The sequence below is a fragment of the Sceloporus undulatus genome, chromosome 9 (assembly GCF_019175285.1).
Source record: "Sceloporus undulatus isolate JIND9_A2432 ecotype Alabama chromosome 9, SceUnd_v1.1, whole genome shotgun sequence".
NCBI lineage: Eukaryota > Metazoa > Chordata > Lepidosauria > Squamata > Phrynosomatidae > Sceloporus > Sceloporus undulatus.
The window spans coordinates 18,746,918-18,891,096 of NC_056530.1; the positions used below are offsets into that span (position 1 = coordinate 18,746,918).

Here is a 144,179-nt window from a genome sequence, read left to right on the forward strand (position 1 = left end):
CTACATAGCAGAGGAACTAAGAAATCCTATTAGTGAATTGTGAAGTTGAGCAACAGGACACTGGCAAGAGTGTCCCGATGTGCATTAGTCTCTATCAGTGTGCACCAACATTCCCTAGAGTGTCCTGATGCACAATGGAATCAATGCACAAAGGACTGATGTGCATCAGTCCCATTGTACTTTGGTCCTGTTGTGCATGGGTCACTTTTGGCTCCCTACTTAGCAATATGGCAGTGGCCCTTTACTGGATACAGAACTGCCCAGTTCTAATTCCTGCAGATACAAGTCCACTTATGAAAATGAAAGTCCCCAATAGGATTTCAGCCATTGCTTCCAAGTTTTGCCTTTTTGTAGGCAGCGAAACTAGGAAGAACCATTCAGGGCAGGATTTACCATTATGCTGGCTATCTCAGGCAGTAATTGCCAAGGATTGTGGGAAGGAGACATCAGCAATAACTCTCTTAGCAGTTCTCCTTTAATCCTGCCACCCTCTGGCATTCTTTGCTATTCTAAGACAGAACTATGTGTATCTCTCAGAGTGGCAGAGGACACATTTGAAATACTGGCTTGGACAACTTAACTTTTTTGGATAACAGTTCCCACAATCCCCTAGACTCTATGAGCAGTGACCATGCCAGATGAAGGATTCTGGGAGTTATTGTCCCCATAAGTGAGTTGCCTATGATTTACAGTTAACTGAAAGTCTGCTGGGTTCCTGAACATGTAGGTGACAAGGACAGCATCCTTTGCCTTGGGTGGCAAAAGGTCTTGGGGAAGCCTTGAGATGATTTTGCACCTGTCACCAGTGGGAAAAGAGGTACTCCAAAGAATCTCAAGGGCTCAGCATTAAGTATAATGGTAGCACAGCATGATTTCTTCCCCTTCTCCAAGTCAGTGGTGGGTCAAGTATAGCCCCACCTGGACTCCTTGGGGAAACAGACAAATGGCTCCAAAAAGGGTATGGAGGGCATTTTCACCACATTTGGAAAGTCAACTGGATTCTATTTACAAAATAGAACCTAAGGTATCTCTACGTTGCCTGTATTTTCATTATTTTGCTGCAAATAGGAAATCAACCCAATCACCATTTTGCATAAACCACATCATTAAGTTCCAGACTGAGCCTCAAGGTATTCACTGTAAGGATTCAAGCCGGGGAAGGGAGCTGACCTGGGAAAATAGTGGAGAGTGGACAAAATCTCTTTTTCTAGGAGGCGGCCACAGAAATCCGGCAAACGTCTTCCAACAAAAAATATTTTTTGTGAGATTTCTTCTTAGCGTTGTTTTGCTTTCTCTGACTTTGGCTTATTTGGGGAAATTGGGACTTTGGGATCTCCATCTCTGGCTTCAGACTCTGAGCTTCAGAAGGTTCCAAGAAAAATTCAGGGAGGTGTTGGAATGTTGGGGGGGGGGGGGGGGGCTCTGTGTGTTTGTGTGTGAAATTGGTGATGGGAAAGTAGCACGTTGGAAGCCATTTGAAGGCTTGTTTTGGGGTCAGGAATTAGCTAGAGAGCCAGGTTTTCAGTCCGCCCTTCTCTGCCAGCTACCCTCTCCTGCCGGGAAGGACAAGGACAGGGGGACAAAGGGGGGGAGGTGGCCTGCGTCCAAGGTCTGTGGCTTCTGATGATAAGGAGATGGGAGGGAGGGAAGGGGGCTGCTCAGCTGCCACTGGAACCAAGACCAGAAGCAAAGCCAAGCAAATGTGTAACCCATTTGATGCCAGGCTAGTATAACAATGAAAGGAAGGGAACACAGGACACGATCCTTGCCCAAAAGCAAAAGATGAGATACAGCTGCAGATAAGACTTGTGAGCCTTAGGTCAAATCCATGCTCTAGTGTAATTTTTAGGCTCCAAGAGACTCCGATGCTTCTGGGGTTTTTAGAACAACAGCTAATAGTCAAGATCCTGCTGGAGAGGGTATAATGCATAACTTGATGATAATGGAGCTATGTCGCTGTCATGTTATGCGAACATGCTAGTGAATTGCAACAATACACAAGGGAACACCACACAAGGTGTCTTTTTGGGCAATGTGGAATCCCACTGTGCAGGGTGTCCCAATGCTCAGTGAGTCTTGACGCACATCGGGACACATTGTGCATTAGGACTGTTACACAGCAAGTATGCTGAGGCTCCATTTGCTCAGTGCTCCTAATAGCTAAGAGGTTGTTATTCAGACAGTGAAAATAATCCTTGTAGAATCTGGGATGAATCTTTGTTGTTCACATGAATTTTGAATGCATCCAATCAAATATATTGGGGGGGGGGGTTGGCAGAAAAAAACCACTTTACCCAAGATAATCGAAGTGGGGGGGGGGTGTTCCAAGTTTTTCTAAAAGATTCACATTCTCAGCTATGTGAGTAACTGATGTGAATAGACCCGGGATAAACTGGGTTAAAACTCTGCATTCCTTGAGCATGCTTTGAACACATTCGCATCATTGTCTCCATCATTATTCAAATGCTAACATGTGTGAGCAATAGAAACCTGCAGAGATGCACATAGATGCACCTCCATAGTGCGAACAACAAACCCAGAATGTGTGAGATTATTCGCATAGTCACACAAAAAAAATTGTGAATGACCCCTTAATCTCTGCTCCCCTTCCTGAGAATAGAGTATTGTACGACACCTCAATTCACCTTTATGCGATTGTAAGTCAGTTTACGATGATGTAAATACCTAGCAAGATGCCAGTCGATTTTTCAAAGCTCCGAAATTGCATTTTTCCATGTACATACACACACACACACACACACACTATCCAATTTGTTTAGGGAACAAGGTTTGGCACATTAAAGTCCAGAATAAAACTCAAGTGGATTATTTATACCCCTGGCATGGAAGCTGCCAGCTTCACTTCTTCTCTTTTGGTGCCCAGAAGAATAGCAAGTGGAAGCTGGAGTGAGGGGTCTCTTTCCATCATGAGGGAACTGTACCTGGCAGCTCTTCTTCCGTCTCCGTGACCAGAGCAGTGGCATTTGCAAACTGGAGGGAGATACTCTTACCTCCTACTGTTCTCAGGTACAAAGGAGGTGTGCTTGCCTATCTTGTGAAAAGCATCCAGGTATACACTAGTAACCAATGAAGGTGACAAAATAAGGGAGCTGTCTGCTCCTTGAACCTAGCTGTGATCTAGGGTACAACTGCAGGCTTCTGAACCACCTGAAATATCCAGACATTTTTTCAAAGGCACACACACACAATATTTAATTTATTTGGGAAATGAAGCTTCGGTGCTTTAAAGTCTAGAGTAAAGCTCAAGTGGATTAATTATACCACCGACATGTAGATCACGGCCATTGGTAGGTGATGGACATTGGTCCAAACATGACCATGTTACATAGAGGCATGTTTTCTGTTACTCCAGAGATCAAAACATGATCACTGGATTTAGATTACAAGAAAAATTATTACCGTATATTCTTGACTATATAAATCAACCTTGTGTATTAGTCGAGGGCAGGTTTGGGGCCAAAATTATGGATTTTGATATGACCCATGGATATATTGAGGGTAAAACTTAGGGATATGAAACAAAGGATCTAACTCAAAGGAAAACAATGTCAAAAAACAAAATCCCAGCAGCAATAACTGTTTGCGCTCACACTAAAGACTGAATGGATGAGAGAGTATAGGGAGATCAGTGCTTCCAGAATAGATTACACTCTTTCTTTTCACCAGAGGATGGTTCCTTTTGTTCATAAGTACAGTATTTCCATTGACCTGTGGATGTCGACTTAGGTTTTTGGGGTCAATTTTTTTGACATACATGAGTATATACAGTATCCCTAAATCTTAGGACAAACTTCTTGACTGTAAGACTTTTTTTGAAAGCAGAATAAGTAAAAGGTGGCAGATTCTCCTTCTCCGGAGGTCTTTAAAAAGACATTGGATGGACATCTTTCAGAAGTGTGTTATTTTTGAATTCCTGCATGGCAGGGGGTTGCATTAGATGGCCCTTGCAGTCCCTTCCATCATAGAATAATAGATTGTCTGATTCTGTGATATGCTATATACCTGTGACTTATCTCTCTGTCTAATAAAGCTACAAAGAGACAATAAAGATAACCTTTATAGGTTACGTTTTTGGGCACTCAGTTCCTAAAGAAGGGTAAGCTCATCGCTGAAACATGCTGAGCCATTCACTGTATCAATAAAAACATTTCCCCCCTCCCAGCACTGCCTTTTTATCTTCCTTTTCATACTTCTTACAGGTGCTGATTTTCTTGTGATCACCTTCAAGGCTTAATACATTTATTATGGCATAAGCCACAGCAGACTACGGTCCTCTAATAATCCTGGAATTCTTGATCATACGGAAAGCGAAGGCGATTTTCGCTAAACGTACCGTGGTTTTTCAGAAAAGCTGATTTTAATAAGCTCAGAGAAATACAAGGGAGGATCCCATCGGCTCAGCTAAATTAATAAGGAAAAGAGCCCAAGAGGGGTAGGAGTTTCTAAAGGAGGAGTTGCTAAAGGTACAGTCGCAAACAATTACAAAGAGAGAGAATAAAACGGGAGGCTTTGGGGAACTGAATGTGTTTGCACAAAAGGCTTACTGATGAGCTAAAAATATAAAAAGGACATGCCTAAGAACTGGAAGCAAGGACAAGCCACCAAGGACAACTGCGGATGAGTTGCCCAAGCTTGTCAGGAAACCCAAAGCTCAGAACCAGCTGAGACGAGCAATTTCTTTATTTGCATTCATTTATTTCAGTTATGCCCCACCTTTCTCCCAACATGGGCTCCGACGGTGGTGAAAATAGATATTGAAACAAAATAGAGCGAAAGAACAATTATAATAAGGGAGGAGGCTTTCTAAACTACCCTGTTAAAAATAGCACTTGGTGTTTTTGGTTTTTTGGGGGGAAAGAAGCATTGAAAAGATAACAATATGGATAAAGGTATTTCAGAGGATGGCCGTGGCAAAGCCCCTCTAAAGAAACATCTCAAGAAAACCCTGTGATAGTTTCGCCTTAGGGTTGTCATAAGTCAGAAATAGCTTGAAAGCACACAACACACACACAATTCCACAGCAGACTGTTAACAGTTAACCTAGGAAAGTCTTTGCTTGTGGGCAAAAGGAAGCAGAGAGAAAGAGAGAACATCTGTCTTTCCATGAGATGGAATTCCACAATCTGGGAGCAACCTCCAAGTAGGCTGTTTTATCAAGGGATGCTTGATGATGATGATGATGATGATGATGATGATGATGTGTGCCTACAGATCATTTCCAACTTATGGCAACCTTAAAGATCAACCTATCATAGGCCTTTATCACATGGAGGCTTACCGTTGGTAAAACGTTCCTGAGTGTTCCTGAAGCGCAAAGGTGTGATAGCCGGTCATGCTTCTAAATCGTCATTGAGGCATCTCACTTCTCTCCCATCCTCACAGCGTTCATGGAGCAGCCATTTCTTCAATAATAGAAGTTCTCCTTGTTGAAGAAATGGCTGCTCTGTGAATGCTTTGAGGACGGGAGAGAAGCATGACCGGCTACCACACCTTTACACTCCAGGAATGCTTCAGGAACATTTTACTGACATGTTAGCTATGGTAAGCACCTCCGTGTGATACGGGCCATAGAGTTTTCTTAACCAGGGTTGTCCAGAGGAGGTTCGCTTTTGCCTTCCTCTGAGGCTGAGAATGTGACATGCCCATTATCACCCAGTGGGTTTCTGTAGCTAAGTAGGAATTCAAACCTTGGGCTCAAGATTCGTAGTCCAACACTCAAGCCATCACACCATGCTGGCTCTCAAATGGGATGCTTGGAGCAACCAAAAAAGAGGGAAGAGTTTCCCTAGGTATGTTTGGAACTATGATAGCAAGGTGGCAAGGCTTACAGGGTCAAAGTGCTGAGAGGTTTTGAGTGGGAAGGATAGTGATATGATCTGCCACCCCATTTGGGTTTCCTTACATCCTGTGAGGCAGCCTCTGTAGCATTAGAAAACAGATCTTTGATGGTTTTTTATGGGGTTTTCGGGCTATGCGGCCATGTTCTAGAAGAGTTTAGTCCTGACGTTTCACCAGCATCTGTGGTTGGCATCTTCAGAGAATGCTGGCCTAGAAGAGAGCTGGATATATATATATACTGGGTAGGGAGGAAATTTCATGCGAATTTGTGTATTGTTCAGTTCTTTCATGTCCTGAAAAGACAGCAACCTATTAATTGTTAATATAATTACAAATGTTTAATTTGTGCTTATAATCACCCAATATCCTACATCAACTGCTTAGTTATGGAGACTAATATCGCCTGGCCTGCCATGGCATCTTCTGGCACCTTTGAGACTTAACTGTGTGAAAGAAGTTGTAGTTCTGTGAGACATTTAGCCTCCTCTGGCAGAGAGCTGTGATGCCGCACAAACTACAAATCCCAGGATTTCCTGCCACTAAGCCAGGGCAGTTAAAGCAATCTCAGACTGGATTGTTTCTGGAGTGTGTTTTGGACCTACATATTCTTACCAAATACAGACCAGTTATGGATGTGCAACTCTCGATTATGAATCCATAACTGCAATACTGAATACCAGTCAACATTTTTACTGCTAGAGAAGGGAAGGGTAGTGTTAAAATAAGCTGGGTGACTTTCACTACAAAACACCTTAACTTGGTTGGGTGGGAAATGTTACTTTCTTTCTTGCCTTGGATGGCAAAATGACTCAGATCCACCCTAAGTGTGGCATTCCCCAGAGACAAAATCCAGCTATTATTGACAAAAGAGATTTAATAAGCCAGAACATTTAGGAGATGCATCTCTGTGGGAGCTGAGCTGTCCCAAGAAGACTACCTGATAACTGAAAGAGATAACCTAGATGCATTCTGTGTCTCTGTCTGAAAAGAACAATGAATGGCAGCTTGAGATGGAACAGATGAAAGAGAGATAGAGAGATGGGGTTTGGGGCTTTGTAAGCACTTTTGTGGCACATGCAGTCTTCCTCCAAACCTGACTTGGGAACAATGAGCATTGGGGCTTTCTTTGGAGCAGAGAAGATAATGTGCCTCCACATATGCTCATCCAGTTTATTTGTGAATAAATGCAAACACTACAGGATGCCAGCAAGTTGGTTTCTTTTCAAAGGAAACCAAAATACTACTTCTCCTAGAAAATGTCACCACTCACAGAAGTAGTAAAGCTCTTTTAATATAAGATAGACCGTCTCCCTCCCTATCATGGCCTTTAGATTTGTTTGTATTTTTAAACTGTGAATAGCAGTTTTTCAATATTTGATTCATGAAGTCATTAGATTGTGGGTGAGAACCATGCAGCCCTCCAAATGCTGTTGGATTGAAAGTCCCCGCTCTTGTATCCAGTATAGCCAATGGAGATGAGTGCTGGGACTTGCAGCCAATCACATCTGAAGGGACATCTATTTCTTAACCCCTGAGTAAATAAGAACATTTTGAATCTTCTAAAGACCACACAAAAGTTTCTTCCAAAATGCACCCTGGGATGTTATTTTATTTTACTTTTTCAATAGCCTCCTCTTCTCTTATGATTTCCATTTTGGTGGCCAAAGTTATAAATCTATGCTCTTTTCAACACGCCAGGGTTTCTAGTGAAGCAAACTAATCTTCTTTCCCCTTTTCTTTCCCTTTTCCTCTTCATGCTTGCTCAGTAAGTGATTCTGGAGGCAGCTGTTTAGCTTGCTTGTTGTACATAACCATCCACAGCTACAGTAGGATCACTTAAGAGCTTATTGCCCAGCTTTTAAAAAGCGACTTACAGCTCTCGAATTTGATTCTAATTCGGGCTCCATCTTGGTCTTATTGCATGGCTTTTGTCTCCAAATCTGAGTATAGCCCAGCTGCAGCCTGCATCCCTTAATGTGCTTCAGTGGCCATTTTTCAAAGTCAGGAGCGCATTAAGGGACGCGGGCTGCAGTGGGCTGGTATCAGATGGCGGATTTGGAGACAAAAGTCATGCAATAGGACCAGGATGCAGCCGAATTAGAATTCAATTTGGGAGCAGTAAGTCACTTTTTAAATCTGTGCAATAAGCTCCTTAGAGTACAACCCTATTCTTTCACAGGTCAAGCTTAATTGTATTGTTTACTGCAGACACATGGCTACAATCCAACACTGAAAGTCTTTCTGCAGCCCTCCTTCACCATCCTCCCGATGTCAGTTCTGGAAAACAAACAAACAAACAAACAAAGTTCCAGCTTGACGGAAAACAAGAAAAGGACTGGGCTTTTGTAAAAAGCCTTACAAAAAAGAAGCTTCTTTGTCAGATGCTTTGTTAACTGAGGTATGCCTGTGTTTATAAAAAGTACAGATGGTAAGCACCATCTAAAAAGTGGCATTCTGCTTTTATCTCATAAAGGAGATAAGACCATGCAAATTTGGCTATTGATTTAATTAAATCAACGGATACAATGAATCAGCCCGGATTTCTTTAATCTGTCGGCAGCCCTAAGTAAATATCGAGAGAAAATGCTGATAACAAGAAAGCCATTCCTTCTAGCCAATGTTCAAAAACACATTGCAGTGAGCACCAGTTGCAGAAAAGGTGATTAAGCTTGTGCTACATAAATGCCAATCCTTCTATTTTTCTGACCTTTAACCATATATATATATATATATATATATATATATATAATATCACACCCAACCTTTAACCTGGAATAACTACTGCCTTTTTCTTCAGTCCTAATGACCCCCAACCCTGACTTGACTTGCCATATTCACACACTGAAAAGTGTGTGTATGTGTGTTTGGGGGGCGGGGGGACATCCCTATGTTACCCATCACGATTCTGAGCCTGACAATCTGCTTAAAGGCTGCTAAGGGGTAACCAATCTGCATTATGTGATCTTCTTGTATATGTCCCCTTAGAAAACTCCCTGCTGTAGCGCTCCACTGGTTAACCCTGATGGAAATTAATTCCCCACTAGTTTGTCAGTGGCTTCACTCACACTTCATTTTGTTGGGGCTAAATTGGATGATCCATCACAGCTCCAAAGAGACATGTTCCTTTCCCCGCCGTTAAGCAAAGCACAGAATAGAAGCATCATTAAACTATAACTTATTCCGGGCTCTAGAAGATTGCAGAAAGCATAAAGGAGGTGCTTTGATCCATGGGAAGCCAGTGTGCTCTGATGGGCGCAAAGGGGGAAGGGAATGCATCCATTCTTATGGGGACCATCAAAAACTCTGTTAAGGGTAGTTCTCAAGCTCTTGCAAAGAATGTTGGGGAGTGGGTTATACAGGTTTATAGGGTACCCCCAAAATTCCCTTTTTGGATTACAGTTCCCACATCCCCTGCCAGAGTGGCTGTGCTAACCAGAGGATTCTGGGACTTGCAGTCTCAGCTTTTGCAAGCATTGATTTCACCAGCAGGATGGAGAAGTAGGACTATCGTTAGACGGAAACCATCTATTTCCAAAGCAGAAGGTCGGCAGTTCAATCCCTCTTATCTCTAATTTTAAAAGGGATGTGAACTACGTGCCCCCCGCCATGTTGCTGAACTCCCAGCATAGCCACTTGAAACAAATGCGGTGAGGTTCAGTTTGAAAATGTCTGCACAATTCCCATCCCTGAATTACAAGTCTTGGAAAAGCTTCTGTCTAGGTCTCGGCAGGATCCTTGTCAATCCGATGAGGCCGCGATGGCCTGGTCTGTCCAAGACTGCTTCAATGAAAGGCTGATTTATAACGTATAGACATTGCCGCCAGACATCGCAAGGGCTGTTACCTTCGATGACTTTTAAAAAGCATTAAAACAAACACATGAAAGATAGGTCGCTAATGGCTGTTAGCATGAAATCTGAGAACATAACCACTGTATTCACCTGGGAGAACACTACTAGAATATTCAAAAGCCCCTCTGTCATTGCAAACTGAAATTAGATTGTATTTACTCCAGCTAAACACAAAACAGTGGCAACTGCAGCAATGGATCAGGGAAGATCGAACCCTTACAGCATACCCCCCAACATTTGCAAGATGAAGACCAGAACAGATGTGGTCAAGAAACATCAGAATGTAATAAAGACAATGAGGAAGAACTGATAAGTTTAGAGAGGCTGCAGTGATATACTTTCCCTCCTCTCCCCATTACTGAGTTGAAGACAAACTGTTTTTGCACTTTCAACTCAGTTTACAGCAATTGAATTAAACTGGGGACAAAGTGGGAAAGTGGGAGAAGACAGAAACTGGGACATTTTTGAAGGGACTGTAAAAGTGGGTTGGCAAAGGATTCATTAGGACTGTTCCTGATGTATTAGGAGCGTTGGAGGGTATATGACAAAGAGACGTTCTTAACCTGCAGCTCAGGGATGAGCACCAGGGTGTCCATGAACCAAGTGCAAAAATGTTTTCCCCCTTCAGTTTCTTCTCTGTTAGAATTAAAATTGGTCAGGTAGCATATTATCATCATTTGCGCCATGTTATAGGAAAGGGATCCGTAGCTTTCACCATTGCCTTACACTACACACACACATTCTCTGAACAGAAATTGTGCCTAACTTGACATTCTGAGTTTTTGCAGAAACTTGGCATCTAAATCTTGATTGCAACAGGAATCCTATAAATGTCACTTCGCAAAACTTGCACTAGAATCTAGCTTTGGCACTACATGAAGCACACCATCCAACTGTCCCAATTTGTCAGGGGCAATCCTGCCTAATCTTCACTTATCCTACCTTTTCAACTGCTTTTAAAATATCACGGCTTTCCTCGCCTCATCGTATTTCAGTTGCTGCAAACTGAGTTCCAAGTGAAAAAGTACTTTGTACTCAGTTACCTGAAGGAGGGCAGGAGAGAAGGCCCTTCCCTATAGACCCAGGCAAAAGGAAACTGCTGCAGCCAGTACTAGCTTGTGTCCCCTTCCGCATGAATAACTTTTGCCATCATGACCAGACTCTGATGTTGACTGACTACATGTGCCTTGGTTTTTATCTATGAAATGTTGGCAAGTATGCATGATGGTGCTCATCTTTGCAGACAGGGAGAGAATCTATACCAGCCACTTAAACACGCACATACATACTCGGCCTGCAATGAGATGCCAGATTATAAATTCTTCACTTCCATCTCTTCTCCTCCTAATCAATATCTGCTCTTTTTGCCAGAATGACTGAGCCCTTAAAGCTAAATGAAAGAATCCTCCTTAATGGAGGGCAATGTTACAGATATTGCTGCAAGGCCTTTCGATGCCTTGGCTTCTAACCAACCCAGGCTTTAAAGGACTGAAAGGAAACCCCTAGTTCAACCCTAGATTATGGGGTAGCCAGCCTCCCTGCTGGAGTTCCCAAGGGTCCTTTGATGGCTTCAAAGCAGCAGGGCGGACGGGCCAATGTTACGCTTTTTCCTGAAGGTTGGTAGGGCATAGCAATTTGCTTCAAGTGATCAGAGTAGGCAAGATGAAGGAAAGTATGGTGCAGCAAAATCCTTTTAAGATTTGGTCCCAGGGAGCCAATATTGTTTGGGATCCACTCACTGTGGATATGTAGCTTGTTGTGGCACCAGAGCTCTCTGATAAATGGTTCACAAAACTACAAATCGCACAATTCCAGAGCATTGAGTCTTGGCAATTAATGCACAATCAAAGTGCATTAATTCTGCAGTGTAGATGCAGCCATAGAAGGTGTGTCAGTCAGAAAGCTAGACAAGAATTTATTAACTCTCTTTTTTTAAAAAAGAAGAAGCTGAAGCTCCTGATTCCAGCCATAATAAAACTAAATCCTAGTGGTTAATTCATACAATATGCAACCTAGTGGTTAAACCATATAATAACACTATCCACCTACCTGGTTTGTGACTGTCTGCTCATTTTACCTCTTTTTATCAATCACATTTCACAGGTATTCTAAGCTTTATTTCACAAGACTACAGAAATGATCATTTCCCAAGACCCTCCCGCATATGCCCAAGCTAAAGATTTAAACCTGATTTACCAGTCCTTTCCTCGTTTCAGGGGAATTCTGGGGACTATTGTCCTGCACACAGAAGCGCTGTCGCTGCTAAAGATCTCAGAAACCTGCTCGACTCCTATTCCCAGCCTTCTTTAAGAGAGGCTTTTCCCCTTAGATTGCTTCCGCAAGAGCAGGGCTACAGAACATTTCATTAGAAGCTTCGTCTATACAGCTTTTTCATTAGATGACTTCTAGTTCAGCATAACCAAGGGATTACTGATGAAGTAACCCATTATCTGATGCTTAATTAGAACCTTGGCCAAGAGATGGGCATTTGCAGATGATATACTGTAGTAACCTATTAAGTGGTACAGAGAACAACTGTTTTAATTCCATTTCCATCCAATTTCAATTGTAGCAGTAAAGAAGGAGTTCTAATGTGAAAGCCATCTTAAAACAACCTAAAATGGATATGTTAGTAAGAAAAATCCCTTCCCATAGGTGGGGATCCTACATCTGCACATAGCTCTGCATGCGCAATTCCGAGTCTTCCCACAGTCTCGGCAGCTGTCAAACACCAGGGGCATCTCCTACTGTTGCATACTGATAGGGAGGAGAGTGAGGGGTGATGTGATTCAGATCTCGGAGAAGCAGCTTGTCTCAGTTCAGAGTCTGAGCAGATGGGCCAAGATAGCACAGGCTGAGCCCATGCTATCCTTTCCCCGGGGCTCTGTTGGGTCAGGGGTCAGCAGAATAACAGGCAGGTGTTCACACAACCATCCTTGCACTGACCTGGGACTGAAACAGATGCACTCTTCCCCTTTTTGATAATCTCCATAGAGTTGTAAGAGACCACAGGGGCCATCTAGTCCAATCCTATGCCATGCAGGAACACACAATCAAAGGACCCCTGACAGATGACCATCCAGCCTCTGTTTAAAAACATGCAAAGAAGGAGACTCAACCACAGTCCGAGGGAGTGTATTCCATTGTCAAACAGCTCTTACTGTCTGGAAGTTCTTTCTAATGTTGAGCTGGAATCGCTTTTCCTGTCGTTTGAATCCAAGGACTCAATGGTCCTTATGGTCTCTTCCAATTCTATGATTCTATGAGACACAGGATACAGCAATGGATGAGGCAAAACCAAATGTTATTTCATGCACACAGTCCAAACTCATGCACTGGTCTGAGCCAGGAGAAGGGCCACTTGAACACAAAAACACATCGCCGTTTTGTACCTTTTATTTTCAAGACTACTCTAGGATGAGATCATCACTTTTCAAAATTTCCCAAAGGTTACGGTAAGTTTTACATTACACTCTTAGCAAACACTCTTATGTTTATGCACATTCTGCAAAAATCAATACTAAAATGAATATACCACTCTGATTCATTAACTTCCCAGGCCTAACTCTTTTGCCTATCTCTTGCTTTCTCTTCCTATTTCAAAACTGCCAAGCCAGCTTTGTTTCGCCTGTTCATTTGCTCAACAGTTACTGTTTCTATTTTTCAAATATGTATTTCAGCAATCTTTCAGAAGCAGCGGCAACAGCAAACTCTGTATAACTAAGCAGAAGCTTAGGGCCCAGGATCTGCAGAAAAACAAACTTTAGCAAACTTTCTTGTGCATGTTTAACCCAAGCCAGCTAAAGTGACTGCAAGCATGGCACCTTTTCAGCTATCTTCTCTCTTGTTCAAGCTGAAGCACCTGCAATCATGACCTCTCACTGAGCTACCTTGTCCCCTGTTGTGCCTTAAAATGTATTTATTTCCAACAATATCCTGTAGTTTGATATGGATGGTTTGTGCCTATGTTTAGCTACATTTTCCCAGGAAGAATCATTTGCACACACAAGCCTTTCCATGTTTTGGAGGCTTGAGATGAACAGGGGCGAGGGCTGCCTGCTTCCAAGTATCTGCCACCTGAAGCAACTCCCTCACTGTGGCCAATGGGACAGTTCTAAACAATCACATTTACATTTAATTGCTATTCCAACCAGAGTAGATACACTGAATCAATGGAATTTATTATCAGGGTTGACTTTACATACCCTTTAACGTCCCTGATTTAGCAGAGACAGTGCCCATTAAACCTCCTCATCCCACTTTTGGAGAGGTTTTTCAAATGTCCAAATTTCTCTCTCCTCCTCTCACCCCTGAAAGAACAATTTGTATTCAATACAGCAAAGTGCAAGAAGAGTTTGCATTTACTTAATCCAGCAGAGAGGAGAGGAGGGGGCAGAATCCTGCCCTTCCCAGCAGGGTCAGGCAAAAGCAAACTGCCACATCCTTTCTTAGCTTGTACATTCCTCCGCATTAATAACTTTTACCATCTTGACTATGCTTTGACAAACATCTCCTGGTTTTCCTCTGAAACGTTGGAGGTTACAGTGCCAACTAAAACAGATCTGGTGAACCAATGGCCTGTATTACCAGTGCTGACTTTCCATGATGCAGTACTTGATTCAATGGGTTTACAATGGGACTAGGAATTCAAATTAGGCTCCCATATTTCACTGTTTGTGAGCCCCAACTGGGCAAAGGTTACCATACACACCTAACGCGTATTTGCAAACACATGTCTGTCTGCCGCTCTTCGCATTTTACACTTTTTCTGTAAGGAATGCTTATGAAACCACTGCAAATAATAATAATAATAATAACACAACTGCCATGTAAAGTGTGAAATGGATTTTATCTACTATGAAATTGTGCAGTTTAGTATCTACTGTATCCATCCCCCACCACAGAGCCCCGATGCGCTTGCTTCTTAACGTTTGCTAGAGACCCTCATCTACTAGGCCTGTGTCTCATCTTCCTCGGAGTGGCAGCTGCTTCTCAGCGGTGGGTGACCAATTTCTGAATAAACACTTTTAAGATGTTATGATTATTTTTCCTGTTCTGAGGCCAAATTGACCATTTAAAAAATTAACTCCACTGCTACCTTTCCCTGTGTTGAAACCCTTTTCATTACACCCTGGAAAATGGGTCTTAATTGGATTAGGCACTCATTTGTCAACTAATTAATTGGCTTTCAGAGATACCTGGAGCCATTTCACTTGAAAAGATGGCTATGAATGCAGACAAGTGCATTTTCTTATGGAGCAATTATTCTCTGTGGGGTGTGTTTATAACAGAGAGACAGAGAAGAATATAAGTATACATCCTCTCCTTGAAAACATTCATTTGCGACTTCCTAATGGACTTATATTTCAGGCATGACTACACTGTAACTTGTGAGAGATGTGTCACCCCTGAACAGCTCAGTTGTGACCCTGGGCAGTTTCAAAGAGTGGGCAGAAATGGTATGGAAAATTAATCATATAATCCAAATCGCTTCATGTGGATTATTTATTACTTCGTTTATAGTCCATCCTTTGCAAAAGTGGAAAAACCACGAATATAAATAAATATAAATTTTAAAAAATGTGAATGCTATTTTTTTTTGAACCTGAGAAAAGACTTCTCTAAGAATCTCCAAGTCCTCCAGCGCAACTGTATGCTAGAAATTCACATCTGGAGGTCCTAGGGATTCCTAGAGAGAACATACTAATCATATCCTCAAATCTGCAAAAGGTAAACCTGTGAATGTTGGATCAGGAGCCCTGGTGTCGCACTGCTTAAATGCTGGTACTACAGCCACAACATTGTAAGTTCGATCCTTCAGAGCTCCAAGTTCCACTCAGTCTTCCATCCTTTTGTAGGTCGGTAAAATGAGTACCCAGCTTGTTGGGGCAATTGGCTTACACATCGTAAACTGCTTGGGGAGTGCTAGTTCACTGATAAGCAGCATAGAAATGTACTTGCTATTGCTATCGGATGCTAAATGTATTTATAGTATTATCAGTCGCAAAAGTGATTGATAATACTAAAGTGATATTCAGTAAAAAGTATTAAATATTATTGATATTCATATTAAAATACAGTGCGCCCACGTTATACATGCCTTTAAGCATATGTTGAAAGCCACGTGGGAGCGCGCGGGGTGCATGGGTGGCACGTCCCATTCACATAAATGTGACGCGCTCCTGTGGCGTGCGCCTCACGTGCCGTCGTTGTGCCGCTGCGCGCACAAGCCCCATTCGTTTGAATGGGGACTGAGCATCCACATTTTTTCTCTTATGCAAGGGGGGTGTCCAGAACAGATCCCCCGTGTAAGAGAAGGGTGGACTGTACTGCTCAAGATCCTGCATCAGACACATAGGTACTGTGTTGTGGTTACATTCTTTCTTCCAATATGACACTCCAAACCCACCTTAAAATTCAGGCAGCCACACCAAGGAATGTTGTTCTGTGGTGCTGAAGAGTAGGACACTGGAGCATGATGTGCCCAGAGCCCTGCCTCTTCCAGCAAGCCATAATCTGAGAAGGATTTTTGTGCTCATCACACTGTAGCTCTCTTGCACACATCCTTTAGCGCACTGCTCATGCACACCACCAAAATCTGGCTCTCAGTACACTTGCCTGGATTCTAAGGTGGGTTTGGAGGCATTTGAAGTACTATAATGGTGCTACAATTATAAATGTGAATACCAAATGCTTACATGCTTATGACCTTGTAACAGCCAGACAGGATGCCAGCCACGATTGAAAGATAGGATTTAAATGTTTTTTAAAGCCAACAAAACAAATCAACAAATTAAAATCCAAGTTCCAGATAAAATAACAGAGTTTTGGCTGTTGGATGTTAAGTACAGAGGCAGCGTGACTTATGACTTCCACAGCTATGGTGCTGCTACTGAACTGTCCTGTTGTTGTACAGACTAATCCAGCATCACAGGGTGTTGGGATACGCAACAGTATCTCCATTGAAAATCTCAAATTAAGGGGGAAATGTAATCCCTGAAATCTTACAAAAATGTCTTTTTGGCAAGGGATGACAGGGTTTTGAGCCCTCTGGGTGGCATAAAAACCGCCAAAGGGCACAGCTTTGTGTCAACCCTGTCCCCAGCACTAGCCTGTGTGAGAGAAGGGTAGTAGCCATGATTCTTAGTGAACAATCACAATGGGGGCTTATGGAGTCACGGGAACACTCCTCAGGTAGCTGAGGCCTGTTACAGACTGCCAAACTAAAGCTGCTTCGGGTCTCTTTGGAGGTATGCTATTTAAATGATGCATGCATCCTAAGAATCCAGAAGCTGCACCAAAGCTGCACTCCAGTGCTTAGGAATGGAGTGTGGCTTTGGCGCAACCTCCGGACTCTTAGGACCCATGCATCATTTAAATAGCATATCTCCAAAGCAGAGACCCGAAGCAGCTTTATTTTGGCAGTCTGTAACAGGCCTATGAGAAGGGAAGGCAACAGGAGAGCATTGCTTTCTACATATGAATTCTGTTCCATTGACTATACCAGTCCCCAAATATCTACCTCTATAGTAATTTATAATTTTAGATGGGATTTAGAACTACAGTTTAGGCATCCAAAGAAAACAGACAAAGCGAGTAAGGGAATGCCAACACATCCAGTAGAAGACTTCTAGCTGTGAATGATTTTCAGTGTCTTGGTCTCTCCAATGCTAGTAATCTGGGGATGGAAGGATCATTTCATCTGGGAGGCAGAATTCTTACTGGAGGTGCAATGCCCTCATCCCTGCCCTACAAAAGTCAGATGTTTTACAGCCTAGCCAGAGAGTCACTGCCTTACTAAGAACTCATGTTTTGCTGGATTACACCCAGGAAAAGAAAGATTTCTGAAATCATGAGGGAGATGGTTGAACGAATAGGGTGATGATGGTAGTAGTGCCGATGATGATCTTAATGGCTCCTCATCAGCTGCCTTCCTGTTTCCATCATCTTTCTTTTGTTCATAAGAGCTGGAAGGATTCGTGCGACAGCTGTGGGAGACTTCCCAGCAATGTCTAAATGAGAAGAAATCTTTTGTTGTTAGTTGCATTTCCTGGAAGCTGCGTATGCATGAAGATATACACTGGCTGCCAAGTTTTAGGTACTCAGGCAGAGAACACTGCTTGGGCACAGCAGCAGTTTTGCCTACAAAGCCATGGTCTGAACCTCACCCCATGTGACTTGTTTGTATGGAGTGGACAACATTGTATGCTCTGATATATTTCTGTTGCACCCTTTCATTGGCTACTGATAAATCGATTTTTAGAGAACTAATAGGAATTGATAAATTCAATATTAGTGTTTCATTGACTGTATTTTGTATTATTGTATTATTGTATTGTTATAATCCCGCCTCGATCCTTGTGAGAGGCGGGAAATATAAATAAACTCTATTATTATTATTATTATTATTATTATTATTATTATTATTGCTCCAGGATTTGTTTATGTCCCCATTTCATTCACATCTTGCATATGTGGAGCACAAGACGATGCACATGGTAGTTTGTCCTCACAACACCCCAGTTTATCCTCACAACAACCTTGTGAAGTAGATTAGACTAATAGGTAGTGAACAGAGCAAAACCATCTAAGAAAGCACTGGGAAAATCCCTTGACTTTAGGCTTGACTGGCTTTCACTGAAAGTCCACTGATTTAAATGGTTTGCAGAATGAACAGCATTTATCCCTCTGGAATTCATGGTATGAATTGGCGGCACGTTTGGACAGGGCAGAGAGGATCTGGCTGAAACACACCACTTTCCATACCTTCCGAGTAAATCTGCCTAAAACTGTGCAGTGTTGTAACCATTTCTCCTATGGCTGTTGTGGGTAGAAGCAGCTGGGGAACACCATGTCTGTGGGACAGTGAATTTACTCCAGATTAAACCTGGATTGGAGGAATTGTCCAAGGTAATGAACCCTATCTCTGAAATAGGTTCAGCACTTTGGATAACACCTTTGAAACCATCTAAAGCCCAGATTGGATTTGCTGGCTCACTGACATGAGTTGTACCCGAGTTCTCTTGGTACCAGATCTCCGCCAGCAAAATAGCCCAGCACCAGGATGTTTTCCTGCACAAGCGACAGCAACTGTGGAGGGAGCATTCATAAATCCAAAAATGGGTTCACCACCACCATAGCAACTAATTATCCAAACAGCCATCCTATGAGCAGGAATCAATACATTTCAGATTGGAGCTGGGAGATTGTGTTGATTTGTGCTAGGCTGCCTTGCAAGATAATAGGACTAATTTTCATACTTGCTCTTTTCAAGTGATATTTACGCATACTCCTTCTCCCCTCACCTTGTCCTCTACTCTTTTAAACACCAGGCTATAGTATTTCTTGAATGAGCTAATATACTTTTCCCCATCAAGGGTTCGTTGAGAGATGGTTTATATTTTCATTTATGTTCACTGGAAATGGGGTACAAGTAATGTGTATGTGTGTGTTTTTTAAAAAAAATACCAAGCAATAGCAAAGGCATTTTTTGTCTATTGAACACATTTCCTATCAGCAAAATTCATTCTTTACTGGCAGGATTGCAATGAAAATTAAGAAATACCACCATGGCAACTATTTAATTTCTAGTAACAGAGATGCCAAGGTTTCGAGATAGCACTGGAGGGCAATCTGGGTAGCAACTGGGTTGTATTTAGGATTGCAAGAGTGAAAACTGGAGAGTGCTTCTATACCTTAACGGTTGTACAGAAGAAATAATTTTATTAGGTGTTGTTAACTGGTTGCATAGCAAACCGCACTTGCTGAAATTTCCTTTCCTGCCATTACAGATACCGGAGCCCTCTTCAGTTTTTAATCGGATGATCCTAAAATTTGATGTCTAGGCTCTGGAGACTTCTTGATTCCTCCTTTGGAGATCTCTTGGTTCTACCCTCCTCCCCACCAGTTGTAGGGGGCATAAACTACAACTATCCTGAAACCCTCACAAACTGTCCTGCAACACTGGTTGCTGTCGAGGACAATAGATGACCCTCATCCAATGACCAGGGCTAAACTGTCAGTATGGTTGGCTTTGGTATATGTAATGGAAAAATCTTTTTCCTTGGGTAGCAAAAATGTCTTAGATCAGCCATGCATCCTTCTCGGGGCTAAGCCAATTGTAATCCAAAAAGTAGCTTCTCCAATTGGATACAATAGGGCAACAGGAATGTTGTAGCAGCATGAACCAAATCAACATTATCTCCTATTTAACACTTGATTAGAAGCCCTTCTATCTTCTATCCTTGTTCTTTGGGGTTGCAAGTATTGCTTAGAAGTGCATTCACAAAAGAGCAGGGCTATTTTTTTTTTTAAAGGAAATGTCCTTTACATAGCAAAGAAACATTCACAGCTCTTCTGAAAGGGAAGAATGAAAGAGAGATTGAAAGCAGCTCGTTCTGACAACTGCTGGAGATGTCAGAAACCAGACAGAATTCCTGTCAAGTGTTACAATCAGGCTGTGAATGCTCCAAGCTTTCTAAATGGGGATACGAAGAGCAGCCATTTTTAACCTGTCCTCTCAGTGCCCAGACACCATCATAGGGATGTAGGAAGATGCATTGCACCAGGTCAGAGTATTTCTTCATCTGACCTATCCCTGTGCACCCCAGTGATGGACAACCTGGGGCTTTCCAAATGTTGTTAGTTTACAACAGAGCAGGAGTTCAGATCATAGAATCATAGAATCAAAGAGATGGAAGAAACCTCAAAGGTCATCAGGTTCACCGCCTTGCCATGCAGGAATGCACAATCAATGCACACACACCCCAGGAATCTTGAGCCCTGAGCTTGCTGTTGGTTTGTGGTCTGGACCAGAGACCCCACATTTCAGGGTCTGGATGCTCTTCTCTAATCTTCATGGCAAGGATGAGAAATCTCAGAGTGAGAGCATCGACTTGAAAAGGAAATGTAAATATATTTTTCTGATTTGTTAGAATGTTTGGTTTTGGTAGGTTTTTTTTTAAATTAATGGAATAATAATAATAATAATAATAATAATAATAATAATAATAATAATAATAATGTATACATACATATTTATATGTCTGTGCATGCTTACAGCAGGCAAGGTAAACAGAAGCTGCCACCAGAAGTCCTTACTGAGCATGCATTATATGCTAGTCTCAAGAACTACCCTTAGGCTATGTGTGTGTTTTAAAAGCATAGATCTATAGATTTTGCTTCCAAAATGGAATTCATAAGAAAAGCAGAGAGTGATGAGAGACAAAGTCTTTCCTGGATGTATTTGCAAGAAGCCTTCAAGTAGTCTCTAGAAGATACAGAAAGTATTGTTGTTGTTGCTGCTGTTGTTGTTAATACAAACATGGCATAGTAATATGAGTGTTGGACTATGACTCAGGACACCAGAATTCGATTACCTGCTCGGCCAGGAAACCCACTGCGCGACCTTGGGCAAGTCACATTCTCTCAGCCTCAGGGGAAGGTAACAACAAGACTCCTCTGATCAAATCTTGCCAAGAAAACCCCACAATAGTTTGGCCTTGAGGTCGCCATACATCAGAGACAACTTGAAGGCACACAACAATAACAGCAACTATCTGAACCTGTAGTTTCATTCCCAAATGCGTGTTGGTTCATTTTAACTAAACAAATTGCTGAAACATGTGGCAGCGCTCTTTTAGTTTTGTTTTTGGGGTGGTGGTGTAGGGACCTATCTCTATTCTCTCCATATGCTTTGTACCTCTGGTACCAACTTTTCAGTTAAAGAAGCAATGCCCAGGAATGCAGAGATATGCCTATATGGGACTGAAACCTCAGGCAGGGAGTATGGAGGTTCCTGAGTCTCCAGTGGCAAATCCCATCGCCCCTCTCCAAATTTTCCTTTTATAAAAATAAGCCTTTCCTTTTCTAAAAGTCATCCTGTCATCCTTTTACTCCCGGAGATACGAGGAGGGAAAATGTGCAAGGAAAAATCGCGCAGGCAGTGTTCCATCCCATTGCTTTCTGCGAAGTAATTAAAGGGCTTAAAAAGTATTAAGCTACCGGTATTTATGTTCTCGAATGTGCTCCTTCCTTAGATGCCCCTCTCCCCATAACATTTATGGGCCTGCCCAGGGACCTAGGGCCACCCTTGTTTTAGCTGAGTCCTTTTTGTACACAAACCAAATACTGTAATAATAATAATGAAAACATTGGAAAGCATTCCTGTTCCAAGGTCAATTTTACGGCCTGTGATATTTCTTAGGGGTCGGCTGGTTACAGAGCAGAAGGGTGAGTGAGTCTATATAACATTTTCTCCTTGTCTTGCCTGTCCTGCTCTCCTTGTCGCATTGTGTAACCCTCACAAGCCCGAGGCCTCCAACCCCACAGGCTGTCTCTTTCCACCCCCCTCCTCTCCCCAGCCCTTAAACGCTTTGCCATTCCCCCATAACCTCACTATGATTAGTGCATCATTTGCATGCCATTTGCATAATTAGCACCGTGGCGATTACAAAGCAGATTACAGGGCAATTTCCAAAGGAAAATAAAAATTTAGAACCAATGATGGGCACCACAGCCGGAGGATTTAATTGGAAGGGAGAAAGTGAGGTCTAGTGGTTAAGAGCATAAGAGCAGGCGGAGATCGGAGAATCGGGATTTTAATCTTGGCTCTAGGAGGAGAGCAAGGTCTAGGCATTAGGGAGAGGTTAGAGAATTAAGGTTGCCAAAGGGGTTCTTCAGACCAGCCATTAAAGCCGGCCTGGGGGCGGAGTCGGGGCATTGCGTCCACATGACGCACACTCCGACTCCGCCCCCCAGGGCACCGTAATGCTGTGCGCCGCTCCACACAGCACACAGCATCACAGCACTCCTATGGCACTGTGTCTGTATGATGCAGTGCTGAAGGAGTGCCAGCCATATAGGCACAGTGTTGCAGCTATCACTCCCTTTCCAGGACACTTTCTGCAGCTCCTTTTTGCACCTTGGAAAGGCTGGATCGGGGCTGTGACATGTGGTTGCCGCGGCCCCAATACGGCACAGTTGAAGGTGGCTGCAGGCCACCCCACAGTGACCGGTGGAAAGGGCTCCTGCACCTTTAATTGTTGTGCAGGTGTTGCTTGTTACCTGACTGTGTGACAAGCAATACCTGTCAAAATTCCCTCTTCTACACAATCACTGAAGAAGCAGGGGCCCCCTCCAGTTTTCAATCTGGCATCCCTAGATGGTGTTGCCAAGTGAAATAAAGGGCAGGGCTTCTGTGCCTACCCCACTGTTATCATTTTATTTTTAATACAGAAGAGGATTGGTGATGTGGCATCATTTGCAAAAACTAGAGTTGCCAGGTGATAACAAGGGGCAGGATTCCTGTACCTTTGACGGTTGTGTAGAAGAAGGAATTTCAGATGATGTTGCTTCTTATGCAAGGAGCACCTACTGAAAGTTCCTGTTCTACATAATCAATACAGACAGAGGAGTCCTATCCCTTATGTCACATGGCAACCCAAGTCAAAAGAAAAGAAATGAACCAGGCTGTGGAATGTAAAGTCCCCAAGGCAGCCCTACTGATTCAACCCTGCAAGCCCTGGTTTCACTACACTGCTGGCTATAAGGCCAGATCTGACATCTGTCTCAGGCATATTTAGTTCTCTTTTTTGCAACAGAAACTGGAGATGGGTCCTATAACTTTAATGGCTGTCTCTAGGGATGCATTCACACTCATTTTTTTATGGATCGTATGCTGATGCATATCAGGTTTCTTGTTCCCATTTTGTTTTGGGTTTGCAAATCTGTTTTGAGTCATTGTAACCCCTGTGTTATTCACACATGCCATCATTTCGGGATAAAATGGAGCTGCTTTCTTTCCTTTGAATGATACAGAACAATCCAAATCGATTTGGAGACTTATTCATACTACCAATGATGTGGATTGATTCAGATCTTCCAGGAAAAGTTCAGGGGAAAAACAGTATCAAATATCCCAGGTTAAATGGTTTTTTTGCCAGAACCTCCCCCAAAAAGTGAACTGAGAATTTGGGATGTGTATAAACAACAAGGATTCAATCTGGATTAATCCTGGATTATTTTTGTAGTGTGAATGGGGCTGGTGAGGGAATTTCAGCAGGTATCGCTTGGTACGTAGTTGCATGATAAGCAATGCCTGTTGAAATTCCCTCTTTGACTCAGCCATTAAAGGCATAAGAGCTCATTCCAGTTTTCACTCTGGCAACCCTACCACAGAGCTTGTAGTGGTATTCTGGATGTAGACATCTTGCTTCAGAGCCAGTGGTGTCATGCCTCAGCGCATATATTCTTTTCTGTGACAGATAGCTCACTGCTCTGCAACATCACTGATGGGTCATTCTCCTATTCTGGCTCCATGAACATAGATGCAAAAAGCATCTCCCATTTATGCCATATCCTGGTGAATAATTGTGTGTGAACATGGCAGGTTGCCATATTGGTTTTTTTGCCCCCAGAATGTCTTTACCTAGGCCTGTCTATCTATCTATCTATCTATCTATCTATCTATCTATCTATCTATCTAATCTATCTCTTTCTCTCTGCCTCCATCTCTTATCTCTTGCTGCCTGATAGTCTCCTAATCTAACGAACCCATTCTAATCTAATCATGTCTAATCTAACGCTCTCCCCCACCACCGCCACCACATTATCTTTTCGCACTAATTGATAGCTCTGTCATTGCCAGTGATGGAAGCAGGAGGCACACAGATTGATAATGCCTCTGAATGCTCATTGTCAAGATGGGAAGACTGGCAAGCCTCGGGTGTCTCCCTAGTCACCCGAGTGACCTGGCCCGAGACGAGAAACAGCGAGCGGGTGGGGGAAAGACGAGGATGATTAACAGGCACAGAAAGGTCCGAAATGATGGAATCAGCTTGCTGTGAAATTGGAGTCGAAGGTTGGGAAATAAAGAGAGGCTGGCTGATGGGATGGCAGTAAGTGGCGACTGATGAAGGAGACCCCCCCCCAAACATCCAGCGGGCATACACTTCTGATAGTGAGAAGTGGAGAATCTTCCATGGCACCTCTCAAGTGCCCATGGTTGTGCGGGACATCCAACCTACCTCAAGAGCACAGAGCTTTAACTTGTTCTGCCCCCACCCCCAAATAATTAGTTAAAATTATAGTTCCAAGGTTCTCTCATCCAATTAGTTAGCTGCAGTTATACTTACCATTTTTAAAATGGTTTGAACACATGCACACACATCTGGATTCCTTTCATTCAGTAGTAGGCTGCGTGGGACAGAAGTTGGACCACAGGACATTCTTTCTTCATCATTTAGTGAGGCCGCATGTCCTTTAAAAGGTAACTTTAAATGGTACTGTTACATTGCAAAAGGCATAAAGTTATCCATCATTAAGCTACAACCAGTGTGTGTGTGTGTGTGTGTGTGTGTGTGTGTGTGTGTGTTCTGTGTACAAGATGCAGTTGGTCTCAGCTTAGAAGGGAAAAGAAACGAATGTACATTTTCGACAGAACACACCCTTAAGAGCCTGGACTAACTGGTTCTTCTTCCTTGGAATTTTATGCTATTTAAATATACATGCATATGTTTGTTTGTTTGTTTGGCTTACATTCCATCTTTCTTCCATGGTTATGACTTAAACCAACACATGACGAGGTGCCATTAAAAACTCAACAACAACAAGTAGAGATAGTAGGGCATAGTTGCCATGATCCTGCATCAACTGGGTAGAGCATAATGTGTATGTCCTCTCCCACACCTGGCAGCTATCAAGTCATGGCAAGGGCCACCACTGCTAATGCTTACTGGTAGGAAGGGGTAAATAGCAAGGGGAAAGGACTCAGAGGAGGAAGAAGTGATTGGTTTTAGCTAAAAATTAAAAACAAATTAAAAATTATGCATTCTCAGATGGAGTGCACCCTCATTTTCCTTCCCCTAATACCCTAGACTAGCCATTTCTCTATCCTAGGACATGTGTCCTTCTCAACAGTAAGCAGTAGCAACAGTGAGCCCTCCCAGGGTTTGAAAACTGAGAAAGGAAACTGGGCATTTGTACACTGAGTGCAATGGTTTGTTTGAACCAAGGAATGGTTTTCATTTGGAAATGGGGTCAGGCAAGGTTGCATTTTTATCACTGTTGAACTTGTATGCTGAAGATATCATATGTAAAGCAGTATTAGATTCAGAGCAAAGAGGCATGAAAATTGGAGGCAGTTTTGATATTTGATTGTAGATATGCGGATGACACCATACTACTGGCGGAAAATTGCAAAGACATGGAATGATCACTGAAAAAAAGGAAAGGAAGAAAGTATGAAGGCAGGTTTACAAGAAAGAAAACAAAAGATAATAATCACAAATGATTTACTTAACTTCAGAGTAGATGAGGAAGACACTGAAATAGTTCAAGATTTTCCTACTTTGGCTCAGCTATTAATCAATATGGAGACCACAGTATACAAATCTATATCTATATCTATATCTATAGATATCTCAGAAGATGGCTATAACTTGGAAGGGCAGCTATGAAGGAACTAGACACATTCCTCAAGTGCAAAGTAAAGGGGCACCCAACCATTAAGTATCTCATTGCTAAAGTCTTTTACCCTAAAATGTGGTTGTTTGTCTCAGGGGCGGCGGGGGGGGGGAGGGGACAAGCCAACATGGATTTCCAGTTTACTATCGCATTAGGAGTCAGTCAAACTCATGCTGCGGCTAAGACTCCCCAGAGATTAGCTCCAGGACTTTGCAGACGGCTAATAAATTTGCCAGTGGCGGGCTTCTGATTTTGTTTGGGGGCAAATGGAGGAGAACCTCCCAAGTGAGCAATACATCAGCTTTAATGCCTTCATGAATAAATGATCAAATAAAAAAAAGAGGAGAAAGAACCAGTATTAGAACTTAGTAGCCATTGGATAAAACGGTTTTTTGTCCTCCCGGGAGACTTGCGTTGCCCCTGGAGCAGCTAGAAGGAAGACAAATTGGGGCGCATGAGAGTTGAAACAGAAGACCTCAGGAAGTTGGCTGCTTGGTTAATTTTGCACAGAATTGCAGAAGGAGGACAAAATCAGACCCAAATTCTGGGGCTGGAATCAAGGGCACTGTCACTTTACCTTTCAGGCTGTAGTTTCCAGTGGGAGCTGTTTACACTTTCTTCAGACAACCAACTGAGAGATCTGCTTGGGTGAATGAGGTCTTTTACTTCATAGGGACAGGTGGGGATTCTGTCAAGAGGAAAGATCAAGAGGAAAAGCAGCAACTTATCACAGTGAGGATGAGTTGCAGAAGAAGAGGGAGTAGGGAATGGTGGGGTGGGGAAGGCCCATATTTAGAGGGGTGCCTCCAGAATCTGGAGCCGGCACTGGTTCAGGTTCTTTGTATTGAAGTGGCCAGAAATGTGAAGTCGAAGGCTTTCATTGCCGGCATCCATTGTTTTTTGTGGGTTGTTCATGCTATGTGGCCATATTCTAGAAGAGTTTATTCCTGATGTTTCACCAGCATCTGTGGCTATGGGCATCTTCTCTGACAAACCCACATAGCCTGAAAACCCTACAAAAAATCTATGACCAGAAACGGTTTGCCAGACTGCAATCCAGCAATGTTTCCTTCAGCTTCTTGTCTCCATTGCACTCTTCCAAGGTCCTGCCATCTGCTTCTGCCTCCAGCCTCCTGTGAGGCATTCCTGAAGGCTTGCTGACTTCAAAGGAGACTAGCAGAGCACAAGAAATACCACACCCTTTAACTAGCATTGCCACAGTGCAAACCGGGGAGAGTTTCAGTACCTTTCTCAGTTGTGCAGAAGAAATACTTTCAGCGGGTGCTGCTTGTGTTGCTTGCTACCTTGAGCCTTATTACATGACAAAAGAAAGGCAAGATGCACTGCAAGAGAAGTGGCTTTCTCCTTGCCTCTCCACATGCTATCAAAGCACTTCCGTTCTCTTCTTGGAGACAGTTATAAAAGTGTGTCTTTTGGAAAAATCTGTTTAGACACACTTTTACAGCTGTCTACCTTTGGAAGTAGGACAGAAGTGCTACAACAGCATGCAGAGAGGCAAGGAGAAAGCTGTTCCTCATTTGCAGCATCTTGCCTTTCTTTTGTCGTGTGATAAAGCACTAGTTGTGTGACAGGCAACACCTATTGAAATTCCCTCTTCTACACAACCATTAAAGGTACAGCAGGACTGCACAGTTTTCAGACTGGCAACCCTACTCCCAGTCTTGATTAATTTTCTGCCACTCCATTTTGTTAGCTGCTTTTAAAATACCCCAGTTTCTGTCTCTTCTTTCCATTTCCCCCTTCATCCTTTGCCTACATTGCTTTGTGCAAACTCAGGTCAAAGAGCAAGAGAGGTTTGTCTTCAGATAACTCAAGAGGAAAGAGAGGAGGGCACAGAATCTTACCCTTCCCAGTGGGGTCTTGCAAAAGCAAACTGCTGCAACCTTTCATTATGTGTCTGTTCTTCCTCCTTAACAACTTCAACCATCTTGACCACACTCTGATGTTGCTTAGCCACACCTTCCACTTTCAACGCCATCCAGTTTTCATCTGTGAAGTGTTGGATAGTGTGTAAGGGAAACTGTGGCTACTGTTAGTACAATCTGCATACCTCGCATTATGTTTTGGGTCTCCATATTTTCACATCTGGAGCCAGGCGTGTGACTATCTCAATCAGGTTTGGTAAGTAGGATTTCCAGGATTTCCATTCACAGAAGCACCAATGCTTTGGACAGCAGCAGTCCTGTGTTCTTGGCCATCCCAGAAAGAAATATCCAGATAAAAATCAGGCCTTGAGGCCTGCTTTTTGTCTGAAAAGCAGACTTCCAGGCATTTGCTGACCCTCCTGCAGAATGTATTCCCATATTCTCTTTGCATGAAACATTGATGCATTGGCAAACATGCTTGAAGCACATGCAGGAGGAGATAGAGGAAACATCTGGTAGCAGCCACTACAGCTGCATTCAAGATGCCATCCACTTGTGCATAGCACCACCTGCTGAGATGTTCTTGCTTTGCAGAAAGAAAGGATAGGCTAAAAAGAAATAAATTTGAAGATAGCAGGGTTTTTGTTTTGTTTTTTCAGTCTGCTGGGGATCTCAAAGAACAACCATGAAAGGCTTTTATTAGGATCAGCTATAAAGCCACAGAAGAGTGATCAAATATTTAAATACAGCATTTCAGGGGAATCGTGTGCAAGTGTAATTCTGGTGCTTTCTTTTTTATTTTATTTATTTTTAAATATAAATCTTTATTTTATTATTTCATCAGAGTGTTGGACTAGGACTCTGAAGAAACTTGCCAAGAAAACTCCATGATAGGTTTTGTCTTACGTTCACCATAAGTCAGAAACAACTTGAAGGCACACAACAACAACCAGGTTAAATGAAATTGTTCACCGGAATCCTATGTGACTTCTTACATTACGTAACTTTATGTATAGCTAGTTACATAACAGAGGTGCCAAGAAACCCCTTTACTGAATTGTGAAGAGGACAACGAGAAGATTGCATGTGCACATTGGTACCCAATGTACACTGGGACTGATGCAATGTGTATTGAGACTGATGCAATTTACATCATATTGTGCATTGGTCCCATTGTGCACCTGTGACTTTGCTGATTTTGCTACCTAGTTATGTAACAGCACTCCTCTATTGGATATGGATGTTACAGAACCGCCCAATTCTGTAATTCCTCCGGATGTGACTTCACCTATGAAGATGTAACACATCAACAGGATTCTGGCCAATACTGGTTATTAGCTGTTTCCAAATAGTCAATGAATTTTGGCTGTTCTTTATTGCTATTTTGTAAACCTAGCAACACTACTGTAAGGTGGACTTATGTTTGCATATGTCATAGAGTGATGTAGTAGTTTAGGTATTGAACACTGAGCAATCAGGTTTTGAGTCCCCTCTCAGCCATGGAAACCAACTGAGTGATCTTGGGCAAGTCACTCTCTTTCAGCTTCAGGGAAATGGCAAACCCTCTCTGATGGAATCCTGCTCAGAAAATTTTGTGATCAGGTTTCCTTAGGGCAAACATAACTTGGAAATCACTTGAAGGTGCGCAACAACAACAGCAGTAATGTCACTTACCTGTTTCTTGCCACTGTCTTGGGCCTGGACAGATTAATCATTGCTTTGGCTTCTTTCTCATTTGAATTTTATAAAGCAAGTTGTGGTTGTGAGTAAATTCTTAACCAACTATGATTCTTCCTTATACCTAAACTCAAAGCAGCTTCATAAAATCCAGGTTTGCATTCCTAACATCTTGGGACAATGCCCTCCTTTATCTTTCCTTGGCCAGTTGATGTCACTGTTGCCATGTGATTTCTCATAAGGATGCATCCCTTAACCAGCGCATCTTCTAAATAAAAGCTTCTCTCCACAGCTGTCATGCTCGCACACACACAACATGTACAACAACCAGCAGGACGGATAGCAAGTGGCTGTTTATTTCACAGAGGAGGCAAAAAGGCTCCCTCTCACAGCTGGCTTTTTGGTGTTTGCTGCCTGGTTCGTGCCACACTTGTGAAGGGTGAACAAGCTGCGTGGCACAGAACCTTCCCAATGTGAGGTGACAGATGGAGTGCCAATGTATTTATGCCCACCTCCCCCTTTGTCCCTTTCTTCCAAAGAGCTTCAGGCAAAACATTTCTCATTTGTTTATTTATTTACTTAAAAACTCTTTTTCATATTTCTGACCCATCACTGGGATAACTTTTTCCTGTTACAATCAAAAACAAAACAAAAGAATATATAAATTACAAGATAAGAATACTATTTAAAAAATAGAATAAGTCATTGATACAACAAGGGCGAAGGAGATGGAGAGTGATGGAAACAAACCAGACTTATAATAATAATAATAATAATAATGAGAAATGATACCGTAGACAAAATCCCTCCTTTTGACATCTAAACACCATCAAGAAGGATGTCATCTAGATATGCCAGAATAGGAGATTACTATTAACCAAATTACCCATTATTTGAATTTGGAAATGGAGTACCTTTGACCTGCCAGATGTTTTGGACTTCAAGTCCCAGCAGCCCCAGCCACTATGGCTGATGATAAGAAATTATGGCAGTTGGAGTCTAAAGCAGGTGCAAAACTTGCCTGATTCCCCCAAACTCTGATGTATTTCATAGGAAATTTTTTACTGTGTTCTTACAATATCCTTGCATAATAATTTACACCGTGAGATAATCACAACTCAAGGCCAACAGAGGAGCTTCAAGGCTGAGCAAGAACTCTTGCTGAGATCTTTTAGCCAGAAAGTTCATAGAATCATAGAATCATGGAGTTGGAAGAGACCCCCAAGGGCCATCCAGTCCAAACCCCTGCCATGCAGGAAATCCCAATCAAAGCATACCCGACAGATGGCCATTCAGCCTCTGCTTAAAGACCTCCAAAGAAGGAGACTCCACTACACTCCGAGGGAGTGTGTCCCACTGTCAAACAGCCCTTACTGTCAGGAAGGTCCTCCTAATATTGAGGTGGAATCTCTTTTCCTGCAGCTTGCATCCATTGCTCCGGGTACTGTTCTCTGGAGCAACAGAAAACAAGCTTGCTCCCTCCTCAATATGACATCCCTTCAAATATTTGCCAAATATTGAAACTGGTGTTTCGTGCTTCCAAAACGTGCATCCCTTTTTAAATGCTACACCACTCTTGCTTGGGACAAAGATTTAGGATGCCCTTATCTCTAAATGCCATCTCACTGTTCAACCCTATGAGCACTGTACCTTAAGTCTACATTTAATGGTCCAATGAAGTAGTGACTGGCAGAAATGTAATTCTGACTTTATACGGGCCTCTTTGTCTGAATATTGAATGAAAATGTGTTTCAAACACAGAGACACATAAGTCTGGGTTTCTGAGGGTTCCATTCGAAGCCTGGGATGGACAGCAAATCAATGTCTGTGTATAGGTATGTGCTATACAGTGCCAGTCTCTTGACCAACTAGCAAAACATGGACCTGCCTGTAATTCTTACCCCTGTCTGGAAAAGCCTATACTGAACTAATATCAACTGGGGAAAAAAAAATCTCCATTTGAAAATCCTTGGCTTACTGGCTACTGAGAGAGAGAAAAAATAAGCCAGCCAATTTTGCTCCTGCTATTTTAATAGGAGTATGATACACAGAGCCCTTTCATACTACCTAGTTATAGCACCATGATTTCACATTAACTGGTACAGCTGCATCTTGCAGACTCCTGGGATTTACAGTTTGGTGAAGCACTGGAGCTCTCTGTCTGAGAGTGCAAATACCAGGCGAAATTGCTATGACAGTTAAAGTGAAATGTTATTTCCTGCACAGAAAATACTATACTTGGGGTCTTATTCTGAACAAAATGTACAAATATATATATATTTATACAGAAGATGTTTCCTATGCAGAAAAAGTTTCCTGCACAAAACAACCATGTGCAAATTTTGCACAGATATGTCCCAAGCTGTGAAGGTTCTTGTCAATCCAGTATTCCTCTTGTTAGGGTTTCTAGACACTAAAAATACACATTTTTCTGACAATTTTTCGGGTATTTTCAAATATTCGTTCCAACCCTACTCAGTATCACTGGGATGCATTTTCAGAACTTCAGAAAGGTGTATATCTCAGCTTTCCTGATGCTGAGATCTTTTAGCCAGAAAATTGCCAAGTATTGAAACTGGTGCTTTGTGCTTCCAAAACATGCACACTGCCATTGAGCTCTACCCCCTTCCTTTCCAAAATTGCTGTCGATCAAAGGAGGGTAACCAAAGCTGGTTCCCAGGAGCGGGACCATAATAATTGTTGCAGCTGTGTAATCCAGGACACATGTGGCAGTGCTACAAAAAATAAATGTCAACACAGCCCCCCAAGGAAAATACAGAAATGTAGATAAGGCAAGAAGGGAAGCTGAGGCTTCAGAAGGAAGTAATTTTTTTTCCAAAGACATACATCTGGTTAGAGCCAAACGGTAACTTTCCCCCCCAATGTCAACCAGACTGAAGAGTCCCTCTAATGTGCCATTTCTGTTTTTTTGGCAAAGTCTGTTTCTTTGCAATTATCTCTTAATTTCAGCATATTCAGTTTGAGGTTCTTCTGAAGTTGGTTCGGGCATCTGATTCGGCACAGAAAACGTTATAGAGGCATAATGCAGTTCTTCGGGATCATTGGACACAATGTCAGCAGATTCTTCCGCCTTTTCCGGTTCTTTGGGAACATAATTGCCTGCCTCTTTGTTAAGGTCTATGGTGTTGAAACCCTATTGGTGGGAGGGAAAACAATCACTCAGTATTATACTAAGCCCAGAAAGCCCAGAAGGCTTGGAAACATACCTTTTGGGACCACCTCTCCCAGAATCCTGAAAAAGGTTGCAGGATTGTTAGAGCTGTTGCTAGAAAATGTTGCTTCTCTTGGGTTGCTTTAGGAGAAAAGAAGCAGCAGGTGTTCAATGCCCACATAAATACCCAGAGACCCAGCTCTTCCTATTGCCTGCAGGTCACTCAAGTGCCAGTATGGATTGCTTAAAAGTAAGAGTGGAAAAGCAGACACTACAGACCTGGCCACTGGGAGAGATTTCGCTGTGGGGTGTCCGAAGCTTCTTGTGCGATTCCAAGTCGGTCATAGATTTTCTTTGGCACCTGCAAAGAAATTTCATTCCCTTTACAGCTAACCAAGCCCAAATTATCTCCACTATGGATGTAAAGTAACAACCTACAATGAACACTACCAATTTACAGATGCACCACTACCAATAACAATTGTGCACAACAATAATAAAAGGGACGGGAGTATTGATCGTGTTAGGACTTATTTAGCTGCTGTGGTATAAGTCATGATTTGCAGAAATGCAACCAATCCACTGTTGAATATTTGGGCATGCATGAAAGAACCAGAGGGCCCATTTACACTATAAAATTATAGTGCTGTGATTCCATTTTAACTGCCATGGTTCTGTCCTATGGAATCCTGGGATTGGGCATTTAAAGAAAGGCATTTCGAATTCTCAGACAAAAAGCTCCGGTGCATCAGCAAACTACAAATATCAGAATACCATAGACTGGAACCATTGCAGTTAAAGCAGAATAATAGCACTATAACTGTATAGTGTGAATGGGTTGCAGGCTTGTTCTGCTCCTCAAAAATCCAAACCATAAGAACCCCCTACTTCTTCCTTTATTATAAGGACCTTTCCAGACACTATCTCATCCAAGAGATTATCATATCCCTCTTTAATATTCATTCTGAATGTAAGATACAGTGCCCTACATCTCCACCTACCAAGAGAGATAAGGTCACCTAGGTTTTATAACAGATAATAGTGTAGGAGGCGTGCATTAGCAAGGCTGGGGAAAAATCACACAGGCATACATTCTTTCTTTCGAAATTAGAGGAACCTCAAGAAAAAGGTGGAATCAAGGACATGCACATTGCTTTTTGATCCTATTTAGAAGTCAATCTGATTGAATTCAAACAGACTTTTGTTCCCTTGTTCCCAAGGAATTTTTCACTGGATGTTACATGTTAAAGGCGAAGAAGGAGCGTTAGTAACACAGTTAGTAGGGACACATGCTTGGAGAAGAATAATTTGAAACTGTTTATTTGAAAACTAGTCAAAAAGTGTAAGTGACAAAGCAGAGGACAGATGGTTAGAATCAAAAGACTACAACGATAACTTAACAATAGGTTAGATAACAAATAGAATAGAATAAAATAAAAACAACCCAGAGTAAAGAGGCTTACCTGAACTGTGTGAAGGAGAATATTTAGCAGAAAACCTGGAAAAATTATTGGCTTGTTTAATAGGAAGACTTTTTATCAACAAACAGTAGTGCTCTATGCGCCTTTTTGAATAAACATGGCATATCCTCTAAACATGTGATACCTGAGGATATGATGGTTCATTTTTTGGAATTTAAAATACAAAGCTGCAAGCAAAATGAATGTAATCCAAAACTGGCAGTGAGATATAGCAATATCTGCTGTATGCTTGCTATTGCTTCAAGGAAATACAATAAGGAGAAAATGTTGTATTGCAGGGGGTTGCTGTGAGGCTAAAGTAGGGAGGATCGGAGCCATAAAGACCAGGTAGCATTAGCTTGGTGGTGTGTCTGTACATGTGTACAATGTACAAAATGTGTAAGTCAAGGAGGGTTGAGGGAAGAAGGCTGTGCTAAGTCCAAACCCTACAACTATCCCAACTTGGCAAAGACAGTCTTGATTAATCCTCTGCCGTTCCACTTTTTCAGCTGTATGTAAAATGCCCCAGTGTCCTGGTTTTCATGTGTGAAATGTTGGAGACTGTTTCAGCCTTATGCCTCGTTCCATATACAAGTTTTATGCTAACTGCATGACTTGGCTGAGCCTTGCCTAAGAAACTGCTCTCCTCTTTCTTGTTGTGCTTCTCTCTTTAGTTGCTAGTCTGATTATATGTGTACTAAAACATTCATGGGTTAAAAATGTGATGATGAATGAGGAATAAAGAGCAACTTTTCAAAAGGAATTTGAGAATGTGTTAGTCATTTGGAGAATGGATTGATCTAAGCCTCAAGCATCGAAATGTGTTGCTAAATGACAAATCGGAGAGGAAGTCATTATTTCAAGGGGAAAATAAACAAACTTGGATTTTGGGCTGATTCACAAATATGTGACTAAGGAAATAACAGCTTTGTGGAGGAAGAAAAACTGTTCCTTGGGGAAGTTAATATTAGGAGCGCATTTCAGAACTCAGAGGAGTTATTTTTCTTGGACTACTGCTCTCATAATCTCATGCTGGGTGAGGGATTTGGGGAGTTGTAGACCAAAAATGGCTTTCCTAAGGTCTGGAGCTTTCTATAGCAAATCATCCACCAAATTTCTTTTCATGTTGACTATTGCTTTGTTAGACCTTGAGTGGGGCTTTCAAAGGTCCAGATTGCCTTGACACATCAGGTCTGACTAGGGTTGCCAGAGGGAAAACTGGACAAAGCTCCTGTCATTTGGATGTATTTAAGAAGGAATTTCAGCAGGTGTTGCTTGTCACACAACCAGGTCACAAAGCAACACTTGCTGAATTTCCCTGTTCTACACAACTATAAAGGCACAGGAGATGTCTCCAGTATTTTATCTTGGAACCTTAGGTCCAAATTAATGTTTGAATGCCTCCCTACTATTAAGTAAGCATATAGAGATGTCTTCCACAAACTGATACATTGAGGATAAGTAACGGATTTATCCCGATTGTATTTGGAGGCCCAAATACAAAAAGAAGAGGAAAGAATTGGGAAAGTATACCCTGATTTGGAAGGGACCATCCCAATTTATCCCCCGTCTTCTCACTTTTCCAGATGATTTTAGAATGTCCCAGTTTGTCTCTTTTTCCTACTTTCCCCCTTGGCTTACTTCAACTACTGCAAACTGATCTTGTAGCACCTTTGTGACTAACTGAAAGAAAGAAGTTGGCTGCTTTCATAGACGAAAGTCTACTTCCAAATGCATGCGAGGAAGTAGACTGAAGTCTAGGAAAGCTTGTGCTGACAACTTCTTTCTTTCAGTTAGTCTCAAAGGTGCTACAAGATCTCTCTACATACTGATTCAACCGACTAACACGGCTATATCTTTGAATACTGCAAACTGAGTTCAAAGGGCAAACGTAGTTTGCGCTCAGTTAACTCAGCAAGGTGTGTGCGAAGAGAGGATGGCCAGAATCCTATCCTTCACAAGTATCATGTATATTGTGATTTTGAAAGGTGATTTTATTATTGTTTTGGCTGTAATCCGCCTTGATTCCTCCAGGAAAAGGCGGAATATACATAAATTATATTATTATAAAAGCAAATTGCTGCAGCTTCTCCTAGTTTGTGTGTTCTTCCAAATTAAGTTTTGCTCTCTTGACCACACTTTAATGTTGCTTGGTCTCATGTGTCGTGGAGAGATGCTGTTTGCGGAAAGATGTTGTTTCATAGCAAACCCAGAATGATGAGTGACTGAGGTTATTTGCACCATTAAACAACAGCATCTGAATGACCCCCCCTTCCCCCCGTTTTCATCTCTGAATGTTGGAGGGTATGGAGAAGGCCCTATAGCAGTGATGGTGAACCTTTTTGAGGCCAAGTGCCCAAACTGCAACTGAAAACCCACTTGTTTATTGCTAAGTGCCATGTCCCTCTGGCTTTCTAGTAACAAACTCTGGCAAACTCTGTGCTGGGACGATGGCACATGTGCCCACAGAGAGGGCTCTGAGTGCCAACTCTGGCACATGTGCCATAGGTTCGCCATCACTGGCCTATAGGCAGGTAGAAGATTCTAGGTTCAATCCATAGAAGACGGCTAAGGAATGCATAGCTGTGCAGATTCACATTAGCCTGTGCTATCAGCCATACTGATGGGAGTTGCAGTCCAAAAACATCTGGAAGTCTGCACTTTGATCTCCCCTATTCTTTGAATTAATAGATATTTAAAGTGCTAGTACTTGGAAAGAGCCCTGCCAGAGACCCTGAGGAGTATTCCCTGTCAGTCAGAATATAATACGGGGCTAAATGAGCCAATGCTGTGTCTAAGTCTAAGGCAGATCTATCTGCCTGATCTCTCCCCGACCTCTGAAATATCTCTTTTGCAGGCTGCCTACTTGGGAGCTTCGGCATAAATTGATTGTAACGCAGCATATTTAGGTTGATCAATTATAAATAAGAGCAACTTTGCTCTGGGAAATTAAATAATTTGTTATTGTCAGACAACGAGGTGGTGTACTGATGAACTAAGGGGATTTTTCAGACTTAATAATACTCCTGAGAAGGATAAACTAACTATATGGGAAACTAATAAAGCTTATATGAGGGAAGCATTCATTAAAAAAAAAATCATATTTGAATTAAAGAAGAAAGAGGCAGAGAGAGGGAAAAGGAGAGAGAGGCATATATTAGCAACACTGAAACAGTAAAAAATGGTGCATTGACAAAAAAAAAAGAACAGGTTATCTTCTGTATGAAATAGAAGAGAGGCTTTTAAAATAAATCTCAGAGATTATTCATAGTGTAGGTAATATTTTTCAAGGAGAAAAGAGAGAATGTATTCAGGCAATGCGTAGCTTAATTGAATAAACCAGCCTTCCGCAAGATGTGTCGAATTGTATCTCCCATTATTCCAAGACAGCTCTGGCTGGCTGGTTGGGGGTGATGGGAGATGTAGTAAAAGACATTAAAATTATCAAAGAGATAGCTGGTATAACATAATGCTTGGGGTGTTGGACTGGCCCTTGGGAGATCTGGGTTCTAGTTTACACTCAGCCATGAAATTCACTAGATAACCATAGAGCCAGTGAGTCTTTGCAGTGTTGTTGTGAAGTTATAGTGAGGATTGTGAGAGCCATATATACTGCCTTGAGGTCACTGGAGGAAAAAGTGTGGTATAAACAGGGTTGCCAGGTTTTCTGGAAAGCAATAGGGGACATAGGGCCTGTACAGACAGGCCAAAATAAAGCTGCTTCGGGTTACTTTGGAGCTATGCTGTTTAAAATCCACATGCATCTTAAGAGGCCAGAGCTGCACCAAAGCTGCGCTCCAGTCCTTAGCATCATTTAAATAGCATACCGCCAAAGTGACCCAAAGCAGCTTTATTTTGGCCTGTCTGTATGGGCTCATACTCTCCTAAATTGCCAGACCAGTTCAAGACTGGCCAAGGCAGATGAAGCAGGCTTATACAAAACCACCTCAAGTCTCATAAGAGAAGGACTCCCCATGAGATCCTATGGCTTCTGTGAGATTTCAAATCTTGCAGGAACCCAGGAGACAATGCCAGCCATCATGAAAAGGGTCACAGTGCTGCTTGGCTCGCTCCACAGAGAGGAGCAGCAGTGAGTCCGCTGTGATTCCCATAGATGGATCCCTGGCATTTGGTGAGGACTGTTTGCCACGTGCCAAATGCTATGAGAGCATGGTTGACACTCGCTCTCAACAGTTCAAGCAATATCAGATTGGGGTTGGATGTAAAGCCTCCAAGAATTAGATGTCCTGTATAAAACAAGACTCCTGGGAGCTGTAAATAATATACTTTTAACTAATAAATGATGGCAACCACCTCAGGATCATGTACTAGCGTGCCTAAACATTGCATCAGTATATCCCAAAGACCAATCCCATCTACTAGGCCTCATGAAGACCGAAAGAATGGGATGAGCATTTGATGCAGCTGGGCTTGACTGCATGATCGCCCCATTCAGTGTTGGAAGCAGAATTGTGATGGAGACAGCTCCCTTCAAGCAGGCTGCCTTGCTTCCATTCTGTTTGCACCTACGGCCCTCCACTGGCTGCTATCATGTTGGCTGGACAATTCTAGGAGCTGCAGTTCCAAAATGTGACTTTCCCAAGCTCTGGGAATAGCATAGCAGCAGTTGATGGGACTTGGCATATAGCTTTTCTCATTTGTTCAGTAATCACTCTCCAGCTTTCCATAGATATTATTTCTTTGTTAGTTGCAGTTATATCCCCAGAGAGCTCAAGGTAATATAAAGACTCTTCTCCCACATAGAAAATCATGTTCACAACAACTCTGTGAATTGGGATGTAATTTGTGCATTTCATTCAAGTAAGCAAGGACAAATAATTGTACTATTTCTTTTCATAATTGCAAGAAAGTCCTTGAAACCTTTTTGAAAAATACTTGCACTTCAAGGTTTATTCTGCCCCAACCCCAAAGTATGGTCCATTTGGTCAGAAAATGCCATTTTTGGCACACACAAAATTAATGTCTGAACTGCATTGCTTTCCCCATCTGTTCAGGATTCTCCTTGTTGGGGTTTGCCAAGCACTCATAAACTCCATTTTTATCTATTATTGAAATATTTTGCAATATTATTTCTACTCCAACTTGTGAGGTAAGTGAGGCTGAGAGACAGGAATTGGTTCAAAGTGACCAAGTGAACTGAGAGTGCAGTGGGGGCTTGAACCATGATCTCCCAAACTCTCATTCATCCCTCTAAGAGCTATCCATACTGGTTCTCTACCAAGACAAGAACTTTAAAAGAGGCTTCCTGGACCCAACCAAAAATATAACTTGACTGGTCCAAGATCCCATTTCTCCAAAAGGGCAAACCAGATGCATCTAGGAAGCTCACAGGATAACCCTGTCCTACATGTATTCTCCAGCAATGCAAGCTGCCTTTTCCTTGGAGGCTGTAGCAAACAAACTCCACAATTATTACTAGTGGTGGGTGAGACTGTCTAGATTTTCACCTTTGCCAAGGCCTGACAATTCTTTAGCAATGAAAATTTGCAGTCTAATGAGTGGGGAAAGCAGCAATTTACCCACAAAAGAGATGCATGCCAGGGCAACATCAACTGGATGGATGCATAACATCTGGGCAGTCACTCAGGGAGAAGATAAATGTCTGGAAAGGTCCTGAAAATTGACAAAGCTTGGAAAGGTCACTTTTGGGTGTTGATCCTTGCTGTCTATGGGATTGTTTTTGGAACTGTAGTTTCAAGAAGTGACTTTTCCAAACCCTGAGAATTGTCTAGTATCACTTTGCAAACACTCCTATAGCTCTTACAAACCTGTGGCTACAGAGGAGATAAAATGAAGGCATTGCCCTCCCCCAATAATAATACAGTCTTCCAAAATGAATTTTTCCTTTGGGCTTCCCATCATTGAAAGAGGATAAAATACTGAAAATCTTTCACACATACAACTCTTGTATTTGCTCTGTTGTCATTGACTCGGTTATTTTGCCTGCCCCTTTTCTTTGGATGACAAAACTGTACAGTCTTTCTAAATGCTCAGCTGAAGTTTTAAGTTGCTGCAATCGAGAAATCTGGGTAGTGATGACAGGACATTTCAAGGGGGAGGCAAAATTTGTATTGGGGGGCAGTGCCCTCTTCCTCAGCCTTAGCTATATCCCTGGACTTTGTTGGGAACTTGTTTTGCTCAATATTACCCAGCCATCAGAATCATCCTCATATCAGCCTGGACGTGTAAACTGGCTGCTAAACAGCAGCTTTGAAAATAAAATCCACAGCGAACTGTGTTTGTATGTGTGTCTTCGGATCACAGTTCACTCACAATGATTTTAACCCTCTTCCCAGGCACCCTCTCCATCTCAGCTCCTTTCCGTCTCAAATTCACTCCTCCAGCCATCCAGAAATGATCAGAAACATTCATTGTTACTTACTTTTTAGAAATCAAGACGATTGCAACGATTAGCACAACGATAGCAAACACGGCAAGGACAGCCACTACAGCATTAATTGTGCTTTGACTCCAATTGGACTCTGCTGGTTATGAGAGAAGGAAGGGGAGAAATCAGTGGAGTAGAACTTCTATTTTTCCTAACACCCCGCATCACAAGATGTCTTCTTTTATTCCTGCCATGGAGTTAAGACCTCTGATGTCTCTTCAGTACTTCTTCAGTACCCATCCCTGTGCCATAAACGGGGTGGGTAGTTAGACCAGTGGTAGCCAGTGAGGTGAGCCAAGCCACTCTGGGTTTTAGTCCAAATTTTAAAAGCACTATCCCCAGTGCTGGACATACTGTGAGTATTACAGCTCTCTATCTCAAACACTTACTTCTAATTCTGGACTCAAATTTGGAAGTGAATTTACTGCCCAAGTGATATTGGAAACTCTCCGTGGAGAACAAATGACTCCCCGTTTGTTTTAGGCTTCAATTCCCAAAAGCTTCACCCTGCATGACCAACAGTAAGGGATCATGAGTGGTGTCCAAACCCTCTGGAGTGTCAAAGGCCCACCAGCCTTTTCCTAAAGCTTATCTAGAAACACTGTCCTTATCATTTCCATTCATTCGAAGGTTTCAAGGCTCAAGAAAAAAGAAGGTCCTTTTCATATAAGGGTCCTTTTCTCATGATTCATGGCCTGTGGCTGACATTTTGCCAGGGAAAGTACAAGATGGCACCACACTGTAATCTGTGTCCAGGGCCAGCTGGACTGATGGTTGAATTTTATCTCAGCACTGGCAGAGAAATGGGGATTCCCATCATAACAACAACAACAATGATTAAAATAATGATGAATTGCACTTTGGGAGAAAGGCAAGATAATCTAATCAGTAAATAAATTGTTGTGATCATCATCATTGTTTTCATCATCATCATCATCACCACCACCACCATCATCATCAACTATACCTCACCTTTCCCCAGTAATGAGATGCAAGGTGGTTTATAACATATTTAAAACAATACAGGTTAAAAACCATCACAGTTGAAGGAGGTAGTCTATTTTATGCGCTGGAGGCCAAACTGTGGGTCACACATAGCTCTGTCTTCTAAGAATGACTCTGGGGTTAGGAGGAACAGTTGAGTAGCCTACCATTGCTCCCCTCCATCTGCCGCTTGAGGCAGTTGCTACACTGCCTAATGATAGGACTGGCCCTTTATGAAATTTTCAGTATGATATCTGAAATGACATTTTTTATGATTCTGAATTTCTTTTCTTGGGGCAGCAGAAAATAAATCCATTCAATTTCTTTCATAATGGCTTGTTACATATTCAAAGGCAGCAAGCATGTTTCCCCTGAAAGCAAAGACCTCTTTCAGTTATTTCAGGTCTTTGCATTGTTCTTCCTTAGACACGGTTTCCAGACCCCCAATCATCCTGGTCACACACTTCTGGATATGTTATGCCTCTGGACACTCCTGTACTATATCCTTTGCTAAATGATTAGTTCTCAGATGTCTTCTCCTTTTCAAAAGCCAAGCGCATATATGCACGATTGCAACAAATGTATTTCAACAAGGCTGCATGTCACCGCTTATTAAATTTTATGATTTGCCCATTAAATGAACAGATGTCAAAATGTGCCTGAAAAATAAGCAATGTTCAGGTCTCTTCACTCTACTCCTCCTGCTTTGGAGTGATTTAAAGGAAGAAAGAGCTTGTGCTCCATTTGAAAATGCTATTTTTTCTTATTCACCCCACTCCATAAACAGATATTTGTGGTTAGAACAGTCAGCCCTTCAAGTCAAAGGTGGCTTTTTGCACATACTATTTTTCTACTTGCAAAGAAATATTTCCTCTCCACTTTCTTTCCCGTCTCCCCTTTTTCTTGCCTGGGACAACTTTAACAGCATTTAAACAACATTTGTAGGCTGATATGTAATACAGGAAAGGATTTAGCAAAAGAGTTTTCCAGATACCTGAATAAGCCTTTGCAGTCCTTAAAATAAATCAACCTTGGAAGCTAGCTCTGCTCTGGTGCTGCAACAAACTACACTTCCCAGACTTCCATAGCATTAAGCCATGACAGTTAAAGTGGTGTCGAACCAGATTATTCCTGCAGTGCGGATGCAGCCTGAGCTGAGTTTTGAACCAGTGAGTTTTAAGACTTACATCGCATACAATTACAGTGCAATGTTCTACATGTCGGCTCTGAAGGAATTCCACTGAATTGAATAGGGCTGATTCCCAGCTCTTCTGACTCCAGTGAACTGGACACAGTATCTTTTATGAACACAGCAGCTACGCTTTCCAGTCTAGCATTAAATGAGCGGTAATTGCCAATGTTATCCCTCGTTAAAATCGCACCTTGAAAGCATAGTGATGATTTTTTAAAAATCGAATGTATTATCTCTACAATTAAAAATAAATACATGGAAGTACTAGTGCTAATCACTTTTTCTTTTTCTTTTCTTTTTTTTGGCTAAGCCATTAGAAGAAAATAATAAACTTTTAACAGTTCGGCACTAAATTATTCTAATTGCAATCATTTATCTCTGAAATTAAAGTTATTAACGTGGATACACTTAATAAAATCTCACTCAAGCTTGCCTTCGGGCCAGATGCCGAAAGGTCTTTGGAGAATTGGGAGGAAGGAATCATAAAAATCACACTTGAAAACGTATGAGAAGACAGTGCTGGTCCAGATCTTCATTTCAAGCCAGGAATCAGTCCCTATTATGAGGTATTTTCAAGGGCAAAAATGAGGAAAGACACTGGGGCATCTGAGCATGTGCTGAATGCCTTGGATAGAGATGAAATTTAAATATGCACCCAGATGGAAAATTGTCTTTAGGCTTGATACTTTACTGTGGAGGAATTAATCCCTGCCAAAAAAAACAACAACCCTGCATAGTCTCCAACTGTCATGGTTGGGCAAGAACACTTCTGATTAATCCTCCGTCATCCCATTTTTCAGCTGCTTTTAAAATGTTCTAGTTTCTACCTCCTTCTACTTTCCTTTTTATCCTCATTTTGCTTGAATTGATGCAAGCTGAGTTCAAGGCAAAAATTCAGTTTGCACTCAGTTAATGCAGCAGTGAGGAAGAGAAGGGAAGGGATGAATCTTCCCTTTCCCTGTAGGCTCAGCTAAAAGCAAACTGCTGCAGCCACTCCTAGCATGTACATTCTTGCTCTTTAATAGCTTTTGCATCTTGACCACAACAGTCTGATGTTGCTTGGCCACATGGGTCCCAGTTTTTATCTGTGAAATGTTAAATGGCATGAAATGGGAATTAACTGACATCTGCCCTACTTAGCATGGTGTAGGCTAAAGAGCTGTGAGAGTTGCCAACTGACATCTGGAAGGCCAAAGGTTTCCAATGTACCCATCCCAAGTATACAGAGTGGGCATGCATAAATTGTGGGGAAAGCGAACACACTTTCTCCTGACCTTGCAACTATCCGCTTTCCATTTACTGGCACTTTGGACCAGCTGCTAATACCACAAAGTTATTTGTTTGCCTCCTTATGATACCTGATAGGTAAATGGAGCAATATAAGTTAAAAATGTGGCCATTGGGACTTGGAATAGCTATCAGGAAAAGTTCAGAGAAGGGGCAACACAAAGGAGAGGGGGAAAGAAAGAGAATCAGGAGAGGTGGACCATTTGGAAAAGCATGGCGTGCTTGATCTGTAAAGTGATCTGTTTTTATTTCTTGTTTTAAAATGATATTTTAGGATAGTTTTAAGATAGCTTTTAAAAGTTTTAAAAGAGTATTCTAATGTGATTATATATATATCTTTATTCTGTTTTAGCCACTTTTATGTGTTGTGCATCACCTTGGGAGCCTCTGTGGGTTGAGAGGCAATATATAAATATCATAAATAAATAAAGTTAATGTTGGCGGTTTATTGTCTGGCCTGTGCTCCTTAGCCTTCAGCAGCCCTGGATCTGGAGGCATGAGCAGAAAGTATGTCTGTTCACATTGTGCAATGATAGCACTGTGATTCCACTTCAGCTACCATGGTTCAGTCCTGGTATTTGGAGTTTAGGGAGATGTATTTCGAATTCTCACTCAGGAAGCTCTGGTAATACCAAGTTATGAACCCCAGGATTCCATGGGATGTTGCCATGGCAGTTAATGTAGAATCATGATGCTACGATTATGTAGTGTGAATGGGCCAGATGATGGCTATCTCAGTGCCATGAAAAACTCTGCCTGCTGGTTTCTGAAGCTATAGCTGTCACTGACGGTATACAACCAGGCTGGGTTCTTCTTCTGTTTCTTTTCCTGGTCACCTGGCAACCCTACACATGGCCTTCTCCCTAGAATACGGTCTTAGGAAATGGTACAAGACCAGCCTGCACCAAAGACATACCTGAGCTAAACAGGAAGAACATGATGGGATACTCTCCCTTGGCATTGGTTCCACTGCAGACAAGATGGTGATCTCCATCCCAGTTCCCTGTCAAGCGCAGGGTGCTGGTACCTACATCCATCTCAATCCAAGTAGTGACCTGCTTGTACCCTTTGGTGGTATTTCCCTCCAGGGTCTCCCCATCCACCAGCCACTGAATCCTGGGCATAGGGGATGAGCAGATGGAACAGTTGCACTGGAACCCACTGTCATCTCTCCAGCAATGGGGACGCTTCTGTTTGCATGGCCTAGGGCGGTCTGGAAAAGGGGTAAGAGAAGAATCAGTCTCAGGAATCTTTATCATCCCTTTCTACTGATACGTCTCTTTCAGGAAGAGGGCAGGGTTCACTAAGAGTGTGGCCTACTGCAGATTTGAAGCAACTTGACACCATTTAGCCATGATTCGGTCCTACAGAATCCGGGATTTGTAATCTGGTGAAGCACCAGAGCTCTCTGACAGACCCGGCTGAATACTTCAACAAATTACAAATCTCAGGATTCTGGAGTATATGTCATGGCAATTAAAGTGATGCCACACTGCTTTCATTCTACAATGTGGCTACACCCCATAAACTATAAGGCCTGGGATGGAGAAGAAGGCAGGAGTTGTAGGAACCCACCCCACTCCTTGATCCGGACTAGGAAGGCTGTGGGAAACTTAGAGTGTTGTTGGGTTGCAATTCCCATCATGCTTCACCTTCAGCCAAGCTGCTTGGAGCTGATAGAAAGTGGACTCTAAGAAGATCTTGAAAACCTACAGTCTCTCTAGCTCTGCTAGAGATCACATGTTCATAAATCATATGTGATAATGAAATGTTTGCTTGCCTATTCTGTGTCAAAGTCAACAGACTTCAAACACATGGAGTCAAACTGTTTTCCTTTGCCTGCCCCAATTCAACATCGGATCCCAAACCCAAGGGGAGAGTCAAACAGAGGACCCAAAATCTGAAAGCCTACTGAAATCTAGTTTAGCCTATTAAATGATGTGATATATTTATTTGTGTGATTTATTTAATGAGGTGGTAGTTATACAAATTCTTTTGATTAAAATGTTTAAATACCTGAATGTTATTTTTCTAAATATTTTTCCAGTTAATGGAATTAAAATAGTTAAAATGCATGTGTGTGTGTGTTGTAAACTTCAAGTCATTCCCAACTTATGGTGACTCTAAGGTGACATTATCATGGGGTTTGCTTGGAAAGATTTATTCAGAGGTTCACCGTTGCCATCCCTTGAGGCTGAGAATGTGTGACTAGATGGTTAATAACAAGGCACACTGGGCTAAGCTTGACTGGTTCGGATCCAGATGTCATTTCTTTGTGGGGGGGGACTCTCTCTACCCCTAAAATATCTCCTCACCAACCCATGCAGGGAAGAAGATTGGAAGACATTAGTCTGCTACTAAATTAAGAAGAATCTTGCTGGACCAGGCCAAATACCTCTCTAGTTCAGGTTCACTTTGTGTATATGTCCTATCATATACTTCTGGGAAATCCCAAAGCTGAACAGAAGGTACATATCCCTCTCCTGTTGGTGTTCCCCAGCAACTAGTATTTTTATACCTGCCAGCTTATAGACCTAGAGGTGGCATAGATAGCCACCATGATTGGTAGACGTTGATAGTGTGATCCACCATGAATGCATCTATCTGTCTAGTGGCTGTTGATACATTTTGTTGTAGAGAATTTCACAATTTAACAACATGACTTGTGGGCAAGTGTTCCCTTTTGTCTCTCCTGCACCTCCCACCCTTCATCTTCATGAGGTGGCTGAAGATCTCTTAGATGTGCCCCAGTAACAACCTTGTGTGAAAATCTGAATGTTGCATCACTTACATGCTATGGAGAGCTGGAAGCTCATGGTGTCGGAGCCCTCGGAGTTCTGTGCATGGCATTTGTATTCACCCACATCTTGCATCTTGACACTGGAAAGCTTCAGTACCTTGTCTGTCGTGAGGTTAGCTGATTCCTTTGCCCAGGTGACATTGGCTGGCGGGTTGCCTTCTGCCATACAGCGCAAGACAACAGAGTCACCTTTCTCTACTACAATCTGGGATGGTGCTGTGTAATTTTTCACACCTGAAAGATTTCACAGAGATTGAATTGGACAAAACGCTGAACTAAGATGCATGACCTCTTTTGTGGAAACTCTCCAAGACATCTGGATGCCTAAGGCTACCCTGCTCCCATTTCCTATTAGGCTGCCAACTGAACTACAGGTTAAATATTGGCAATGGAACAACGTCCTGAATTACATCTGAGGTTGGAAAACTAGTCTAGGAGAATAAAAACAAGCTGTGAGATGCAGCCAGCACTCTGTCCCCCAAAATATGGGAACAACCAAGAAGCTTGGAAGAAACAACCAACAAACTGGTATGACTGTCCCCTTAGCATCTGCTGTTTAAGACTCTTTCCTTCATCTGTCTGATGGTTTGGGTTTGGCTTTCAACCTTTGTCATCCTCATAAAGACACTGTGCTTATTACAACAGAACACATCACCCAAAACCTAAAAGATTTATGGCTGTGCTTTTCAGTCTTACAGGATAAGACAAGATAAAAAGGGATGTGAGTGGTTGACATAAATGAACTAGACATGTGTGTATACCATTGGATATCCCAGCCACATCACCTCTTGTGGAAGAATCAATTAGTCTTGGATTTTCTTTATGTTTCTTGCTATTGCCTTAAGAATCTATACATTAAACTCCCAATTTAATTTTAATAATAATGCGGCCGTTCAGGTACTGTCAGGTACTTACTGTCATTTCCATGTGTAACTTGAATTTGCTGTATCAGGGGTGCATCTGTAGGACAAGAGCAAGCATTTGGGGTGAGTGAACCTTCCGCTGGAAGTTCAGAAGAAGAGAATCTGATCTCAGGAACTTTCCATCCCAACTCCAGTTTATTGCTAGACTAGAAAACCAAAAATTTGGTTCTGTCCATCATTTGGTTTCTTGCAGTAACCAGCATCAGAGAGCCAAGAATGATGGAGTTAAGACTGGGCATTTGTAAATGATTCTCCCAAATGATTCTCCTAACCCCTTGATAAGGATGTTGTGGCCTGTTACAGACTGCCAAAATAAAGCTGCTTCGGGTCTCTTTGGAGGTATGCTGTTGAAATGATGCATGCATCTTAAGAATCCGGAAGCTGCACCAAAGCTGCACTCCAGTGCTTAGGAATGGAGTGTGGCTTTGGTGCGACCTCCGGACTCATAGGACCCATGCATCATTTAAACAGCATACCTCCAAAGAGACCCGAAGCAGCAATGTCTCACTTAATTTTTCAACAATAATAGTGCTCTGCAAGGTACCAGCATGATATAGTAGTCCAAATGTTGGACTAGGACTCTAGGATATTAAGATTCAAACCCACACTTGACCATAGAAATCTACTGGGTTCCTTTGGGCTTGTCACAATCTCACCTTTAGATGAAGGCAAGCTAGGTAAGCCAGGTTGTAGCCAGGCAATCATAGCTCAGGGAATGTGGGTCCTATTTATTAATAATAATAAATATAATAATACAGGGTAGAAGAGATACAAAACTGAGGGTGCATCTACACTGTAGAAATAATGCAGCTTGACACCACTTTAACTGACATGGCTCCTTCCTCCAGAATCCTGGGATTCATAGTTTTGTGAGGCATCAACATTCTTTGCCACCAAAGTCCTTGAAAAACTACAATTTCCAGGATTCTGTAGGATGGAGTTATAGCACCTAAAGTAGTGTCGCTTTAAGTAATTTAAGTAAAAGGTATCTTGAGGAGGAAGGGGTGTGACAGAAGCACAATGATCTGTAACTGTGGGGCCAGCCTGGAGAGGAGATAGATCACAAGGAGGGATTATCTTGGGTACCCAAGAGCAATGCTCAGATTGGAGATATGCCAGAGCATGAATAATATGAGTCACAGTTATTTTACACAGGCCATTTTGATCCTTTTCTTGAGACATTACCCCTCGTATACCTATTTCAGGTCCAATCGGAACAGATTAGAACAGCAGTGGTGGGAAAAACTGAGACCTTACAACACTCCTGCTGAGATGTGGCATGAATAAAAAGAGTCACTCACATCTGATGTTCAGAAGGACGGTCCTCTCTTTGGAGACAGGGCTTGCTCCTCCTCCATAGGTGACAGAGCAGGTGAGTTCCTTCCCATTGTCTGTCTTTGAGGGCATGAAGTCAAGCATAGAGATGTAAACCTGGGAGCCATTTGACTGCATTTCGGAGCTCCTTGGTGTGGATTTCCTTGGTGTGAATTTCCAAAAGATGTGTGGAGGCTTCAAGGAGCAGCTTCCTGGGGCTGTACAAGTGATGTTTACAGGTTGTCCTGCCTGAAGATCTCCCCAAAATATTATTTCTGGGTTTTCCAGATCTAAGGAAGGAGGAGATGAAAGTCGTCAGTATATAGCTATGCCCACCAGATGTACTTCATCTCAGAGAGAATAGGCTGGACTTCCTACCCTGGAAAAACATAATGAGTCCATCTAGTTTTCTGTCCCTATGTCCCAGGCGATAAGGAATCAGCAAAGGAAAAGAGAGAAGGCTATGGATTGCAATCTGGAAACCATGAATAAGAAGCCATTCGGCGTGTGAATGAGGAATTTCATAAGAAGGGACCTAAAAACACTCCTGCAGACACAAAACTATTTTCTACATACATACATCAAAGAGAATCAAAGCTTTATCAAGGATAAAAAGAGAGATGGGTATAATGCTAGTTTGACAGATGTCATGTCAAGTATGACACAAGAGGCTCCACACTCCTTTGATTCCTTTGCTGACTGACATTCCCAAAGGCACTCTGGATCAGAGGCCAAGGATTCCTTCCTGTTCTGGAAGCAACAGATGCTTCCCCTCCACAAAACATGGCATGTCACTTCCATTGCTCCCTGTTGCACATTTTTACACTCCTGTATGTGCCTGTGTTTGTGGCATAGAATATATGCCACATGTCATGGAGTGGAGAGTGGCAGCAGGTTATCTTGACCAAGCCTTTACCAAGAGACTGCTTTAAGAGCCAGTGAGATGGAAATTAGGAGAGCATGCACAGCTGAGAAGTGTCAGAACTAAAATGATTTGCTTGCTATACCCATTAACTGATAATTTGGCATGTCCCACCCATTATTTCTTGTTGCATCTCATCTGTGCCTGTATTCATAGCATACAGTATACCTCACATTTCATGGAATGGTGTGTGTAGGGAGGGGATTCTGTCTTAAGCAGGGGATGTATTTTGGTATTCACTGTTGCTATATATCTAGTCCATCCCAAAAGCACATTACACTTGAGTTTACAGGAGAGAGCCGATATTCTTGTCACCACTCACTTATTACGTTCACTGATGGTTGCACGGTTTTGTAACTAAACTTTGCGCTACGTTCTTTCTCCATTCTGAAATAGTATTTCTGTCCATCACTTTTTTGGGATCGCTGATGGAGGGAGTTGCCATGTGCCACTTCATCTGAGAGAGTAAAGCGATTCTGAGCATAGTCTTCTATTGATTTAGTCCCATCGTTGGTGGCCACTGCTGGAAGCTTATCACTGCTCTCTTCTTTGTACCAGTATCCATACAATGTGGAAGTGCTGCTGGCATCATCTGGGTCATAAGTGAAATTGCAGGGGATGATGACACAAAGTCCCTCTGGGACTGTCACAGCTGTGGGGGCATTCATTTTATATTTTAATGGGTCACACTGCACACCTAGGAAGATAAGAGAAGAAACTCAGCCATATAAACAGTGAACAATCAGTTGTGCACCCACCGCACCCCTTTTCTTGAAAGGATGGGATAAACCAGAGAAGAGACTCTGTTTCCCACCAAGCTCCTCCTCTGCTCCCAGTTCTTACCCTGCAGGCAAGTTGAAAGCAGTCCAAGAACCAGGACCTTAAGGGAATAGCCCATCTTCTCTTCTCTTCTTTCTGAAATTTCAGCCTCTTTGCAACTCTGGTATTACCTGTAGGATCCTAGGAAATGGAGAGAACAAGGAAGAAGTGATAACTGAAGCAAGAAGAATGAGGCTTCCTTTGTGAAGTAAGGACAATCTCATAAGCATCATATTTAGGGGGGAAATGTTAAGAGCACATCCATCCTTTATTGCTTCTTTCTTTCTGTCTAAAATGGTAGACTAGTTTTACTCAGGATCTGGAGACTGGATGGTATCAAGCCATCATGCCTCATCTGAGCAGAGATTTGTCAGAGACATTTTGTGGACTCACCTGTATTATTTAATATATTTTTTCAAGTACAGAATGTCCTTCAACTGGGACTAGATACCTCAATCTAGTCCCATCTGAAGGACAGAGAAAGACCTTCACCAAAAATTAGCAGAGGCAGAAAAAGAGGGAAGGGAGAGCATTGGAGAGGGATGCAATAGTGGCATTTGGATGCCACCAAATGAGCATCTTTCTTCATGTCTTGCTGAAGATGACTTAATGTCTGGAACATGTTTCCTCATTCGAGACTATAAAAGTGGTGTTACTTTTTGGGGGCGAGCATGGTTAGCAACCATATCTCCCTATTAAATTCCAAGGTGGTTCTTATTAGAACTACATCATATGGGGAGAAAATTTGCAATCCTTCCCTTTCCAGCTGCATTTTGCCCCTCATCTCCCCACACACTGCCGGCCCAAGGAAAACACATGGCCCAGCTCATAAGCCACAATAATGCCTTCAATAAAAGTTTAGCCTGTTGCTCTTCCTTGATGAACAGGTCTACTTTCAAGCAAACAAAACACTGTAAGTCTCACTGATACTGAACTGATGCCCTATTGTGCTGCCCAGAAACGTTTACACATCAGCTACACAAAAAAACAGTCCTATGCAGTGAGTATTTTCGACTGTTAACCTGACAATAACAGAGCCATTGTTTCCATTCTTCCATGTCACTGTTTGATTGCTGGGTGGTGTTGAGGTTTCCATAAATAAATTGGTATTTTTCCCCACTTGTAATAAATACATCATATAGAGTCACCATTTGTACAGCCATTCATTGGGAGTACAGTCATCCCTTGGCATCTGCTGGGGTTTTCTTTAAGAACCCCCATAGATTTTTTTAATTTTAATTCTAATTTTTTTTTTGCAGGGGAGGGATATTTTCTAGTCACGGATGGCTGAATCCATGGATATATATATATATATATATATATATATATATACACACACACACACACACACACACACACACACACTTTATTTTGTTATTTTATGTAAAGGTGAATTTATATATTTGTGGTTTTATATATTGTGATTTCACTATGCCATTGTGTATAATGGGACTTGAACATCCACAGATTTTGGTATCCACATGGGATCCTGGAACCAAATCCTAGCAGATACCAAGGGTCTACTGTATATATTTGTTGTTGTTGTTGTTGTTGTTGTTGTTAGCTGCCCTCGAGTCTGTTCCAACTCATGGCGACCCTGTGGATGAGACATCTCTAAGAATACCAATCCTCCACTGCATTCTTGCCCAGATCCTGCAAGCCCTTGCCCATAACTCCCCTGATTGAGTCTATCCATCTGTTTTGTGGTCTTCCTCTCTTTCTTCTATCCTCTACCTTTCCTAGCATTATTGTTTTTTCTAGTGATCCATGCCTTCTCATGATGCGGCCAAAGTACAATAGTCTCAGCTTGACCACCTTTGCTTCCAAGGAGAGGCCTGGTCTGATCTGTTCAAGAACCCATTTGTTTTTCTTCTTGGCTGTCCATGGGATCCTAAGTACTCTTCTCCAGCACCACATTTCAAATGAGTTGATTTTCTTTCTGTCTCTGTCCTTCACTATCCAGATCTCACATCCATCCGTACATGGTAATTGGGAATACAATGCCCTGAACAATTCTGACTTCAGTGCTCATTTGTATGTCTTTGCTCTCCAGTATCTTATCTTGAGAATATTATTTAGTACCTTCATAGGTGTCTTTAGCTTGCATAGGAAGCTACTTTTGTTCATATTTTCCCTTATATACAAATATTAAAAACCCAAGACTAAACATCTAACCTCCCTTGCCCTGTAGGACCAGACAGACCCTCCCAAATTCTTTCTTCTTCGGAGCTAGTAAAGGAACAGGAACTTCGCCCTTCTTTGCATTTGGTTACCCATAGTCATTTGCCTGGTTAAACTGTGACTACAGGAAAAGGGAACCAAATCAATAAAACGCGAAGTTGGGGGAAAAGGTGTTCCTTTGTCTTTCCTGAATCTTTCCACCCCATTATAGATGATCATGGGATAATCTATAAGAGAAAGAGAGAGAGAGACCAAAGGGGGGCCATAGGAGCAGAGGGAAAGTAGAGAGAGATCGTTTTTCTTCACCTCTTCCACACAATCCATATTTAAAAGCAAAAAACCCAGAGTCACGTCAACCAATCCTACTAAAGGCCCTTTTGCTAAAGTCCCCAAATGTTGTCAAACAAAGACACCACCCTCATATATCCGGGTGCTAAAGAATGCCACAATTCTTTATTAAGAATTCTTCCATTTCTGAAGAAGTGAATCAGTAATGGTGTTTGTAATATACAGGAAAGTAAACAGGAACCAAAAATGTGTTGGTTCATATTAGGAATGTAATTATTGGCTAACTTTCTTCTAAAAGAAAGAGAGCAATGAGTAATTTTATCAATTTTCTCCCCTCTGCAAGAAAATCTTTGAAAGCCATGCCATTTGAAGGGTATTCGCAGTTCAGAACTTGGTCTGCACAAATTGCACATATCTTGATTTGCATAGATAACAATATTTTCTGTGCAAGAAAGAGCATTTTCTCTGCAGAAGATCATAGTTCCGTGCAGAAATATCATTGCCTACACAGGAAATGTTGTTTTCTATGCAATGCTACCATGCTCAAATTTTGCGCAGAATAAATTGCCAATTACAACATTTTCTGCACAGGGAGCTATTTTCTACATAGACATATTATTTTGTGCACAAAAATGTTGTTTTCTGTTTAGGAAAAGCTGCTTTTTTTCAGCCAAACCAACACATGTACATTTTATGCAGAGGAAATCCAAACTACAAAGCGTTTTGACAGTCCAGAATTCTTCCCACCTGGATTTCTCCACATGTTTCTAACCATTTTGTGATATATTGTTGAATATTCTTTCCATCTCTACTTCATATGCACCTCCCTCCTCCAAAAAATCTTTTGTCCCCTAAAATAAATTTAATTCAACTCTACAAACCTTGGTAGTTTGTTTCCAGTTCTTCCTAAAAGGTAGCTCTACATCAGTTAAGTAGTTCAGATGGGACTAGAATTTGCAGATAAGTCCCAGGCAGCATAGTAATAACTGTGGGTTCGGAAAGAACCGCTAGAAAACTAGTGTCTGGAAAAAACGGGGGTTTTGCATTTGCTTTGCTTTATCGTCACAGAAATCAATCAAAGTAGGATCGGAATCGGTTTCAAATGGGAACGGCGGTCATATAAACCGATCAGCTTTAAATCATAGTAGGGACAAGTATCTTCTTAGAAATCTTTTTCCATGTTCTGGTTACTGGATGAGTATAAAACCAATCCTAGCCATGTCTGTGATAGGCACCATTTTGGTTAGTAGGGCTGATTTCCACATGCATTTGACTTGGGCAGCATCTACACTGCAGAATTAATGCAGGTTGGCACCGTTTTAACTGCCATGGCTCAAGGCTATAGAATTCTGGGGTCTGTAGTTTTGTGAGATATTTAACCTTCTCTGCCAGAGAGCTCTGGTGCCATAACAAACTATAGATCCATAGGATAGAGCCATGACCATATTAAAGCGGAGTCAACCTGCTTTAATTTTGCAGTGTGGCAGCAGGCTCAGAACGGTCAAACACAGAAGGACTCACCTCTGAGTAAATATGCTTGGGATGGTGTTGCAAGATCAAATAGAGAACTCAAACCACATAATTTTCATCCCAGAACACAAAGTTCCTCCAAGCCGCTCAACTTCTGTGTTTGTCCCCGCAACTTCCTACACTCACACACAGATCTCTGGGGGTCTTTTTTTACTTAAAAGTATAGCTTTTAGTTATATTTAAATGTCTTTTTCTTTTAAGTGCACATTTTTCATTTTGGTGGAAACAGCTAATTAAATAAATGAAATAAAAAGTCATGGACTTGCTTTTTGAAATTTTAAAGGGAAAAAAAAAGCCAATATGTGTTTGGTTAGTTATGCTTACATTTTAGGTATTAAAGATGGGGGCCAAGTCCTGTATCAGCTACTATGTAATTTTTTTCCTGCTCTGACTCCCCCAAACCCAATGCAAATGTCATTCATCCATGCTGTGATCAAAGACTCCCTTTTCCCATGCAGCTGATGCCCAGGAAAGTAGATTTGATGGTGGAGTTCTGATCATGACCACAATGTCATTGTACAGAACAGGTACAGAACAGTTACCTAGATCTGCTCGTCTGTGATTAAGGTTGCATCCACACTGCAGAAATAATCCAGATTGATACCCCTTTAACTACCATGGTTCAATGATATGGAATTCTGGAAATTGTCGTACCAGAGCTCCCTGGCAGAGAAGGTTAAATATCTCACAAAACTATAAATCCCAGGATGCCATAGCATGGAGTAATGAGAGTGGTGCCAACCTGGATTATTTCTGCAGTGTGGATGCAGCCCTCACTGCAAATAGGGGAATAGGATGAGCCTTTCTAAAGTCCTTTTTTCCTAGGAGCAGCAGCAAACAAGACTTGCCTCCAGAGCTCAGGCAGGAAAAGGACAGCAAACATGTTAGGCAATGGGCTGCTTGAGGATCCATTGCAAATGTTGAAAAGGTTTTTCCCCCTTAATTTCAGCACAATGGACAAATGAAAGGAATAATTTAGATGTAGGATTTGTTGCCAGTCAAGTACACTTTTAAGCATTTGCTTTCTCGGAGTTCTAAAAGTACCTTGCAAGCCGACAAGGCATTGCAATGGAAGTAAGTTCATCAGAAAAATACAGTTTAGTATATAATAATATACAATATATGTAATATAGCCATAAATAAATCCTAAGGAATTAATTTATATTTATATTAATGCTTTATTTTGTAATCTCCTACATTTTGGGATCCTCCTTTTTGGTTATGATATTTGTTCACCCTGTATTAAGGGCACATAGGGGTTGTCTCGGGTAAGGATAAGGAATATGCCTCCTATAAGGGTATGTCTACACTGGTCAATTAAACCAGTTTTCCCCTTCCCTGCCGCAACCTGTCCACATGATGCAGGGCTAAATCCTGGATTCGAGTACGGATTGTCTTCACAACAGAAAACCAGTCTTGCAGTGAATTTTCCCGTTCCCTCACTTAAATCTGGGTTTTAAAAAATTCCCCTCTTGCTCTGGATTTTGCAGGAAAGTCCAGAGCACTCTGCAGCAAGTAAGTCTCTCTAAGGTCACACAAGGCTTCCAGCCATCTGATCAACTTCATTTCTGGCCTTAGAGGAAAGGACTCATGCCAGGGGTGGCAGTGCCCATGGGACACATGGGTAGATGGATGCCCACTATTGTTCCGAAGTGAAAGGGTAACAGGATGAATCTAGGGCAGTTTTGGAGCCAGAATACTCCAGGAGCAGCCCAGAGTATTCTGGTTAGTGTAAATGAGCCCTATGATGGACTTCTTCCATCATTGTAAGGACCCAAACAAATCCTGGCCTAATGGACCAACTGATGTTGTGCATGTGCAGATAATGTTTTAATACCAGAGAGTCCTTCAGCATTCTGTATATTGTAGAATGCTATATGGGTCAAAAAGCTTGCACATTCTGGCTCAGATGTCCACAGCAGAAAAAGCTGCTCGATATACTATTTCCTTCAGAACGAAGATGGAAACTTCGTGCATTTTTCTTTTTCTTTCAAAACTTTCTTCTATGGAGTTTATCAAACGGGGGGAATTTCTCTTAAATTTGAATGAAAAGAAAGTGGGGCCAGAACGCATTCACTTAAAGTTGCTAGTTTTGCACAATTACGTGAATGCGCATTGCGTTTGAACTGGCTTCCCATTGCCCGAAAGTAGCATGTCATTGCTCGAATTTGCATGTGGCAGTCTATCACACAATAACGTGAAACCACATGATTACTTTCGGACTGACTTCCCATTGATCGAATTTAATAATAATAATAATAATAATAATACTGTTTATTTATAGCCCGCTTTTCCAAAGGAGATCAAAGGAGACTGCGTGTGGCGGTCTATCATGCAATAATGTTAAACCCGATGATTGCATTTGGATTGCCATCGGATTATACTTCCAATTCCCCTTGTCAGATAAACTCCCAAGAAATCAAGCCACTTCTCATATGGCGAAGATATTCTGCAATAACTAACTACATGTTATAGAAAAGGTAGGCAACTTATGGCTCCCCCAGAGACTGATGGACTGTATCACCCATCATCTGTCACTGTGGCTTACAGTGGTTGAGGATTATGAGTAATATAGTCCAACATATCTGAGGGTTTCATTGTTTCCTGTTCCTGCTTTGGAGCCTTGAGATGTCTTCATGTTCCAGATGAAGAAGCAAAAGATACACAGAAAAGGAAGACTGACGAATAGGAAATCAATAAAACCCTGGATAAGTGGAAGCCAGCCTACATTAACCACTTTAAAACACTGTTCAGTCTCAATGTCAGCCATTTGAAATCAATCATTATTGATTTATTATTTATTCTTATTATTATTAAATAATAACAATAACAATAATAATATGCCTTTTCCCTAATTTGAGACTCAAAGCCGCTTGCAACACTTAAAGCAAACATAGTGAAAAATGCCCAGCATCAAAAAGTTACAAAGCAATCAATCAAAAAAATTAAAACTGGTTAAAATCATAAGCTATTAAACAACAAACCAACAATAACAACAAAAATAAAAGTCTAGCATATTATGCAATGCCTGTCCCTTCAAAAAATCAATTCTCAAATTGCTGGTAGAGTAGGTTTTGCCTCCTTGTAGAAAGAGAGTAAAGCAGATGCCAATGGTACTTTAAGTTCTTGACCTTGACTGAATCATACTCCTTTAGAAGACAGATAGTCCTACCTTTTTTGCAGTGTTATTCTCAGCTTGCTCCAAGTTTCTGTGCTGCTGTGCCTCTTCCTCTCTCTGGTCAAAACCATAGTGCAAGAAAAAGAATTTCCTGGAAATATATAACCTGCATAAAGCAGAAGTGGTTGCGTCTCAAACTGTCATCCATCAATTGCAACATCAATTCACTGTGAATAGTGGAACAGAGAGTTTGATTGTTGGGCAACACTGGCAGCTGCTGATGATAAAGTCTTTGAGAGCAAGTGATTCTTTAGGGTTCATTCCTATGGATTCAAACAAGTGATGAGTGACATTTCCTATTCAGTCCATTTTGGTCAATATTTGCAATATGTCTTCCTATCTGGCATGGAAGATCCTTGGGTATAGAAATATTTGAACCTGGGAGACAAGAAAACTGTTAGATTTGTCCATTGGATGGCTTTGATTCCTTACCTCTTTAAAATTGGAGTTTGAATCCCTGTAAAATTCTGTTGGTACCGAATTTGCGTCGCCATGTTTTAGTCACCAGTGGGTTCTTTATCTTAAATGGCTCCATGGCAGGCAATTACAAAATGTTGTTTCTCATACTGGTTCATTCATGTGTGTGCATGTGTAGTTTTATAGCAGAACCTATAGAAGTGGGCTGGGGCAAATGGGAGCAACTTTGTTTTGTGAAGTCAAGGGTTTTCATGGCCGGCATCCATAGTTTTTTGTGGGTGTTTTGGGCTATGTGGCCATGTTCTAGAAGAGTTTATTCCTGACGTTTCACAGCATCTGTGGCTGGCATCTTCGGATAAAGAGCCATAGATGTTGGTGAAATGTCAGGAATAAATTCTACTAGAACATGGCCACGTAGCCTGAAAAACCCACAACAAACAACTTTGTTTTGTTGACAAGTTGACCAAAATTTGTAAATGTCTTCATATTCAGGATGGAAAGAATCTGAGGTTTCAAATATTTGAATGTAAAAGAAAATAAAACATACATTTGTATCCCTAGCTCAGAATACATGGCATAGTGGTTTAAGAGTTGGAATGCAACTCAGGAGACCAGGGTTCAGTTCTCCACTTGGCTATGAAACCTAATGGGTAATCGTGTGCAAGTCACAGTCTCTCAGCCTCACGAGAAGGCAATGGAAAACCTCCTCTGAACAAATCTTGCCAAGAAAACCTCATGTTCACCCTGGGATCGCCTTAAGGTGGAAACAACTTGAAGGCACACAGCAACAACAACGTAGGGACCAAACAAACAGGCCAAAATAAAGCTGCTTCGGGTCACTTTGGAGTTGTGCTGTTTAAATGGTCCATGCGTCCTAAGAGGCCGGAAGCCTCACTCCAAGCCTAAGAACAGGAGAGCAGCTTTGATGCAGCTTCTGGCCTCTTAAGATGTGTGTGCCATTTAAACAGCATACCTCCAAAGTGACCCGAAGCAGCTTTATTTTGGCCTGTCTGTTTTGGCCCATAGTTCAATATAAGCTAACTTTTGTCTAAAAGCTTCCCTTCCCCATGAGAGAGAAAATGGAAGTATATTTTGAGTGAGGCGGCATGGTGTATAGCCTGAGTGTTGAACAGGGTTTGAATCCCAACTCAGACATGGAGAACCACTGGGTGACCTTGAGTAAGTCACACACTCTCAGCCTCAGAGGAAGGCAATGGCAAATCTTCCCATAATCAATTGTGGCTGGCACCCTGCATTAGAAGATGTTCATCTGGCATGTAGCTTTGTCTCCCAGTACTTTGTTGTTGTCTGCCTTCAAGTTGTTTCTAACTTATGGTGACTTTAAGTGAACCTGTCATGGGGTTTTCTAAGCCAGATTTGTTCAGAGGGGGTTTGCCTTTGCCTGCCTCTGAGGCTGAGAGAGTGTGACTTGCCAAAAGTTACCCAGTAGTTTTCCATGACTGAGCGGGGATTTGAACCTGGTCTCTCCAGAACCGTAGTGCAATGCTCAAACCACTATACACCAATCTGTGTCTCCTAGGAGGCGATATAGAAATATTGGGGTAGGTTTGGTGGACCAAGCACCTTCTCCAGGAGGCAATACAGAAATATTTTAAAACAAAACAAATAAATTAGTGGAAAAACCCAGTGATGGGGGTCACCATAAATTGACGTGGATTGAAGGCATATAGCAAGAACAATATTTTGAAGAGGCGATGAAGTGTCTTTCAACAGACTAATCAATGCACAAATTGTAAAAGGATATATTTCTGTGCTGGATCATTGCCACTAAGAAGTTGTAGAACCAAAGTAAATGTAATTTTGAATGTGTGATTGCATATAGCGTGTCTAGAGCCATATGGGGAGGAGGTGTCATCAGAATTAGGATCACAGTACATAACAAGGAGGATTTTACCGTTCCTCTCTACCATTATCCCAGAACAAACAAATACACCAAGCTAGTATTAGTCCTGGGAAGGGTGTTTTCCTTGGCACCAGTAGCAGCTTTTCACCTGGGGCTAATAGCAGTAATGGGTGTGTGATTTTCCTCATGTCTGTAGTGATGAGTAGATAAGAGAGAGAAGTTCATTTTGTTCACAGTGTAAAACAAGTTAACCTCATTTTGCTCTTTTAACCCAATACGTGGATGTGCATTAGTTTTTCTTTGAAATGTGTGTTTCTCTGGCTTTTGAAATAGAGTTCTCCAAGAAGAAAAAGAAGAGGAGGAGGAAGAGGAGGAAGACGAAGACATACATTAGGAAAGGTGCATGCAGGAATGAATATATTTGTAATAAGGGCATTCAAAATGTATGATACTGTATTACGAAAACTGCTTGCAAAAAGTATGGTAGGACACAGAGCAGGAGAGGTTTCACTCATCTGTAACCCAACAGCCACTTACAGATAACTAAATAGGAGGACAGAACATGAGCTGCAGAGTTAGAGATAATGATTATTGATTTCAAAAGAAATAGGTTGCTCCAGATTGGGGAAGACTGTATTGACCTGTATGCTGGGTACTGAGGCAGATGCCCAGGTACTAATGTTGATGGACAACTTCAAGTCCCTTTCCAGCTTCTTCCTGTTTAGATTCACTCTATTTAGACTTGGCTTGGACAGGACAGCTCTGGTACATACAGTATGACACATAGGGGCTGAACAGACCGCTCCTTTCATCACCAGATCAGGGCCACGGCAACTACATGCTGTGACCCTGATCTGGCCTTTCTGTGGTGCAAAAAGGTGCTCCTTTGGTGCTGTGTCATCTGGATGCAGCACCAAGGAGCGCCATCATGCTGCCTTCTATGTGGTGGGGTGTGCATAATTACGCTGGTAGTGAGAGAAATGAGGATATCATGTGTAGAGGGAATTAACTGGATGAGAAGAGAATGGTCTTCCCAAATTTCTGGTTCTCTGTGGCCATGCTAAGTGATGTGTTCTGGGAGATGTAGTCTAAACAAAAGTGATTTGCACATTGAACATATGTAACTAAAGCATATATTAAAAAGACAACCAAAGTTTCCAGTGCTCCAAAGGAAACCCAAAGTAGGGGTAGCTATGTCCCCAGAACATTTATTCTCAGGAAATTTGGGAGCACATAAGTGTACCTACTGGCACCATTAATGCACATTGAGAACATAGTGCAAAGAAATGACTCTGCTTCAGGTCTGAACTTCTGCAGAATTTCATTTAAACATAATGAAGACCCAATCTGATGTTCATGGGAACTAGTTCCTAATCTCGGGTTTCCGTTAACGTGGAAGGAAAGCAGGTTCAGAAGGTTCCATCCTTGCTGCAAAGAGGAATCGCACCGGATGAACGTGATGCAATAATCTTCCCTCAGGCTCAATTGTGATTACACAGAAATATATCAATTCAATGGGAATGATTCACACTTAAGAAGAAATCGGAGGCCTTATTTTTGGCTTCTCCAGTGTCTACAGTTCATTGCATCACTCTTACCAATGGGCATGAAATCACTGCTGGATTACGTCTTGCCAGGCAGAGATGCTGTCTTTGATCAAGCAAAGGAGAGGCACCAGTCTGGGGTTCGGGGGCTAAACTGGACCTTGGAGGCCTGCATCCCTAGGGTTCCTCACCCCATGAAAACCATTGTTTGCCCCCAAATGTCCCTGCATGCCCCACTGGGGGCATGGTCACATTTTTTGCCCCCTCAGGGCTGTTTCGGGCCCCCAAAAGCCCCTTCTTTTTAGCAGACTCACTTCTGGTTCAATTGTCTTCTTGTAGGCCACATATATTGTTGTCATAGTTCATTGTCATTATTGCCATTATAATTAAAATCATCACGTTAAAACAGTATAGAGTGATTTAAAAGGCATGCAAAAGCTAAACAAAATATCAAACCTTGATTTTTCATTTTTTTATAAGGGACACCATTTTGCTATGTCATTATATTTAATGGGACTTGAGCATCCATGGATTTTGTTATCCACGGGGGATCTTGAAACCAAACCCCAGCATATAACAAGGGTCCACTGTATGTCAATAAGAGCACAGTGCATCACCACAATTCACTAACATGTTTGCATGTCATGTAGGTGATGTTGCTCCTTCATTGTAAACTTGCGCACTGTAGCTATTTGTGCAGGATCTCAGCCTACATATTTTATAATATAGTAAATAATAATAATAATAATAATAATAATAATAATAATAATAATAATACAGTACACACCAATATATAATATATGAGAGAGAGAGAGAGACTTTATAGTGTGTGTGTGCTGTAAGCCAATTCTGGCCCTCCAAATGTTGTTAGGGTTCAATATGCTATGGCCAATGGGACAAATAATGGGATTTGCACTCCAGCAACATCCGGAGGGTCACAAGTTGCCCGCCTGCTGATATATGCTGTATCAAGCTTTCTGTTGGAGTAGAGAGGTATGATATAGATGGGCTCCTTCCAATCTGGCCCCCTCTGGATGTTTTTGGACTACAATTCCCATCATGCACTCACTTTACAAGCTGTCTGGGACTGAAGGGGACTGCAGTGCAAAACATCTGGAAATATCACCAGGTTTGGGACGGCTAATATAAACCATGTGAAATCACTAAACATATCCCTTCTCTTAGGTAAGAGATTTGATTTCTAGAGACATTTAGGAGAAAGCTGAATTAGGATGATGCTAACTTGAACAATCTATAAACGTAATTCAAGAAGGCATCTCCAAAGGCCAATAAATGGGGGATTTATTAAGTCTAGTCAATATTACTTAAACAGAGGCAGCAAATTAGCAACATCAGGAACGATCGCTGGTAGACAGTACAAGTATATGTCAAGGCAATGATTTCATAATAATTTCAGCCATCCACTATAATGTGCAGGTTGTCCAGCCTGACATTATTCAAAACTTCCATTATGTACAGATTTCTGCATGAGTTAATTTGAATTCTATGCTGATTCATAGTGACAATAAAATTCTGATTCGGTATGCAAAAATCACTCCATCTCAGTCTTGTGGAATTCCTTGGAAACTCAAATGCATTTTCTTTCCATCCTTGTTGCATATTGGATGAGCCTTTGTCTTTTCTGCCCACGTTGAAATCTGTGAAGTTACTAAATGCATTCCTCCCCCCCTCAAAATTTGGGCATTTGTTTCTTCACTTAGTCTGGACAACATTTCCCCATTCGAATCAAGCAGTGCTACCTAAAAGCCAGTGTAGCAAGCCCTTGACTTGGAAACCATGCTTTTGTTAATGCAGACTAAGGCTGCATCCACACCGCAGAAATAATCCAGATAGACACCACTCCAACTACCAACTGGAGGAAACATCATTAATCCATTACCTCTATTTGCCGGCAGGATAGACTTCTTTCACCCTATGCAGCTGATGCCCAGTAAAAGTAGATTGGGGTGGTGGTGGGTATGATTATAATGACACAATTATGACTAAGTAGTGATTGTCAATACTAAAAACAGTTACGGGTGAGTAAATATAAGTATCCGTTCCATATTCACAACTACTATTTAGTTCCAGTTTGACAGTATTGCCATGATCTTAGCTCCCCACTCCACAGCTACCTTGCCAGGCATTAGCTACATGCAGAGAAGGAGGTCCATCTTGCTGGTGATCAGAGCATGGATGAATGACATTTCTATCAGATCTGAAAGGGGACTGGGCCAGGAGAGGCTACCGAGTTAAGAAAGTACCTGATAGAGAGTACTTGCCAATATCAAATGCTCGCACTTTTTAACCTTTCATTCTTTCTTATTCCTAGGAAGGATTTGGGATTGTCTCAGGCAGAGATTTCAGGAGCCTTACCCGTCAAATGTCACAGCAGCATTTCAAAACAGGCCGATCACAGAACCCTTTGCTAATTTTGGCCTTTGGCAATGGTGCAATTGAGCAAAAGCCTGACCCCACCCTCTTGCATGAGCCAAGGAGGTTCTTCCTCTTGTTCTGTTGCACCCTGTGACTTTTCTTGATAGGCTGCAAACTTCTTTAAATGCTGCAGCTTTTGAAAAGTGGAATTCAGGGCCCCTTATATAGAGATGAGACTCATGCATGCATTCTTTTTTGTGATCCCAGGGTTCATAAAATGCTGTACCGGGGATCCTGCTGCCCATGGCCAATGCTGCCCAGACAACCTTTGCAAACACTGGGCCTCTCCCAGACCCCACTCATATCACCTTTTTGCAAGAACTGGTATATTTGTTGGTTGTAGGTTAGCTCCATCTATTTCCAGCTTCCAGCAGGCAGCTAAAATTGTGTTGATCCACATGGTCTGTAATGTTTGAAGTTGCCCTGTTTTAATCGTATTTATTAGGATTATTTTAAAAAGTTTTACATATAATCTCTTTTTAATTTTCTAAAAACCTACTTTTACTTGTCTATCAGCTTGGAGGCCTCTGTGGGCTGGGGGGGCAATATGGAAATCCCTTAAATAAACAAACAAACAAATAAATAATGTGTGTACATTTGTATGTAAATATTTATATCTTGTCCTATAGGGAATATACAGTTTATATCAGTTTATACAGTTTAATCAAGATGATGCTATGAAGTGTTCATGGAGAAGCCATTTTTTGAATAATAGGATCTTCCATTATTCAAAAAATGGTTTCTCCACAAACGCTTTGACAACGGGAGAGACGCAGGATGCCTCAATGACATTTTAGAAATGTGACAGACTATCACACCTTCACCCTTCAGATGCACTTCAGGAACGTTTTGCCCACGGTAAGGGCTCCATGTGATAAGGTCCCATGGATATGTTAGGGCAATGATGGTGAACATTTTGCAGACCGAGTGCCCAAAATGCAACCCAAACCCCACTTATTTATTGCAAAGTACCACGTCCCTCTGGCTTTCTAGTCATGAACTCTGGCAAACTCTGTGCTGGGGTGACAGCATGCGTGCCCACAGAGAAGGCTCTGAGTGCCACCTCTGGCACTTGTGCCATAGGTTCACCACCGCTGTGTTAGGGCAACCGTAAAGTTCAACATGCAGCCACCATGCACAATCTCACATCATGTAGTCAGTATAAAACCTGCAAAAAGGATTGTCTTGGCCAACCTTGAAAGCAACCTTGAAAGCTTATCCATTCTAACCCTTATACTGGCATGTAGAAGCATCTTGTTAATGATTTCCTGGCATTATTGCCTGTAGTGGTCACTTGAGTGCTTGGATGGGTACCATCTTGTAAAAGGGCTAGGGATAGCCCATCATGCCTAAATATCACCCTCACAAATTTTTCCCATGTGTGTTTAAGTGTGGTACGAGACAGGACCATCACTAGGAGGATTGTGGGCTGCAACAGGTGACATCTTAAATGGGGGGGGGGGTGACACCACTGCTCCCCAAATACCTGTCTTATATATATTAAGGATTTTGTATGGTGTGATATAGGAGGAGGTCAATTGTGGGGTGACACCATAAGTTACCACACCAAACCTAATGATACCATTGGGATGGGATTCATCTGAATTGCTCTGTGTGATACATGAGGAGGGATATGGTAAAGATGGTGGTTTTTCAGATAGTATTTCCCCAACCTCTAATGCACAACTATTGTTCAGCCTTTAAGTAAAACATGCTCAAGCTTGATCGGGATTCTGGGAGCTGGACTCTCAAAACAATAACTTTACCCAGCTCTGATAATGAGCACAGTTTCCCCCATGGAGGACCTCTTTGTTAGGAAAAGGTAAATCTCCACGATCGTTTGTTTGGAAGGAAAGAGAAACTAGACCCAAGGCAAAAGTGTGTCTCTAAAGGAACACAGTAATGAGGGCAGGGAGGTTTGGGTGGAAAAGGTTAGAAGCTTTGTCTTTGCCAAATTCTCTTTTGTAGGTGTGATGGTACATGCAGGAGGAAATGTCACCAAAGCAGTTAGAGACATGGGATTAGACATGAAATGAAAGGTCGGGGAAGAAAAAGTAGATTTGGGAGCTATCTCCTTTAAATGGCAGTCGATTCAGATTTATAACCCATTTTATTATCAAGAGTCTGGGGAAGAGAACAGAATAGGTAGATATACACACATATGACACACAAATACAAAATGTTGTTTAAATCAGGAGTGGACAGGTGTGAAGGGTTTGGGGCACATTTCCTCCCCTACATGCCCATCCAGTAGGCCACATTTCGGATGAGGTGAGGGCTTCCACTAATCTCACTGCTGCCACCAACTGTGAAGATTGTCTAGCTGTCCCACCACTGCCACCAAATGCAAAGACCTCCTCCTGTCCCACTGCTATGTCATCAAATATGAAGCCTTCATCCCTCCTGCATGAACCTTTATCCATCTAATCTATCCAGTTCCCAGCATTATGCAGATTATGCAGATTCTGATCTTGAGAGATCCTATCATGGGCTGAGTGCCTTGGGCTTCTCCCATTTTGTAGTGTCCAGTTCAACCTGGTATAGCTGGTTGGCTGTGCTGAGAAGCTCTTGTTTGGTCTAAAACATCCTGTCTGATATTAAATTGATGTTTGGGTTACAGAGAGGTGATGGAGGGCTGGTTCTGATGGTTGTTTTGACGGGGGCTCTGGGGAGGTAAACTACCACATCTGAGGCAGGGTTTTAGTTGACATTGGCAGTTTTCTGGTTAAAAAGAATGCCCCAAATTTGCAATCTCCACTTGGCCCACTTTATTTAAACCATAAACCGTTATACATATTGCATATCCCATACCTGAATCCAAAATCTAAAATTGTCCACATGGATGTCTGAAATAGTGACCCCTTTGCTTTCTGGTGGTTCAGAAAGCATTATTTCATGCACAAAATGATTTAAAATATTGTGAATAAAATTACCTTCAGACTATGTGTATAAGGTGTATACTGAACCTGTATAGGAATAACTATGCCTGCTCCTACTAAGTATGCCCCTTATCTCAAGGCAAGTGTGTGTGAGAAAACAACAGATCTCTTCCAGGGGACATTGTACTCTCATGGACTTGGTCTGGAGTAAAGGCCTTTCATGTAAGGTAAATGTTTGCTTTAAGATATACAAATGCCTTATCATCTAATGTTTCTAATAATCAGTTGAGAAAAGGGCATCTCTAGTAATGAGTGCCTTAGGATATCTGCAACTGTTTGGGAGTATCCTTCAAGATCCCTGCTTCGAAGCAGGAAAGCGCAAATACACATTTCTTTTTCTGATTTTTAAAAGACTCATGACTGGGAGGGTGTCTCAAATGGAACCTTCCTCATCTTGTAGAAATTCCTGAACTATTTTTGCATGCTTTGAACTTCCTCATTTTTAAAGAAGGGTTGTAGAGATATCCTGTTCTCATACTGTTCCAGTGACCACAGTTTCGTAGGTTAGATTTCCTAAGAGTGATCGATGAGGAACCAGTCCAAATCTTGATACCACCAATGAGTGAATGAAACCAAAGTAACAGGGCAGAAGTAAGGGTGGTGGCATATTTGTCACTGGCTGGTGAATCCACCCCAGGTTCTAACCTGAAGGTCGAAAGTGCTCTCCAGTGTGCTGTGCTTTAGCCTCAAACTAGGTTCAGCACCTTGGAGACCTCTTCTATGACTTTGGGCCTTCCTGGACTTGGGGCCATCTTAGAGCCTTGCTTTAAGAAGAAGTGAGCAAAAGTAACTGCCTGTTCACTTGCTGCTTCCAAAAAAAGGTTCCTCCTGAGCATATAATGGCCCAGGGAGGGCCCAAAACATGGCGGAAATGCCCCCCACACACCCCAGAGGTCATTTTGGTGCATTAAAAAAAAGACTCCTGGGTGGCCCTTGGAGCCATATATGGCCCACTTTGCCCATCCTTTTCCTACCAAATAGTAAACATTCACTTACTGGCAGTCTTCTCCATATCAGTGAACACCACATTAGTTTGACCAGTTGCTTTGAGAAGAGAAGAAGGTTTACAAATAAGGAGTCGAACCATTTAGCTTACTGTTGATAAGATGATTAGCTAAGACCCTCAACATCTCCTCCTTCTGGTTCCTTCTCCCTTGCTAAGAGGGCCATGGAGACCAGGCTGAGAAAGGTGGGGTTTCCATAATGGACACTACTTGCCTGACTGGTATGCTCTATCGTTTTGCCTGCCCTGTTCAGAAGTACTGGGGAGGTAATGGTTTCTTGGAGGACAAAGAAGCCAGAGATTGCTTAGTCTTCTCAACCAACTCACATTCAGGTCCCATGCCCATTTCCTGCTGAGAATGATTCAGTTCTTTCAAGCTTTGTATAGTCATCCAAGCGACTTCTTCTCATCACAGGGCCTGTTCCCAATGTTCTAGTTCGCTTAAGAATAAGATCTTTATTTCCGTTTGACTGCTGAATATTCCACTGATTCCTCCTCTTCAATTGGAGTGGCTGTTTTGTTCAACTTAAACTCCAAGGCTGCATAGTGCAGCCCATCTGATTCATCAGTAGTCAGATCAGCAACTTTAGAAATCTGGTCTGGTTTCACATTTTTCTGTCCAGCTGTTTTGGGGGGACCGACATGGGGGGTTCTTCGACCCTGAGACGAAGAAAGAAAGAAAGAAAGAAAGAAAGAGGAGAATAGAGAACAGTCAACTTCCCCAAAATAACAATATAGTAGTAGTGGTGGTTGTAGCAGCAGCAGCAGCAACAGCAGTTGTTGCTGCTGCTGTTGTTATTCTGCTTTCCCCCCAAAATTGGGACACAAAGTGGATTACAAATTTAAAAACAATACAGTTAAAACATACAAAAGTAAGCATTAAAATGGAATTAAACTAGTATAGTGTTAAGCACATCACTCATTAAAAGAATAAAGTGCTTTAAAAGAGTGCATATTCAAACATACTAAAACACAATAAGACAATAAAAATGAAACCATAAACAGGCCCTTAAAACTGGCCAATTCATCATGAGATCATTAACCAAAGGGCCGCAGTGACATGGACACAGCAGTATACTGGAGAGGGAATGAACAGGAGCAGAGGGATGTGGGACATTTCAGTGAATGCTAGGTAAATGGCTGGCCCTCTTTTGCTTTGATGATGCTTTCAGGTCGGATTATTGTTTGTAACTGATGCAGTATAGAAGTTAGAGAATAAGGGAAAATATCAAAAAGAGGTTGGCAACTTGTTTTCTTGGACGGACTTCCTCAAAACACTCTAGCAATTTCAACGGTAAGGATTTTGTGCCAGATCCTTCGCATTTCACTTCACCAAAGGTTTTCTGCTTAATCCCAATGTATTTTACAAGCTGAATCCAGGCCGTCAGAATTAAGCACCACTGCGTTCAGTGGCGCTTACTCCTAAGTGACGACACACTAAGGACTGGAGTCAGGCCCCATAAACTTAAATGTGAGCTTTTATTGCTGTTTTATTGGTTTGGGATGTCTCTTCTTTACAGTGGAGTTTTTAAACCCAACATTAGTTCTTTTGAATATGAATCAGGGTTTGGAAAAGCTACTTACTGGGGCTGCAATTCTCCAGCCAAAAAGGCCACAGCAGAAAAAGGAAGGAGAAGGAGGAGGTATAGCTCCTGGGAATGTGATTATAGATTAAGGACATTGATAGAGAGGCTACTGTGATAAGCTCTTGCAGTTCAGAATGTACACTAACAGTGCTCTGTTGTTGTTGCTGCTGTTGTTATGTGCCATCCATTAGCTTCAGTTAATGCCAACCCCATGAATGAGAGACTTCCAAGAGTCTCAGTCATGTCTTGCAAATTCAGGGCTGTGGTTTCTTAGGCTAAGTTATTCCACTTGTAATATTGTCTTCCTTTTTTTCCCCTATTGCCTTTGACTATATGATGACACAGTACACCACTCAATGCATGTGCTAATATTACATCCATCCTGTAAGACTAGACTGTTATTATTTTATTGTTCAGCTTCATAAGTTATGGGCTCCTAGATGTGACTGTTTGTGAATGTTACATTAAAGGAAAAAACCCTACAGCCTGCAGAATCTTCTGGCCAGCATGGTCAAAAAATAATTTTTCCTAGTCAACTCAAACTTCTTGACAGGCCTTTAAAAAAAGTGACCTTAAATTATTACATTCTCTATTTAAGAGAGGGAATAATAATAATAAATCCAGGTATGAAAATAATCACCACTTTATTAGCTTTTTGTTGTCATAAGCCAACGACCTTAGCAATGTTGTTGTTGTTGTTGTGTGCCTTCAAATCATTTCTGACTTATGGTGACCCTAAGGCAACCTTATCATGGGGTTTTCTTTTAAACAAAAGGAAATAAATATCTTAGGCCTGGATAGTTTAACTTTTAACTACTTGCCTTCACTCTATAGTCCAAGACAATGTAGAATAGCACAGTCATGTGTGATACATACCACAGGTAAAATGTTGCTGTAGATTAGGCTATTGCTGCTGGCTTTCTGGTATCCAACATTTGCAGAGTCCACGGCCTCGTTGCAGCCTGCCTTTGGTGATGCTTTCCTCTTATAAAACCTAGGAACAAAATAATGGGAACATTTTTCTGCATTCTATTCTGTTTTGGTCAGATCTCACCTGGCGCCATTCACACTACATAATTATAACATTATATTCCATTTTAGCAACAACCTGTGGAATCCTGGGTTTGTAGTTTAAGGGGGCAGTAAAGCTTTCTGGTTGAGATTTCTACTAGATTCCAGGATTCCATGTGATGTTGCTGCGGCCGTTAAAGTGGAATATAATGCTATAACTGTGCAGTGCAAATGGATACCTGGAATAGTCTGTCCATTTCTGGGTGCCACAGTTCAAGAAGGACATCGGCAAGCTGGCATGTACCTAGAAGAAGGCAACTAAGATGATAACAGGTCTGGAAATTCAACCTATGAAGAATGGCGTAGGAAACTGGGTATGCTTAACGTAGAAAAGATGACATGATAGCCATCTTTAAATATCTGAATGGATGTCATGTCTCAGGCTCTCGGATGTTGGAGAGCAGCAATTCCCCCCCCCAGTGTGGCAGGGACTGGCACCACATTTGTGCCCAATGGCTAGATCTCCTGGAAACTGATGGCTTGAGAACTGGCACTAGTGCAGGGACTATTACTTTGAGCAGTGCTGGTGCAGAGGGGGAAACAAGTTTGTTTTCTCCTGCTCCAGAGACTAGGACATGAACCAATGGCTTCCAATTACATGAAAGGTGATTCCGTGTAAACAGTAAAAAAGCATTTTCCAACAGTAAGCGCTCTTTGACAGTAGAATGGACTACACTGGAGGATGGTGCTTTCTTCTACACAAGGGGTCTTTAACAGAAGTTAGATGGCCATTTCCCAGGAGTGCTTTAGCTTCATTCCTGTATGGCAAGGGATTGGACTAAATGGACCTTGTAGTACCTTCCAATGCTGTGATTCTATGATTATAACTTACCACATCAGCATTTTTCACATTGAAAACTGGAATGTGGCAGGACAGAGTATGGAACTGGATAGTGGGTATGCAGGACTAAAGCAGAACTTGGTAAATCAAGGGCAGGAGCAGAACAAAATTTGGGGGGGGGGGACTGTTGATCTGCCTCTGACATTTATTGACCTGTTAGATTACCCGCTAGCACATGCTTTCTGTTGATCAAACCAGTAAAATAAGGGACTATTGTTGGCCATCCTGGTGGAGAGAGGAGGTCCTGTAAAGCCACATGTTTAAATGAGAGAGAAACTCACTTGAGCAAAAACAGGCCTAGCATGAAGAAACTGGCTCCCAGCAAGATTCCAAACAGCCCAGAAATAATCATAGTTGTATGGCTTTCTGCAATGATAAAGAAAGATTTTAGAGGGGGGGGGGCATAGAATTTGAACTCAAGACCTCTAGTTCCTCGATCACAAAAAATATCTTCCTTACCCCATATCAGATCTCATATTTCTCACCACTGAAATCCTTTCATCTAGCACATGCTGTATAGGACTATATAGTCCTATATAGCTCTTTGAAACTTTCTCCTTTTGGCAGTGTGCATGGCACCTAGAACCTGGCAGAGTCTCTCACCTATGGAAGAATCTGTGGAGTCTCTCAAGACACTGAGAAGGAGCTGTATTCTGTAGATTCCAAAAGAATTGTTTCCAATGCATATGATATTGTGGTCCACCTCCAGATTGCCTGTCCAGTTGAGGGTGCTGGTGACCTCATTCCCCTGGGCTACGGAAGTGACCATCTGGTTCCTTTTGTGGTTCGTCTCAGTTATACTTTCCCCATCCACTTGCCACTGGATCTGAGGTGGAGGCTGGGCTTTGAGGGAACAGTTGCAGAGGAAGCCATTGTCCTGATACCAACATGTAGTATTTCTTTGGGGGTCTTCCTTGAGCTTTGGGGCATCTGGAAAGGAGCAAAAGAAGCCAAGGGGAATGAAACTGAGCTGCAAAAGTGCCAGCCAAAGTTGCAATGCTGCAAAGCACCCAGGTTTTTTACTCCAAGTCTCAAGTCTGGGGCCCAAATTATAACAGAAAAAAAAGGAGGTGGGATGCATTTCTCAGAGGGCAACAGCAAACATGTTAGGCAACAGGCGAGTTTGAGGTCTGCTTGGCAGCCTGTCCTCGCTGCACTCCAGAGAACCATTCTGCCTCAAGGCCCATTGCTTAACACATTTGGTGCTCTACTCTGAAAAACACATCCCACACTCTGGGGGCATATCTTGCCTGCTGCAAATAAAAATGCACATGGTTGTTTTTGCAGAAAACAGCACTTTCTGATCACAAATAAGCTACATATATTAAAAAGTAGTTGGTTTCCCAAAATATGGATATTATTGCTGAAATCTACTTTACCATACGCCTTTGGCCCAGACTATCAGACAGACCTTATCTCCCAATATTAGCTTGCCCAGCCCCTAAGATCCATAGGAGAGGCCCTTCTCTCAGTCCCATCACTCACAGGTACAACTTGTGGGAACATGAGAGATGGCCTACTCTGGGAGGAAGAGGTGGTGATGGAGGAGAAGGAGGACATAATCTTTTTGATGCTAAACTTCACCAATTTTAAAATATTGCATCCCAGTGGAGGTTAAGGGATAACTCGCACTGTAGGGGATCAGCATTTATTGCAAGAAACCCCAAAGCTCAACCCCAACCTTGACTCACTCACATCCTACATAGAGTTGGAAGGTCCCCTGAGTAGAGCCTAGGAAGTTCTCAGCCTGGCACCTGTATTCACCCTCATCTTCAACTGTCAATTCAGTCAGTTCCAATGAGTTATCAGCATATTCCTTTGAGGACTTTCCATCTGGCTTGATCCAACGTATACTGACAGAAGGGTTGCTGTCCACCTTACACCACAGCCGTAATGACTCGCCTTCCTGAGCCATTAATCCGGAGCCACTTACCACCTCCTGGAGGAAACCTGTAAACACAAGTAAAACGCCCATCACTTCCATAAAAGATCTATAGCCTCTTTCTGGAGACAGCATTACCCCATCCCCAGGGAAGCATGACATCAGGTGCTGGTTTCTATAGTCCAAGATTCTCTGGTACCTTGAGTAAGTATGGTGTGTCTTCTGGAAATCTGAGAGATGTTGAATGTCACTGTCTTCGGTTTATCTGAAATGGAGAGATCAGTGTTTAATAAGACATTGGTCTTTCCCGACCTACACAGTTATAGCACTATCCATCCATCATTCTTGCCATGGTTCTGTCCTATGCAGTCTTGAGGTTTCTAGTTTGGCAAGGCACTGGGATGCTGCCATTGAGAATTCTAAACACATCTCCCTAAACTGCAAATCCCCAGATTTCATGGGACAGAAGCATGGCGGTTAAAGTGGAATCATAGTGCTATAATTCTTTGGTATTAATGGGCTCCTGCTGCCCTCCAGATGTTTTGGACTGTGGTCAAGGGTCACAAAGGCCTTCCATGTTAAGGGTGCAGTCAATTCTTTCTAGGTTTTATTTCAGATTTTAAAGGATATAGACATATTGCCAAAATAGGTTCAGAACCTTAGGTACCTCCTTTATTATCTGGAAAAAGAGCCAAAGCAGGTTCATCTCAACACAGTTATGGAAGCCTCTGTCTGTAAGCCCAACCCCAGCATGACCAACAGTGAAGAATGATAGGCATTGCAGTCCAAAATACCAGATAGGCAGCAGGTTGGAAAAACTGGCTTTATATTGATGAACTGCAGAAGTGGACTGAAAGAGTAGGTCTTCGTGAATTTAGAGTCAGCAACAACCCAGAGAAGAAATATTCTCCTCCCCAATGTTTAATGTCTACTATGTACCCCCGCTCCCAGATTTTATAGAAGGGTGTTTTGGCATCAAAATGTCGTAGCATTAAGATTATCATCCTGGCTGTGTATATTTGGAGCTCCCTCTCACTTCCCCCAGCAACATTCTGCTTGCTATTTTCTATAATTTGAATGCATTTTATACATCAAGCCTTGCAAGTGTTTATCAAACTACATATAATTTATTCCGCTTCCATAATTATGTATGTTTTCAAATCACTTCATGTTTCTTAAAGGGATTGCAGGGTGGAAATGAAAAGAAGAAAGGTGCAGATTGATTTCTAAGTGGTGTCCTTTTTTTGGCACCATGATGACGGGAAACGTGCTGTTTTGGGGGAGGAAGAGAACGAGGAGGACGAGGGAGGAGAGCTGGAAAATTGTATAATAGCAACCTCATCATAAGGTTCTGCTTTTTGACAATAGTCCTATGGATGATTTACATAACTTTAAAGTGGATGATGAAGACATGGAAACAAAGATTTTCCATACTTTGGTTTAGTCATTAATCAGAACAGAGGCTATAGTCAAGAAATCAGAAGATGACTAAGGCTGCATCTTCACTGCCGAAATAATCCAGTTTGACACGACTTTAATTTCCATGGCTCAAAGCTATGGAGACGTGGGATTTGGAGTTTGTTGTGGCACCAGAGCTTTGTAAAAGAGAAGGCCAGATGTCTCACAAAACCACAGTTCCCAGAATCCCATAGCATTGAGGCATGGCAGTTAAAGTAGTGTCAAATTGGATTATTTCAGCAGTGCAGATGAAGCCTAAGATTGGAAAGGCAGTTATGATGGAACTAGACTTGATCCTCAAGTCTCAAGTTATATCATGGAATACTAAGGTATGAATTTTCCATATTTCCCATTTCTATGTATGATTGTGAAAACTGGACAGTGAAGATAGCTGAAAGGAAATCAACTGATTTGAAGTGTGCTGGAGAAGAATGCTACAGATATCATAGACTGTTTGAAAGACAAATTGTAGAACAAATCAAGCCTGAACTCTCCCTAGAAGCCAAGATGACTAAGCTGGCGTACTTTCTCATCATATCATGAGACGTGATTCACTAGAAAAGACAATAATGCTTGTAAGGTACAAGGTGGTAGGAAAATAGAAAGACCACATTCCAGATGGATAGACTCAACTTAGGAAGTTATAGCCCTGAGACCGCAAAACCTGAGCAGGGCTGTGGATGATAAGGTGAGCTGGAGGTATCTCATTCAAACTCAACATTATGCCTGTTAACATCAAATAGATGTTTAAGGCGCACAGCGCTAACTGTAGATGGCACAATATCTAGGTTAAGGAAAAGCTTTAATTTCAAAAAAGTTACTGTTACTATAGACACAGAAAGCATCATTATGCAACATTACACCATCTACCCTTTAGGAAGCTTATCATACGAAGGAAAAATGGAAGTTTAAATGGGGTTTATCCAATGAAAATCATGCAATACTATTAAATTATAATTAAGATTTTCACACACAGTGGTCATTATCCCAGGAATAAAACCAGGGATTAAGCAGGCAATAAACAGCAACAAATCCTCATGGGAAAATTCCATGAATGACTTGGTGCTATTTCCTGCCTGGTTATTCCTGGGTTAATTTATTGTCTGGTTATTCCTGGGTTAATGGTGCTTTAATCACTTTTGATTGCAACGTCGTGTGAAAATCTTAATCGTGAATGCGCAATTTTCATGAGATTAACCCTGTTTTTACTTCTAGTTGTTTCCGTGTGATAAACTCCTATGTCTTGCTGCCTTTGGCTGCTGCTGGCCACACTTCATCTCCCTTTCCACTGAGGAAGTTTGAGGTATTTGCCCAATCTGTGGATGTTCATTAATTGAAACTAGAAGAAAAGTCATCAAGCAGTGAAGCATGAGGAAGTAAAAGGAGGGAAGGCTCATCTTCTATTGCATATATTCTTTTGTAAGAACACTTCCCCTACTCATCCCAACTCTCTTTGTAAAGCTTGAGTACAGTATTTCAAATTGTATTAATAGGCCCTCTTGTGGTGAAAGAGTGACCTAGATGAAAGGGTCAGATGCAGACTTTGGCCTGTTACAGACTGCCAAAATAAAGCTGCTTCAGGTCTCTTTGGAGGTATGCTATTTAAATGATGCATGGGTCCTAAGAGTCCGGAGGTTGCGCCAAAGCCACACTCCATTCCTAAGCACTGGAGTGCAGCTTTGGTGCAGCTTCCGGATACTTAGGATGCATGCATCATTTAAACAGCATACCTCCAAAGAGACCTGAAGCAGCTTTCTTTTGGCAGTCTGTAACAGGCCTTATTTTCAATAAGTGAAATTTGGGTTTTGCCACCAGAGTCACAATACTCCTTCTCATATAAGTGACTATTTCATAAGCTGCCTGATATGGGGGACTGGCCATAGTTAGTTTTCGCCCCAAAGTGCTAGGGAGTGATGCTATATCTATACCTTTTCACTGTAATTGTTTCTTTCTGTTATGAAAACTCACCAGGGATGGGCAGTCAACAGGTCAGGGACTGGCCCTGGTCCATGGACCACCACTAATGTCAACTGTCTACAATGCAATTGCATACATACACATCCCAGAAATCCCCAGAAAGAAGAGCATGTTTGTGAAATAAGGAATTTATCATGTGGTTCAGAAACTCCTAAGGCATGTGAAACCATTCAGCATATGACGCATGTGTTCAGTTGATGACCTCCAAAGAATTTTCACTTACACTGAACAGTCACAAGGATGGTTTTGCTGGCTAAACCACACTGATATTCTCCCTGGCACTGATACTCCCCGGCATCTTCTGGTTTGATCTGGGAAATCACATGCTCTCTGCCCTGCTTGAGGATGCCATTGCTGTTCTTTCCCTTTGTCCAGATCAGGTTGGGATTTGTTCTGCTCGCATCCACACAGTACAGTGTGACAGTATCACCTTCTTGGGCCACCACCGGGCCCAAGGTTTCTTGTACGGGGAACGATCCTGTAAGAGAAATAAAACTAGATTACAACAGACTTGGATTAGTGATCACTGTTAAGGAAGCCCCGCTTCGTGTTGAGGTGTAAGGTTGCCAGATCTCAGTGTGGCTTCTCTTCTCCGGTACTGGGATGAAGGAATCTCAGAGTGAGAGTGTTGTCTTGAAAGAGTGTGTGTACATGTGTGTGTTCCTTATTTGTTTGGCTAGGTGTTCAAGATTGAACAGCATACTCTGTTGAACTGTGATTGATCAGTTGTGCTTAATGAGATCACCAGGATCCACTCCATCTGAGATCACACTTGTAGCATTGCTAGTGCATGCCCCATATGACATCAGAAGGGATCATCCTTAAGTCTCAGGTCTTAGCCCTGAATTCCAAGAGCCTGTGATACTTCTGACATAGCAACCCTAAAATGTAATTGTAGCTGCACAGAGATGGCAGTTTACAGCAGGCCTATACAAGCCATAGCCCATTGAGGCAAACATAGCCCACCAGCCATGTCTTGCTGTCTTCTGCCAAGTTCATGATCATCTTCTTTCCTTGGCAGGCAGAAAATGCAAAAACCAAAACAAACCAGAGAGTATCCAACTGAATCCATTTATGAACCTGGAGGTTCGTGATTAAGAGGACATAAGCTCGAAGGATATAAACTTACAAAATGGGGGTCCTTTGTCCAATCTATGTGAAACCTAGTGGATTTGGTGTCTCAAAGAAGTTGCACAAGACTGGAAACTGTTCTGCCATTTGGACAGGAAAATCCTAAATGATAGGTGCCACCAAACAAGCCTGGTCTCTATCATAACCAGGGCAGAAGCAAAGCAAGCAAATAAGCAAATAAACACACACCTGAAACATAAGGAAATGGAAGACTCAACAAATGAGATTTTGAAAAGCTAAACAAATAATAATAATAAAAATATCTTTAGCATTGGGTGGAGATGGGAACCAGGCAAAGAAGAGAAAGAGAAAGAGAGAGAGAGACCATTTTAAATCTTACCAGGCCTTTCTATGGTCCATGTGATTTGAATATCCTGACAGTGATCTGAAACATGAAGAGAAGAACTGTAATTGTGTCAAATGAATTGCTGGGAAATCAAAGAGCAAAAAAACAAAACTAGGGGCAAATCCAATAAGGGAGCCAAAAGTTGTCACAGTTCAAGGGGAGATTAAAGGATCTATTAAGCCAAGATCGCAGCTCACATGTTTGGTTGAAATAAACTTTGTTCTGAGTAGTTTCCCAAACAGCAGAGTGTCAAAACTGCTAGGTTAGGAAGAATGTTTGTCCTTGGGGCCATTCACACCATGCAATGTTAGTGATATTATTCCACTCTAACTGCCATGATTCCATCTTCTGGAATCTTGGGATTTGTAGTTTTGAATTCTCAGCTAGAATGCTCTAGCAGCCTAACAGACTACAGATCTCAGGACTCCATAGGATGGGACCATGGTGGTAAAGTGTGTGTGAATGGGCCTCTTTACATAAATGAAAGTGGAATCACAGTTTTATAACTGTGTGATGTGAAAGAGCTGAAGACCATCTCCACTACTCCTTCCTTCTCATACTTACACTCCAGATTGTCACTGCTGTGAAAAGACTGGGAGGCAGATAGACACAAAGGCATGGGGCATTGACACTAAAGCACCTTTCCAAAGGACACAGATGCACTCCAGCCACTGCATTTCATGGCCGACTCTGGAATTTATCATACAAGGTGCAAAAGTGGAGTTAATGTGGGAAAGTCACATCTATGGCTGAACCTTATCAGACGACGTATGTAGCTGGAAGGTCCTCCACCCATGACTTCTGCACATTTTTTAACTGACAAGCTTTGCTTGTTAATGGCTGCCAATATTACTCCTGTGGCATTACCTCTGTGTGCAATAAGCTTCTAGCAGCAGTCCTGGCATTGGCCAGTTACATGATCTCAGTATTTCCACCATCGCCCCCAAATCACATTGTGGTTCTTTGCCTTTAAACCAGACTTGGACCGGGCAGTATTGTACATGGAGGACACCTTCAAACAGAGGACAGACCTCTGACAGCCCTTCAACACATCTCTGTAAAACAGGACTTCTGGCCAAGTGACCATTCCCTGCACTACCCAGACCATATCTGAGGAGCTTGCAACCTAAACCAGGGCACAGAGAAGAAGAGGAGATATGTGGGCCTGCAAAGAATGTTCTGGGATGGTGATTATACAAAGAAAACAGGATGTCCATGTTTCCTTGTCTCCATCCTGGCATCTAAAAAGAGTGTTCATGTCCATCCCAATAGGGGAGGGGTCCATTAGATGTTGAGAAACAGAGCTTCTCCAACATCATGAGGCATAAAACATCTACTGAGAATATTGAACTAATGTGGAGGAACAGGAAACACACATTTCCTATCCTTCCCACGTCACCATTGTGCTCAGAACCACAGATCTATCTTTGTCCAACTTGACAACAACAACAACAACAACAACAAAAAGAGAGACATCAATGAGCAAATACATCATGAAGAAGCCACTTGCCTGTCACAAAAACGTAAGGTGAAATATAACCATTTTTAGAGAAATAACTGAACTTCAAGTATCTCTCTCCCTCAATTCTGAGGTAGTACCGTCCCTTGTCTTCTGCTTGGGCATCCACAATGACAAAAGAGCAGTAGCCTTGGTTTGGATCTCCTGTTAAGTGGAAACGGCCCTTAGCAGATGTTGCAACGGTCCTCCTACCATCAGTGGTAGCCACAAGCAAACCTGGAAGGCAGGGTCTGTGGTTCAAACAAGCTCCTTCCTGGACTTTAAACCAGTAGGCGAAAAGCTTCTCATCCCAGTAATTGTCTCTAGCATTATAAGTGAATTGGCAGTGAATGTGAACAGAGCTGTTCCGCTGCACAATGACAGACCGAGGCACTTCCAGATTGTAACCTGGTACTTTTTGGCTCAGTGTACCTGCCAAAGGGAGACGATACAAACAAATATGTTAATGTCAATGTGGGCAGATATATCTCTATGACTTATTTTCTCTGTCTTGACCACTATGTGATTTAAATATTTAAACCTTTTAAAATATTTAAACCTTTTGGATATATATTAAAAATATTTAAAAATACTTAAATTTTAAAAATTTGAAGGGAAGTCATGTAGAAGAAGATGGAGCAAATTTGTTTTTTTGCTGCTCTAGAAACTAGAATAAGAACCATTGGATTCAAATTAAAGAAAACAGATTCCATTTAAACATTAGGAAGAACTTCTTTTCTGTAAGAGCTGTTTAACAGTGGAATGGACTGCCTTGCAGGGTGGTGGGGTCTCCATCTTTTGAGCTTCTTAAATGGAGGATACAGTATATGGGCATCTTTCAGAAGTGTTTTGCTTGTGTATTCCTGCATGGCAGGGAGTTAGACTGGATGGCCCTTGTGGTCACTTCCGACTCTATGGAGATTATCACACAGAGGCTTACCAACATTAAAACATTGCTAAATCGTCCCTAAAGCATGACGATGTGATTTCCAGTCGCATTTGTCCCCTGTGATTAATCGTCATGGAGGCATCCTCTCGCCTCTCCCAAAATTAAAGTGTCATTTCTCCAATAGTGAAGGTTCCCATGATTGGGGAAATGGCTGCTCTGTGAATGCTTTAATGATGGGAGAGGCAAGGGGACACCTCCATGATGATTCAGTCACGGGGGATAAGAGTGACTGGCGATCGCACAGTTGCGCATTAGGGACAATTTAGCGACGTTTTAATGATGGCAAGCCTCCATGTGACAATTTCAAATGTCTCCATGATTCTGTGATTGTCAGCACACTTGCACCTGATGCATCTCACTGATGTACAGGTGTGAACAAGTGTGCTGTTGAATTAACCATACTTTGGGTCCTCTATGTGGAATAATTAAAAAGTTGGGGAAGAGCCATTTCTGGGAGAGGCAGGTGAACAGGGGCTGACAATCAATTTGCTTTTGTTGGTTCCAAAACCAATAAAATACATACATATAATAAGGTTTGCTTTTGTCCCGGCCTTCATATATTTCTTTCCAAGCCATGCCAAACACTGCAGTGTTTCACCTGCTGTTCAGAGAAGAGTGCCTTAAGATGAGGTACCTGGCTCTATGGTCTGACCTCACACTTTAACCACAGTCATCTGGAGCCAGAAGTCAAAGAAAAGGAAGCACACCACATCTCTGATGGTCTAAAGATTGCCACACAGGCATCAATTATTGCTCCATGGCTATGACGATGGAATATTGATATATCAGTAGAATGCACCAGAAAAGAGATACGTATGCAGCAGCCCTCCAGATGTTGTTGGACTGCATCCTCCTGCTTTCCTCGCCACTGTCTAAGGCAATTATGGCTTGCAATCTGACATTATTAGGAGGGCTGCATGATTCTCACCTCTGGTCTAGAGCCTTAATGTTTAGCAGGACTTAACTCCTATGCTCACAGCCCTGGATACAAATATGGGGTGATACTGCCTAGCAATCAAGTGGTGCCTAGAAGATTCTCTGTAACTTCTTCCTCCTGCATAACAGGAGGAAGTGTGTCCCTCAGTTGAATCGCTCTGTGTGTCTTCCTATCTCAGAAATGTTCTGTTTTGCCAAGCATTCAGACAGAACCTTTTCAGAAGCCCTTGTAAGCCTGTGGAAAGGAAAGAGGAAATGTGATCTTTTCCTCCCAGCCTAAGAAAATTCAAGTCCATTGACCAAGAGATGTTTTTTGTATGCAGCTTACAAACTGCAGCTATGGGGAGAAACAGACCGCAACCCCTATACATATCTTTGCCAGCCCACAAAGAAGCAGCAAAATGCTGCTCCTTTTTGAGTTGGCAAAAAGCTGGCTTTATGGTGCTCCTGCAGCATGTGATGTGTAAATGCCGTGCCACCAGAGCGCCCTGAAGCCAGCTGCCATGTGGGCAGCTGGGCAGCATGAAGCCAGCTTCTAGGCATCTTGGGGGTGTGCGTCAGGCATGCACCATGCCACCAAGCCAGCTGGAGGCCGTCTTTTCATGCCGATTTGTACTGGCCCTATCTCTACCTTTTTCAAATGGGTTGCTTTTTGGATTTTCTATTTCCTTACTCACAATATCCAAATTAATAAACCCATCATATGGGTATATATATATATTAAAAAAACAACTTCCTCTCCAGCTGTGCAAAAATTATCTTTCCTCCACTGCATTTTTGGAAAACATCTCCATTGTTTATGAATAACATTTATATCTAATTTGGCCCAAAACATCTCTTGTTCCATTTCAAAAGCCAAGCAGATCTCAGTCTGATCAAAGTCCTTTTGGACTTGTCATTTTGGTGGAAGCTACTCCAAGTTTCCTAGAACGGTTGACAGTGGAATAATGAGACATCTTGCTTAAAAGCATAACAACAGCAGCAATGCTACCACAGTGCAGAATAGCAGTGCATGCTAGCAAACTTTAGTATATTAAAGCAAGCTTTGAAAACAAAACCACCTAGAGCTACCGATAAGCAATTTGTCTGGGGCTATAACGCCTGAAGGTTTTGTAATATCTATGACTTTCATTTACTTGCATGGGCAAAAAGTAAAGATTGAAAAATGGTCATTTTGGTTTCCAAATGAAAGTCAGCAGGATGGACAGATTTAGATCCTTGAATTATAATTCAGATCCAAGTCCAAATTGGGCTGGATCTGATCCAAACTGGGGCCTGATCCAAATATCCAAATTGAGCCCTGAATTGAAAGGTGGGATGCCTGACCAGAAGGTTAAAATAACAAGATATATATAGAGATATAGATATATAATAAAATATGTAAATAACCAAATGCAAGTCTTTGAAACATTCTTTTTTAGGGAGATTTCAGTTCTCAAAATAACCAATGTTGGCCAGGGCATTCTGGGAGTTGTACAGTGGTGGGCCCTTGGTTTGGTCTGGTTCCAGCCCCTTGCCCCAGGGTTACCAAAATCCAGAGATGCTCAAGTCTCATTAAATACAATGACATACAGTGGTGTCCCTTATATAACATTGCAAAATCAAGATTTGCTTTCTGGAATTTATATATTTCTAAAAATATTTTCTATCTAGGGATGGTTGAATCCATGGATAAAGGATCTGTGGATACAGAGGGGCAACTGTAGTCCAAAAAAAGAACTTTTCCAAGCTCTGTCCAATTGTCCTAAGTTTCTGTTGCACTCCCCTCCAAAGAAAGCAGAAACCTGTTACTGTAGTGCTTACTTTGGACCGAGTTTTCCTAATGCCTTTTGGGACTGCTTAACTACAACTCCCACTGTTCATGATGTAGCAGGGGACTGTGGAAGTTGTAGTCTAACACACTTGTGGGAGAACATCATGCTCTACTTATAGCCTTTTAAGGAGCTGGAGAATTTTTTTTTATTTATATACCGCTATTCCAAAGATCATAGCGGTGAACAGCAAGTAAGCTAATCAGCAAGTAAGCTAATTTGCCCCCAACAGTCTGGGTACTCATTTTAGCGACCTCGGAAGGATGCAAGCCTGAGTCGAGCTTGGGCCCTTTTGCTGGTCTTGAACTCGCAACCTTGTGGTCTTGAGTGAATGGCTGCAGTACAGGCATTTAACCACTGCGCCACCAGGGCTCATAGTTCCATATTCTCCTGTCATTTCTGAACATTGTGCCTACCTTTGTAAAAACAAGCAAGGATCAGAATTATCTGTGTCATCACGGAATAAACCAAATTCATCTTCTTTGAAGGCAGACGCACAACCTGCCAAGCTCTTCCATACTCGGACATCTTGTTGCAAATGGATGTTTTTGGGGGGGACAGGAGGAAACTCTGATATGATGAGAAAACAAAGAGAAATAAAAACTCAAGCTAATGGCATGCATGGTTCATAAATGTCTCTCTGCCTGTGTAGACACTGATTCTCTTCTTCGGGTGTTATGTATAGTGTTGTCTTGCTTTTTTCTCATTTTTACTGTGTGTGTTTTAACGGAGCCTGCAATCTCCCACCCCCTGATCTTATCTTTATGTGCTTTCAGGCAATATTTTTAGAAAGAGGGAAATTACTGCTTTAAAAGAACTGCCCTGGTACATTTTGGCACTGATATGGAAAATGTGTGCATGTGTTTGCGTGTATTCAATGAAATCTTATAATATAAGATAGATATAAAATCTTACAATCCATCTGAAGTGGTTATGTTCACGTCATGAGCAACTAACTATGTGCCTTAGAGAGACGTCCTCCTGAGTTTTACTAAGGGCTCCTTGAGATGGAACAATTTCTAATGGAGGCTGCCGTATATGTAGTTTTAGGGTATATTCACACAGCATAGTTGCAGTAGTTCAATACTACTTTAACAGCCCTGTATCTATGCTGGGATTTGTAGTTTGCTAGGATGCTTAGACATTTTTCTCTCCGGAGAGCATAATGCTGCAGATCAGAGGAATGGATGAAAGAATTCTAAGTGCCTCGCCAGCTACAATTCCCAGAACTGCATATGTCTAAGCATGGCTATTAAAGTGGTAGCGAACTACTATTGTTGTGCAATGTGCATACAGTCCTAGTTCTTTTTCAGTATTCTGATTTCTCTTCCTTGCTAGTGGTACATGTCTGGTCTACTTTAAGTCAGGGGACTGTGTTTCCTTTTAACTTTAACAAGAAAAACACGAGGCATCTGCATCACCTGCAGTTTGGCTGTTAGATTAAGAGAAAGATTAAGATGCAGATAACCACACTATAGTTCTGGGTAATTTGACCTTTCCAGTGTTTCCATGGAAGAACAGTGGGACTGCTGCCCCAGTTCAACATGTCTCTTCAGTTTATTGTTGTTTTGTATTATTTTCAGATTAGCATTTTTCCCCAGGGGAGCAAATAGTCATTGAGGATGAGTGTTGGCTACAAGTGTGGTAAAAACAGATAAATAAAAGGCATATTGGGATCTAGTAGAAGACCTTTGTGTAATTTACAGATTTACCGAGATTTTCCCCAAGCTGTTTCCATATATGCAATGAAACCCTCCCACTTGCTATTTGCTCCCTGTTGAAAAATCTATGCATTTTTGGTCTCTGACCCCACCGCAATTGACATTCTTCACTTTCTCTCTTTTTTGCTCCCAGTTTTGGATCATCCTTGTTCAATCTGGACCAAATTCGGTCATTTCCCAACCCACTTACTTACCTAGCATCAAGGAAGGAGTCTCTGGAGGCTTCCTCTGCCTTCTGCCCACAGTCTGAAGTCAAGAGAGATTTCAGCTAAAAGCAAAAGGGGAATTCATAGACAGGAACCAAAAAGAAAGAAAGAAGAAAAACAGAACTATCTGCTTGTGCAAGGAGGCGGAGGAGATTAAGACTTTCTCAGACACTTTCCTTTGTATCACTATAAGAAATCTTAACATTTACTGCCACAGTTGCTGACATTAGTTATTGGTTTGACTCTGTGAAACAAAAGAGGTGCAAGGGAAGCAAAATAGGAAAACTAGCCACTCGAACACTTGTTTGTTCTTCAAGTCTTTTCTGACTTAACCCCAAGGCGATCCTATCACGGGACTTTCTTGCCAAGATTGGTTCAGAAGGAGTCCCCGAAAGGGACTCAAGGAAGCTCACAAATAAAAATTACAAAAACACATTACAATAAAACAATTAAAATATCATCTAAAAAGAGTATACAATTACAGACATTAAAACCACACTAAAACCATTATACCTACCCTATGTAACAAACACCCATGATTATATATCAACAAGCCTGCCTGGATAAAGCTGTTTTTGCTTGCTGGTGAAAGGCAAGCAGAGAGAGGGCCAGCCTTGCTTCTCGTGGAAAGGCATTCCAGATCATGAGAAGTACAGTGGTACCTCGGGATACGAAATACCCAGGTTACGAAATTTTCGGGATACGAAAAAATCCCATAGGGAATTATTGTTTCGGGTTACGAATGTTTTTTCGGGTTACGAAAAAACTTTTGGTGCTTTTTTCGGCTTTTTCGCACGGAATCGCGGCTTTTCCCCATTAGCGCCTATGGCAATTCGGCTTACGAAGGCTTTTCGGGTTACGAAAGCGGCCGCGTTACGAATTAATTTCGTAACCCGAGGCACCACTGTAATAGTACCACTCTATACTACTTTGGTCAAGCCTCACCTCGAATATTGTGTCCAGTTCTGGACTCCGCAGTTCAAAAAGGTTGTTGACAAGCTGGAGCATGTCCAGAGGACGACCAAAATGGTGAAGGGTCTGGAAACCATGCCCTATGAGGAGCAACTGGGGTTGAAGTGGATGGCCCTTGTAGTCTATTCCACCTCTATGCTTCTGATTCTATGATCACAAAACCTTCTGCCTGAGTGGCTGTACAGACTGGCCATCCACATGATGCATGCCCTGACTCTGCCCACAGGCTGGTGTGACACCATGCGCCACACCACACGGTGCATGGCATCACGGCAATCCTCTGCCACTGTGCGGAAAAGCTGTGCGCTGGTGGCTATGGTGCCCTTTCCAGTACCCATTGGTAGGACTGGCCGTATAAGTGTGTAAGATGTAGCTATGAGGTGTTTACTCCTTTCTGTGTCCTACAAACCTCACTGTCACATGGAAAGTTAATTTGTCCCACCCATGCCCCCAGAATCAAATTTTCAGGATAGCCCAGTAGATTTCCAGATGCCACTACTTGTACAGAATGTAAAGCCTATCACGTTATCGGGAACAATAGCCGGGAAGGATCTAGTTACACTACACAGCTAAACCATGGGAACTGTAGCTTTGTGTGGATGGTCAAACAGTCATGACACAGATGATCAACACCTTCAGAAACTATAGTCACGTGGCTTCTCAGGGGAAATCAGTGTCGTTGACAGAGCTTTATATTGGATTTATAAACATTCCCGAAATTTTAAATTCAAGGCAGATCAGAAAATGAGATTTAAATCTGGGGCAAAAAGTTTGCATGGTTGGATGTGGATGCTCTTGGCTGAGATGGCATGTGACAATTTTGGTGGAGTTGTGGTTGGATGGGGAAATTATGAGACAGACATGCAAATTTTGTCTGAATGTTGCTCCATAATATAAGAATTGTTACTTTAAACTGGGCTGTGAAGAAAATAATAGCAGAGATACAGGCCAGTTTGGGCTCCACAGGTCTTCTATGTCCACTTGTGGAGTCATACATGTGTCCAGTGGAGATGCTGCTGTTTTCCATCTCCTGCCCTCCTTATCTTGTTGTATGCACAAGAGTGGTACTAGGGCAAGGGGCCATTTTTGAATTCCTATCTATACAGTAACCTGATGATGGCAGCCCTTATCCAAGGTCTATTGGTGTAGCCTGCAGTATAATATTGTGGCATGCTTAAAGTCCACCATCTTGTTCAGTAAACAATGCTGCATCTCTAAAGGTGTCACAGAACTGCAAGTGGCAAAGGAATATTTTGTTGTTCTACTTTGAAAGAGCAAGTACAGTTGCGGGCTTCAGATCTGCAACCTTCACTTATTTCCGAGGAGCAAACGGAGGGGGTTAAAAGGGGTGCACAGCCACAGCCGCTCATGGGCACTTGCCCCATTCAAGCCTATGGGGCTTGAATATCTGTGAGTTTCTCTTTTTGCGCATGCGTGGGGTGTGTGTGTGTCTGGACTGGATCTCCCACAAAAACAGAGGGTTGCTTGTATGCATGAAAAATGTTTCATTTGGCACCATCCCAATCTGGAAGGAAAATGGTTATGAGATGAGTCCCACCTAGTTTTCCTGATTATATTGTATGGCTTGATAAATGGGGATAACAAAATACTCCAGTAAAGATTACACTTTCTGTGCAGGAGGATTACAATGCAACAGAAAGCTAGGACCCAGAATATCTTGCTGTTATTAACTGTTATGGCACTTCAGGATTTCGTCTAGTTCCTTCATAGCTGCCCTTCTAAGTCCTTAGTCTTCTGGTTTCTTGACTGCAGTCCCCACTTTGATTAATGACTGAGCCACTGTGCTAATGTTTGGAAGTCTTCTGTTTTCTCTTTTTCTGTTGCTGTAGCCAGAGTTTCTAGCTTGAAATCCCATGATATGCATAATGCAATGGATTTAGCGCTTGAAACTCTGGCTACATCAGAAAAAGAGAAACAGAAGAATTAGCTCATGAATAGGGTTTTCCCAAAACACATCAGCTGAATAAATTTTTTAAAAAACCTTTTTTACACCAACATGGTTTAACACACATTTTGCTCCACAAGAACACTGGAGCACAGCTCCCATTCTCCAGCATTCCACTGTATTCTTTTCCTGCTTCAACTCTCTGCCAAAGATTAAAACCCATCAAGGGCAAGGATGACAGGGGTGAGGGGATCAGTCTCAGCCTCCACTAACTGGAACTGGAGGGAGACCCAAGTAGGCTTCTCAGGTATGGTCTCATTGCTTTCCTAACAGTGGCTGCTCTAGCATCGCCAGCTGCCACCTCCATCCCCACAGCGCACCATGGTAAGCTGCAACTTGAGCTCTGACCACAGCATTACAGTGGTGTGGCTCTCAGATCAGCAAGATCAGCCTTGATGATCTGGGTTAGCCATGAACCCATAGCAATCTTGTCCAGCAATAGTTTGGGCTATTCAGTGGTGATGCAGGCTTGGGCATGGAGCTCAAACACTGCTGGAGAAGAAAAGGGGAAGAAGCAGCCACAGAAGCAGAATAAGAAAATCGAAGTGACCGTGGTGGCAGCCTGGGGTTTTGGCTCAAGTCTGGATGCCCAGCAGACAGTCTTCAAGTGGTGGGGTCCCTTTTCAGCTTCAGAAACTCTAAGGGAGCCTCTGCCTGGAGTGCTTTGTCCCTCACTTCTGTCAGAGGTGTTAAAAAACAATCCACTGGGCATCAAGTATGCTTGGTAAGCCATGGGGCAGCCCCTAGTAGCTGACTCTCCTTTTGTGGTGAGATTACTGGAAATGTTTTCATGGTAACTGCCCCTTTTGGTTCCTCTTTTACATATGCGCAAATATGCACACTGAACATGGAGAAGGAAGGAAGAAGGATCCCAGCAGGGTTAGTTCTGAAACCCGTATCAGTTTCACTAAAGGCAAACACCATGACTTTCAGACCCATCTGTTGGTCCTACCAGATCTGAGATGGGTTTAACTCAGTTGATAACTGAGGGTGTTCATGGGCAAGTGGGGTGTTCCATTGCTAGTAGCCACCAGCCATCACAGCAATCAAACAGAGATGAGGAACCTGCAGCCCTCCAGATGCATGGCCTCCAACTGTCCCAATTTGGAAGGGACAGTCTTGATTAAACCTCTGTCATCCCATTTTTTCCAGCCACTTTTAAAATGTGCCAGTTTCTGTCTCCTCCTTCCACTTTCCATTTTCATTCTTGGCTTACTGCAATTGCTACAAAGTAAGTTCAAAGTAAAAAAGTAGTTTGCATTCAATTAACTCAGTAGTGGGAGGAGAAAGAGAGGAGGCAAAATCTTGCCCTTCCCACTAGGCTCAAGCAAAAGCAATCTGTTGCAGCTTCTCCCAGCTGGTATGTTCTTCTTCTCCAACAACTTTTGCCATCTTGACAACTCTGTTGTTTGCCCACAATTGTCCTGGTTTTCATCTGTGCAATATTGGAGGTTACTTCTGACTTATGACATGCATGCTTTGCCATTGCCTTCTTCTGAGGCTGTTTGACAGTGGGACACGCTCCTTCCTCGGAGAGTGGTGGAGTCTCCCTCCTTGGGGGTCTTTAAACAGATGCTTGATGGCCATCTGTCAGGGATGCTTTGATTGAGAATTCCTGCATGGCAGTATAGGGTTGGACTGGATGGCCCTTGTGGTCTCTATCACCCCGTGAGTTTCCACTGCTGAGCAGGAATTTGAATCCTAGTCTCCAAAGTCATAGTCCTTCATGCAAAGAACCACAACATGCTGGCTATCACTTCAGGGCCTCCATACTTTGAATCAGTACTGATAACAGTATGTTACCAGGGGAAATATAAAATAGTGGCTGGGTTCAGGACTCACCCACCTCATGATGTATCCTAAAGAAATTAATACTATTCTGCTTCTGTTTTTTTTCTAAAGTGCCAGTAAAAATATAAGAGCACAAGTGATACAGGAAAACACGAAGTCTGCTAACTTCTCAGTTCCTCAAATGCTTCAAGGCACGAATGTGCCCCAGGGACATGACCTGCTTATGACATGTAAAACTAACATTGCTTGTATGGGTGGCTTCTGGACGTTCTGTGGTTTATTCAAATGAGACATTCTGTTTCCACCTTGCAAAGGGTGACAGTATTTATGTATGTAGAGTGGGGGAAAGAACTAGTCTTCCTACAGAAGAGACTTCCCTGATTGGTGAAATTAAGTTGGGAAATTGATGTTTGGAGAACATGTTAATTCACATTGGCATTGGCATCCTAAATGTAACTCCAACATTCGACTGGGCAGTCGCCCTGAGATTAGAGAGCAAAAGGAAGATACGCTCTGACCACAATTTATAGTGCTATTGTTCCATTCAAACTGCCGCAAAAACATGCTCTGGAATCCTAGGGATTCAGCTATTTGGAAAGAGTTTCTTTCAAATAAGAGTTTCTTTCCAAAACCGCTCCGCTTTGGACCTCACAACAAACTCCAACTCCCAGGATTCCATAGCCTTGAGCCAAGGCAACTAAAGTGGTGCCAAACTGCGTTATTCCTCCAGTGTGGATGCAGCCTTTATTGACAGATGAACACAGATGACTGGATAGCACCTCCAAGCTCCAACTATATCTGACAGCAATGGTTTGACTCAGCAAAAGTTCTGTGGAACATAGCCATCTTTCCCAACATCTTGCTGCTCCTTCCCAGCATCTATTGCCTGAAGCACCCGCTTCACTACCCACTGGAAGGGCCAGATCTATCTTGATTATCAGCATGGCCATATTATAAACAGTAGAAACAGGATGGAAGGGGGGAAATGGCTTTGATACTGTAAATAGTTTGTAAATCTATTTTAATGTTCACGCTCTCTATGTTTTGAATTGTTGTTTTGAATCGTGAGCTGCTTTGAGGCCCAGTTTTCAGGGAAAAAAGCAGGATGCAAATAGGAAATATAAGGAGTAGCAGTGGAAATCAATTTGGGGACACAGTTAACAAGAGCAAACTAATTATTGAGGTGTTTTAATTATTTTATTATTAATAATTATTCTAATTATTATTATATTGAATTATATTATTATGAATTATTTTAATTATTATATTGAATTATTTTATTGTTATAAATTATTCTAATTATTATTATATTGAATTATTTTATTATTATGAATTATTTTAATTATTATTATATTGATTTTATTGTTATGAATTATTCTAATTATTATTACATTGAATTATTTTATTATTATGAATTATTTTAAGAAGTCGATAGAAAATAAATTTAAATAATTTTTTTAATATAGTCTTTATTGAGTTTTTAAATTAAAATTATTTCCTTCCTGGTTTTAAAAAAACATTAATGCTAGCGCATAGTGATGACATCAAGAGTGACGTCATAAAACGGCGTCGAACAGCTCCTAGCGGTTCCTTCAACGACCCTTTCTCGCTTCGGCTGGAACAAAAAGCCCATTGCCGGCCTGCGATTGGATTCTCTAAATTGCCACTCAAAACCAATTAGCCAATCGCTTTTTCAAGCTTGGAGGGCGGGACTAGGCAACCTCCAATAGTGTCCGAGGGAAGGACAGAATATTTGCATAGTCTTTTGAGACCCCTTTTGAGGCCGAAGGGGTAAGAAGTATCCACACCCAATTGTGGGCGGCCCTCGGATTCATCCAGCCAATAGGAGTTCTCAAAAGGTGGGCATTAATTCCTCTAGTTTCTGTGATTGGTCAGAATTCTGAAATTGTCGTCCAATGAATGAGAGGCTTGGCTGATCCGCAGTCGGGAACGAAGAAGAGGCGGGGTTTACACCAAAGGAACCAATAGGATTTAAGGACAGTCAGAAGTGACATCTTAATAAACCAATGGCGTTCGCCCCGCCCCTGCAAGGCGTCGCTGCGAACTCTGCGTCCCCTTTAGAAGAGAAGCCGGGAGCTAAGATGGCGGCCGCCGACGGAGATGACTCGCTGTACCCAATTGCCGTGCTGATCGACGAGCTACGGAACGAGGACGTTCAGGTAGGGATCGGTTTCTGGGAGGGAGCTGCAGCGGCGACGGAGGGGTTCTCGAGGCCCCTGGAGGCTACGGAGGCAAGGCCCCGGCACAGTAACCAATCAGCGGCTCTGTTTCATTTGAGGAACCCGGGTGAGAGGAATCAGAAACGGAGCCGGATTGGCTGTAAGGATCCTCATGGAGAGGAGGGTGTTGGCGAATGAGAGCGTCCGTATCATCCGCCGCAGTCCTTTCGCAGGATGTAAACGGTCAAGTGATTGGCTGAGCAGGAGAGAATGGAAGCTTGTGATTGGTCCAGGCCTCGCCTAATTTACTATAGGCAGGCTTCTTATCCAATTAGAGGGAAGGGGCTGGGGCAGTTCCCTGGTCCTGACTGGCTACATCCGCACTGCAGAAATAATCCAGTTTGACGCTGCTTTTAACTTCCATGGCTCCATGCTATGGAATTCTGGGATGTTTAGCTTTGGGAGGCACTTCTCTTCCTCTGTCAGTGAGCTCTGCTGCCAGAAGATTCCTGAACCTAGTCATTGGAGACCCCAAACACTGGAAGACTTCAGGGATAATGCAGAGACTTTTAGGCTGCATCAATAGAAATATAGTGTCTAGATCAAGGGAAGTCGTAGTGCCACTCTGTTCTGCTCTGGTCAGACATCATCTGGAGTATTGTGTCCAGTTCTGGGCACCACAATTCAAAAAGGATGTGGAGAAAAAGGAGCATGTCCAAAGGAGGGAGACTAAAATGGTGAAGAGTCTGGAAACCATGCCTTACGAGGAAGGACTTAGGGAGCTGGGGATGTTTAGCCTGGAGAAGAGAAAGTTAAGAGGTGATATGATAGCCCTGTTCAAATATTTGAAGGGAAGTCATGTTGAGGAGGGAGCAAGCTTGTTTTCTGCTGCTCCAGAGAATAGGACCCAGAGCAATGGATGCAAGCTACAGGAAAAGAGATTCCACCTCAACATTAGGAAGAACTTCCTGGCAGTAAGGGCTGTTCGACAGTGGAATGCACTTCCTTGGAAGGTGATAGAGTCTCCTTCTTTGGAGGTCTTTAAACAGAAGCTGAATGCTTTGATTGGGAGTTTCTGCATGGCAGAAGGGGTTGGACAATGATGCCCTTGGGGTCTCCTCCAACTCTGTGAGAATGGAACCTGCTTGTTTCCTGCTGCTCCAGAGAACAGGACCCAGAACAATGGATGCAAGCTTCAGGAAAAGGGATTCCAGCTCAATATTAGGAGGAACTTCCTGACAGTAAGGGCTGTTTGACCGTGGAACACACTTCCTAGGAGTGTAGTGGAGTCTCCCTCCTTGGAGGTCTTCAAACAGAGGCTGGATGGCCATCTGTCAATGGGGATGCTTTGATTTGGATTTCCTGCATGGCAGAATGGGGTTGGGCTGGATGGCCCTTGCGGTCTCTTCCAGCTCTATCTTTCTATGATCTCTCAAATAGGTTGGACCCAAGCCATGTAGGGCTTTAAAGGTCATAACCAACACCTTGTACTGTGCCCGGAAACTAATAGGCAGCCAGTGAAGAGATTTTAGGACGGGTGTTATTCAGTCACTCCTAGTTTTTCTGGTGACCAGCCTGGCTGCCATATTTTGCACTAGCTGAAGTTTCCGGACCAGGCACAAGGGTAGCCCCATGTAGAGCGCATTACAGAAGTCAAGTCGTGAAGTTACCAGTGAATGTACAACAGTTTCTAGGTCCTTTACTTACAGGAAAGGGCGCAGCTGGTGTATCAGCCGGAGCTGATAGCAGGCGCTCCTGATCATATTCATCATATTGGGGATGGGGAGGGAACTAAGACTAGTTTAACAGGTCAGCCCAGTATCACAGCATGGCGATTTTACGTGCCTGATTTGGGTTGAGGCCCAGTTATTTCGTGGTTACATGGACAGGGCAGGGATCGGTTCCAGCCAGCAAAGAAAGATAGGTAGCTTTGAGTGGCTTATAATAGGTCATTTGTCTGCTCCCTTTTGGCAACTTAAGACTCTCCAGACAGGAAGGTTTGATCAATTGGTAACAATTCCTTTTTGTTTCTTCAGTTTGTGACAGATGAATCAGTGCACAATAGAAGAGCACTTAAAGAACTGTAGATTATTTCCTTTGGAGAAGTTCAGTTGCAACCTGGATGTATTTCACTTTTCTGTTCCCTTTCCAGTTGAGATAATAGGGTTCGTTTTAAAGCTCATGGCAAATAACCAAGCTGGCTCAGGGAACATTAGAGTTGTAGTCAAAAAAGTAACTTACCTTAACTCTTATCTTGTTTGATCTTGCAAACTTTTATGTGCCCTTTTCTTACAGTTAAGAGGAGAGAGGGTGGACATTTCTGCATCTATCCCAAGGCTTAGGAGAACATGTTTTGTGTTTTCAGCTTCCATTTGCTCCCAGAAAGCTATTTCATGCTATCATTACTATGTGTGAGTAAACTGGTGTATACTGGACAGAAGTTGGCAGTCATTCCTTTCTTGTACAGTGATTGAAAGTGGTTGCCTACTCTGACTCTACAGCCTGGTTTGTACTGGCTTTTTTCCACATGGCGTTTGTTTCATCGATTCTGCTGTATGGTCAGTGTCCTGTGTGCAGTTTATCTCTGTGTACAAAGAGAGATGTAGTGTTACTTCCTCTGGGCTGTGAAGATGAGTGGGAGAATAGAAGAGGCCAGCCTCTCACAACATGGTACCAACTCTCAGTGTCTGGAGTGTAACCCCATGAGCTACGGACAACGTGGTGATGGTAGAGGTTATAGTCCAAAACATCTGTAAGGAGACCAGGTTACAGAAGGGTTAAGGGTTGAGGATTAAGTCTTTTTTTCTCTAGAAGTTCATCTTTTTGAACCTGTTTCCTGTACTTCTCTCTCCTGTCTGCAGCTTCGTCTGAACAGCATCAAGAAACTCTCCACCATTGCGTTGGCCTTGGGCGTTGAGCGGACGCGCAGTGAGCTCTTGCCTTTTCTCACAGGTAATGAAAAGCCCAGGCTCGCTTCAGTCTTCACTTCAGCAATGGGAGCAGAGTCTGAAAATGGAAACGTTTGTGCTTCAGTTACACTTTGGACAATACCCCAGTTTCTGTGCCAAGGCTCTTAGAAGGTTCCTTTTGTAGGTTGCAATATGCATGCTGTGTGGCACTTTGCAATCCTGCAGACAGAGTACCACTTCATTCTTTCTGTTGTGCTCATTGGTAGGGCCCTGACAAAAGAAAAAAGTTAAAGACTTTCAGTGGTGCTAGCAGCTTGTGCTTCAGGGTTGTTTTCAGGGCTTGATGAAATAACACCTTCTGCTGCTTCTGGCATGCTTTCTAAATATGTTTAGCTACTTTGTGGGAACGAATATTGGCTGATTGATTTCTCCAAGAAACGACGGTGCTTTAAATATTAAAGTATATTATGGCATAAACTATGTCTATCCTCATACTATTTAAAATGGGGGTTCATAGATTTGTACAGGTCTACAAGCAGTCATCTGCCAGTCTCTGATGGGTTTCCAGCAAAGAAACAGTTGTCACCAATAGGCACAAATGGGATACTGGTCCATGGCACTTTTGAGGAATGCTGCCAGTCCCCTATATCAGCCAACTTGAGATGTACTGATCTCGTCCATGGAAGCTTTTGACTAATTTCCCAACATTAGTGATTGCCATATGTTTCATACATTACCTCCTATTGTCTCAATACAAGTTTTAAGGTACCCCAAGATTCCTAGACTGGTTGGCAACAAAGCAAGTGAGTGTGGCTTGGTTTTCTGGACATTGACAGGACTGCATCCGCACTGCAGAAATAATCCAGGTTGACACTGCTGTTACTGACAAACTAGTTCATCGTTGCACCAGAGCTCTGTGACAGAGAAGGCTAATTGTCTCACAAAACTACAGTTCCCAGAATTACATAGCATTGAGCCATGGCAGATAAAATGGTATCAACCTGGATTATTTCTGTAGTGTGGAATGCAGCCTAGGTGATTCTGAGCAAATAACTTCCTTTTGCCCCCTGCTAGAAACCTTGCCTTTTCCCTGGTCCTTATGTTGGAATTGTTGATCATTGTGAACAGCAGTAACATTGACTACTAGAAGCATGGTGAAAAAATCACTGATTGTCTCTAGAAAGGCACTAGGGCTGTGGCCATGTAGGCCTCATATGTGTAAGTATTCCTGAACACTGGGGATGCAGTAGAAAGATCCCTACTCTTTATTTCAGACAAGCCTGACCTCTAAGTAAGATGGAAATCTAAGTGTGATCTTACTGATGAAAGATTAAATGGGTGAATGTGGCATGCACTGACCTGGTGTATTATTCCTGAACTGCTGGGTATTTCATTGATGCTTTTTTATGCTAAGCATGTTTCATACACTTTATATGTACATCCAAAGTTTTGTCTGTACTGTGAGAACTTTAAACTTAAATAAAAATGATGAATGCTACTCAAAACTATCTGCTGAGTCCCATCTAATGCTGGACCATAGCATTAGGTGCTGGTCCCTGACACGTTTCCATGAAGAAAAGAAACTGTAGCCAATGGGTACAAATAGGGTATTGATCACTGGAAGACTGGGAAAAAATAATTGCTTGTCTTCCACATCAGATAGCCTGAGAAGCATTACTGTAGATATTTCAGAAGGATGCTTTTTTCTGGTTGTGTAAGTTGGGAATTATGTGTAAGTTCATGAAATGAACACACTTGGTGTTTGGGTGCTCTGCAGTAACTTACTCCTACCAGGGCTTAATACCCAACAACAAAGCCATATTTGTACTTACGTCCTGCCCTGAAGCGATAGCAGAGTAGTTCACTTGGTGAATCAGCCCTCAGATTCCCACCCCACTTTGACTATCTAAGTCTGTGGTTTCTTGCTATACAGGTTTTAGTCAATGCAAGTTTATTTGTCTTTTGTTCTTTCAACTGATTTTTTTTCTCCTACAGATACTATTTACGATGAGGATGAGGTGCTACTCGCCCTTGCGGAGCAGCTGGGAACCTTCACAGCTCTGGTTGGGGGCCCTGAATATGTCCACTGTTTATTGGTAAGATGGAGACTGTTTTCAGCAGAGGACAGGAAAAAAGTGTGATCTAAAAATTGAGAATTTGGGAGTGCTTCTGTTCTTTTCAAACACTGATATAGGGAAAGTATAGTGTTGAGCTCTCACAGATAGTGAAACTTTTCTTAGGTAAATCATTTGTCTTCGGTTAGCTTCGTTTTACACACTGGACAGCTGAGTGGCAAGGAAAATGTTTATCATATAGGCTGCAAACCTTCATTTTTTGGATTGTATCTCCCAGAATCCCATAGACCAGTGGTTCTCAAACCTTTTAACCTTGGGACCCCCCTTCCTTTACATCTACAGACAGACACTGTTCTCCATTCGCTGTATGTATGAATAATAATATTTTGTTTGTTTGGTGTGCGTATTTTTGTTTGCACATTCATGTTGATCTGGTCCAATTTCTTTTGAGTGATACCAATGACTGTGTAACACACAGAGTGGCTCTTTTTGCCATGGCTGCAAAAAAGATTAGAAAGAGAGAGTTAAATAAAATTACCATAAATTGCCAGGGAGACGCCAAGTATTAATTAGATTTTATGATTATATCATATTTGTTTACTAATATCCGGGAAAGATATCTCTTCTTCCATTTGTCCTTTTTAACAGTTAACTATTTTTAACTGCACATTAAATGTTGGGACATTTTTTGTCCTTTGTATTCATTCTGTGCCTTTTGTTTTAAATGTTAAATGTTTAATGCTTTTTGATAAGCTCATTTTGTCATGGCCTTTGGCTAGTACGATAAATGTTAACAAAATATTCATATTTTGACATAAGGAAATAACATTGTTGAAATTAGAACAGTTTTATTTAAATAAATTCAATATATGTGTAAATTTTACATGTAAAAAGTTTGGGAAGAGAAGGGAGCAGGGCCTCCCAGTCTCAGGACCCCCTTGAGCAACTCTCGCTCCCACCACCATGGTCTCGCCCCACCATTTGACAACCACTGCCCTAGACAGCATGACCATTAGTTTCAGGAAAAATCATTCAAGTTGTATTGCCTGTCAAGTGAGGATGTATGGTAGAATGGACATTTCCATGTAGGAGTACAGTGTGCATTTTTAGAGGGATCACCCACAATCTACACGTACATTTAATTGAATTCTTGCTCAGGTGATGCAAATTCATTCACTTGTATGTTGTCACCCTCCCCCCTTTACCATAGTGAAAATGGAAGGTTTCAGCAGTAGAGATCCAAAACTTTAACAACCACATCATAAAGTTGCTAAACATCTCCTTTTCGTCCTTTTTATTTAACCACTTGAAAGGTTTGTTCTTTCAGAATGCCAAATTCTTTTTTTAACAGAATTTTTTTTCCCCTATTATTATTTCTGCAGAAATTAATTCCATCTATATTGTGTCCTCTAATCTTGTTTCAGCCTCCACTTGAGAGCCTTGCTACAGTGGAGGAGACAGTGGTGCGGGACAAGGCGGTGGAATCCCTGCGCGCAATCTCCCATGAGCACTCTCCATCTGACCTTGAGGCCCATTTTGTGCCCCTGGTGAAGCGCCTGGCAGGAGGTGACTGGTTCACCTCTCGCACCTCTGCTTGTGGCCTCTTCAGCGTCTGTTACCCGCGAGTCTCCAGTTCAGTGAAAGCTGAGCTCCGTCAGTAAGTGAGATGCTATGCAAAAATGACTGGGGCTTCTTTGTTGAGTTGTGGAGGACAAAGAGTAAGAGAGTGATTGGATGGTCCCATATGTCCTAAATGCAAAATGTTGCTACTTCTCCCTCTTCTGCAGATATTTCCGGAACCTATGCTCAGATGATACCCCAATGGTGAGGCGAGCAGCAGCCTCCAAGCTGGGTGAATTTGCCAAAGTCTTGGAGTTGGAACATGTCAAGAGTGAGATCATCCCCATGTTCTCTAACCTGGCGTCTGATGAGCAGGTTAGTACGATGGCATGTTCAGTTCTGGGAGGGAATAGGAACTAGTTGAAGCAGGAAGTTTGCACTGAGAGCTCTATAGGTACTTTGAGAAGAAAATGTAATTTAACCCATTTAATTTCTCTCATACAGGACTCAGTTCGTTTATTGGCTGTGGAAGCATGTGTTAATATTGCTCAGCTCCTGCCCCAGGAAGACCTGGAATCTTTGGTCATGCCAACGCTACGGCAAGCAGCAGAAGACAAATCTTGGCGGGTCCGTTACATGGTGGCTGATAAGTTCACAGAGGTTAGTATGAACCCTTGTGTATGTCAGCAGTACGTGGTGGTTGAGAGATTTGGGTAGCACAACTCTTGTAAAAAGAACAGAACGGAAATGAAACCATCCCCTGGTGAAAGGCAAGTGTGTAATCTGTCCTGGGAGCACTGACCCCTCTACTCTCTCATTGATTCAGTCTTTAGGGTGAGCACACATAGTTAATGCCTGCTGGAATTTTGTAATTTCTATTGCATTGTTTTCCTTTGCTTCATCCACTACATCCTTTGTTACATGTCCCTAAGATTTACTCTCAACTTATCCACAGGTTGTATTAAAATCCATTATTTTGGCCTCAAAACCTGCCCTCAACTTATACATGGGATTTATTTATAGTTTTGTATATACGGCAATACTTTGAAATTATGCAAAAACCCTACGAATCACCTTTTTTTCTCTGGCCAGTGGCAGTTTTGTTTTCTTACACTTGCATAGGCTTAGGTTGTTATTGTTGCTCGTCTGCCTTTTTCCCAGTTTGTAACTCAAGGCAGTTTATAACAGTTAAAGCAAGCATTGTTAAAAATTCATAGCATACAAAAGTTAAAAAGCAATTAAACCATCATAAAATTAAAATCAGTTGAAAATGTTAACCATAAAAAATATACAAGTTCAGCACATTGCGCAAGGCCTGTATACCCAACAGATCAATTCACTGGTAGGAGGAGTATAATTCCTTCTGTCAGGGAATGGAATAGAACCATTGGGGAACTTCTGTGTGATCCAGTCTAGTACTGTTTTTTCCTTATAGCTCCAAAAAGCTGTTGGGCCAGAAATCACTAAGACTGACTTAGTGCCAGCCTTCCAGAACCTCATGAAAGACTGTGAAGCTGAAGTCCGGGCTGCTGCCTCCCACAAAGTCAAAGGTCAGTTGCAGTCACTTGACTCCAAGTCTTGCCCTGTTTGGCCAGATTCCTTCCTTGTTCAAGATTCTTTTGTCTTTGAAGTGTAAAGAATCTCTCTTTCCTATGAAGTATAAAGAATTGTGGACAAGGAAGGAATCTGGATAGGGGGGAAAGAAGCAAGTAAATATAGCAATGGCCTTTGAAAGTGATTGGAATCAGAGGGACCTCTGCTGCTGTGGAGATCCTGTCTTTATCATCACTGATCTGAAATCTGTTGTGCTTCAAAGCAGAATGGGTGAGGCAGGGTTAATCCAACATTCAATGCAAATAATATTTTTCTTTTTATAGTGGGAAAGAGGATGCAGTGTGTAGCCCTTTCATTTATGGATCATGCTACTCATTGAAGAGTCATGTATTTAGTTAGGAAATGCCTGCTTGCTTTCAAGCTAATTTTCTTAACCAGGGAGATGTAGAAATGCCACCAAACACATCTGAAATTCAATAGGAGAAGAGCTTTTCCTCTTATGAAGTGTTCTGGCATGGGGAACTTGTGACCCTGCATAGGCTATTATTTGGCTTGGCTTTCTGTCATCTCTGACCATTAGCCGTGTTTTGGAGGCTGATAATGCATTGGTGTGGCTGCAGTATAAGCATCAAACTCCCTGCTTGGGTGTGGAAAGAAAGTTTAACATTAAATCTATTGAATAGTGCAGCTGCTAAGCTTTTAAGGAGCTTTTTGCTTAAAAACAAGTGACATTTGTTCAGCGTGAGCTTACAAGGATGGGCTTTTAGAAGGGAAGTTAGACGTAGTTCTTTCTGTTGCAGTGAGTTAGCATAGAAAGACTTGGCAGCAGGGTAGAGGTGTGTAAGTAGTTTTCTCAATGGGGGAAACTCTTGCCAGGTTAACAGCAGTTCCACTATTGTATCTCATCACTGTGGTAACCATTTTTCCTTCTTTTAGAGTTCTGTGAGAACCTCTCTGCTGATTGTCGTGAAAATGTCATCATGACCCAAATCTTGCCCTGCATCAAGGTACGTGTCAGGCTATCACTATCTTCTGCTGAGATTTGAGACTGGGTTTTTCAGTTTTGTTTTTTAGTCATTGGCTTGCTCTGGTTGGTCCAGTCATGACTAGGCTTTCAATAAGTGTTCCAGGCTGAAGAAATAATGGAGGCAGAACTCTTTAAAGAAGGATAAAAGAAGGGTTTGTACATTGTGTGTGTCGTGGGGGTGGGTTGAGGTTTTGAACTGTATATTTTAACCTTGTAAGCCGCCCCGATTGCATTTTGCAGAAAGACGGGATATAAATAAATTTATTGTTATTGTTATTGTTCCTGCTTCTGAATAAGGCCTTGGTAGTTCCCAGTATTGCAACAACTTGCATGCAGTTTGGCTGACTCCTTTGTTGTATGTTTCTGAAAAGGACGTCTAGGAAAAGGAGTGTGTGTGACTGTAGCTATTTATGGCTTGGCACAAGTACATTGTGTTAACGTGATGCATGTTTAGTTGCTTCTTACACAAGAAGCAGGAAAAAGATGGTTTCTTCAGTATAGAGTGGGTGGGGGATAAGAAGTGCTGCTTAAATACACTGCTACCTCGGGTTACGAAATTAATTCGTTCCACCATTCCCTTCGTAACCCGAAAATTTCGCAACCCGAAAAGGCTTTCCGTTAGCGCTAGAAAGCCTATAGCCGCGCTTCGCATTTGAATTTCGCACCGAAATGAATTTCGTAACCCGAAAAATAGTTTGTAACCCGGAACAGTTTTTTCCAATCCAACTTTTTCGTATCCCGGAAATTTCGTAACGCGATCATTTCGTATCCCGAGGCACCAGTGTACTTCTGTCCAGCAAATGTTGTTTAATGCACTCCTTTTTTGCCCTTCAGGAACTAGTGTCAGATGCAAATCAGCATGTCAAATCAGCATTGGCCTCTGTGATCATGGGGCTCTCTCCCATTTTGGGCAAGGACAATACAATTGAACACCTCTTGCCTCTCTTCCTGGCTCAGCTCAAAGATGAGGTGAGTGTCCCTTCCCTTCCTGTCCTTTTTGGAGTACTCAGGGGTCTTCTCTTTCTACTGTCTAGGTCTGATACCAGAGGGAGCATTTGCCTGCTCTCATTTCTTAAGTGGCATTGTTACATGTTTGGTTAGCTTCCTTACCATGAAGTGCTTCCTATGATGTTGAGGAATAAGTCTCATAGTATTAGTTGAGGTACAGAAGTGGCTAGGGATAGATTTAGAAAAATGTAAACTAAATTTGAAGTATGCAGCTTCTTTCAGGAGAATGGATATGTAGTTGTCCTAGGGTGGTTTCTTTTGAGAGGACTCATAGGTGAGTGGCAGAGCACATGCTTTGTTTGTATAAGGTTCTACGCTCAATTGTAGCACCTGCAGTTAAATGGTCTTGGGAGCGGGGTGGGAAAAGTCCTTAAGAAAGCTCACAGTACTGAACTAAATGAACCAACAATATGTTATATGGTAGCACCTATATTTCCTACCCTTGTTTTTCAGGAATTTATGGGGTTGGAGTTACCATCTCCTAACTTTGAAATGGGAGTCCTTTATCTTTGTGAAAGGAGTCTCACCATATTAACAGGTTGCTAGGCACATAATTCCATAAATTCACATGATTCAGATAAATGCTAGTCAATTACATACTATGAAAGAAATTGCAGTGGTCTCTTAGTAGCCTTCCATTTAGGGAAGCTAAAAGAGAGAGAGTGGGTGTTATGAACTGCATCTGGGGATGAGGTCTCTCCTGTGATGTCAGCTGTTCCTCTTTTTGCAGTGTCCCGAAGTCCGACTCAACATAATCTCCAACCTGGACTGCGTGAATGAGGTGATTGGTATCCGGCAATTGTCTCAGTCCCTCCTCCCAGCCATTGTGGAATTGGCGGAGGATGCCAAATGGCGTGTGCGATTGGCTATCATTGAGTACATGCCCCTGTTGGCTGGGCAACTGGTAAGTGCTGCATGGGCCCTTCAGAAATGAGTGAAGTGCACTTGTGTGGCTGAGAGAACACAGTGACCTGAAGGTTCTTGACTCAGCTGGGCCTGTTTATTCCAATTAATGGGATCTGAGGGTTATTGCCAATGAATTTGGGAGCATAAGCTATTCACCCGGCGTCTCTGCACTTTCCACATCCTTTGTGTTGGTTTGGCCTGCCTATTGTTTGAACAATGTCACAGCTCATAAAATTACTTGTTTGGTTCTACAAATCCTGTAATTTGCCAGGCATGCAGGTTAATTTGGACTAACCACAATTTTCCCATTTTCAGGGTGTAGAATTCTTTGATGAGAAGCTGAACTCCCTTTGCATGGCATGGCTTGTGGATCACGGTAAGGCTTGCAGCTGAAATCAGTAGATTCCCGCATTCTCCCCTGTTTTGTTTTGCTTTTCTCCTTTAATAGTATTGTCAAACACTGCAAACTGATGAAATTATCCTTCTCAGCAGGAAAGGAGCTGCAGGCTTGGTAAATGAGCAGGTCCTCAGTTTAAGAGATGCTCAGTGAGCTGGGCCTATCCTTAAAGCTATCTGCAGCCCCTGAAATGCAGAGTGCCTTTAAGTTTCATTTTAATTTGATATACTGGCTGCTAGTCTACCTATACAAATAGGGTCTTGCTTCAGTTCTCCAGCATCTATTAACTTGCCATGTGGATTGCACATAGGGTGTTGTGTTTGAGGCTGCCGGTGAAAACAGTTTGGAGATGTCAGTTCAGAGTAGGACTATAAGGTTATTTATTAGCACTGTGAAAATGAATCATGAAACTTTGGTGTGCTGTTATCTGTGTTGGCATGCAGCCCATTTCTGGCCCATAAGGGCAGGTTTTGATTTTCTTATTCATAAACAGTTTGAGTACTGGTTACCTGAATGGTTGCCACCTTCCAAATATACCAGGCTGGATCATGAAATAATATTTCATGGGTTTTTTCTGGGTGCTTCCACAGGTCAAAGGACATTTCAGAAGTGGGATCCTTTTTGCAATATGACCACCTTAGAGGAATTTGTCTGCCTCTTTCTTTCTGGTCCTTAATGTATAAATCTGAATCAGTTTGTTTGTTTGTTACTTTTTATGTTTATACTTTGTTTGCTTCCCGGATAACTTTGCCATTGGGTACCATATGAATATTGTTAATCAGTAGTAAAATGAATTTTACATTTGCATAGGACTAGAAGCATACCTTCTTTAAATGAACTAATAGCTTGATTTTATAAGTTTTGCGCACTTGTGCCATCTCCTGTGAGTAAGGGGCTTTAGCTCAGTTGGAGAGCATACGCTGAAGTAGTTCTTTGGATTGTAGCCCAAATCTCTAAAATAGCAAGTCCTTTTGCACTGAACTAGTAATCCATAGCACTGAAAGTGTACTTTGAAACTAATGGTATCTATTGTGTAAGTCCTTTTTGCTACTTCCAGCAGAGTAGTGACTAACTGAGGCTTTTAGTGCAGGAATAAAGATATTGGTTTGTATTTTTCTGTTCAATGGGGGAAACGTCTTTTCCAGGTACAGAAGCAATTAAATTCAGCTTTATAATAATATGAAAGTACTATAGTTTGTTTCCATGGCTTTTTCTGCACTGACTCAATCTGTATTTAAGGAACAGTGACAATATGTTTTAGTACTTTTGTGTAATGTTTAGGATTTTTAAAAATAATACCAAAGCTTAAATATTTGGTGCCTGTTTTTTGAGCCGTGTGAGACTTAATCTTACCACTTATTTTAAGCCTTTCCTTTTTTATTATTTTAAAATTGTCCTCCTGCAGTCACTCACCACAGCAAGAGTTAATTTAGAAATGAACATACAGTTGTCCCTCCATTTTTGCAGACTTCGAGTCTGAGGTCTTGGTCCTTCACAGACTGGCAAGCAGGGAGTGTTAAAATGGTGCGCATGGGGCTTGGATATTTGTGAAATTCCATTTTCACAAGGGCGTCCAGAACAGATCCCCCACGAAAATGGAGGAACGTCTGTAAACTGTTTAGTCTTGTCCTTGCCTAGTGAAATTTGCCACTATTGACTAGCTAAAGTTTTAATTCATGAGTCTGTTAATTTATAAAATTGAATCATAGAATCGTAGAGTTGGAAGAGGCCACAAAGGCCATCCAGTCCACTCACCTGCCATGCAGGAGCTCGCAATCAAAGCATCCCCGACAGATGGCCATCCAGCCTTTGTTTAAAGACCTCCAAGGAAGTAGACTCCACCAAACTCCAAGGGAGTGTGTTCCACTGTCAAACAGCCCTTACTGTCAGGAAGTTCCTACTAATGTTGAGATGGAATCTCTTTTCCTGTAGCTTGCATCCATTGCTCCAGGTCCTGTTCTCTGGAGCAGCAGAAAACAAGCTTGTTCCCTCCTCAATATGACATCCCTTCAAATATTTAAACAGGGCTATCATATCCTCTCTTAGCCTTCTCTTTTCCAAGCTAAACATCCCCAGCTCCCTGAAGAAAGCTTCTTTCTTGCACTCCTTCACCAGATACTCCCTGTTACCTACAGTGTTGACAGTATTTTCCATTTCCCTCTTAGAGTTGTTTAACAGTGATAAATACTGTGTTCAATTATGTGTAAATTACCTTTGGAATCATGTCTGTTTATACCTGGAATATAGTTTTCAAAAAAATTACTACACTGTCATCTCCTGCTTTAAATTATTGTGGACAGGTAACCTATTTAAAGCAGAGGGATATAATCCCATGTCAATTCACACATCACTTGTGGGCTTGAATTGGTTTTCCACGCCATTTCTTACTGCAAAGCATATAGAACTTTTACCATTGAAAAGAGAAGGGCTCCAGTGATAATTGTGCTGAATGGTGACATAGTTGATAGTGGAACTGCAGGCTGTATGTAAAACTTGTGTGACTTACACATTCATTCTTTCTGTTATAAAGGGTTCCCTCACTCATGTAGGTATTACATAAAATAGGGAATGCTCCATGGGCTTGGGATACCGAGTAAAGCCAAGGGGCTAAGTTTCCTACTACATATCAGAGCCATTCATGTAAACGTCTCATGCCACATGTAGTGGGATTGTGCATACTTCTCTTTGACAGTGCCAGAATCTATCTACTAGATACTATTTCTTTTGATATCACTTGATTGCACTGTTGATAAATGTAAAAAAATGTCAAAGGCTTATTCTGTGTGCTGGCAAAAAATCTGGAACCTATGGAGCAATGAGTGACCTCAGCTACTCTCAGCTTTAATTTACATCATTGGCTCATGCTGCTCTTTTCCTGTTCCTTAGTCTATGCCATCCGAGAAGCGGCTACCAGCAACCTTAAGAAGCTTGTGGAGAAGTTTGGCAAGGACTGGGCCCATGCCACTATAATCCCAAAGGTGCTGGCTATGTCCAATGACCCCAACTACTTACACCGCATGACCACACTCTTCTGTATCAATGTAAGTTGGGTCAGTCTGGAGTAGAGGAAGAAGCTGGAATGAATTTGGGGAATTTAGGGCAAGGGGAGTAGGAGGTGTTCTTGACTATACAATAATTACCAGGTTTGCATTTAGAAAAGACATATATTTTTCTTAAAATAAAAAATCCATGAATCTGAAAGAAATTTGAATTTCTTGGATAGGATCACGTTAGGGCACTGTACTGGTGTAATTCTTGCTTGCATTGGCAGCTGTGCCTTTTAATAAGTTGCATTATGTGGTATCCCCTACCTCATTACGAAAGCAGATCCCTGTTCTTCTGTACCAGGCCAGCACACAGGATGGTTGCTATGTGGACAAACCTCCACAAGATAGATATTGCTGGCCACAGAGTGGCTAGCTGCCAGCCAGACTTCCCATACACAGGTGCAGGGCTGGCTGGCTCTTTCATATGAAATAGAAGAGGGCTGCAGTATTAAGTGATAATAAACAGCAAAATACTAGTAAACAAGAAACAATCAAGTACATGTCTGTGACAGGTGGCCAGTCCAATTCCCCTGTTTTGAAATATAATCTTCAGAATATTAACTAGTGGTCATCTTCAGAAGATTGTGTTCACTCCTGCAGTTTGGTGCTTTTGGGCACTCTTGTTTATAAGTATTTACCTTGCAGCACAAACCAGCAAGAGATCCAGAAGGGTCAAAGTACTGCTCAGATCTAGATTTGCTGGTCTTTGACCATAATAAAGAATTTGATTTGATTTGATCTAGATTTGCACAGAGCCCCTGATCCATCTCCTTGATTTCTTCGCATAGGTGCTGTCAGAGGTGTGTGGGCAGGAGATCACCACAAAGCACATGCTTCCCACCGTTTTGCGGATGGCAGGCGATGCAGTAGCAAATGTCCGCTTCAATGTGGCCAAGTCCCTTCAGAAAATTGGACCAATCCTGGACAACAGGTACTGAGAGTTACTGAGCACCATGAACTCCTTTGTGGGGACTCCTGAATTCCTCTTGCTTAGAAGGTTGGGTTGGGAGGCAGAAAGTGGGGTTGAACAAGCAAAAGCACTGAGACTGTCAAGAGAACTAGAATACTGGTTCTTTCCTCCCCTGACCTCCCCTTGATAATCTCACACTATTCTTAAACCTGCAGCACCCTTCAAAATGAAGTGAAGCCAGTTCTGGAAAAACTAACACAGGATGCTGATGTGGATGTCAAATACTTTGCCCAGGAGGCACTGACTGGTGAGTTGGGAGCAGTTTTTCCTTTTGGTCTGGGTAACCTTGCCCTGTATTATGACAAAGGTGTGCCAGCTCTCTACCCTACTTCTAACCAGGAAAGCGGCTGTAGATGATGGGCAGGAATGCTTCTAATTCCAGGCCTTCTTGCCTTTTAATAGCTGTTTCTGAAATGCATGTATGCTTACTCTTTCTCTCATTTTGGGTGCCGATTGCTGTGTTTCCTGTTACCTAGAATACTTTCAGCTTGTCCTTGCAGATTTACGTGGGGGCGGGGGGGCTGCTTGTTTCATTAATGGTACTAGAAGTAGGGGAGAGTTATGTAAGAGAGACCCTGGATAGGAAAGCTTAGAAAATACTTGAATTCTGACACAGATCAAATGTGTGTTTAGGGAGGAGAGGGTTATCCCATTGGATCAGACCACAGGCCAGTGTGGTCCAGTGTTCTGTTCCAATGATAGTTGGATAGCTAAGAAGAAAGCCTATAAATAGAACACATCTGTCATCCTTCTATTGCTACCCAGAAGTTGATATTTATAAGCATATTTCTCTGATCAGCAATAGAGGTGATAGATAGCAGTCATGTCTAGTAACCGTTGACAGCATTATCCTCCATGAATTTGTCTTATCCTCTTTTAATCCATCTCACTTGGTGGCTGACAACACACTCCCTGATAGAAAATTCAGTACTTTTTAATCTGCATTTTGTGAAGTGGATCTATTTATTTGTCCCAAGTCTCTCTCATTATTTAATGATGCTGGCTTTTAATATTATATAAGAGGGAGAGAAACCTTTTTTTCTCTCCACTTTCTCATTATAATTCATTACTTTACTCATTTTCTCTTGTACTGACCTAAAAAGTCCTCAGTGTTATTAAGCTTTCTTCATAGAGCTTATATGGCACAGTACATGTAAATTACTCAGGTTGTTCTGGTTGAGTGACCTCTTCTGGATCATTCCCCTTTGCAACCCATCAGTTGACACTGGAGTCTCAACAACCCAGTAACAAAATATAAACCCATCTCCTTTTGGCTATACAATTGCTTGCCTCTGTGCTCAGAGCTTCCTTGTTTTCTATTTAGTCAGAACAGTAGATACTCATAATCCATGGGGCTTTAGACCAGGTTCATTTTTGCAGAGGAGAAACCACTAAATCTCTGACAAAAGCTGATGGTACAAATGATATTAGATTACTTTTTTACATGCAGTTGTCAGGCTTTAAACCCATTCTCTTTATGTTTTTTCTCATTTATTCATGCAGTGTTGGCGTTGGCTTGAGCCTTGGGACCTGGCTGTGTTGTGTCTTCAGCTTGGACGCCAATGGACCGACCCGTTCTCCCCTTTCCCTGCATGTGTATGAACACCCCCCTCCCGATCCATGTGGTGGTAATGGTATCAGCCTGAGCTGATTCTTGCCCCCACTGGAGTCCATCTTCCTCCCCTACTCTTAGCTCTGTGTTTTCAGACCTTCTTGGGCAGCTGTGATACTCTCTCCCCTTCCCATCTTAGACAGGTTTAATTTGTTTGTTTCTTTCATCACCCGGAGGCAGCAAACAGTTCCTAGTTCTATGTCCTGGTGCAAGCTTGCAAGAGAGGCAGAGGCATGTTGAATCTGAGCTTAGCAAGAGGTGAAACTTGCTTGCTTGGGCACCCTGTAACATTATTGGCCAGGGTTTGCATGAGAATGTTCCCACAGTGCTGTATGTAGCTGTGCATGCAGTATCAATCTGGCCTTTTTCTTGCTGGTATTTGCTCACCGGCAGCCTGATGGGTCCTGCAGTTCCCCCATCCCAATTAGTCCCTATTTTTTTCCATTCAGTGTTCAACACCAGTCTAATCAGAAAAAGCATTAGAAATGAGCTGAAAGCCAGAGAGGTTGCCTTGATTTGCAAAAGTTCTTGGTTGGTTGTGGGATGCCTTGGAGCTCTCCCTTTTACGGTCCAGAAAAGGTAGAGAGGGCTGGTCAAACCTCCTCTTAAAATCTACCTGATTAAACTGGGTAATAATATCCTTTGCATATCTAATTTTATGATCTGCTGTCTGCTTGAAAGAGGTTGGCATTAGAGATGGCATCTGTAGTTTAAGTGAGTACAGCTGATGTGATTTGGGGGTGGAGGTTTTAAAACAGGCAAGTATTGCATTGCCTCATTCCTTTGCATTGGGCTACTGCCTGTGGACTAAAATGAGTCAGGGACTTGCATTATTAAGCAAACTTCTGGGCTATGCCTTTCCTAAATAAGGAGCCATAGGAGATGCTTTATGAGAAAAACAGGCATATGAGGGAAAACCAAATGGCTTTCTCTCTGGTGATGCTTAAATGATCCTGTGGTGTGTTTGCCAGTTGCAATTCTCAGTTTTTTTTATCACATGACACTGAAAAAAGACAACTTTCTTCTCCCTTGTCTTCAAACATTTCCCCAAAATCTCTTGAACCCTCCCATTTCCCAGATTCTGCTGCCTCCTCTGCGGTTCTTGCACTGGACAAGTGAAATGTGTGTGTGTGTTTTCTAACCACATACCCCCCTAATACAAACACACCCACCCTCTGTTAGTGGCATGTCATTTAAAAATTGTTGGATTATTATTATTATTTTGGTGTACACTTGTTTAATCCCACCTCCCCTTACGATTAATAAAATGCTCGAACGTTATTTGGCATCCTGTTTATCTTGGGCTGGTGGGCTGTGAAATGGATCTGAGTCAGGGACCCTTTCAAGTAAAATTTCTTGGAGCCTTTTAGGCAAGATTTTCTAAGGCTGTTGATGTCAAGATTCCCTTCAGCCTCAAACAGGATAGCTGGGGAGGGTGGAAATTATAGTCCGCCTGCACCCAAAGGACTACGTGTTTCCCAGTCCTGATAAGGAAAGTTGGTTGCTGTTAGCCAGTCAGGAAGTCTTAATACCGGAGGGCCATAGAGTATTACTATAGTCCCTGTTCATTTGTGGAGGGCTTGGGCCAGGAGATCTCCCTTGTGAATTCTCCTCTTGGGCTGAACCTCTTCTTTGTCTGCAAGTAAACAACAGGACCATCTTGTTTTCCTTTTAATAAACCATTTCCATATTCGAAGAGCATCAAGTTCCCTCTTGTGTTTGGGCAGGCTTTGAAAATTCAGACACTACCTCCTTCAGTGTCATGTCCTCCAGACAACTTAAATCATTTTTTAATGTTCATTCTGTTGCTTGAGCTACTTGAAACAGACACTTGCAAAGGATCTCAACAGTGAAATGTAATGAATAGCCTCAACTTGTAGTGTTTTTGAAGGATTTAATTTCCAAGAATTGTACCTCTTGGGCTAGAATGATGGCTGTGGGTGAAAAAGGAAGAGTGTGTCTATGGAAGATGTCCTTCATAGTTATTTATGAAATGGTCCCCCCCTCCAGTACTCCCATTAGTCTAGCTGTGTGCTTCTTGGCAAATATTATCGGCATCACCCAGGAGAGAGGAGGACTGTTCTGGATACAGACCAGCTCTTTCAACATGCAGAGAGGCTTTGATAGCAGCTAGCATTCCCTGGCCTCTCAGCATTAAAACTTCATTTGTTCAACCTTGCTTTTTGTATTCTTGTCATGCTTTTGGCAGGATACTTGGAAAATAAAACCCAAAAACGTACACGTTTTGCTAATGGCATTGTTAGCGATAATCAAGGAACCCGGCTATTGTGCAATTCAGCTTCATTTACCTGCAGCTGGTGGCAAAAAATTAACATTACCATAATTAAAGGCCTGAGGCAAACTAGGCCAGTTCAAGGAATTGTGGGTACAGAGTTTTGGCTCAAGAAAGGAAAGTGTGATGGTACTGTGAGATGACACAAGGACATTGTATATTGTCCTCCGCTGGGTTCCAAGTTCACTATTTTATGCTTGTTGTATCTTCAGATGTATATCTGAGGTTTTTTTACATTGAAAGCTGATTTGTGTTCCTGGACATATGCAGAGTGCTTTTTCTCATGACAGCAGAGGGTAGGGCTTCCAGCACAAACATGTTAGAGGATGGAAGGGAATCGTCCTCCAGATGATGATAGACTGCAAGTCTCATTACCAGTAGCCAAGATATCCAGTGTTGGGAGTTGCAGTTCCACATCTGGCATGATTCTTACTCTTCCTTTGGGGGAGGGGGGATTGTCAGTTCATTGTTCCCAGTATATAATACTGGGGAAATCTCACGACTAGATCCCCCCATCCCCAAAATAAATCTAATTTTTTTGGAAGGATCACACTGGAGATCTATGATGTCCGCAACACAGGTTTTATTTACAAATATACAAGCAGGACATGAATGGGGCAAACAGGTATTTCTACGAAGCAGATTTCCCACCCTGAGAGGTACCCTCACAATACTCTAAGCTTGTTTCACCTTCAACTATCTCTTACACAGATTCAATTTTTCTACCCATTTCAATTGCTCACGTGTTCACACATTCATCCCCTTTCTGGGACCATACTTGCCTACACTGGACCAACTACAATTGGGGTGGGCAAAATGTCCCTGGGCTGTTGTTGGTCCCAGGGACCCCAGAAGTTGAAAGATTTTGGGGGGGGGGATGTGTGTATGATCCAGAATGCCCCCAAATGCATTCTAGAGAGTGTGGGGGGTATTCCCATCATATTTGGAGCAGTCCCCCTCCAAAAAAAATTGCAACATTTTAAAAAACAATCCTCCCCCCGAAATGCTCCAAAATGTCCTCTAAGGAGTATTGGGGTGGCATTTCTACCATATTTTGCAGCTCTCCAAGCAATTTAGGCACTGGAAAGGCCCCTTTTGAAACTGAAAATGTGAAAATGCCTTCCTACTTCCTAAAGGTGTGGATATTTATTTATTGCAGCATCAGGTGCAGTCCCCCAAATAAATGTCATAGGGGTCTAATGTAGTCCCCTGGCCTTCCACAGTTGCCAACCCCGTATCTACAGCTCGTATAGGAACATTTTAAATGCTCTTTGATAAAATTCAGGACTGGACATATTCCTGCGGTGCAGGAAAGGAAATTAATTAGATCTATGGTTTTTAGACTTGAACACCTCAAGATGTTGCAGTTTGTGTCTTAACTGTCTGCAGAGGGCAGGATCATATGGTTTCAACAATATGATATTCTTTGTCATATAGACATTTAACTATTTATGTAATGGGAAGTAAAGTAATGTGGCCACAACAAAGTACCGTTTCCAGGATTCCATAGCATTGAGCCATGACAGTAAAAGTGGTGTCAAACCAGATTATTTCTGCAGTGCGGATTCAGCCCATGAGGATGATGCCCTTCCCCTGAGACTGCAAGGTGCCACAGGCCAGCCCCCATGGCAGCAAAGAGAAGGAGCTTACAAACCCACAAGGTTTCAGGGATGGTCTGTAGGGCCTTTACTAAGGGGTGTCTGAAGAAATTATCCCTGAGGCTACTTCTAGGGTTGTACAGAAAGCAGCAGCTACAATGTTCCACTCCCCTCCTTTCTGCTCATAATACTTTGGGGTGCATCCCTTAATTTCCAATCCTCGGCCCCTTCTTTGATACTGCAACTGAAAAGACAAGGCAGAGCTCTGGATTTCAAATGCTGCATTATATCACAATTCACTATCAGTTAAATTTACGCGGGGACAAGGAAAGTGACTTCTCCCCAGCACCTGGCAATTTTATCAATTGCCAGGGTAATTCTTGAGCAGGAAGATGGTGCTGTTTGAAGCTGTATGATACAGGCCTCTGAGACGTGATCAAGTTGCAATGCACAAAGCCAAAGAGCAAATCCTTATCAACGTTCTGCTTCTGCTCATCTCTGGAGATTATTCTTGAAGCAAGTGAAAACCTCAGTTGGGGATGCAGTTAACAGTTGCAGAAAAAGGACTACTGCATCAGCAGCATCAAAAGGTTCTGGGATTGTGCATCACTTGCTTCACAGTGAAACACTTTGCTGCTTCTCCAATCAGCCATTTAACAATTTTTTCTTCCTGCAATCAGTTGTTCGATTGGTTTTCCATCTCAGATCCACACTGAACTGTCAGATTTGAAAATGATAGGTAAGCAGCAATCGGCTACTTGCACAATTGATGGCGGTTTTCCTAAATGCAGACCGAGCGAAACCTACAAAATTCCTGATACACACATGCAAACACAAACTGAAGGAAGGAGTGCTGAGAAGAAAAACAGGTCAGAGATGAAGCATTTACAAGTTCCTAAAAACAGCATGGGCCAACATAGGGGGCAATGATTGAAGAGCATTTTATGCACTCCATTTGCAAGTACTGTTGGGCATTTGACCATTTCTAAGTGGCCCTTTTCATAAAGATTAAGTTTCCAGCCCTCATAGAGTCGGAAGGGATTCCCATGGGCCATCCAGTTGCAGCCCATTCCTCAGTGCAGGGATACACAATCAAAGCATTTTGGACAGATGGACATCCAGCATCTGTTTAAAATCCTCCAAAGAAAAAGGCTCCACTACTCTCCAAGGCAGCGTATTCCACTGTTGGACAGCTCTAACTGTCAGGAAGCTGATGGAAGTAAAAGCCAAACCAAAGCATGAATGCACTGGGGAGGTTTCAAAGCTGAGAAATCGGTGCAGGTGATGTTTCAGACAGTTCAAAACATCTTCATTCGGCTTTCAAATAGCATAACACCACCTCTAGGTAAAAGCTCCAGTGTGCTTGGTTGCACACTTCAGTTCAGCCAAAGCTTAATGTGCCCTTTACACCTGCCCTGTCTATATTTGAGGCGCAAGTGTTTATAGTATTTATGGACCAGATTGCTGGTCTTGAAACAAGCCACACAGAGAGAAGCTGCTACTGTTGTGGTTAATAATGATTCCAAATCTGGAGAAGTGGGCAATTTCTCTTCCTTGTAGGCTCTTGAGCAGGGCCTTGGGGCCCTATGTAGCCTCCCAAAGATATTTTTATGGCCCTTGGCCCTTCCTTATTCTTCCAAGAGCGGGAATGCACCTTTTAAATAAGTAGCAGGGGAGGCCTTTACTATTTAAAATGAAAACATAGCAGCTTTCCAAAACCTAGATTTCTTTCCATATATGGACTGGCAGAGAATGAGAGATGTATGGACTGCCAAGATATATATACACATATATATATTGGCAGTCCATACATCTCTCAAAGGGCTCAGGACACACCATAAAACACACTAGAGTTTAGATAATTGTGGTAAACTAGTTCACTCCTCTTTCTCTGCCATTTTTCGGATTAGAAATAGAGGAGAGACTTTTCAGAGACTCTCACTTTTTGTATATGCCAGCAAAATTTCCCAATAAACACTTAACTTTGTCATGGATCAGTTTTTTTACTGATTCAAACATGTGCCTCAACTGTGAGGACGTGTATTTTTGTACTGTTAGACAACTAAGAAATGAAATCAATTTGTTTCTACACACCCAATAAATAATGAAGTACTATAAACACTGGAATGTAGAAATAAGGAGTGTCATGTTAAATTGTTGAGAAGGGATGGATTAAAACCTTTTGATTTATTGAAAAGAACCCTTCTCTGTTACTTTCACTGGGATTTGCAACTGGATTTAATCCTAAACAATCTGGAGGACGAAAGGTTGAGGCAGGACAGATTTAGCAAAATTGTGTATTAGTCTGATGCAGTCTACTAATAGCCAATTCAGTTTTCCTAAATGCTCTCCCTTATCTAACCAAAATGGCACCATTTGTATAATGGCCAGTGTATCAAGAGGTATGGGTTTACAGACATATCCTTCAGGAAGAATAAATGCCCTTCCATGCAAGTTATTTTCAAAGTCATTGTTGTGTGTCCAAATGGACACCAAGTCCTGGCTTTTGGACATCCACTGGAGACAAATATAATTTAATCAAGAAATTATGTGATTCTTGACCTCTGTTTCGATGCCTTCTGCAAGTTATTACAAGGCAAAAATAAAAATAACCCCCCAATATATATCTTTTGCAATCCTAGTTCAGTTGTGGGTTTTTTTAAACCAGTCTTTGCTAACATGGGTTCTATAGATTTCCCTTTTTAATTCCAATGTGTTTTGTGATAACAAGCAGGATAATAACAACTGCTAGGATATTGTGCTAGTATACTGAGGCACTGTCTTGACTTCTTACTTTTCTGGGGGGGGGGTCATGTTCTACACATTATGCACATCAGGGTTGTGTGCAGCGGAGAATCTTGCAAACCTGTTCAATGAAAACATGGACACATCCAGGAACCACTTCTTTAAAGGTGTCCTGCGCAAATGAGGCCTGAGCATGGCTCAGTGAGTACAGCCAGGGACAAGAGGAGATAGGAGATGGAATGGGATTGCATAACTTGCATAACTTGCATAACATAACGGTGCATCTGGAGTCTTGAACAAAAGTGCTCCATACCACAATGTTTTGTTTCAGACCCCACTTGTTAATTTTGTTTTTGTTTCTGTTTTGAGTCAAGGGGGAGCAGCTGTTTAGATGTTCAGCAAAATGCATTCGTCCTGCCCTGACTACTGTTATCAAGGTAGGAGAGACACTGAGGCATGAAGCTGTCTCTCATTTAGTAACCACACGTTGAAACAGGATTTGATAAGGCAGAGTAGAAAAGGCTACAAGCTTAAGACTTCAATTTCACACACTTACCGGGGTGATTCCCATTGAGTCCAATGGGATTTACTGCACAGTAGGCAAGCTAGGAGTGCATTGCACATTAGAACCAAGAAGCTGGCATCAGTGAAGGCTCAGATGTCCCTATTCAGCAGATCTACCTGTTTTCAGGAATTATCTGCTTAAATCACATGATTATTGGGAATAGCATGCAGCATCCCATGACACTGAAAATCCTATGACTTTCAGTCTTCCTTTAGGTCAGGATGCTAGCCCTTGTTTGTAAGTAGACTTTTGAAGATGGAGGAGAAATTTCTGGGGTGCAGAGTGAGGAGCCTGAGTATGATTTCATTTGTTGGAAATGAACTTCCAAAGCACAGTGATTTGTGTCCCTTCCTATCACTAGCTGAAGCAGAATAATAATGCTGCTTTTTCAACTTTTTAAAAAATAATATATGTTCATTTTGTAGGTTTTGACTTCACGGTTCCTTGCTCCAGAATTTTGATTTTAAATGATGCACAGTATAAATGGGTCTCCTTAATGTAGAGCTAGGAGAACCTGTGAACCTTCAGATATTGATGTGCTCCACTGCTCACCAGGCCCAGAAGTATGGCCAATGGCCAGGGATGATGGGTGATGTAGTCCAGTAATTGTAGGGCTTCAGGTTCCCCATCTCCTTCCAAGTAGGCAATCAATTGTGGCTCAATCAGAGGGGTGGATTTTCTGTCACTGATGAGATCCCAAGGAAGGAGAACTTCCATTTGCTTCTCAGATGTTGGCTGCCATTGGTGCCTCCTCAAAAGCTGTCCTGAAGACCTGCAGCAAGGACCGCCTTACTGCATCCTGGAACTCCTGCCCCACAAAAACATAGAGCAAAGGGTTGATGCAGCTGTTGAACATGGCAAGGCACTTCGAGAGGGGGATGGCTACCAGGCGCATGGTATCTGGCACTATGTCCATGGAGATCCTTGCCAAAGCCAAGGCATGGTAGGGCAGCCAACACAAGAAGAAGCAGAAGACCACTCTGGTGACCACCAAGAAGGGCTTGCTGGACTTGTTGAGTTTCTTCTTGTGCATAGTCACCACCAAGATTGTGTAGGAGATGGAGATGACGAGTAGGGGAAGTAGGAACTGGTAGAGAAAGATACAAATGGTGAGGACCTCAGCTTCCTGCCAGTCCTGGAAGATATCCAGGTTGTTGCAGGAGCTACGGTTGTTCTTTTCCACTGAAACCTCAGTGAAGAAGTAGGAGCTGGGGACAAAGAAAGCTAAGGAAATCAGCCAGAGAAACCCACAAGCCCCCCAGGTGAGACGGGGAGTGCGATAATTTTGGCACCAGACTGGGGCCACCACAAGAACACAGCGGTCCACGCTAATGGAGCTGAGCAGGAGAACACCACTGCACACACTCAGCCCAAAAAGGCAGTTGGCCACCTTGCAGGCCACAGAGCCAAAGGGCCAGTGCAGATCCAAGGCCAAATTCAGGACTGTAACAAAGATCAGGGAGGTGGAAGCCAAGTCAGCGAAGGCGAGGTTGAAAAACCAGACTGTGTTGGATGTCCAGCGGAGCTTCAGTCCAGTGACCCACAAAACTATCCCATTCCCAGTCACTCCAGCCAGGAAAATAAAGCTGAAGATCACACCGGTGATGATCTTGACAGTGTTACGCACTGTGCTTTCCCCCAGGGCCAGTGAGGAAGATGATGTATTGGCTGCTGGGCTTGTGGACATCTCCCTGCCAGAGAGAGAAAGGAGAGGGGCATATTAATCTTGCATATGGCAGTATCTATGTAGACTGTGGACCATGTGTGACCTCCTTTCTGGGGAGGCCTAAGATCACCCTCATCCTTCTCCTGCCTATCTCCTTTTTTGACAAAAAGAGAAATATGATTGTTCCTTATGAAAACCTTCAGGAACAGTTTTTCATCTTTAAAACAAGCTGCACTTCTCTGTTCCTTCTTCAACCAGTAATAGATATTTTTACCATTTTCACATTTCATTTCTCCTATGGGTGCTCCCCATAGTGGGGGCAAGAGAGGATGCAAGTTGGTCCCTGCCTCCCCCTACCCCCAGTTTGTTCTTGTGTTGTTATGTGCTTTCAAGTTGAACCCAGCTTCTTGCTACACTTTGTTGCTGTTAACAACTGTCAAGCCAACTTATGGAGACCTTATGAATGCAAGAGCCCTGCTCAGGGTCCTGGCTTCCTTGATTGATTCTATCCTGCAGTGTCTTCTGCCTCTTTTCCTACTACTTTCTACTTTCCTAAACATCATTAGTGAGTTATATCTTCTCATGATATAGGCAAAGTATGATAGTCTTAGCTTAGCTATCTTGGCTTTTAGGGACAGTTCAGGCTTGGTTTGCCTAGGACTCATCTATTTGGTGACACTATCCTCGGGTTTTCTTGGCAGGATTTATTCAGAAGAGGTTTGACGTTGCCTTCATCATAGGCTCATAGTGTGATTTCCCCAAGGTAACCCAGTCAGTTTCCATAACTAAATGGGAATTCAAATCTTGGTCTACCAGCATCCTAGTCCAACACTTGAATCAGTAAGCCATGCTGGATCAGGGTTGTTTGCCAATTTCAGTTCATGTTCACGGTGCTTGTTAAAGTACTGGAACATAGGCCCTGTCCCAAGGGTACTGTTTAAAAGGAGGGAAGAAGAGAGAAGAAAGAAAGAATAAAATTTATAATAAAACCAATACAGTATATAACAGTGTGAGAGAGAAAATAAGATATGTTTGGAGTGATTTGATTTAAACCTTAGGTTATGTGATGTCTGCAAAATCCACTTTTGATGGGTGCTTATGGGGCTCTCCATTACTTTGATGAGAACTGGCTGGGTAGATTATCACCAAGTTTCATTGGGCATGTTTGGGACAGTCAGCCTTAAAATACAGGCTATGTTATGTTAAAACTTGCTGGGCAATTCTGCAGGTGTTTTTATTTCTAAAACAATATATGTTCAAATAATTTCAAATCAAAAAGAAGTCACTACTGGGCACAACTCTATTTCATCTGTCTAGGAAGGTCTTTTTTACATTTCTTCACCAATATAAGGAGAACCAGCCAGTGTTTCTGCACCAAAGATAAAGTGGCATCTAATACACCCACTACATCCATTTCAGCTAATTTTAAATCTAAGGAAAGCGTACACCAATAGACTGAGGAGGTTCTCCATTAGGTTGGGTTGTCTGAAACAACCTAATTCCTTCTTCCACTCAAGTCTCAACTCCTGGATGTCAGGTTTCAGATTGTTTTGTTTTTAGCTTTGGGGATGAAATAGGCACAGCACTGCATGCAGGAGAGTAGCACATCTTCACACTCTAAACTGCCTGGGTAATGCACCACAAAGCAATTTATCCTTATTGTGCTACATAAACCATGCCCCTTTTAGGAAATTAAATGCCATTTTGCACCATCAGGGTAGCTTTTCAAGCTCCCTTTTCATTTGCAGCCACTCGGTTTAATGGCATGTCAGACTCCATAGCTGGAAGTGAAAACTATGCTGCATGTGTCCAGCCAATAAATCAGGGAAGTCAGATCTATAAGTAAAGAGGGCACAGGTGGTTCCCATGTCACTTGCATGGTGAGTTTGTATTGGGTTTAGGACTGAAGTTGAAAGAAACTATTCAAGATGGTGAAGCTGTTTTGGGATATAGTCCAGCATCTAAGGGGCAGTACAGATGGGAGGCTCCGTGCCGCCCCTGTAAGCACTGTGTCTGTGCTGCAGCATCCCCATGCTGCAGCAGAGATGCGCCGCAAAAAGAAAGCCGCCTAGAGCGGTTTCTTTTTTGTAACGCTGGAAGCAGGAAGGGGCGTCGCCATGATGCCACTTCCTGCCAGTGACGTCTGGTCGGTGTACGGTGGCGGTGGCATCATGGCAGCCCCCGTATGGATGGGTGGCCACTATGATGCCACCGTCATTACATGCTAGGGATCTGGAGCGTGCGGATGCTGCATGCTTCGGAACTCTAGTATCAGTAGCAGCATGCCGCTTTTGGCCCATCTGTCCTGGGCCTTTGTAAGACATTTAAAGTTTGGACTAAAATCCAGGGCAGATTCACCACTCCACTGATAAGGGAGCAACCAGAGGCCATGGGAAGAGAGAGTGACTGACAGAGTCAATACAGACAGGCCAAAATAAAGCTGCTTCAGGTCACTTTGGAGGTATGCTGTTTCAATGATGCATGCATCCTAAGAGACTAAAAGCTGCACCAAAGCTGTGCGCCAGTCCTTAGGACTGGTGCTCAGCTTTGGCATGGCTTCTGGCCTCTTAAGGCGCATGCATCATTGAAACAACATACCTACAAAGTGTCCCGAAGCAGCTTTATTTTGGCCTGTTTGTATGGGCCCAAAGTTCCCAGGGCTTTTTTCCAACGGGACACAGCTCACAATCACTTTTCTCCTATGTACCCACCACCCTCCACAACCTGCTCCCTCCCTCCCTTCATCTCTGTAACTGAAATTCTCAAGGGCAATCACAGTTGCTCTGGTTACGGCATAACTTCTGCATAGCCAGGACTATTGCACAGAATGGAAAGGAACGTCAATGAATACGCCTCAATTCAAAGCGAGAAAGTTGCCATGGGATTAGAGACAGCTTCTGTTGCCAAGAGATGAGAGGAGAGGGTGCAATCAGAGTTGGTGGTCCTACCATAAGGCAGGCTCAAGTGGCCAGTTTAGGAGGCACATGAGTGCCACTAAGGGGGCCAGAGTGGGAAATGGAAATGGAAAGGTTTGATCTGTAGAGTACACAATCCTTCCACAGAGGATTACACAGCTTTCATTCATTCTGGCAAAGCCAGGAGAACTTTTCTACTCTCTGCTGCGTAGCATTGAAGCCAAAAATGTAGGAGCTTTGTTAATGAATGAGAAATCAGAAATGAATCAGTTAGTGAATCAGAAAAGAAATGAACAACAGGAAGAATAATAGAAAAAGTATTCCCTGTGTTCAAATTTGGAAACAGAAGCAGAGAGGCAAACTGTAGCATTTGACATCTTTTGGGATGAAAGAGAATTTTCAGGTTTGGAGGTTGGTTGGTTTCCTTCTTAAACTCTATCACATACCATACTGCAGCTTACAAGATTACAAAACACATGAAAGTACAATTAGAAAGTTTTTCTTCCTTAAAAAAAAAGGTCTGTAAGAGGTAAATATATTTTAAAACTCAAATGCAAACTGTTTGCTCACAAATGTCTAACCACCAGACTTAACATCACATTACTAATATTGTGGGGCTTTAAAGAGATGTTGAATGTGATCTGTTGCCCATCCCAGTCACTTGCTGGGAAGGAGCAAGAATAGGAGGAATTAAGGACTGGTAGAAAGAAAAGATATGCCCCCTGTCACTTTTGAAGGCATCAGCCCTGTACACCTTTGGCGGCAGTCCTGACATTCTTCAGAAAGAACCAAATTCACTACCTCTGCTTTAGGTTTGGGTACAGATGACAGCATTCTTGTTGTTGTGTGCCTTCAAGCTGTTTCCAACTTACACCGGCCCTAAGGCAAACCTATCATGGGGCTGAGAGTGTATGATTCACCAAAGGTCACCCATTGGTTTTCCACGGCCAGCATGGTGTAGTGGTTTGAGTGTTGGACTGTGACAATGTTCTAGATTGATCTTAGCTGTGAAATGGACGGAGAGATAAAGAGATACGGGAATGGATGGAATTCTAATGTAACACAGAGTCTGAATTCTAGCATTACCGACTGAGAAAATCTGCTGGAGTTTGGCAAGAGGAGGCCATCAGTTTTAGCTCTCCTTCTTGCATCCCCACTGCTGCAGATTATCATAACGCTGTGATCTTGTTATGCAACGGCGACTGCGGTTGTATTTACGTAGCTATTGTTGCATCTGCCCTCCTGGGTCTGGCTGAGAGCTAGAGGTTCTCTATGTGGGTGGGTGTTGTGTAACTTCTCTTCCATCTGATTCCAGGTGCTACTTAACACACAGGCACATTACCTGGAAGCAAACAAAGGAAGAGAGGAAGGCGACCAAGAGATAGGGAGACTATGGTTCCCACAATTTATTTCTTTTTAAACAAACAGGAGTCTAACACAGAACTTTCAATAGAAGCCTCTTCACTCCTCCTCTCTGTATCACAAAACAATATTTACTTTCCCCCTGTCTATCATGCTGCTGTTAAAGGCAGAGGAGGTAGGCTAGTAAGAGAAATAAAATGAAATAAAATTGACAGCTCTAAAGCTAAGTGGTTTTTTTAAAGGTTTTCATTTTCTTAGTGCCTTTACTTTACCTCTCCCCTTCTTCAAGGATTAATGGAAGACCTGAGGATCTACTGACCGAACTCTGGAGAGATCTAATTTTGGTTCTAACACAGCAATGTCTGAATTCAATTGTGCCTTCAAGTTGCCTGTTGACTTATGGTGACCCTATGGATTTCTTAGGGTTTTCTTAGGCAAGGAATACTCAGAGATGCTTTTGCCAGTTCCTTCCTCTGAAATATAATCTACAACATTGGCGGTCTTTCATCTAAGCTAACCATGACCTAAACCTTATTGTTAGTACTTAATAGAGCAAACCCACTGAATCAAGCACTAATCCTGACCCTATTTAGCCTCCAAGATCAGACGGAATCTGGTGTCTTTAGGGTTCTTCACCCATCTATTGTTAGCATACCTTAACATGGGACACATGTGGTCAAGCAACATCAGAGTTTCTATTTGCAAATAAATTGGCTTAAACTGCTTAGGAAGTATTAGTTCAGTAATAAGTGGTATAGAATTGTACTTGCTATTGCTAATTTCCAGCAGATAGCCAATGGTGAGCAATGTTGGAAGTTGCAGTCCAACAACCTGGAGAAGGTTACATGAACCCACCAGTGCTTTAGGCCATTGACTCCACTTTCCCCCAGTATCATATTGCTGAAAGGACAGAGAGGCTCTGTTTGGTTAGAAAACCCAGAATGCTTATGTTGGTCTTTGGCATAAGACTATGGTGGTCCTCTTTGGGTTCAAGTCAACCAAAAATGAAAACACATTTAAAAATCACACAGTTCTGACGTCTGCCTGTCTACCTGTCCTTTGCTTGTATATTTGCAAATAAATAAAATATTACAACTTTGCTATCAGTCTCTAGTGTCAAATGCATGCTGCGCTGCTCCTGGGGACTTCTTGCTCATGTGAAAATAATGGAGCATGTCACGACAATATAATTGTAGTCCGGCTGTTGGAAAGAACGTGGCCTTTAAAAATTGAGCTTCAGCACATTTCTTCTCTCCCACCCCATTTATCTTGCATCTCCGCAGAGAGTGAGAGATAAGGGACATGTGTAATCGGAGTTGCAAATTGTTAACTGCAAATTGTATTTTACCTTCTTAATATTTGTTTTAAAAATGGGAAAACAGTGGTACTGGGTGAGACTTTTGGTTACCTTTTGTTGCTCTCCCTCCATTTTGAGATGAGTGCAAAAACATATTTTTTGTGCTTCCCAAAGCATTGGTACATGTTTTTCTTTTTTCAAGACATGGCCCCCATAATTGTGGGGGGTTTTTTTGGGGAGGGGGTCAACATTGGTGAGACCCAGCAGCATCGAGTAGCGGTTTGAGCATTGGACTACTACAACTCTGTGGAATTCTGGGAATGGTAGCTTGTTGTGGCACCAGAGAGGGGATCTGGTGCCACAACAAACCATCATTTCCAGAATCCCATAGCCTTGAGCCATGACAGTTAAAGTGGTATCAAACCAGATGATTGCTGCAGTGTGGATGCAGCCATAGTTCTTGACTTTGCTAGCTTGGAGGAAGAGGGGATGGAGCTGGGGCTCTTGGAATTTTATACCTGGACTTCACAAACCATAGGTGGCTGCGGGGTGTAGTGGTTACAGCCAAAGGGCTTGAAAATATGGTAACAATTTTAAAAAGCCATGGATTGCTACGAGTCCAGGACTTGTGGAGGTAGCTTCAACTACTGGCTTTACAACTAGGGTGAAAACAAAGGGATGCTGGATTCTCTCCCACCACCAGGGCTGATTTGCGGCTCCTGAGCAAGGACTAGTGGTTGGAGCAGGCAAGACACTCACTACCTGGAAAGGAGTGCTGGGAACGCACCTGAGTTGGTGGTGAGAGGAGCTGTCACAGGGTGCCAAGATGTCCTACAAGCCACAAAGGAGGACAAGGCCTCTCAAAATGGAGGGCATTGCCAACTGAAAGCTAAATGTAAATTTAGTGTAATTAATGATAAAATTACCACAACCATACTAGCAGAATGACTAGTGCACAAGTAAATTCATGCTTCATAGTCTTGCTCCAAATGGAGGACATTTTAAAAATTCCTCCTGGAGGACATGTACTGGAAAAGGAGGATATGTCTTCAAAATGGAGGGTGTATCTTGGGAATGGAGGACATATCCTGGAAAAGGAGGACATCAGTCATTTGCTTGATGTCACCCAATGGTTTTACATAGCTGAGCTGGGAACTATGACTTCTTTTTATAGTACAGAATTCCAACAATTAGAGCAAGTCCCTGAAAAGAATAGCCTGCATCCCATCCCACCTGTTGCATCTTGGATTTTCTGCAGAGATGCTCGTTGCTTTCAAGCACATGTGGGTCTCTGGTAGACACAAAGCACGCTTTTCTGTGATGAAAGGGACATCTGATCGAAGCAACCAAAGGTTTACCAGATAAAGAGAAGGACCCCTGTGCCTCACCATTTTCAATTCTAAAAAGAAACAAGGGGCAAAGGTGGAACCTCTATATTCTGGAGCAGTATATCTTGTCTAGCGAGCCAGCATGGTGTAGCGGCTTGAGTTGGACTGTGACTAGTAGTTGGACTATGATTCTGGAGAACATGAGCTTGACCATGAAAACCCAGTGGGTGACCTTAGCTAAGTCACACTTTCTCAGCCACAGAGGATAGCAATGGCAAACCCCCTCTGAACAAAGCTTGCCAAGAAAACCGGATGATAGGATCGCCTAAGGGTCCAAATGAGTCCCAAATGACTTGAAAGCACAACAATAAGAAATGCCTTGTACTGCAATACTAGATGAAGAACCAAAGTCTGGCCATCCCTTAGGTACCTTGTTTGTGAGCTTCTCACAGGCTCCTTGTGCTTTTGTCACATTTACATTTCTGGAATTTTAATGGAGGAGGGGGAGCGTGTGCAGATTATGTTATCTTCTTATTGCATCCCCTCCGCCTCCCCGGCTTCCTTTTTCTACAAGAAATCTATTAAGGAAGGGAAGATGTGGAATGGCTGCACAATGAGGTGTTGCTGTTTTTCTCGAGCACTCACTATAGAAACATCCCAAGTGCTGGAGAAAATGGATTTGAGGTCACATTTAGTAAGATAAATCCTACTGAGTTGTTTTTATTCCTCTGAACTTGTGAACTGCTTCTGCCTCCACAGTTCTGCCTCAGTCACCCCTTCTGCGTAATGGCATTATGATTCATCTGCTTTGTGTGAATACATGAAGAGTGGTGAGCCAGCGTGGCATAGTGGCTTGAGTGTTGGACTACGACTCTGGAGACCAGGGTTCGATTGCCCACTCAACTGTGAAACCCATTGGGTGACCTTGGGCAAGTCACAGACTCTCAGCCTCAGGGGAAGGCAATGGCACACCTCCTCTGGACAAATCATGCCAAGAAAAGCCCCTGATAGTTTCGCTTTAGGGTCGCCGTAAATCAGAAATGACTTGAAAGTACACAGGAACAACATCAAAACCGACATAGCTGAGAATAGAAGAAGAATCACACTCTCTCAGTCTCAGAGGATGGCAATGGCAAATCTCCTCTGAACAAATCTAACCAAGAAAACCCATGCTAGGTTCCCCTAAGGATCACCATAATTCAGAAACAATTTAAAGGCACACAGCAAGAGAGTAGAATGGCACTTATGATAAATGTTCCATTTTATATTTACCTGGCTTTTTAAAATAGCCCAAGTGAGTGTATTTGTGACCCTGTTTGCTAGTATGTGGAGTCTTGTATATTTCAAGTATGCCTTTCTGTGCCGTTGTTTTGTTTGCATGCGGAGATAGTTTTAGAAAAGCTGTTATTTTTATGGTCATTACTTTACTTTATTCCAGTTCTTACCAAAGCCAGTATTGTGAGTTTGGGTCTCAATCTAATGCTAGTCTTGACTCAAGCAGACCCACTGAAAGGCAAGTTGTGACTTGTGAATCATCACTTATGTAAATCCTGTTCCATGGGTCTACTCTAGTTGGGACTAAACGCACATTTAACCCATGATGAGTATGATCCTCTTGGAAACCATTTATATTCATAGTAAAAATACATGATGCAAAGTTGGTCTCCAAATTTGATGGCGATGATCCCCAAGAGGAAGGAAGCGAGGAGAGAAAGCTTTAGAGTATCATACCTTACAGCTGATGCTGCCTGTTCCTTTCAACAGGTTAAAAAGGCAGTGTTTTCTGGCTCCTGGCACCTCTGTCCATCCAGTCAGAAGATCCAGGTGATCTAAGAAAGGAAGATGCAGTGTGATCCAGATGTGGTGGGACTACCTGAGCCCCAGTGATGTGCGCAAGGCTGATGCTGATCCTCCATCCATTCAAGAAAAGCCCTGGCACTGAGTGTGAGAGAGGCGGATTAGCTGTTCCCTGTGATATGTGTATAATGTGTATCTGTGTGTGAGAGAGAAGGGGAATGAGAGGAGCAGAGAAAGCTAGTGCTGATGTTGGAGGAGGCAAGCTATTCTATATGCAGAGGAAACTCAGCTGCCCAATGGGATCGATGCAGTCAAAAGGGGTGTCTCCTTTGGCACTTCCCTCTGTGGATGCATTATTAGCCCAATCTATCCTTCTTTGGTTATAGATTCACACACATACATACACACACCCTTCCTCTTCCTCTCTTCCAGCTGTGAAAGCTAGCCTTGTGATTGAGTCCTATGAGACTTTAAAGAATCCACTGGGTGACCGTGGGCGCATCGCACTCTCTCAGCCTCAGAGGATGTTCAAGGGCAAACCCCCTTTGAAGAAACATGCCATGAAAACTCCATGATAGGTTCACCTTAAGTTGGAAATGATTTAAAATGTGAAGTCAAAGGCTTTCATGGCTGGCCTCCATAGATTTTTGTGGGTCTTTAGCTCTGTGTAGCCATGTTCTAGAAGAGTTTATTCCTGACGTTTTGCCAGCATCTGTGGTTGGCATCTTCAGAGAAGTTTGATATCCTGGGTTCAAGGGACATCATGGCAATGCACTTAACATGGTTAACAATGCCTGAGTTAGCCTTCTTGGACTGGATGGGCTTCTGATGGACTACAGTCTCCAGAATCCCCCTGAAGTAGGAAGCTAGGTACCAGGTGGAGGAAGCTAGTCTGAGCAATTGTCATTTGGGGCATATGAAGGCAATGGAAGTTTTCAATGTTAAAATACAAGGAAGGATAAAATCTTATATATTTACTTAATTAATATCCCATTTTATCTTCAGATATGGGACTCGTGGTTGCAATTATCTTTTAAAAAGATAATTAAACAAGTGGCACTTATCTCTCTGCCTCAAGTTCTAATATATTTTATTGTTATTGTTGTTGTTGCTGTGTGCCGTCAAGTCATTTCCGACTTATGGTAACCGTAAGGTGACCTTATCATGGTGTATTCTTGGCAAGGTTCTTCAGAAGGGTTTTGTCATTGCCTTCCTCTGAGGCTGAGAGAGTGTCATTTGCCCAAGATCACCCAGTGGGTTTATATGGCTGGCCCAGGATCCAGACCCTGGTCTCCAGAGTCTTAGTCCAACATGCAAAGCACAACAACATGCTAGTTCATACTATATTTTATAGGGTCCCTTTTTGAAACTGGCCTCAGGGTGGTTTGTGCTAAGAAACCCCCCTTTTAAAAAAGCAATCAAATACAAATAAAATTTAATCCACAAAATGAAGTATAAATTCCATAACCTCCTTTGCTGCACTGTTGTAAAGGCCAATTTGGCTAACGTATGTGAAACAGTTTAAGCACTTGGATGGTGGCATAGAGATGACTATGGAAATATTAATGATTTCTAATAATCTCTTTTCTAACACTGAGCGCTGGTCTCAGATGAGACATTAAAATGATACTTTTTAATCAATGGACATTCATTGGTGCACGGAAACTTTGGAACTGTACTGGATTCTTCATCGGAAATTGCCTTCCAGTTCTATATACAACTCATCTTGATTTTTATTCTAGAAGGGTTACTTCTGGCTCCTTGGTAACAGCTTGGCAAGGGGAGGTCTAATGGGTGCCATTTTGCTGCCATTGTACTGTGGATGGAGAAAGTTTCCCTAGTTTACAGTAGTTAAAGACTCCAGCACCAATACAGTGGGTAAGGCAGTGATAACACTCCTTTCCCACAAACTGTTGCTTGGCATTTCTGCTTATCTTTTTCGTTCCTGCATTTAATATCCTTGTGGTGCTAGCAAGTGACTACATCCCTTTACGCTGGTGATAACACAGCCCTCTTCATGTCTGCAGCAAAGTCACTACACAGAAGAATTATACAAAAGAGATGACAAAATGAAGGACACACGGAACGAAGAGCCATATGAAGATGAACCCCGAATTCTAAAAAGTGAGGTGGAAACTGCAATAAGAGAAATAGCGAAAAACAACTAACCAGAAACAGATGATGTCCGAACTGAACTGCTGCAATCCACACTGACAGAGTCAACTCTACTGCTAACTAACATATGCCAACAGATCTGGAAAACAAAATGACGGCCAACAGATTGGAAGCAATCAATATACATCCCCATCCACAAAAAGGGAGACAGAAGAGACTGTAGCAACTATAGGACCATAGCACTGATCTCCCATGCAAGCAAAATCATGCTTAAAATTCTGCAACATAGACTCCAACCATACATGGAGAGATAAATCCCAGTGGTCCAAGTGAAATTTAGTAAAGGAAGAGGCACTAAGGACCACGTTGGCAGTAGAGGCAGATAGAAATGGTAGGATTTTGGCAATATTGTATAGAACGAATCTACATGCCTTAGTTGTGGCCTGGATCTGGGGGATACACGGCAGAGAAGAATCAAAAATAAAACCAAAACTACAGACTTCCTGGACTGGTTGAATAGAAATGTCACCAACAGAAACAGAAAAGGAGTAGACCTTGGTGGAAATATTGTAGTTTAGTTAGTTCAACACGCAAACCACTACTCCACACTGGTTCAGATGGGAAGCCATCAAAAAATATCAGATGCTGTGGGCTATATTTCAAGGAAGGAACTGGCAAAACCACCTCTGACGATTCCTTGCCTAAGAAAACCCTATGAAATTCATGGGGTCACCATAAGTCGGCAAGTGACTTGAAGGCAGACATATACACACACAGAGCTCTTTGTTGTTTCCAGTCCAACAGCTGCCAAGCTACTGCTTTGGAAATTGTTCTGTTATAATGCTTACCATCTGTAGTTCTTATAAGCAAGTTTATTTTTTAAAGATACAGTTTCAATAACTGGCCATAAGTAAAAACACTGGGTTGATTCCAGATATTTTAGAGTACAGCCATAGGAATCACTTGAAATTAATTTAACCACGAAACTCTCATTGATTTCTGTGGGTCTGCGCTAATCCTGGCTAAATCGGGAACCAATATGCCTATAGTAAGATCAATGTTCCCTTTGCATTCACGTGTTGTGACCAGCATCATCTTAAGAGAAGTGCTCTTTCTCCTCTTGCAGAATCATGGAATGCTTCTTGTAAGATGATTTCATGCTTTAAAAAGACTAGTTTTGCCAAAATGTACATTTCGTACAAGTTGAATCAATGAGATTTCTTTGGTGATTTTTCAGACCTACTTACCCTGATGCTTGCTGGTCTGGGCAAGAGTCGTTTTTGGGTCCCTGTGCCATGTCAGCTCAGATTTTGGATCACCCCTAATGCTTGAAAGAGCGAACTAATGCAACACAGACACACTGAACGATTGCAAGCCAGTATAACTCTAGCTTTTTCACTGACAAATAGGCCGACTAGATTGCATGTTAGACAAGAAAATAGGATATGCTAAACATGATAGAGAGAGACAACGTGGTGTAGTGGTTTGAGCATTGGACTATGGCTCTGAAGGCCAGCGTTCGAATCCCAACTCAACCACGAAAACTCACTGGGTGATCTTGTCACACTCTTTCAGCCTCAGAGGATGGTGATGGGAAACCCACTTGCCAAGAAAACCCCATGATATGGCCTTAGGATCACAATAAGTCAGAAACAACTTGAAGGCACAGAACAAAAGCAGATGTGATGTTCAGTGGTACATGCTTGTTGTTGTTGATTTCAAATAAATACAGTGGGCTCTTGGTATCTACTGGAGTTTGGTTCCAGGATCTCCCATGTATACCAAAATCTGTGGATGCTCAAGCCCGATTATATACAATGAGGTAGTAAAAAAGATGTCCGTTATATGAAAAGGCAAAAATGAGGTTTGATGTTTGGATTTATTTAAAAATATATTTTCAAACCATAGATGGTTGAATCCTTAGCTGCAGACTCCATAGATATGGAGGGCCAACTGTAGCAGCTATTTGGTGGTGCTGAGATGGCTTAAAGGTGGATGGATGGTGAGCTTAATCCTTCTTCCCCTGCCATATTTCCAATGAATAATTCCTCTTCTAAAGCTGCTTTTAGTATTTAGAAAGCATCCTCCATCAGAATATTTTTTGGTGCAAATAGCAGATTGGGTGAGCAAGGAGGACAGGATAAAACTACCCCTTCCCATAGTCCTGATCACTCTTAGCCCCTCACCTCTGCTTCTATTTATATACCTAAAATGCAAAAAAATACAATCAATAAATTAACATCTTATTAATAACATGAACAATAGAGGGATTTTTAAAAGTAAATGTAGGTTTTATACCTAATGGCTTGACTTCATTGGAGCAAACGCGGGAAATGAACGTAAACAACAACAAAAAGTATCCTTTCAAATGATTTCGTTTTTCATTGCTTTCCAAACCTCTCCGCAGTTCTCCGGAGATTAAACATACCCATCCTCACGAATAAACCCTCTGTGAGATGTTTTTCTGCTTTTCAGAAAGCCAAAGATAGGCAAATATACAGATATAGGTGCAGATAGTTTGAGGCACAAGTGCTATGCTGGGATTCACTTAATTTTCACATTTTCAGGGATGGCTCTGTGAGAATTTTGATGGCAGAGTACAAGATCTAAGGCAAAATGCCTATTTCTAAAATGCCCAGCTGTGCCAATTTAGTTCAGCTCAGTCTGAACCAGTTTCCTGAGCTTGTAAATAATGATACTTAGTCTTATTATTCCTTATTTTTACTGAGTGCTGAAGGACCTTTCCATACTTGTATCTCAGCAAAGCATATTATTTCTCTCTATAGTGGCTGAACCTGTTCCATCAAGTTAAGTAATGCAGCTGCATCTTGTTGCAGTCTTGGACCATCTACATTTTCATGATTTTTTTTCTAATGTATTCCTATGGCTAGGACTCATGCAACTTGTACTTCAACAATATCTGGAAGGTTGACTGATTCCCACCCTTCATTTAGTGAAACTATACTCACTCTCTCATAACCTAAAGGCACCAGGTCCCAGCTGATCTTGGAAGCTAAGCAGGATCAGCTCTAGTTAGTACTTGGATGGGAAACTACCAATGAATGTCAGGTACTGTAGACTAGGTTTTGGAAGACAGAACTAGCAAAACCACCTCTTAAGTATTCCTTGCCTACGAAAACCCTACAAAATTAATAAGGTCGCCTAAGTCGATGGTCAACTTGAAGGTGCACACAGACTTGTACATGCACGCACAGCATTATAACATCAAATGTTAAAGCTGCACACTTTATAACTATAAATTTGCAACTGTAATGTATGAAAAGTCTCATTCAGTCAATTACCGGATCATATATAGAGCCAATTGGAGAGACATGAGTCTCACCACTTAATGTTTGGAAGCACCAGAAAAAAAATTATGTGTTCAATGCTAAACTCTGAAGAAGGTTCTGAAGCCACATTTGGCTAACTGTAGGTTGAAGTCCCTATGACCAAGAATCTGATCTTATCGGCTATTGGGAATTTCCCAATTAAAAAAGGCTATTTAACTGTCTGCAAATGGCTCTAGCCAGGGACTTAATGCCTGCAATGAAACTGCTCCAATTATGGGAGAAATGTAGGGGGCCATTAATAAAATCCACAGGCCTTATGGCCGATTCCAATCAAATTTATCCAAATCAGGTCCTCCTGCAGCTTTCTGAAAGAGTATCACAGAAGTTACGGGGACTGATCCCGTTAATTCTATCCTACTATCACAGCTGTGTAAATTTGCTTAATATGGTGAGGTTTCGGAAGAACATTTTAACATCGTTCCATATTGCGTCCATGAAAGTTCATGCTAAAATATAAATCAGTCTTAAACTTGCCACTTGATTTCTTTTCCCCTCTCCCTTTTTCTTTTTTATGCTGCAACAAACTAACATGGGTACATCTTTAAAGGCCTCTTTCTATCTTTCAGTTAATTCGAAGGACAGGTACCATGAGTGCTTAGTCCAGAGTTCTTGCTTGGTTTTTTAGCTGGCACTTCAAACCCTTTCCAACTGTATCAAGCCCCCGATCTTTTAGCCAGGATTGATTGCACCTTTGAATCTAAGTTGTTCTCCAGAAAAAATCAGACTATTATATGTTTCAGAAAGGGCACCATGACCTTCAGGCTGTAATAGTTTGCTTCTTAGCTTCAGAAGCCTGGCAGAGAAAAAGTCTGTGCTTCATTTCTCCTCCGTTTGATATTTTTCTCAGGCCCAGCCTTAAAGCGATGAGCCAGAGCTTCCAATTCAGGGATCCCAAACTCTCTGGAAAACATATACTGAATCACTCAGTAGAGAAACTTGTAGGATTTACTCATATATGGTTTCTGAGGCATCTGCGACTGGTGTCCATGTTAGTGGAGTTGTGAATTCACCCCAGGTTTTAAAGGAGCTAATGAGGACCACCATCTGGTGCCTCCACTATGGCACCAAATGCGAGGACCTCCTAGAAGCCCTGGAGGTCCCTGTGCAAGGCTTTATTTGTGTTATCCCACCAATGGGCACTGCCCTCTACTTTGAACCACTGCTGTCATCACACTATGTGTCTAAACTCCGTTGTGCCAATAACAGTGTTGTCACATTCTTAGAAGCACCAAGGTAACATGCAAAAATTAATTTGTTAAATAGAAGTTCAATATACTGTTAAAGATGGTGGTGAGAATCCTGTATCAGCTACCTAAGATATCTAACTAAGGGGCTATACAGATAGATGGCATGCAGCCGCCCCATTTCACCCTAGATTGGGGCTGTGACAATTGCACACTGTGGCCTCTGGAGAACACAAAAAGAAGCTGTGAAAGCAGCTACTTTTTAGTGTCCTGGAAGAGGTGTCATAGGCGTGGTGGTGCGCAATGACGAAGCCTCTTCCGTGCTGTACCATTTGGGTGCTATGCCATAGTGGCATCATCATGGCGCATGCTGTATAAACAGGCGCACGCCAAAATGGTGCCATGGGGGCACTGTCACAGCATTAAGCATGGGGATGCTATGCTGTGACTCCATCCACAGACCGGCACAAAGTCCCAGTCTGTATCCCCCCTAAGTATACTTAACTAAATAACCTCTACAACGTATACAGCTATCTCATTCTGTGGTTCTGTGATCCTGATCTGACTGTCCCTCCAGCCTGACAGAAACTTCATTCATCCATGTTTTTATTGCTTGCAAAATGGAACTTCTTGTCCCCATGCAGCTGATGCCTGGAAAGGTAGATGGGGGGGGGGGATTGTGGCAACTGTGCCACAATTGTGATTAAGTAGTGATTGTGACTATCACTTATGGATGAGTAAATCTAGGTCACTGCTTTCTATTCATGATCACTACTTAGTCACAATTGTGGCACGATTGCCACGATCATAACTTCTCCCTCTTCACAACTTACTTTACCAGGAATTAAGTACATTGTGAGCAGGAGGTCAATTCTGCTGGTGATCAGAACATTGGTGAATGACGTTTCTATCAGGTTTGGGAGGGGAAGTTGGACCAAATGTAGATTTAGTTAAGTATATATAACTAAGTAAAATTATGGAATCATACAGTTGGAAAAGACCTCAAGGCACATCAAGCCCAACCCCCTGCCATGCAGGAATACATAATTTCTCTAACAAATACCAGTCTTTTCCTCTCCAAAGCCCATAACATCACAGAACCATTCACAATGCTGTGCATGTTTGAGGTTTAGGATTCAGCACCTTGGATAGACCATTTAAAGTTGAAATTCAAACTCCAAATGGATCCAACCACAGTGCTGACATGGAAAACATGAGCTGGCACTGTTTGGAGGCAAAGTGACCTGGCCTGCACTAGCTTGACGAACACATGAATCAGGATGTTTCTGTCCTTCAGATTTGCACAGTTCTGAGTTTTGCAAGACAAACGTGGGCTCAAAAAGTACCAAAAGAGAGATTATTAGACAGTGGGTGGGAGAGAAATATTTTCAGTAATAAACATATATTAAAGTGTATATTTTAGGATAGAAAATGCTTTAAAATGGGCACACTTAGATAAAACTCATTTGTTAATTTATAGTGGGTGAGGAAATATTTAAAACTAATTTTTAAGTATGTATAGAAAAAGAAGGAAGGCTAGTGGAAAATAATCCTTATTTAGTCATGTGTCGATGTAAAACTTCTCTCCTTTCCATGGGCAGGTATCCTGAATCAGCATCCAGATTTGACACTTAGGCTTCCTCCTGTTGCCTGTGAAGCAAGGTCTCTTTGCTCTCCCTTCCAGTTCACTGGTAGCCATCAATACTGGACTAGCTCTGAAACATTATGAGTATCACAGCAGATGTTGGTGCTATTTCTGGCCCTCCTCTCACCAAAGGTGCCTAGTGCCTACATGAGGACAAGAAACAAATGTTTGAGATACCTACTGGGTTTTGTTTCTAGATAATGGGAGGTCCAATGCCAGGCAGTTGCTCTGTCAGCATCAAATGATACCCAGCTTGTGAGCAAAGAGATGCCCAGTTCTCCAACTGGGTAGAGAGATAACTAGCTAGGATATACTACTAGCTAGGATATGTGCTCTTCAGTTCAAGTGTTTATTAGAGACAAGAGGTTTCCTATGTTATTTCCTTATTTTGCACCTGTGTTTCTCTGCGCATAGTGACAGCTGGTAGCTCTCGTATCAGTGGGGTGATGAATCCACTCCTGGATTTACTCTGAGCTATCTGAGCTGCTGAACCAATGTGGGGGCTAGACTTCAAGACTTTGAATAACTTGTTAAAGTTTGGACATTCCAGGTGTCCAGCCATATAGTTGAGGTGTCCCTTACCCTCTCCTCTTGTTCATCTCATGGGCACCTTTCTACCCTCAGCAGAAGTGGTGTCACACTGCAGCCTTTCCATAGAGCTCCTGCTGGTGAGGAATTGGTGGCTTCTTTGACAAGCCATCCCTTTTCCCTGTGCTGCTCAGTGTGAGGAGTGGGGATGGCACAGATCTTGACAAGTGGACAACTGGTGCTGCCCAAATTGGGCTCAATGCAGCTGTCGCCATGCCAAAAACCATGTGCTCAGCCTGGAGTTTCAGGGAAACACCAGGACTTTCCCTGATTTTGCTTACTCTGGGTCAAATTTGGATCATCAGGAGAAAAGTATTACTCTGGAAGCAGCTGTGCATTGTGGGCACAGACAGCAGTGGCTTTGGGGTGAGTTCAGGGTTTTTGTACAAGTGTAGACAAGTCACGAGAGAAGGAGTGTTGTAGGCCCAGGGCCACTTAGTTTTATGGCTTGGTGAGGACTAGGACCTTGCTGTCTCAAGTCTGAATTCCAACACTCTGTCCCCTTCAATACACTTAAAGAAATACTGAGAAACCAAACAGAAGAACCAATACTAAATCAAAGAGACATCATTTCCTTCCCTTTCATGGCACCATTTGAAGCAGGTGATACTGCTTTACTGTGTGGAAGGAGCTGGCCATTTTCCTGGCATGCTTAAAATGGATGCAATGCAATGCTGGGGAGAGGAGACGATTACTATTAGGGTCCCATTAGGAGCCATTTACACCTTCCTCAGAGGTGTTAGCACCTTATTATCACATTACGTGACAATCCTCCAGCCTCAGTGTATAATGGGAATGTAAATCAATAGCGTGCCTAGCAACCAGGCTTGGTGGGGTGGGACAGAGCCAGTGCGGAAGGTACGTGTGTGCTAACACCCGCCATGTGAACCCTGATAGGTTATAGCAAGCACACAGATGCTTGGTTAACAGGCGATTAATGCGCCAGAGGAATACAGGCAAAGGTCAGGCACCTAGGGCCATGCAATATTTCTACTTACTTCTTTGTCAGCTTGTGCTGTAGATAAATGCATTTGAAGTGGAAGATTTCAGGCTTCATGAGGTTGAGCATTGGGGGTGTGCGGAGAGAGAATGAAAGAGAGAGAAGGTGGAAGGAAGCATGGAAGTGATGGAAGAAGAAATACAGAAGACCACTTAGCTGTCTTCATGAAACTGACTATGTAGTGGTGGAGATCATGGGAACAAGGCGCATGAGTTATCCATACTCCCACTGTTGCCATGCCTCTGCATATTCAGTTGAATGTGGAAGAGGAGCTGCTATTCCAGGGAGGAGCAGCATGTGGCTATGTACTGCAGTGCCAATACTTTGAGATCCAATGCTAATATTTTTATTCTTTAAAAGGAGACATGTGCTCCCGGAAGACTCCAGGAACCGCAATTCGCTTTTAAAACAAGTATAAATGTTTGTTTAGCTTCATTCATATATCCATACAAACAGAAAACCCAATTAGGCAGTGTTCTCAATTTATTCTTTTACTTGCATATTCTTGATATAAATCTTATTCATACATTCTATATAAAGCTTAGCAAAATGCACAAAGAGGCTATTGCACTCTTTCATTTCTGTTGTCTTTCCTCCATTCCTGGTCTGCCCTAACTTTGCCTGAGGTGAAAGACAAGATGTCCATATGACATGAAGAAGCCAGATAAACCAGGAATTGCAGTGTTTCATCTCATAGGCCCTGACGCCAAGGCTATTCAGACTATTTCGTGTGAGGAACAGTTTAGGGATGACCAACCTTCTCTGACTCTCACCATAATCCAGTATAACTGTCTCCCCTGCCTTCTGCAACAGCAGGGTTCCCAAAGCCATTGAAACCTAGTTCTACAGATACCTCCACATGCATGTATACATGGAAAGCAAGATGAATATATGAATATCTGTCAAAGAAGAAGAAGAGCTCATGTTTTGAGCATAGTTCCTTCCCGTATATTTCAATCTTTCAAAGTCTGCTGCAACACTATTAACGCTTATGATGTTAAAATTAGCTGAAGAGACTATATATACATAAAGATACTGAAGGATTCAGTCATATCGTGTATCATTTATTATAAAATTCTGAAATGTTATAAAATAGATGGAAATGTTATAAACTAAACACTTCCCGATATTTATTCTTTTGCCTGATGAAGAAGCCAGTGGAGCTTGAAAAGATTGCATGGTATGTTTTGTGCATTTCTGTTTACCAATAAAGGCATCACTCTGTTGTGGATTTTGTTGGATTTGACTGCGAGGTCAGGCAAAAGATGTGGAAGATTTATACAGGAGAAGAAAAGTGATGATGATAGAGTCACAGGCCTACGTTGTGTATCCTGTTTATGGAGGAATCTCAATGAAGTCAAAGACCATTCCCCTTCTTGGCCATTTGGCGATCAGGGACAAAGGACAATAAAAGACAGGTAATAGATGACCTGAGAGCCAGCATAATGGTTTAAGTGCTGGACTGTGACTCTAGAAACCATGGTTCGATTCCCAATTTGGTCATGAAACCCACTGGGTGTCTTTAGGCAAGTCACAGGCTCTCAGCCTCAGGGGAAGGCAATGGTGAACCTCCTTTGAACAAATCTTGCCAAGAAAACCTCATGATAGTTTTTTGTGGGTTTTTCGGGCTATATGGCCATGTTCTAGAAGAGTTTCTTCCTGACGTTTCGCCAGCATCTGTGGCTGGCGAAACATCAGGAAGAATCTCTTCTAGAACATGGCCATATAGCCCGAAAAACCCACAAAAAACTATGGATGCTGGCCATGAAAGCTTTCGAAACCCCATGATATGTTCACCTTACGGTCGCCAGAAGTCAGAAGCAACTTGAAGGAACACAGCAACAATAAAATTTCACCCCCATTAGCAACAGAAAAGTAACTTCCCCTAGCATAGCATGATGTATATTGTGCATTTTGGTTGGCTAATGAAGATAGTACTCTTTTGTGGATTTGGAACATTAAATTTCTGGTGTTTTCCCCCTTCTGTTTTGATATTTCTTTCTTTTGTCACTAGAGGGCATGTTTATACCATTTTTCCCCTTTAAAATGACCAATCATCTCATATAGAGGTGGAGGATTTTCTCTTCCAAACAGTACTACAGTTCCCAGTTATGTGCGACTCCTCTAAGGCAACAGTCTTGCTAGGTTTCAGAATGATTGGACGAGTTGCTATGATATCAGTTTATATCTTTAGCATTTTCATCGCCTAAACCTAGGATGGGGAACCCATGCGCCTCAAATGTTGCATTTCAACTCCCATGACATTCAGCCAATGGTCAAGGATAAATAAATATGTGAAGGCCAGGCAGGGAGAGAAGAAAAAAGTGACAAAGCTTTCCTAACTGAAAAAATGAATATGGTGAATATAGAAAGTTCTCTTTTAGAGTGATGAATTGAACTTAAAACAAGGATGATCAGATGTGGCTACAATGATGGAGCTCTGTTGTCAAAGGTACTGCTGCCACTTATCACTTAAGCCAGGAAGTGTGCTGCAAATCTTGGAGCTCTGCAATGACTGCAGTGCTCTCCCAGTCACAAAGTGAATTGAGAGACTGGTATCTGAAGAGATCCCCTTGAGATCTTGCCACAACTGCTTGCCTTAAAATGCCCTGTAAATGGAAGAGTATTTCAGGCATTATTCCCAAGTACTCTGACCTTCCTTCCTTTGCACTTCCTTCCTTGATCTTCATTAGTCGTTGTTCCAGTTCTATGCTAGTATGGTATCTTAGACTGTCAATATTCATTGCTGAGGATCCCATGGACAGCCAAAACGACAAACAAATGAGTCCTAGAGCAGATCAAGACAGAAATCTCCCTGGAAGCCAAGATGGCAAAACTGAGGCTGTCATACTTTGGCCACATCATGAGAAGGAAACAAATAATAATCATAGCATCATAGAATCATAGATTTGGAAGAACCCACAAGGGCCATCCAGTCCAACCTCCTGCCATGCAGGAACTCTCAGTCAAAGCATCCCCAACAGATGTCCATCCAGCCTCTGTTTAAAGACCTCTAAGGAAGGAGACTCCACTACACTCCGAGGAAATGTGTTCCACTGTTGAACAGCCCTTACTGTCAGGAAGTTCCTCCTAATGTTGAGGTTGAATCTCTTTTCCTAATGCTAGGAAAGGCAGAGGGAAGTAGAAAGAGAGGAAGGTTGCATGCTAGATAGATGGATTCTATTAAAGAATATGAGTTTGTAGGAGTTGGGCAGAGCAGTAGAGGACAGGGATTTTTAGAGATGTCTCATCCACAGGGTTGCCATGGGTTGAAATCAAATTGAAGGGAGTCAACAACAACAACAAAAACCGCTGATCTTCAGCACATTTCGTTGGGAACCTGCCTGGCTTAAGATGGAGATTTCTGAAGTCATGTCACAACCATAAGCATTAAACGCCAAAATTTTGAGATCTTAAATTTGGCATGTATGTGTGTGAACGCACATGTTCATGTCTTCGAATCTCCTCTTGACTTATGGTAACCTCATGAATTTCTTATGGTTTTCTTAAGCAAGGAACACTGAGAGGTGGTTTTGCCAGTACAATCTCATAAATATTGAACATGATGTCAACCAGGGCATTCATATATTTACTCCCCCACATCATGACTAAAAACTATTTACCAGGTAGACTTTTATGCAAGTCTCTATACAGTATCTCATATCAATACCATTCCTGTCAGTTTCCCTTTCTCAGTTCTTTTATGGGAATGAATGCTTTCCTTCTGCTTGGCGTGATGAAAGACTAGACGAGGCTAAATCTGTTTCTTTAACTGATGTCGACGGTTTCTTCTGTTTTTCTCCATGTGCACATATATACCCGCCCCCTCGTTTATCACAAACTGGCAAAAACAAAGCGTTTTCTTAATCGATCTGGTGTTTTTTAGGATGCAGGATGCAGTAGTGCTACTTGTAGCAACGTAAAAATACCAATTTCCTCCAGGATCTTGGGATTCATAGTTTGGCGAGGTGTCAGAGCGTTGTACTCCACTCCTCTATTGCTACAGTACAGGAGTTCTGTAGCAGAGAATACTGAGCATCTCCTTAAACTACACACTCCAAATTTTCCTAAGATGGAGGCATGGCAGCTATAATGGCAACAGAACAACACTTTATTATTTGGGCTACAACTAGCGGACATCCATAGACACTGTCTGGAAGATTCTGGCAGTTGTAATCCAAAATGGTAACTTACCCAAAGCTTGCAATTGTGTAATTTGGAATTATGAAATTGGGACCTTTGTTTAAAGGCCTTTGTGGAGAGAAAAAGAGAAAACGTCTTGGAAAGGAAAACTAGAACAGCAAAGTGATGTGGCACAGGCATTATTTCATAGGAAACAATGCAAAATCATATAAATGATGGCGTGTGAGAGAGAGTGCACAACTCTTGAAAGGGCATTATTTTAAAGTGACAGCATTATGCATCTAAGGACAAAAGGCTGCAAAGACAATATAGCACTGAAAATGTCATAAGTCAGAAAGGTAGATGTAAGTCTAGAGATAAAAATTTTTTGTTCATAATTGAAAAAGAAACTTCAGTTCTACTAAGAATGAAAGAAGTGAATATGAATGCAATGACAGAAACCCTTTGAAATGTAAATCTGTTGCCAGCATTATCTGTGTTAGGAAAAAAAGAACAACAATTTAGAGTTTTCGTGGAAATAAACCTGGTGACGAAGAGTTGTGTCAAAAAAAATGAAGTAAGAGGAACACATATCTACCTAAAAGATAGAAAGCTACACAAGGAAGGATGGGGGAATGTATAGCACCAAGACTCCCCCAAAATTTGGTTTGAAAAATATATGATTTTCTGCATTTTAATAACATTAAAAAACATATTTTACTCCTTCACCCTGTTTTTGTGTCCTTATCTGCACAACCAACTCTTCAGCTAAAAAGGCATGCCACACATATGTATACCAGTGGTAGCTGGTAGCTTCCATCTTGGTGGCGATTGCATATAAACTTTTGAGTTTTAGGACATGTCTACATGGGCCAAATAAAGTAGTTCCCCTCTGTATTCATGGCAATGTCTCTTCATGATGCAGGGACCAATCCCTGATTCACAATGTAAGCTGAATCTGCCCCATCCCTCCCTTAGAATGGTTTGCAATAACTCACCTTTTGCTCCAAATCTAGCAGGAAAATCTGGAGCACTCCATAGCAACACTGGGAAGCTGTTTGCACATGGGTCCTGCTTTGTTGTCCAGCACCACAGTTGCTGGCATTTCACTGATGGGTGAAGAGCAGGATGAGCATGACATTGCAGGATGCTGTGCGATAATCTTCCCGCAATCGCATGATAAGGACAGGAGCATCTTGCTTCACCCTCGTCCTTATCATCCATGTGGTAATCTCCTGACAGTTTCCACTTGTTAACATGCGGCTTTCAATGTGGCTACTGTAAGTTTCAAAATAACTTTTATAAAGTAATTCCACTGGTCATGGACTGGTCATTTTTGTCACCATTTTCCGTATGGAGAAGCTGTTCAACACTATATAGGGCTCATTCCCACTACCTTTCAAATCGGACTCTGAACCGGTTCAAACGACCCTGGTTCCCACTTAATCCAAATTGCTGAAGCGATTCCAAGAGAGGGGCCATGGTCCATACCCATTTAACCCGCGACATTTTGACGCTGATTTTTTCTGCTTCTTTTCCAATAAATTGATTCAGTGCTATTATGAACCACAAGCAGATTGGAATCAATTCAAATTTCCCCTTAAGCCAGCTGGAACTGATTCATTTTGAATCGATTCATTGGTGAATGGGAACCACAAGTGGGTTATTTTGGTGCCAGAAAATGCGATCGGCACAAGTGTAATGGGAACCATGATCCAATGCCAAGTCGATCCATCAATTCGGAACACACACTGATTTATCTGTAAGTGGGAATGAGACCCTAGTTTCTTAACTTACCTGTTTCTGGCTTTATCTTGATCCTACCTCTAACTATCACCTAAGTTGATAATTGTTCTCTACCAGAAGAGAAGGCTTGGAGCTTTGGATTCTGGAATGAGTTTAAAAGACAAGTAAATTACTACTGTCATGATGAGACCTTGGCCAACCTGTGAAACAATGGGCCAATACAGAGGAGCTACAAAGCTGGATACTTCTAATGGCTCCACAATGGATGGCTGCATCTAAACTGCAAAATTAATGCAGTTTGATATGGTTTTAACTGCCATGGCTCAATGCTATGGAATTCTAGGATTTGTGTACTTGTACTTTTGTGTACTAGTTTTAGCCTTCTCTGTCAGAGAGAGCTCTGCTGCCACAAGAAACTACAAATCACAGGATCCCACAGAGCCATGGCAGTTACAGCTGTGCCAAACTGCATTAATTCTGCAGTGTGGCAGCAGCCAAAATCCCCTGATAAAATCATTGGGTCACAAACCAGGTGCCTTATCATAAAAGGTTGGGATTTCTGGGCATCTGGAGTGCACCTGGTTGCCTACCATTTTACTTGTACTTCCCTTTTAATAATAATATCTTTGCTGAAAGAAACAAAACACTTGGTAGCCTTCCACAGACTGAGATCTGAGAAGAACTGTTTCCTCATTCTTCTTCTCCTCTCTTTGTCCCCTTTCCGTTTTATTGATATCTCTGCTGTTTTATAAGATTGCTGTCACAACTCCAGGTGCAGGCAGGAGCTGGAGACACAGCAAAAGTCATCACTCTACTATAAGGTAATTGCATCTAACTGGGAGGAAGGGCTGTATGTTTTGGCCTGGCCAGGTATCTAATCTAACAAATGGTTGAGTGCCTGTTATCAGTTCCGACTGATATGCCAGCTACACCCTTTCCTGGACGTCAGGGATCTTGAAGCCATAGTACACGCGCTGGTAACCTCATGTCTGGATTTCTGCAATGCACTTTATATGGGGCTACCCTTGTGCTTAATCTGGAAACTTCAACTGGTACAGAATATGGCAGCCAGACTGGT

General features: G+C 42.2%; 4 protein-coding genes across 4 annotated transcripts; 1 reads left to right on the forward strand and 3 right to left on the reverse strand.

The window, feature by feature from the left end:
* Positions 1-31,126: 31,126 nt before the first annotated feature.
* LOC121915514 (sialic acid-binding Ig-like lectin 10) lies at positions 31,127-58,253 on the reverse strand. Its single transcript, XM_042439830.1, has 10 exons — positions 58,190-58,253; positions 51,043-51,159; positions 50,522-50,896; positions 49,265-49,567; positions 47,956-48,000; positions 47,032-47,274; positions 45,157-45,453; positions 40,772-40,874; positions 33,188-33,269; positions 31,127-32,890 (listed from the first exon to the last, which is right to left on the reverse strand). Exons 2-10 carry the CDS (start codon positions 51,095-51,097, stop codon positions 32,690-32,692), a joined length of 1,704 nt encoding a protein of 567 aa, XP_042295764.1. The 5' UTR covers positions 51,098-51,159; positions 58,190-58,253; the 3' UTR covers positions 31,127-32,689.
* An 8,302-nt stretch (positions 58,254-66,555) lies between these two features.
* LOC121916149 (sialic acid-binding Ig-like lectin 10) lies at positions 66,556-85,856 on the reverse strand. Its single transcript, XM_042440964.1, has 11 exons — positions 85,800-85,856; positions 84,301-84,454; positions 80,201-80,620; positions 78,685-78,729; positions 77,437-77,691; positions 73,978-74,043; positions 73,592-73,846; positions 72,500-72,826; positions 72,178-72,262; positions 70,861-70,978; positions 66,556-69,058 (listed from the first exon to the last, which is right to left on the reverse strand). The coding sequence occupies exons 2-11, from the start codon at positions 84,410-84,412 to the stop codon at positions 68,855-68,857; spliced, it is 1,887 nt and encodes a 628-aa protein (XP_042296898.1). The 5' UTR covers positions 84,413-84,454; positions 85,800-85,856; the 3' UTR covers positions 66,556-68,854.
* A 6,710-nt stretch (positions 85,857-92,566) lies between these two features.
* On the forward strand, positions 92,567-111,066 carry PPP2R1A (protein phosphatase 2 scaffold subunit Aalpha). The gene is made up of 15 exons (XM_042440341.1): positions 92,567-92,720; positions 95,582-95,672; positions 97,625-97,725; positions 99,129-99,361; positions 99,492-99,639; positions 99,769-99,924; positions 100,700-100,814; positions 101,755-101,825; positions 102,680-102,814; positions 103,584-103,757; positions 104,075-104,135; positions 107,043-107,197; positions 107,992-108,134; positions 108,329-108,420; positions 109,677-111,066. The coding sequence occupies exons 1-15, from the start codon at positions 92,568-92,570 to the stop codon at positions 109,691-109,693; spliced, it is 1,845 nt and encodes a 614-aa protein (XP_042296275.1). The 5' UTR covers position 92,567; the 3' UTR covers positions 109,694-111,066.
* Positions 111,067-117,710: 6,644 nt separating this feature from the next.
* Positions 117,711-130,763, reverse strand: LOC121915515 (chemokine-like receptor 1). Its single transcript, XM_042439831.1, has 2 exons — positions 130,714-130,763; positions 117,711-118,677 (listed from the first exon to the last, which is right to left on the reverse strand). The coding sequence occupies exons 1-2, from the start codon at positions 130,761-130,763 to the stop codon at positions 117,711-117,713; spliced, it is 1,017 nt and encodes a 338-aa protein (XP_042295765.1).
* Between the last annotated feature and the right edge of the window lie 13,416 nt (positions 130,764-144,179).

What these genes read in the sequence shown, in the direction of transcription:
- LOC121915514 (XM_042439830.1), bottom strand. Translation starts at nt 51,097, where the DNA reads ATGGGCTATTCCCTTAAGGTCCTGGTTCTTGGACTGCTTTCAACTTGC. An exon ending in GCTTTCAACTTGCCTGCAGG is followed by an intron (nt 50,897 to 51,042) that starts GTAAGAACTGGG and finishes TTATCTTCCTAG; the next exon opens with GTGTGCAGTGTGACCCATTA. An exon ending in CTTCCAGCTCTCCATAGCAT is followed by an intron (nt 45,454 to 47,031) that starts GTAAGTGATGCA and finishes CCCCTTTTCCAG; the next exon opens with ACCGCCCTAGGCCATGCAAA.
- LOC121916149 (XM_042440964.1), bottom strand. Translation starts at nt 84,412, where the DNA reads ATGTCCGAGTATGGAAGAGCTTGGCAGGTTGTGCGTCTGCCTTCAAAG. An exon ending in ACACACCATACTTACTCAAG is followed by an intron (nt 73,847 to 73,977) that starts GTACCAGAGAAT and finishes TTGTGTTTACAG; the next exon opens with GTTTCCTCCAGGAGGTGGTA. An exon ending in CTTCCAACTCTATGTAGGAT is followed by an intron (nt 72,827 to 73,591) that starts GTGAGTGAGTCA and finishes GCTCCTTTCCAG; the next exon opens with ATGCCCCAAAGCTCAAGGAA.
- LOC121915515 (XM_042439831.1), bottom strand. Translation starts at nt 130,763, where the DNA reads ATGGCACAGGGACCCAAAAACGACTCTTGCCCAGACCAGCAAGCATCA. An exon ending in CCAGACCAGCAAGCATCAGG is followed by an intron (nt 118,678 to 130,713) that starts GTAAGTAGGTCT and finishes TCTCTCTGGCAG; the next exon opens with GGAGATGTCCACAAGCCCAG.
- PPP2R1A (XM_042440341.1), top strand. Translation starts at nt 92,568, where the DNA reads ATGGCGTTCGCCCCGCCCCTGCAAGGCGTCGCTGCGAACTCTGCGTCC. An exon ending in CCCTGTTGGCTGGGCAACTG is followed by an intron (nt 103,758 to 104,074) that starts GTAAGTGCTGCA and finishes TCCCATTTTCAG; the next exon opens with GGTGTAGAATTCTTTGATGA. An exon ending in GGCATGGCTTGTGGATCACG is followed by an intron (nt 104,136 to 107,042) that starts GTAAGGCTTGCA and finishes CCTGTTCCTTAG; the next exon opens with TCTATGCCATCCGAGAAGCG.